We start from the raw sequence: 144,179 nt of genomic DNA, 5'->3' as shown, positions 1-144,179 counted from the left end.
ATTAATCAAATATAGTATGATAGATGATAAAACACACTGTAGAGGAAATAAGGATGAAAATAGAAATGTAAAGATTATGATTTTAATAGAAAAAATTTGCTAAAATTCTCACAGAAAGATGTTTATCTATCTGCTATTGACTGTGATTCCTAATATGGCCTAGAAAAATAATACTGCAACCCCAACTTTTGGGAAATGCCAATATTACCACCAGCCTCATAAGGATTAATTTCTAGGCTACATATGGACTATCTTGCCATAACTTTTGCATGTCAAATTCTACAACAGAACTTAGTTTCCTAGAGCTTGGAGCTGAGACTGATTGTATGGAGTGCCCCCAGTGACACTTTGCTAATTGGACAATTACTAAATAATCCTAGAGATAGCAAATCACCTGGATTTTAAGGGTTAACTGCAGTGATACACTACAACCAGAAGAGGGTAGCAGAGGGTTGCAGAGTAAAAGCTGATGCTGTGATAGGTCTTCCCCTGTAGAGCTATGTTCAAAGCATCAATGTCAAGTCAAGAAGCAAGTTCATTGTGTAAACCATCAGCTGAAGAAGAGCACAGTTCAAAAGAGCTGAGTCTAGTCTGGGATTGCAAATAGCCTGGAAATAATGAGCAACAAGATGTTTCAGAGCCAATTTTACGGCCCTTTTCTAAACTCATGTATTTGCTAACATATTTTGATTTCTTGTAAATAAAATAGATCTCCGGATATATCTCATGACATGAAAGTTGACTGTCACTTCGACTTGCATCTATGTTTTCAGCTTCTTCTGTTGCTACTCTGAATCACCCCCATGTATGTTAAGCTCTACCCTGTTACGCGTATAATGGCTCCTGTGCATGCCGTGAGATCTTAAGATCCAGATCTTTTTCTTCTCTGAATCTCTTGCTTAAGTTTGAGCATATGAAATATTAACACTGAAGCCTCTCAACTTTCCCTTATTTGAGAATAACATCAAGAAGAGGATGGAAAGTGAGGTTCATTTCTACAATCCAAACAACTAATACGGTACCTGGAACCTTAAAAACACTCGAACTTTATTGCAAAAATTCATCCTATTATTATAGGAGGCAATTCTTTTAGAGTTTTTGTTTCTAAAAAAGACAACCATATGACAAATTTCATTTATATTTTATTTCCTGCAGAAACCAGACTTACTGCTTCCTTTGTCAGGAGCACCTAGCAAGGACCCTTCACCTATTGAATTTCTTGAGCAATCCCCTGACTGTGATATCAAATAGATGAAGTTGAAAATGCAATAGAGGAAAGCAATATTTTGTTAAAATCATCACCACCCAAGACCCTTGAACTAAACCAAACCAAAGGTCAGTAACATCCCTGCACTCCTCGTGGCCAGGACACTGTCAACAGCAGCAGATTTGCCATTAATGGTCTGTAGAATAAAAACTAAGAAACATTCTAGGCAAGAAGCCAGACAATGTTGTTGACTCTTAATCCAAATTTATGAAAAGAGAAAAGGAATGACGGTTGACTCTTTCCCCACCAATTCTGTAAAAAAAAAAATTGAAAAGCATTAATCTATCTTAACCTTTATAACAAACTTGAAAATATACTATTAATATTATTATTATTACAATTATTATTATTTCATCATTTTTGGAATACAATGACATAAAGAGAAGTAAGAAACCACTGAGCTCTTATTATTTTTTTCATATTCTTTTGAATTGCTTTATTCTAACTTAAGGTAACAGACCATATTCTATAGTGTATAACTTATTATGATTGATTTTATATTTTATATATAATCAACATCCTATTTTAAAAGTAAAATATTTGTTATCTCTTTGGACAAATATGGATTTCAGTCATAATGGAAACACATGAATTTTGACTCTGAATTGTCTTTGAACAAGCAGTCTGCTTATGGAAATTGATTGAGTTTGCTGAAATTATACCCTAAGAACAGAACAAAGTCAGTCCCAAGGTAATATCTGTCTTTTTAATCTAATATAAATGCTTGATGTCGATATGAGCCTCTATAAACATAAAGTGATGAATGCTAAACAAATTTGCATTTTTTTATTCGAAACTCTCAGAACACAACTGAACCTTGCCATTTGAAAACAAAATAAGTACATTACATGATGCTTTATAATGTTCATGTGTTGAAGAGCATGGATAATGTTGGCATAATTATTGGACAGGGACCTGAAGAACAAATACCAGGTAGAATTGCCCCAGGCTTTTGGCAGAATAAATTATTGAATTTCTGGTTAGTTACTCAGAAAGTGTGCTTGGGAGTAAAGTCTAGAAAGAATGAAATATATAAAAACACATTGAATCAGTTCTTGAAGCAACAATTAAGAAAAATGCTGAAATTAATAGCAACAAATAATTAAGCAGAATCTGAAATTCACATGAAAATATAAATATGAAAAACTGAACCTTTCTCAGAATTTCAGCAATATTAGAAAAGAAATCAGGAATGGAGTAAGAATGTAATATGAACATTAAGGAAGAAGAGATAAATTTATATCTAGATTATACATGCAAATAAAAATGACTGGACAATAATTATTTAGATATTACCATATGCCAATCTTGTTTAAATTTCCTTACAAGATTTTATGTAATTCTCAAAATCTGATTATGTAAATTTACAACAATGGACCACTAAAGAACAGACATTTGAAATACCTATTTAAGCTGAATGTGCTGGTGCACGCCTCTAATCCCAGCCCTTGGGAGATTGAGACAGGAGGATTGTTACGAGTTCAAGACCAGTTTAGGCTACAAAGTGAGTTCAAGGCCAATCTGAACTGCCATAGTGAGACCCTGTCTCAAAAAGACAAAAAAAAAAAAAAAAAAAAAAAAAAAAAAAAAAAACAGTCATTTAACAAATTCATGAAGAATTGTTCAACATTGTTGGCCATTAGAGAAATACAAATTAAAATAACACAGATTCACTCATGTCCCAGAAAGAATGCATTCATCAAGAATTCAAATAATAATAAACACAAGAAAGTCTGCAGGGGAAAAGGAGCTCTTCTACATTGTTGATGGGAATATAAACTAACACAAACATTATGGAAATCATTATAAAGCATCCTCAAAAAATTAAAACTAGAAATTCCATTTGATCCAGCTATTTCTCTTCTGATATCTTTCTGAAACTATTTAAACATCATATTACAAGGACAATGCACACCCATGTTTACTTTTAGCAGAACAATTCAGAACAGCTAAATTTTGGAAGAAATCTCTATGTCCCCAGATGGATTGATAAAGAAAATATAATATTTAAACAGCATGGATCTGTTTCTCTTCTTTTTGAGATAGGGTCTCGCTATGCAGTTCAGGCTGGCCTTGAACTCACTTTGTAGCCTAGACTGGTCTTGAACTCGTAACAATCATCCTGTCTCATTCTCCCAAATGCTAGAATTAAATGAATGTATTAAATGAATTAAATCTGACACACAAAATCAAATATTTTATGGTCCCTTGTATGAGAAAAACAAATCATTAAACAATAGATAATAGGAAATAGGAAGATAGATCTTTTGCAAATGTCAAGATGGAGGGAGGACGTGGAAGAGAAGGGAAAGTGGATGAAAAAGAGCACAGACGTGTTACATACATGTTCAGTTCCATACAAGGAAGGTAAATATATGTACTGCAAGTAAGTTCTACTAAAAAATAAATAAAAGAATTAATTATTTACCTCCATTTTACCAGTGAGGAAAATAGACTCCAACACCGGGAATAGAAAATATGGGCTTATTGTTTGAGCCTCCAATGCTGTTGACTTCACTTCTGCTCCCATTAAAGAATCCAATGGCTCTTTGTACCATTATTTTTTAGTGCAAATACAGAATTACTTCCCTTTGTTCAAAATCATCATGAGTTGAAGTGTCTACTATTCCTAAAATTATTTTTGTTTCATTATTAAAATATCAAGAGTGGTTCGAGAGACAAAGGAAAAAAACTTACTAAGTAGTGACTTAAAGCACATGACTTAAAATACAACTTTTACATTAGAAATAGGCTGCTAATAAGATGCCCCTGGTGTGATTCAGAGACTCAGTATAAACACCATCAGCATCTTTCTTTCTCTTATAGTTTTTCCCAAAGATCACAAGGAGACATGCCCAAATTTGGGTTTCAATTTTGTATGCATAATAGTAAGAAATAGTAAAGGCATAAGTTTATTTATGTCATGTCTAGATATCCATAATTACAATAACAGTTAATAATAGTAACAACTGTAAATAGTAGGAAAAATAATACTAAGAATGAATTTGTTCTTAGTCATCAGAATATTTTTCCATAGTGTCTCACATAAATTTTTGCAATCCTTAAACAATATTATTATTCTATTAGCTTTGTACATCACAAATTTGAGAAAAGAAAATGTAGCAATATATTGGAGGCTCTGCACTTCACTAAAAAGAAAGGAAGATATTACCTCTGTTCTTTCTGGAGCTATATGTGGTACTGATAGTTTGTGTAATACAGATTCTTATAACATATCCATGAGTAATTGAATATATATATGTATGTATCTATTACTTGAAATCTATTTATGAGGGCTCCTTCTTTATTAAGTCCTTCATCATTCATCATTCTTACAAATTTTTCCTCATGTTAGATTTCTTAAGGAATCCTCAGTCTATCAATCTTGGCAAATTTCACCATTTCTTAGACTGAATTGTAACAATGTATTAGACCTATTTCATTATAATGCTAACAATTATTATAGGTAGTTAGGAAATATGAGTTGAGAAGTTAGGAGAAGTCCTTGAGCCATATCTTTGCCGCATCAATTCTATCAGTGTTCTTCCATAAAGTGCATTGCCAGCCAAGACTCAATTTGACTAAATCCCATTGCTTTGTTTCTCTTTTGCCTCTTTATTGCCTATATATTCTAACCAAGAAACACAATTTATAATTCTAGAAGTACAAAGATAAACATATCAGTTTGATGACTAGCAGATTCAACTAGTTCCACCAATAATCAGCAGAGTAGAAAATGGCATTTTTTTCTGAAGAGAATGATAACTAGTTTCTGTAAAACATCCAATGACCTGCCTCTATGGTATATGAAATATTGTAAATTTTAAGGTATGAATACTTTTAGAAATAGTAAAGTGAAAACTCTCACCACCTATTATTGTACAATATTCTCAAGATATGCAGATTAAGTCTTTATTATATTTTCATGTTAAGCAGATTTTTTTTCAGTGTTTCTCCTCAGTTCATTACTTTCTTAACCTAGAATTATTAATATCTGGTCTCTCATGTCCCTATATAAGATAATGGAAATAGGTAGCTGTTGGAGACCACTACCCAGTGGCTCTGAGCAGGATTTAAATTTTACTAATTGGCTTTCTATGTTTCACTGTGAGTCTTTTCTAGACCTTGGCCCCTTTCCTGGCAATAGGAGCTGATTCACACATCCTGGCTGAGACCTGTAGTGGCCTGTGAGGCCAGAGATACCTTAAAGGGTAAGGTAAGGCCATAGCTGTGGACACTTGGCTCAAAACCAATTAAGTAGGTAGAGACTGCAGCTGCAGGAATTATTCCTACAGTCTCACTCCTACCATGTCTTCATGATAAGACAGTTCTACTGAACTGACTTGTTTCATTACTTGGAGACATCCTTGAAGTGACTCCCAAGGTCCTTCTCATTTCCTGCACTTTCCTCAGTTTCCCTGCCCTTTGTTGTGAACCTAATAAAAGTGGGCAGTCCAGAGAAGTCCTTATCTTAGCCCGCAGAGTCTCAAGCTCAGCTAAAGGGTTTTGACCCTCCTGGAGCCCTAAAATCATGCCATTTGTCTCATTTATTTAAACCTCCACCATACAGTTGAGAGATCAGGGATCTAGGTTAGGATACAGTAGGTAGTTATAATTAAGAATTTTATTAAAGAGATATTAGTAGGAAATAAATGAGTCTTTATAAGCAGTATAGAAAATAGTACAGGATGGGAAATATTTTAATAAAATTTTGAAGACTGAATCAGCTACCCAGGAGGAGAAAGGCATAAAGGAAAAATGAAATGTAAAACTGTCAAAAAAAATGGCACTGTGGAACAACATAGGTAGTTGCACACTGGTAAATCATGGGTTACTACATAGAGGGGAGGGAAGGAAATTTGAAACATTAGTGGACAGTAGGTCACAGTGTATATATTCAACCAATTAAGATAAATTCACTTCAATGGCTAAGTGAAAAAACAGCAGCAATATGTTTAAATGCTGCTGTTTTTCAATTATTATAATTGACTGCCATTTTCCTTTTGATCTTTTATCAAGTGAGGTAGTAAGACAGGGTTATGCTGAGACCAGTTACAGCACAAGCCCTTATTTTGGATACGTGATTATTAAAATCTTAGTCACTTTCTCATTGCTGATATGCAAAAATCTGACACTCACACCTTAAAGGAGGAAAGATTTATTTGGAACTGGTTTCTGGGGAGCTTCTGGAAAGTTTTCAGGTAAAGTAGAAATATTTGAAAATCTTAAATTTTGAACAGAAAAAAATCATGGGGCTAAAGATGTGTGTTTGCTTTAGAAATTATTACCATTAAAAAAAATCAAATATTTTGAATCAAAACAAAAAGAAAGGTACTATGAGAGTAGCTCATGAACCAGTAAGCTCACCCATCATAGGTCCCAGGATGCAAAAAGTAAACCATTCATTTGAGAAGAGAGCCTCTAACTCCTCATTCATGTGTTCAGTCATCCAGAGATGCTACACTACCCATGGCACAAATCATTGACAACAAACTTTGTCACTGAACTGTGATGATGGTTGTTCAGGCATGCAAAATGCAAGAGTTATAGGGTTATAAATCCTTCACATGGATATCAAAATATCTGTAATGTCAGGCAAGGAACTTCTTTATGATCAGTGTGTAAACCTGTCAGAATGATCCAAAGGTGTGACCCCAGAATTGGAGAGAGTAGGGATGTGGAATATCTGCTGTGAAAGATGTATAATGAAAACGGAACCAGCCTAAGAGAAAGATTACATAGACTGCACCTGGAATACCATTGGAATGGAACTTCCCAAGTCCTCTGCAACTCGCATCTATCTGGATGCCAGACATAGTACTGTAGGGCTCAGAATTTGCCCTGCCAGGTTTTGGTCTTGCTTTTGTCCTGTTCTTTTCTCTTTTTCTTTTACTCCTTTTGCAATGAGAATGTTTACTTTGTGCAATTTTAATTTGGGATCAGGTAACTTGTTTTTGATTTTTTGTTTGTTTGTTTTTGATCAGGAATCAAACTCATGACCTTGCCCTTAGCAGGCAAGCACTGAGATAAATCTTGAGCCACTGAGATAAATCTTTATTTTTTGATTTTGAAGATGATCAAAGCTAACAGTTTCCCTTGAGTCTCCGAAAAGACATTGACTTATACTTTCAAGAAGTACTGGGACTAGTGAAATTTTGAGGAAATGAATATTGCACTTTTCATCTGTATAAAATATATGTTGGGGGAATTTTCAAATTTATTTGGATATTAAGTGTGGTTTAAGGAGATCCATTAGGATGCCAAGTTGACAAGATATGAGATATGATAGGGAAGTGTCAACTTTATTAGCTTGAATAGCCTGAAGGGAATTAGCACAGCATACTTACAGGAGTGTCACGAAGGCATGCATTGGGGCCTGTATCTGGCCCCTTCTTCGGTAGCACTGTACCTGTGCTATACTTCTAGCTCCTGTGACATGAGAAACTTTCCTGCATCACTCCACTCCATCATAATGTTCTTACCTTGGATTCTGTGAATCATGGGCTAAAACTTCTGAGACAGTGACATCAAATCATTTTTTCCATTAAGCTGCACTTGTTTGGGTGTGTGGTCTCAGCAATAGGAAACATTGGCAGAACACATATTTACCAAAAAACTTGAATTTGTTGTATAAGAAAACACTTCAACTGAATAATGCAAAGGGAAGCAAAGGAATTTATAAACTAATCAAATAGTTTCAAGAGAAACTTCATTTAAAAAAATACACAGAATGCACATAATTACGGGCAAAGATATTCAGTACATCATTAGAAAATGCAAATTAAAACCACACAGAATTAATAGTATACAGCTCCTAGGGTGTCAATATTTGATGGTGGAAAATGTTGTTGAGAAATGAATGCACTGCCTATGGAGATGTAAATAAACTGGTATAACCAATTAGAAAAATAATTCACCAGTTTCTCTCAAGTTACATCTCAGCCATTGTAATCCTAGGACTCATCAAAGAACAATAAAAGAATGTGCTCAAAGATTTGTACATTAATGTTCACAGCAGCTTTGTTCATAATAATCCAAACATGAAAATGATTTAGTTGTATTGGCCTATCATTCACATTCCTTGTATTTCCTTTTTGTACAAATGAATGCCATTTCTTAATGTTCTTATATCCCTTTCTTTAATAAATATCATGGAAAAATATGCTTAGCAATTTTGTATTTTGATATTCAGTGCTAAGAATACATACATTAAATTTATTTAAAAATTTGGCATGAGGAAAATATTTTATGATTCCAAGACCAGATGCCTCTGAATGTAATGAAATTATTATTCTGAAAAATAATAGTATCTAAATATCATGTATGTATTTGCCACAAAGATTTCATTTAATTCCATGCAAATAGTTATGACACCAGATTTTTATACATGACTTAATGGATCAAAATTTTAGAACAAAAAGAAGAAAATATTATAAGAAAATTTATGGTGACTTTCAGGAAGAGACTACAAGACCCCATGATTCTGGTATTATTTTCATATCATTGTTTGCCCTTTCAAATGTATTAGTAATTTTTCCCATTTTGTCTTCCAAATTGTTATCTTTAACCTTCAAACTTTTCCTTAACATCCACACTAACATTTTTTGGTCTGATATCTTCGCTGTATATCCATAAACCTCTCAAAATTCAACAAGCCAAAAGAGAATCCATAATTGGATTTTTTTCTCTTCTCTTCTCTTCTCTTCTCTTCTCTTCTCTTCTCTTCTCTTCCCTTCCCTTCCCTTCCCTTCCCTTCCCTTCCCTTCCCTTCCCTTCCCTTCCCTTCCCTTCCCTTCCCTTCCCTTCCCTTCTCTTCTCTTCTCTTCTCTTCTCTTCTCTTCTCTTCTCTTCTGTTCTCTTTTTTATTTTCTTTCTTTCACTCATTCTCCTCCTCCTCCTTCTTTTTCTTCCTTTGGGTACCAGGAATCTAATTTAGGATCTCATGCTTGGCAGGCAGGAGCTGAACCACTGAGCTAAAAATCCCAGCATTTGATTTCATGATGACAGCTATTCTTTCTGAAATAGTATAGAATCTCAGTGCTGTTTTAATTTGTATTTCTCTAATGGTCAGACATGTTGAATAATTTTTCATGTATTTGTTGGTCATTTGCACTTTTTCTGAGGAGTATTTTTATCCTCTCTCACTAGCTTTATATGTACATTTTTTATGAGATAAGAAAGAAGAAAGTAAAACTCTACTTTTTATCCTGCCTTAGATCCTGTTCTATTTATCTTTTGGTTTTCATTTAAAAATACTCCTGAGAGAGTTCTGATTGTAATAAAGAATTGAAGAAAATTATAGCAGTTTCTATTTGTTTCTCCAGCATGATATATAAGGCTGAGAATAGTGAAAAGACTATGCCAGTGAAGTGGCTGAAATCTTGATTAGAGGGATTAAATATATTGTGTAAGAAAAATAGTTTAATCCAATATTTTATGCTAATCGCAAGTGTTTGTGTAATAGTTTTAATTTTCTGAGCATTGTGAATATTTTACACCAAAATCTAACTTAGACTTTCACAATAATCCAAGTAAAAACTCTTAATCTCACACCATTTCTTATCTGCATGCCTGTAATGCAATTGAAAATCATTGTTGTTCAGTTTTTAAGCCAGAAAAATGATGTTTCCTTGCATATGTTGTTTGTTCTCTAGTACATATACCTTGATACATTTAAAAATACTAAAGCTAGAAAGATCCTAGAGATCATGTAATTCAACCATTCTAATTCATACAACTGTAGTGCAATCTTATTAATTTGCTCAGGCCCTGTAACTATAGAGGCAGAGTATGAGGAGAATCTAGGACTCCAGGCTTAAATTCCTTTTATGTCATACATTTTAAAATATCAACATGTTTATGTTGAAATTCCTCCATTATCAGTCTTTTTCTGACATTTTAAAAGGTATCAATTCAAAACTTTTGCAATGACTCTAACCCTGAAATAGTGACAGATTTTTCTTACTCAAATTTTATTATATATGATATGTAATTTAATATAAAAGTAATTTTATAGACTTTGGCTTTCTGATACAAGAGATTAGAATACTTGACATTTTTTATGCTTATTCAGTTATTTGAAGCAATTATGTTAATCTTATTAGAGGATTTAGACTAAACTCATAGTAATTACCTCATTAAAGTTCACTCTTCTAACAAGCTAATCTGTGAGTTGTTGAGAATGAATTTCTGAGATAGGAGAGAAGTTGTAGACTTTGAAGTCAACGTTGCAGGGCTTAATATCTAGTTCCTTCATTCAAAGGTCAAGTCATCTGGGACCAATTACTTCAGTACATCAGAGAATTAGTGGCTTTATTACAACCGTGACTACTCATTGTATCAAGCTCTCAGTATGATAAATTCATATATTTTTCATGTTTAGCAAGTTTTCTAGAGAAAATAAATATTTTTTATATCTCTGTAAGATGGCTAAAGTGGTTATAAAAGTGAGTAATAAGGTTTAATAATCTCATTATTTATAATTATCAATAATTGTGTGTTTGATTATGAAAAATTTAAAATTTTTTTTTACATCAGAAAACTTGCCATTTTAAAGATTATATCTGGTCCAAAGTATAATTTATACCTTATATGTCTTCATAATAATTTTTAAAAGCATTATCCAAAGTACATAAATAACATAAAAATGTTATTTTATGTTTTTGTACACATCAGGCACTAACAGAACTATCTATGATTTCAAACAATATTGGGAAAAAATTTGAATATATATAAGTATAGCCAGAAGAAAAATATATATGTATATATTTAGAAGGAAAAATATAGTCAATAAGAAAAAGAGTACTGAAACAAGTTTGCTAAATTAAACCAAAAAATAAGCATTATCTTCTTTACTAGATGAATGTACCTGTGTTTGACTCTCCATTTTTTGATTAAGATTAAATTCATAGATTCTATAAAGTGTTGGAGACAACTATAAAGTGGCTCTGAGCAGGATTTAAAATTAATTTGCTTATTATGCCTATCTGTGAGTCCATCCTAGGCTTAGGCCTCTTGCCTGGCAATGAGATCTGATTCATAGTAAGTGAACCCCTATGAATCACTGCTTCTGTCTGAGACCTATAGTAGCCTGTGATGCCAGAAGTATCTCAAAGGGCAAGACAAGGCCACAGCTGAAGACATTTGACTCCAACCCCAATTAAGTAGAAAGAGACTGCAGGGTCAGGAATCTCACTCCTGCAGTCTCACTCTTGTCATAAATGTCATCATGAAGATAAGGCGCTTTCCCTAAATTGGCATAATTTCCTACTTGGAGAAGTCTTTGAAGTGACTCCCAAGGTCCTGTACATTTCTTGCACTTTTCTTAGTATCCCTTCTTCTTGTTTGAGTACCTAATAAATACGGGCTGCCCAGAGAAGCTCTTTGTCTTTGCCTCCAAAGTCAAGAACCTTGCAGAGGGTTTTGATGCTCCTGGAGCCCTAAAATCATACTACTTGTCTCATTTATTTAAGCCTTTGTTTTGCACCCATTTGGGAGATTGGGAACTTTGGATAGAGCCCTGATAATAGAGCAAGATTATTAACTCATTATCCTCTTGAGAGACTTTTAAATGGCAAGTATTTAGGTGTTTAGAAAGTGAAAATGCATGATATTTATCCAAGAGAAAAGTTAACTCTAAAATTTATAGTATAAATGAAATATAACAAATTAGTTTAATATTTAACAGCAAATTTATTTATATACTTTCTTTTTTCAAGTGAATAAATTGATATGAATATCTTTTTTCAAGTGAATAAATTGATATGAATATTATTTCAACCAACTTTCCACCTGTATTAGTGTCTTGTCTTTATGAAAAAATACCCAGAACAAACAATTTAAAAGAGAAGTTTATTTTAGCTCATAGTTTCAAGGGTTCAGTTCATGATTAGTTGACTCTGAGGAAGAAACAACATGGCAGAATTGCATAGTAGACAAAAGGGGTGTAATGAATGAATCCTAGAATGGAAGAGAGAAGGGAAGAGCTGTAGTGAGAAATACAACTCTTTCCAACCCAAGTCATCAGTGTCTAAATATATCGAATTATGCCCCTCCATTGATCAGGAGACTTAAGGGGAATAGTTAAGATCTAAGCCATAACATTTCATTTCTTGTCTTCAAAAGATTAACATTCATCTCATTATGTAAAATGCATTTAGTCAAACTCTAAGACCTGCAAGGTCTTAACAATTAAAGCAGTGATTAAAAGTTCAAATTCAATGTGTCCTCTAAGAATCAAGACAAACTCTTAGCTTTGTGACCCTATCAAAATCAGAAAGAAAGTTAAACACTTCAAATATACAATCTCACAAGGTAAACATTTCAAAAAGAATTGGAATAGGAGAATACACAGAATTTGAATTAAACAAAGACTAAAAACCTGCAGAACAAACATTAAATACTGTTGTTGCAGATCCAGTACCCAGGATGGGTTGTGGAGCAAAACCCTTATTTCTTGCTGGTTTCAGTACATATGACTTCTCTCTTGGGCTGGACCCTCTAACTACATTCCTTTAGTAGATGTTCTATGTTGATGGAAACTACAACTTCCTGGGGTGTCCACTTCACCTTCACCTTTGCTTTCCTTGCTTTATGCATTGTCTCCCTTCAGTTTCTAGCAGCATTCTATCTCTGTCATACATTTTTGCCTTGTCACCCATACCTTCTTCTGAAACCTGGTTGGAAACTGCTGTGATTCCATAGTTCTTGCATTCTGTATGACCAAAAACACCTGTACTGTATGGATAATATCAATTTTGGCAACCATCTTGAGCAGTAGCTTGATCTCCTTGGATCATGGCTGAAGTCTCTAAGAGGTTGAATGTCTGAACTCAGGATACACTTCCTGATGCAGCTCCAAACGAGTAAGTATTCCACGAACTCTCTTTTTAAGTGAAAAATATACATTTTTACACCCTTCAATCTGAAATGATTGGAATCTTACTGATTTCTAAAATGCCAACAAGGCACCATTCTTCTTTCAGCCAAGAATTTGATCTCTTGGGAGTGCTCTGGTAGAAGCCACTCAACATAAAAGTCAAAAGTAAAGATACTGAAAACCAAAGGAAGAGAAATTTTAAATATTGTCCAACTAAGCATTGCTTCAAAGACAGTATGACTTTATAATCCAAGCTCTTCATGTGGCTGCCAATTGTAACATGTTGGAGAAGATATGTGCTTTCTCTAACCTCCTGTAATCTGAAAGACTTCTTTTTGACTAGGAAAAGAACTATTGGAGAAATAGATGACAAGGTGGTCCTCATCATATAGGGTCACCTTACAAAAGTGACATTGTATGCCAGTTACATAAGAAGTGTCAACAGGAAATAAAATTTTTCAGAAGACAAATAAAATTCTTTTACATCTTTCTGAGCTCTTCTTAGTCACATGGACTGCAGTGAACCAAATAAATTATGAGACTCAAACTATACACTTAGAGAAAGAAAGCTATGTAGAGAGCATATTTTCTACTAGCCTTGGAAACGTGAAGGAATGAGGAAAAAAGAAATGTAAACTTTATATGTCTGTGACTAAAAGTTCAAAGTGGATTAGTTGTTATAGGTAGAATCGAGTGTTCAACAATCATTAGAATCTCAAAGCCGTAACTCCCAGTGCCTCAGAATATTAAAATCTTACTTATGGTACCTCTGGAAAAGACCTTATTTGAAAGTAAGCCCTCACAAGAAATGTAAGTTATTAAGAGATAATTTGGTTTAACTCTGATTCAAAATAATTGACTTCTTTATGAAAAAAGAAATTTGTTTACTGACTCATTTCAAGGAGAATGCCACAAGTATATGAAAAAACCATAACAAATTCTTCCCTAATGATCTTCAGAAAAATCAATCCTCCCAACATTTACATTTCAATCTTCTTGCATTCAAAATCACAAAAGAATTTTTTTTTCTTTTAAGACACCCAGTTTTGAATATATTTAAATAACAGCTCTAGGAAATTGTGTTTGAGAAAGTTATCTAGACCTATAAGAAGATATAAATACATAAATATTTATATAGTATTAAGATATTATATCATATTAAATTGTATTTGTGCAAATTGTTCACTTAAATTTCCTTTCTAAAAGGAGGTCACTGAAACCAATTATATAGCTGCCTTAGTTACTTTTCTCATTAGTAAGAAAAAATACCCAACAACCAAAGTTAAAGGAGGAAGTGTTTATCTTGGCTTACAGTTTTTATGGATTTCAGTTCACAGCTGGCTGGCTCCAAAGCAGGATATCATGGCCAAGGTGCATCACAGAAGAGAAACAATTCATAGTAGGCAGAAGGCAGCAAAGCAGTGAGGTACAAAAGAAGCAGCAAGCAACTCCAGTGGCCCGCTTTCTGTCCACGTATTTCATCCAGAGTCCTTTGTATTTTATCCAGCACTATTTCTGTCCTTTGTATTTTATCCAGCATTCACATGTTGAGGGCCATTGGAATGGGAAATTGAACACACATGCAGGGCTGCTGCATGGCCATGGCAAGATAAGATCACAGCTGAGGATACCTTTGTTCTAGTCACCAGAGTATTGAACCCTGTTCAAGGCTTTCATTCTCCTGGAGCCATAAAATCTTAACACTTACCTCATTTATTTTAAGCATTCACCCGACACTCATTTGGGAGATTGGGGATCTAGGCCAGGTCCCTGAAACTCACCAAGGGAGGGATTTCATTCACAGAACTGTGCCAAATCAATCAATGAACTAATTTAGTAATCACTTACCCTTGATCCCAGAATCGCATTTATTCCTAAAATCACACACTAGACTCAATCACCTATGAAAAGCCCCACCTGTGATCACATGAATGTTTGGGGGACTTATAGACACAAATCATAACAGTAACCAGTTGTCAAAACTATTTTAGAATTTGGTTTAACTTTGGCACCTTTTCAATAATTTTCCTTTCTAGTTCTCTGATTATAGACTGATGTGTAGACTGAAAGAACTAGGATATCTCATATTATTTTTTTGTACTTAACATCATAATTCACCTGATCATGGAATAAGTTTAAAGATATTTGCCTCCATGAAATTCCTTCTTTACCTATTTCATTAATTTTATTTATTCATTCATTCATTTGAGATGGCAGTGCTGTTTCCCTTGTTGATCTTAAGTTTTAAGTTTAAATTATTGTCTTGTTTTAGGCTCCCAAGTAGGTTATAGAACTGGTACATGCTACTATACTCAGCTTTATTGATTTATTTTAAATTATGTTTCTGCAGCTTACAACTGAAAAAAATTTAATGAATACACTCTTAGAAAACTTTTCTTCAGATTAGTATTCTCATTGAATAAGTATGACCAAAATCCTTAAATTATTAAACCTGGAATATCTAGTCTTACTAAATTCAAATTCTGGATGACTCATCAATGAACTTTCATTTAGAAATGAAAATATAGTTAGAAGCCCAAGTCTTGAAATTGATAAAATAACAAATGAATGATTTTTTGAGGCTACAAAGAGTAATAAAATTTACCTATTTTACTTCTTAATCTATCACTTGAATTATTTTGATAAGAAATAGCAAATAAATGTGTCACATTTTCCAGAACATATTGTTTATTATCATATGTGCTATAAATGATACTCAATTCCAAGAATAATAAATTATAGAAATGTTATTTGATGCCAAGCATGTGGTGTGTCTGTAAGTGATGGACCTGAATTCTTCTGTGATTCATGAAAAGATTTTATGAAGCAAAATGTCTTAACTGGATGATAGACTACAAAATTTCTCATATAAATAATTAGTATCAATAATAAAAACATTAATACATATATAAAAATTTCTTATAACCACTTTGCAATATTGACATAATCAGACCTATACTTTAAATATACAAAGATACAATTTCTTGGCCTGAGAAGTTAATGAAACTATCCACAACTATGTAGGTGACACAAGCTAATCACAATAGAACACTTCCTATTTTATTCTAAATCTAGAGTATCTATTTCCATGTAGGGGAAATAATATCTAAGGTTAATGTCTAATACCAGACAGATTGCTGTTTTAATGATCACAGCCAAAATTAGCTTCTGGGAAATATGTAAATAAACAAATCTTTTATAGTATACCCAGCATGATGAGAAAAGTTATGGATATAACTGTATTAGATTGTCAATTTATTAAAATCAAAATCAAATAACAAGGAATATAGCATGACATGGGTCAAGGAGTTCTAGATCTTTTATCCTTGTCTTTAACTGCTCTAGTACTTGCACTTTTTAAAAATGACCAATTGTTAAAATAGTTAGCATTCAATAAATTTTATTAAAACCCAAGTATATTACCAAGTATTTTATGTTGTTTGTTTCTGCCATAGATTTCTGGTCACCTTTAAAATCTGGAGAATAGAATTTCTTCTTAGCACACACCTTGCATCCATGCAGAATGAATTAAAAATTTGCTTTTAAGTTTTTTTTCTTTTTTCTTTTTATGCTTTTATTAGTACATATTTGTGGTAAATAATGATAACATTTATTGTGGGGAATTGGAACATGTACATAACACACCCTTTTTCACCCTCGTATGCCGTCCATCCCTTGCAATTTCTTCCAACTTTTGGTTTCCTTCACATTTGTAAAATTATGTTTCCATTTTTTCTTTGAATTCTTCTTCCCAACCCCATTCCCTCTCCTTCCTCCAACTCTCCATTTCTTGTTCCCTTTCCTACTTAACAAAAATACCCTATTGTTTCCTGTTGTTTAACTTTTATTTTGCTCTTTATATTGTATTTTGGGTTTCTCATGTAAGAGAAACCATGAGATAGTTAAGTTTGTGTGTCTGATTTATTTTACTTAATATCATGATAGCAAGGTACATACATTTATCTTTGAATGCCTCATCTTTATGTGTTCATAACAGCTCAGTTTATAACAGCTGAATCTTGAAATGTTTATATGCTCATCAACAGAAGAAGGCATAAAGAAAATGCAGTACTTATACACAATAGAGCACTACTTCGGGTAAAGATGGTGGATAGATAACAGCAGGCTACAGAAGCTCCCTGAGATAGTCAACTTAGATTGCAAAATAACACAGCGATAGGAGTCCCAAACAGAGGGAGATGAATATTCTCAATCCAGAAAGAAACTAAGATGGGAAGAACCAATCAAACATACCTTCCTGGTGCTACAATTGGGAACAGATAAAGGCTCAGTGCCCCCACTGCAGCACCCATATTTGCACAGCCACGACTTATGCAGCCACCTTAAATCCTGCTCCCTCAAACCACTGAAAACACAGTCACCCTTAGGTTGGGGGTCGGCGAGCCAAAAGGAGAGCTGAGCTGGCAGGGAACTTGCCTCGACCTGCAGTGAATGATGGGAATCAAACCATTCCACGAAAAAGGGGCTCCAACATATGACATTCTGAGATTGGGAAGACTGGCAAGAACAAGGAGCAGCAGTGACTTCAGTCAGGTGCTCCCTTCTCAAACGGGATTGGTGGGGAGCCTTGGCCTGGGTCATGCCCCTGGCTGAGATCCAATAGGTTATCCCGAACCAATTCCCTATGCCCAGCAGTGTACACTGAGCAGTGAAGGCCTCAGCAGGCTGACTGACTTGGAAGGGAGGGGCCAGCATATGCTGCCCCTGTTTGCACCTCAATAGCACCCTGCAGTGGGCAGGACCATCTAGCAAGTGTGCTTCAGAAGAATCATAACCAATAAAGAAAGAAACGGGGTCCTTCTATATACATCGGTATGGAAGAAACAAAAAATATGAGAAGAGGAAGCAAGAAGAAAATGTTCCCAGGCCCAACCCTGATCCACAAAAGGTAAATACAAATCTCAAAGGAGATTGAAGACAGCAAACATACAATATCAGACACTGCACCAGTAGATACAAAGAGATATATTCGGGACCTCATAGAGGAGTTCAAAAGTGAAATATTTAATCAAATAAAGTAAGATATAAGGCTAAGCACCTCTCAAGAAGAACAGATGGAAGAATGGAGGAACACAACAAAAGGGGAGAATTGTTTGATGAAGACTATAAAGAAAACATAGAGTATATGAAGCAAGTTCAAAGAGATTATCAGGAAATTAAAAACTCCATTGAAAACTGGCAAAACTGCTTGAAAGAAACTAAGGATAGATTATCCAAACTGGAGGGTAGGTTTGCAATGTGAGATCATGAAAGGGAAAATTTCTTAAAAATATCAAGGGAACAAGCAGTAACAATATGAAGATGACAAGAGGATCTATAACTTAAGAATAAAGAATGGAATGAAGAACCAGGGACACATACAAAGGAACTACAAAGGCTATTCACAGAAATAATTAGGAAAACTTCTCAAATATAAGAAAAGGAAATGATATTCAAATGTATGCGGCATACAGAACTCCAGCCACCTACAACCAAAACAAATCTACACCCAACCATATAATAATCAGGATCCCAGAAATCCAATATAAAAACAGAATATTAAAAGCTGCCAGAGACCAGAAACAGATTACTTCTAAGGGAAACCACATCAGAATTACAGCAGACTTCTCGATACAAACCATCAAATCAAGAAGAGCCTGGAGTGAAGTATTCCAAGCCCTGAAATAAAACAATCTCTAGCCCAGATTTATGTACCCTGAAAAACTGTCTCTAGAAATTGATGGAGATTGTTTGATGCTTCCAAGACAACGAGGCACCGGGGAATTCGTGACCACAAGTCCAACTCTACAGAGAATACTGCAGGACATTCCAAAGAGAGAGAAAAGCATCAGGATTCCAGCAACAGTGGCATAGAGGCCTCAATGAATGGAGCAGAAAGTGAAATGAAGACAAACAGACAACTAATGACAGAAAAAGAGCACAATACAAATGAGGCAGAGAAAATTGACTGCAATCTATAATATACATGGCCTTGACACACTAAATTAAAAATAAGAGAGAATCACAGGCAGAGTAGATCAGGAGGTAGAGTCCACCGACATGCTATTTATAGGAAACATAATTAACATGAAAAAGCATGGACTGAAAATCAAATATGAGAAAACAATGCTCTATGTGACAGGGAATCAGAGAGTAATAGGGGCAACTAGACTAGTAATTGAGGAGAGGTGGGAAAAACAGGCTTTAATAGGTAAAGGAATACAACTAGAGATCACATCCAAGAGGTTTCTTAGGTAAATAGCAGGTTGTCCCCCTTAATATAAATCTGAGGGTGTTGGTGAGACCCCCAAAATGCACAATATTACCTGGGGGAGTGAAAGGGGAGAAACAGTCTTTAAAAAGACAGCAGAAGATATTATTAATAGTGTATCAGAAATCAAAGCCCATATTACTCACACCGTTCTGCTTAGATAGAACTTATTCTGTCTCAGTTTGTCTACAAGCACTAGATCTGAGGGCACAGATGGCCATCCAAAAAATGTCAGGGTATAGCACAATAAACATCTTTAATTTCCTATTAACTTAATCTGGAGCCCTGCATAACTTATACTGTTATATCATGACTGATCTTAGTTAAATTTGGTTTGTTTGATTGCTGTTTGTTACCAACAGATTTTATTCAAAACTGTTATAATTGATAATATCAAATCTGAGAGTATAGACAACTATACTGAAAATGACAAGATTCACTCTGATACCCTTTCTGGTTTCAATACTACCTGTTTTTGCAGTTTAACACTATCTACAAAGTTGTGTTTCTATCAATACTGTTATATAATGATATATCCAATTTTACTATATCTGATGATAATGCCAATTCTGTTGAAGATAACAAGAGATAACACAGCAATCACGGTAGAACTCCTTATAAAGTGGTTTTACATGTCTTTTTTGTTTTATGTATCTATAGGGATATGTTCTGTTCTGTCTTGCTTTGTTTTGGTTCCCCCTATAATATAAAAAGGATAGAAATACATGTTAAGACTCATGCATATGTAGAACCTATGAACAGTTTATGAGAACTGATCTTACAACACATGATGAAATGAACAAGTACTTTGAAGGGAGAAAGACACTACAGTATGCAGTGCTGATCCCGAAGTGTCATGATGTGAAATCCAGCAATACTATTATTCTTTGTCCAGAGTGACTTTAGTCTGCTTTGTTTTGTTTAATCTCAGTATAAAGGAAGATATGGATAATGGCATATATGTTTAAGTCTGTAGGATAGATAACCATATTACTAAATTTTTGTTGGATAGTTGAATAGAGCTATTGGCAATCTCACTGTTTAAATTCCCACTTACATGTCCCACTTCTGTATCTTGAACAATTATTTGTAAGAGGACAATATGTAAACATCAATTAGTGATTTATAATTTTCTATTATTTTCTTTGCAAGTATGTATTATAACTACCCATTTACTGTTTTGTTTAGTCTTTACTTAAAGTGTTAGTGTTTTAAATGTCAATATTACACAACAAAATCTACAAAGAGATTTCAATTTTTGTCAAAATGCTAATGATTTTCTTGAGAGAACAAGAAAAATATTCTTAAACTTGTGTGAAACCACAAAAGAAAAAACCTAGGTAGTCAAAACATGTATGAACAAATAAAGAACAAGCAGGACTACTTGACTTCAAAATATACTATTAGGCTATAGTAACTAAAAATAGAATAGTGTCAGCATAAAAAAAATAAACAGACAAGTGGAACAAACTGGGGAACTGAGAAATAAACTCACATCAATAATCAACTGATACTTGACAAACATACTAAGAATATTCATTGGAGAAATCAGGATCTTTTAAAATTTTTTTTTTATTTTAAAGAGACTAAGATAAAAGAGGACATGACAAAGCAAATCAGAATGGAACAACTTAAGCAACACAGTATTTCACCTCAAGGCAACCTGATATAACATTAGCTACCATAATGTCTCTTTTCTTGAAATAGTTGAGGATACTTTCATACACAGTAGTATCAAACATAACAAAATAGTATAAACCATTGAAGAGAATGAAAGTATTACAGGGCATTCGGGACCAAATAACAGATAATGAACAATGGCTACTCTATTATCACACTGTTCATAAAAAATTTGTTTATACTACCACACATAATAAAATCCAATAAGGTACTACATGATAGAACCAATAGAAAAAGAAGAATAAAAGTATAGTAGGACTTCAAAACAAGACTATATTAACTCAGCACTGGCTATTATAATGTCTTGAAAATAGCTGTTTATATCTTGAAAATAGCTGTTTATCAAACAACTCAGGATAAAATCATTTCAGCTAATGAATGGAAACATTATAAGGCTTCATCAAAGCAATGTAATGGGGAATCATGATTACCATAAACTTTTATGTATTCTTACCAGTGCTTACACTAGGGAGACTATATGATATTTACACAAATGAGTTTGATTTATTTCACTTATGAGTATGGTCTCAAGCTGTGCCCATTTATTTATAAATATCTCAATGTGATCATTCTTTATAGCTGAGTAGTACTCCATTGTACAAAAATATCACAACATTTTTATCCATTCCTCAATTGATGGACACTTAGGTTGTTTCCAAGATCAGGCTATTACAAATTGTGCTGCTATAAACATGGGTGCACATACATCACTGAGGTATGATGTTTTCAGTTCTTCTGGGAATGTGCCTAGAAGTGGAATAGCTGGAACAAATGGGACTTCCAATCCCAGCGTTTTTGAGAAATCTCCAGACTGACCTAGACAATTGTTGCACCAGTCTACACTCACACCAATAGTGCAGGAGAGTTCCTTTTCCCCCACAGCCTCTCCAGTATTTGTTGTTGGTAGTTTTCTTGATCCTGGCCATTCTTTCTGGAGTGAGATGGAATCTCAGTGTGGTTTTAAATTGTATTTCTCTAATGACTTATGATGATGAACATATTTTTCATGTATTTATTTACCATTTGTATTTCCTCATCTAAGAAGTGTGTATTCATCTCAGATGCCCATTTTTGGATTGGTTCTTTGAATTTTGGGGGATGGATTTTTTTAAATTCTTTATATGTTTTAGATAGAAGTCCTTTGTCTGAGGGAGAGTTCACAAAGATTTTTTTCCCAGTTTCTGGGTTTTCTTTTCACTATGGTGGAGATTTCTTTTGACATGCAGAAAATTTTTAATAAGACATTATTCCAGTTATTGATTCCAGAAAGTAATTCCTGCATGGTTTGTTTCCTTTTCATGAATTCTCTACCTACCGTATGTCTTCAAGATTTTTGCCCAATTTGTCTTCCAACAGATTTAGTGTTTCTGTTTTAATATTCAAATCTTTGATCCATTTAGATTTTAGTTTAGTACATGGTGATAGGCATGAGTCTAGTTTTAGTTTTTGGCATATGAAGAGCCAGTTTTTCCAACACCATCTATTTAAGGGACTGTCGTTCTCCCAGTGAACATGTTTGGGTCCTTTATCAAAGATAAGGTGGTTGAATGTGTTAGTAGTTGTGATTGTATCTTCTAATCTATTCCATTGATCTTCAGATCTGTTTTTATTCCAGCACCATATTGATTTTATTACAGTTGCTTTGTAGTATAACTTCAAGTCAGTGATTGTGATGCCTCATGCTTTGCCTTTGCTGCTTAGAATTATCTTTACTAGTCTAGGTCTCTTCTGGTTCCAGATAAATTTTAGGAATGATTGTCTAGATCTATGAGGTATGTTGATGGTATTTTCTTTGGGCTTGCATTGAATATGTATAACAGTTTTGAGAGAATGGCCAGTTTCACAATATTTATTCTTCCTATCCATGAACAAGAGATGTCTATTTTCTCTTCATTTTCTGAGATCATCTTTGATTTCTTTTTCAGGGTATTATAATTTTCCATGTATAGATATTTTACTCTTTTTGTGAGATTAGTTCCTAAGTATTTCATTTTTTGGATGCTAGTGTAAAGGATGTGGCTTCTCTTATTTTTCTCTCAGTGATTTTGTTGTTAGTGTATAGGAATGCTACTGATTTTTGAGTACTGATTTTGTACCAACTATATTGCTGAATTTATTTATTATATTTATTATATTATATTTAGGATCCTTTCAATAGAGTTTTGGGGGTCTGCTTTGTAGAGTACCATGTCATCTGCAAATAATGATAATTTAGCTTCCTCTTTTCCTATCTTTACCCCTTTTATTTCTCTCTCTTGTCTAATTGCTCTGGCTAGTATTCCCAGTACTATATTGAATAGGAGTGGTGATAAGTTACATCCTTGTCTTGTGCCTGATTTTAAGGTAAAGGCCTTCAGATTTTGGCCATTTAATATGATGCTGGCTGTTGGTTTGTCATAGATGGCCTTTATAATATTGATGTAAAGACTATCTATTCCATTTTTCTGTAAGGCTCTTATTATGAATAAATGTTGGACCTTATCAAAAGCTTTTTCTGAATCTATAGAAATGATCATGTGATTCTTACTTTTGGCTTTATTGATATGATGGATTTCATTTATTGATTTTCATATGTTGAGCCATCCTTCCATGCCTGGAATGAATCCCACTTTGTCGTGGTATATAATCTTCTTGATGATTTGTTCCATCTGTTTGCCAATATTTTATTGAGGATTTTTGCATCTGTGTTCATTAGGGAGACTGGCCTGTAGTTCTCTTTTTTAGTTGAGTCTTTCTCAGGTTTTGGTACTCGAGTAATATTTGCTTCCAGGAATGACTTAGGAAGAATTGCTTCCCTTTCAATTTCATTGAATCTTTGAGGAGTGTTGGCATTAAGTCCTCTTTGTATTTCTTGTAGAATTCTGCACTGAATATGTCTGGGCCTGGGCTCTTCTTTGTAGGTAAGGATTCAATTACATTTTCAATTTCATTAATAGAAATTGGGTTATTCAGCAGTTTTACATCTTCTTGACCCAGCTTTAGTACTTCATATGCTTCTAGGAATCTGTCCATTTCTTCTCTGTTATGGAACCTCTGTCAATAGCCGAGATCCCCATATTGAAAGAAAATCATCGGGTATGGCCCAGGCAGGCCTGAAACTTGCAGAGCCCAGCCTAGTGTGGCTGGAAGCTAGGCGGGGCCTTGGCTACTGGGAGTGGTGATCTTAAACTCTCTGGTTGCTTGGGATGTTGTGCAGGAACTCACACCCACCGGCAGTCCAGTTCCAAAGCAGGGTCTTTTTAACAATTGATTCTAGGAAAGTAAATACTGACATCCAGAAGAATAAAACAAAGCACCTTTTCCCACATTAGCTACAAAAATCAACTCAATTTGGATTAAGACTGAGATTTAAAATATTAAACTGCTAAAAGAAAGTGTGAAGGAAATGCTTTAGGATATTGAAATGGAAGATAATTTTGGGTTTTTTTTAAAGACCATAACACCTCAACAAAGAGAAGAAAAAATAAACAAATGGCATTAAATCAAACTTAAAAGTTTTTGAACAGCAAAGATTTATCAATAGAGTGAAGATATAACTTCCATAATGGAAAAATAATTTTGCAAAACTATACATCTGACAAGGGGATAATATTCAGAATATGTAAGGAAATATCTATTCCTCACATATCCAGAATGTGTAAGGATTCATATAACAATAGAAAGATGACTAAATAAACAGAGCATTGAAATAAATCATAGATCTGAATGGTTATTTCTTAAAGGAAAACATACAAGTTTTTAAGATGCATATAAAGAACAACATCACTCCTTATCAGGAATTGCTAATCAAAACTACATGAGATTACCTCTCACTCCAATTACAATGGCTATTATTACAAATATAATTGATAACAAGTTTTGATGTGGATGTGCAGAAAATAAAAGTCTTGCACAGTATTGATGAAAACATAAATTAGTACAGCCATTATGGAAAATAGTATTGAGTTCAACCTCCCTGCATTTAAAATCTATTATTAAGTAATGATAATCAAGCCATCATTGTATTTGCATGAAAACAGGTGCATCAACCAATAGAAGAAAGAATAAAACTTAGAAATATGTCACAGTACTTATGGTTAAATTTTGACAAAGATACTAACAACCTGTATTTGGAAAAGGACAGTGGCTTTATGTTGTTTGGTCCTGTATTGCTTTCACTACTTTGTTTTGATTGTCTTTATTCTGTTTTGTTTGGTTTTATTTCCTTAAAAATAAACAAAATAATAAAAATGTTGTTTGGAAACCTGTGTATACACACTTAAAAGAATGAAACTGAATTCTTATATCATTAATGTACAAAAATTTAACTGAATATAGACAAAAGATTTAGACATAAGATTTGACACTGTAAATTACAAGAAGAAAACGTAAGAGAAAATCTCCATCATTGGAGATTTTGGATAACTGGACAATATCGTTTGTTTGTATGATTGTTTGTTTTTTATTTGACCATAAAGAAGTGGAAAATGTTTTTTTCACTAAAGAATTTTTCTCCTCTCAAAAAGTCGAATTCTGCTTCACATAGAGGACATGCTGTGGATGCGAGAACTGAAACACAGCTGAGTCCTAGTTAATGGAAAATGGTGATGGTTTTTGCTAGGACTAAGCTCAGCCAGGCAGAAGTAAGAAGGTCTGGTGTGGGATTGCACAGTAGAGCAACTACGTTAAGCAGTTATGTTTTATATACATCCAAAAGCCAAAAGAAAGAAATTTGAATATTTTCACCATAAAGAGAAGATACGTGTCTTTACCTTGATTTAAACATGTATACACATATTGAAACATCACATAGTTGTCCAATAATATGAACAATTTTCATTTTAATGTAACACTTCAAAAAATTTAAATACATTAATTCTTTATATATATTTTAGTAAATCAGGAAAAAAACTAAATCGAAATGAAGACCTTTGCAGACTTCAAAATGAACTTTCAGAAATGAAGATTGACAAATCCCAAATCTGTCATTGAGATCTTTTTAATTATACATTTTGGCTATGCATTCATAAATATTGGTGATTCTGTCTATTAAATGCTTCCTCAGCCACATACACTAGTGTTTGAACTTCTGTAATCACTTATAACTGTATACATTGAAGCAATATAAAATAGATTTTGTAACATATATCAACTTTTCTTTTCCTAATTATTTTCCTTTCCTGTCTATGAAACTTTAGTAGTGTCATTTATTTTTCTACAGATCAGATTGATACTGGATAGGAAGAATCCAGAGTCTGAGCCTAAATGTGTTATGACAGGCAATAAATCACCCTGAAACATTTTTGTATTTGAGGAGGTGTCAGATTCACTCTTACAGCAAGTTGATGACAAGGATTATTTTTTTACTTTAGTTGACAAGATTTTCACATTCACAGCAATTTTAGATTGGCCACTGAACTAATGGTATATTTCCAATCAAATGAATATTTCTTTTTACACTTTTTACCACTTATTTTCAAGTGGAAGAAATATTAAAGGTACTAAAATAAGCTTTTAATGCCATTTAATACCCTACATTTTTTCCAAAATAAGCAATAAATACTATGATGAAAGAAATTCTTGCTTCAATATTATTTCTCCTCTAGATTCTCAAAATCGCACCTCAGAGAAAATATCACTGGCAAAGACAAGAGAAATTTACTGAGCTTCAGCAAGACCTTCAGGGGTTCTACCACATTTAACACAACAGATACTGTATTTCCTATATTTTTACAGACATGCTTTTTATTGGCATCTGACTTCATGTATTGGTGAAGTTTCCTCAATGCAACAGAGCAAACAGACCTCAAAAGAACATGAAACAAGGAGAGTTGGGAGAGAGGAGGAGGGAAGAGAGGTATCTTTTTTTTTAAATTTTAAGGTCACAGACTCATATGATTAGGCAAGTTTAATAAGTCAAAATGATGTTGGAACAGAACAAACTTGCAAACAGGCTCTAGTCCAAATCCATAAGCAATCTTCTGGTACATTTCTTTCTTCTCTAGAATGCTCAGTCTTTGTTTCAGTGAGAACTTCAAGTGATTAAATGAGACCATGAAAAGAAAACTCCTTTTTTAAAAGTCTACTGATTTAAATGTTAATATCTTCCTTAATTCTGCTCTGAAACATACAGAATAATGTTTGACCAAACACCTGGGAATGTGGGCAGGCCAAGTTGACACAAAAATTAGCCATCATACTTCTTCTCTTAGTTTAGCCATAAAGTTCCTTATTTTTGAAAACTAGATCTTTCTACTCTTTCAAATCTAATGATCTATCTTTTAGCCTTATCTTGGGTTCACTTGCAAATTGTCTTGTTACTTCTTCTCCCAAAACCTGCTTTCAGACCCAGATTACCTCTTACAGCATTCCTTGAAATCCTCTCTAAAAAAGGGGGGAAAAAAACCCAGGAAAAACATCCTCTTTTGACATTTTAGATGACTTTTCTTGGTTTCCACTTCACATCCAATACTCACTTTCATTTCCCTCAATATGACCTCAGTTTCCTTCACCATAAACAGCACAGTTCTCCTATGTCAGTGATGGGTTTGTAGGGCCACAAAAATGAGGATTCCCTAATTCTCATTCCTTGACCTCTCTCCTTGCGAGAATTCTGTTATTTTCTTCCTCTTCCGCTGAACTCTCCTCATTTTGGTTTTTATGCATTCATCTGCTGAGCCTACCATCTATTTTCCCTTCACTAGCTTCTCTTTTTACTGTTATCACATATATAGAAATGTTCAATTCTCAACCCTGTCTTTTTATGCATTTATTTATCTACTCAGAAAATATGTAAACTTTTATAGTTTTAATCATGTACTGTCCAAAAAATGTATTTGTAAATCTCCCCTCCCAAAATTGTTTGTCTTTTTTAATACCAGTTTCCAAGCTAAAAGTTTGAGGCCTACTAATTCAATTTCACACTGCCTTATTTCCCTCACCTAGTCCATTAAACAACTCAGTAAGATTCTCACTCAGAAGTACCTCTTGTTGTTTCATTTCATTTATTGCTCTGGGTAATTTGAAGCTTCATTAGAATTTCTTTTCTTTATATTTGAAAGCACTTCTACCTGTCCTCTTTATCTCTGGCTTCTCTTCCTTGCATCAATTCTCCTGATTTTCTGGAGTACTTTGTCAACACAAGCCTAAATAAATCTTATTTATTTGTTTATTGCCTGTAGTGATTTTGGCAATGCTTCTACAAGATATGCTCCATGCAACATAAGATCTATTTCTCTTTAAAATTCTTATTATCATGTGATAAATCAATGTCTGCCTACTATTTAAGAAAAAGTTAACTTGAGAAATATAAGCATGATGCTCAGAGACCAGAAAATATTATTACAGTCTATATTTCAGGTTGTTTGCTTAACATGCTAGTTAGATCTATGCATTCAAACCAAGGCAACTTCTAAACAAATACTTAAACAGGCAAATAAATAATAAACATCATTAGCATCTATTGCAATAAATGAGTCTCCAAGTAGTAAGGAGCATTAATAATTCAAAGCAAAGATTGCTAATTGGATATTAAAAATCATCTAGGAGGCCATAAAAAGTCATAAACAGGAAAGCTGGGAAGATGGCAGGTCAATAAGCAGCAAAGCAAAAAGCCTCTCTGAGAGAAACAGCTCAGATGCTGGAATATAGCGTGCTGGAGAAGACCAAACAGAAGGAGATGGGTCTTCTCAACCAAGGAAAAGTGGAAAAAGAAAGAAAGAAAGAAAGAAAGAAAGAAAGAAAGAAAGAAAGAAAGAAAGAAAGAAAGAAAAAGAAAAGCAAAGGAAAATGTGAACAGAAGGCTGTAGTCAGATGCACTCTCACTGGAGCTGGTCCCACTGTGTGCAAAACACCACTGGAATCCAAAGATGCATGGACATGGTGAAGTTGGGGGTTGGCAAACCCGAGGGCCTCAGCAGGAGCACACATCATGGAGAGGAGCAGCAGACTGGAGAACTTCACTGACTTGCAGTGAGTGTGGAGAACTCAATCTTCCTGTGGGAGTGGGCAATTGGCCAGGTAACATCCTGGAGTTGGGCAGGATAAGCCCAGAACCAGAACTGAAGCCAGATTCATTCAACACTCCTAGCACAGAGTAGATTGGTAAGAATTGCTTGGGCTGAGTCCCACCTCTCTGTGCAATCCAATAGCCAAGACCAAGGTGTCCCTGAAACTATCCCTTACAAGCCCCCATCATGCAACACACTAATTTGGTGAAGTCTCCCAGTAGTTGACCAGCTCAGAAAGGAGGAGCCAGCCTGTTTCGCCCCTGCTTGTACTCTAGTGGTCACCAGCACACTGCAGAGGACAGCAATCCCTAACCAGCATGCTTCAGAGTAATTATAACCAATACAGGAAGTACTGGGGAACTCCACTATGTACTTGTCTGGAATAAACCAGAAATATGGCAAAAGAAAAAAATTAAAAGCACTCTCCAGCCTCCAACCCATGCAGTACTGGCCTAGGAGATGCAAATACAGAAGAGACTGGAGGTTGCACACCTGCAGAAACAGCATGTGGCATAAAGAAATATCTTTGAGAAATTATAAAAGAAATTAAAACATAAATACTGATACAAATAAAGGAAGATTTGCAGTATCATTGATGGAATGTCCACTTTACAAGCTTTAATTTTGTGACTTGAACAATTATTTCTAAGATGACAATATGTAATCCATTAACTAGTAATTTCCTACTGTTCATTTTTTTTCTGCAAATCTGTATAACTTGTACCCTTTCTCTGCTTTTTTTTCTTTTCTCCTTAAATAAAATTTTTAAAAAAAGAAAAAAAATAATAAAATAAATGCTAAGCACCTCTACAGAAGACACAGATGGAAGCACGGAGGAGCATAGAAAATCAAGGGAAACCTTTGATGAAGAATATAAAATATAGAATACATGAAACAGATTCAAAGAGATTACCAGGAAATTAAAACTCCATTGAAAGCTAGCAAAACTGTTTGAAAGAATCTAAAGATAGACTATTAAACCTTTAAGACAGATTTGCAACTTGTGATCATGAAAGGAAAGATCTCTTAAAAGTAACAAGGAACCAGGAAGTAACAGTACAAAGGCTAGAAGATGACAAGAGGATCTATAACTTAAGAATAAAAAATTTGAGTGAAGAAGCAGGGGTAAGCACAAATGAAATACAAAAGCTATTTACAAAAATAATTAAAGAAAACTTCCCAAGCATAAGAAAAGTAAATGATATTCAGATATATGAGGAATACAGAATCCAGCTAGCTATAACGAAAGTAGATCTACACCCAGACATATAATAATCAAGATCTCAGAAATTCAACACAAGAACAGATTATTAAAAGCTGTCAGAGAAAAGAAACATCACTTATAAAGGAAAACCCATCAGAATCACAACAGACTTCTCAACACAAACAATCAAATCAAGAGCTTGGAGTGAAGTATTCCAATCCCTGAAAGAAAATAACCTCCAGCCCAGACTGATGTACCCTGAAAAACTATCTCTCAAAATTAATAGAGAAACAAGATGCTTACATGACAAAGAGGAACTGTGGGAGTTCATGACTACCAATTCAACCCTACAAAGAATGCTGAAGGATATTCTGAAGAGAGAAAAAAGCTATGGCTTCAGGAACAGAGTCATAGGGGACTCACTGAGTGGAGCAGACATTGGAATAAAGAGAAAAGTAGACAAACAATGACAGAAAAATAGCATGGCAAAGAGGAGCCAGAGAAGGTTGGCCATCATCGCTAACCTAGATGGCCTTGATACACTCATAAAAAGAAACACAAGTAGAGTGGATCTGGAAATAGGGTCCATCAAGATGCTCTTTATAAGAAATATAATTAACCTGAAAAAGGGTCTATGCACTGAAAGTCAAAGATGAGGAAATAATGCTCTGTGTGATAGGGAACCAGAAAAAAAAGTGGGGGTAGCTTGCCCTTCAGCTATAGATTGGTTGTAAAGACATAATGGTTTTTCTTTTTTTTTTTTTTTTTCAACCAGGGATTGAATTCACGACCTTGCGAGACCAGGTAAGCACTTGGGCCCACTGAGCTGAATCCCCAGCCCCAGACATAAAAGTTTTATAGAAAGGAGAACTACTTAGCTATACAGAAGAAAAACCTTGAGTCTCTTGTAGGTAAATGTATACAACTTGAGATGAAGCTCAGGAGTAAAAAGATTCACAACCACTTAGGTAAATAGCAGATTGCCTCCCTAATCTAAAAACTAAAGGTGTTAGTGGGTTAAAAATGTACAATGCACCTTGTGAAAGTCAAAGGAATTGTCTAATTATGGATGGCAGAGGACATTGGTAATCTTGTATCATGATTTGAAACCCATATTGTTTTCATCCTTCTGTTTAGTTTGGTTATATTCTGCTCCAGTTTATCTACTTGTACTAGATTTGATTGCATAGAGAGCTGTTCCAAAGACAGCAGGATATACTACAGTAACCATTTTTAATTTCCTATTAACTTAATCTGAAGCCCCATATTGCTTTCACTGCCTTGTTTTGACTGGTCTTATATGAGTCTGTTTTGTTTGATCTTGATTTTTTTAATTTGAATCTGTTGTTTGATACTATCAAGTCTGAGAGTATAGGCAATTATTCTGAAGACAATACGATTCACTATGATACCCATTCTGGTTTGACTCTTACTTCCTTTTGAAGTCCTATAATGTCTGTAATGCTTTGTTTTTATTGATTTTGTTCTGTACTGCTATGTTCAATTTTATTTTGCCTGATGATATGGGAAAGTCTATTGAAGATAACAAGAGACATCATGGTAACTGCTGTAGATCACCTTGCATTTTGGTTTTTAAGTCATGTACTATGTCCATTCTTTTGTTTTGACTGACCCCAATTTGTTTTTTCTCATTCAGTTTTATTTTCTTCAAAATAAAAAAAAGTCAATAAACAGGCTTTACTAGAACCTCTGGAGATGGAACTGTGACAAATAGTTTTTGTTTGTTTGCTCCTTTAAAGATCCCAGGTAGAGTCTAACCATAATTGATGTTTACAACTGACAGTCTCCCTTGCTATTTAGAGCACATATTAGAAAATTACTCATGGAATATCACAGATGAGTAAATTTTTTAAATATTGGTACACATAAGATTAAACAGAACTTTTTTCATTTATATTCTTTGGAAAAATGTTTAATCAGTGCCTTTGTATGTGCTTTAATCAGAAAATTTATTTTACTACTATTGAGGTTTATGTGTTCCTTTTATATACTGTGAATTTATTCCTTATGTAAATGTATGAACTACATTTTTTCAGAAAGCTGTAACATTCAGAATTGGCAAAGTTATTCATCACAGGATATTTTCTTTGTCTTAAAGTTGTTGCTTCTTTTATCCCCCAGCTCTTGACATTATGATCATATAGACACATTATAATTGTGCATATTTAAGATGTACCAACTAATATCTTTGTTTACACATACACTCTGAAGTGGTTCCCATAGTCAAACTAATTAAAAGAGGCATCACTCCATATATTTACTATTTTGTGTGTTGCAAAAACACGTAATACCTACTCTTCTAGCTACTTTCTAGTGTGCAATATGAGACTCTTTAAGTCAATTTACTTATCACAATCATCATAATGTACATTAGTTATCCAAAATTCATTCACTGTATAAATACAGCTTTTTACCTTTGCATTGTATCTCTCTTCTTTCCCCAAGTCCATTTGTTTATTCCTGGAAAGCGTCATTATATTCTGTGTGACTATTAGCTTAACTTAGATTCAGCATGTAAATTGAGACTGTGAATTATCTGTCTTCCTGAATCTATATTATTTTACTTAGTATAGCATTCTCCATTTTCATTCTTCCTATCACAAATGGCAGGATTTCCTTTCTTTTTAAGATTAAATCATATTTCCTTGTATATCATATGCTAAATTGCCTTTGTTCATATATCTGTCAACGGATACTTAGGCTGTTTCTTTATCCTGGCTATTCTGAAGAATGTTGCAATCAGCATAGAAGTGCAAATATCTCTTTAGGATTTTGATTTTATTTACACTGGTTATGAACAGATGTAGGATTACTGAGTCATATGAGTACTGTTTTTAGTATTTTTAAGGAAGCTACACTTTCTTTATCTTAATGATTCTACTTTTTACCCGACAGTGTGCAAAGATTCCTTTTCTTTCATATTCTTGCTAATATTTATGTTAAATCTTTGGCAGTATTTATCCTAATGGGTTTGAGATAACATATTATTATGGTTTTCACTTCAAAGATGAACAGCGATTTTGAACACTTTTTCATTTACTTGGGATTTTGTTTTTGTTTTTGTTTTGTTTTTGCTTTTTGGTACCAGCAATCAAACTCAGGACTGTGCACTTGCCAGGGAGGTGCTTATGCTGCTGAGGCAAATCACTGGCCCTCATTTACTGTTGTCATTTTTCTTCTTTGGAAAAATGCTTATTCAGATCTTTTGAAAGTATTTTCATCAGATTATTTGTTTTATTACTATTGAATTTTTCTTGCATACCTTATATATTTTGTAAATTCTTTATCAAATAGATGTTTTGCAAAATTTTTTTTTTCATTCTGCAGTTTGCTTTTCAATTTTGACTATTGCTTTCACTCTACTGAAACTTTTGAGTTTTCCTAATGCACTTTTTCCTTTTAGTAGTTAGGAGTGAATCCAGGAACTTTTCACTGACTATGTCGTCAGTCCTTTTTATTTTGAGACAGGATTTTAATAAGTAGCTAAATTTTTCAAACTGGGCTTCAACTGCCAATCATTCTCTCTCAGGATTCTAGAGAATTGGGATTATAGATATTTGCCATGTACCTGGATTGCTTTTTTAAAATGTTTGCTTTTAATTTCTGTGTCTTCATTGAGAAATCCAAAATATCACTACCAAAACTAATATCAAGAAACTTTTCATCTATATTTTATTTCTAAGAGATTTATGTCCAGATCTTCATTAAATATTAATCTTTAAATTGATTTTCATGTATGAAACCATGGAAAAGTACAATTTAATCCCTTTCATATAGTTATCAAGTTTTCCCAAGATCACTTATTAAAGACTACCCATTCTTCCTTGTGTATTCATGACTCCTTTTGTTAAACATTAGTTGACCATGTAAATGTAGGTTCATTTCCAAGTGTTGATTTGTTGTACATAAATTTTCTGGTAAAATTTTCAACATAAAACCTTGTAACATTATTTTACAGCAGTGCTACTGACATTTTGAATTGAATACCAGTAGTTACAATGGTAGTTATTATTAAGATCTTGACCTATAAATTTTGAGAAATTTAGCGTATGTGAGTCTGGTCCACTAAAATTTTACTAGTTAAAAAATAAATAATAACCCATTATTTTCTAGCCATTCTCAGAAAGAGATTAATCTCTGCAATTGAAAACTGTTTTGTAGCTTATTGTTAGGCATAAACTAGATGGTGATTAAGTTTACCCAATGGTAATGGTAGTCTCAGCAAACTACTGAGCCTAAGTCTTTCCCATTACTTTTGTTTGATCTCTTACACAAAACACTGAACCCTGATGTACAGATCATATCTATTTGCCAAGTCCTCATTCAGAGCATTGCACAACACTATGGAGGTATAAAATTTTCATATAGATTCTGTTTTATGCAGACATTACAAAACCAGCTACTTAACAGAGTTGACTACACCACCAATGAGATGGTAGAAATTTGTAGCCAAAAGACCTCAATATCATATTAATTTAGCCCTACTTCCTTATTTTTCACAAGAGATTTTTTCCATGAATCATTTGTCAAATTATTTCATTCCTCTATTAAAAATTCACATATTGACTTTCATTTGCTAAAGTTTAGAATATAGATGTGTAGTTTCACATTTAAAAGCAGCCATAACTTGCCAATAATAGATTTTTTTCATTCACTATGGCTCACTTAGCCTTCATTTCAGTTTTTGTCAATTCTAGTGTTTCATTGTTTTCTCTAGAATGTTTGCTCTTATGACCTAAAATTGACTTTGAGACTTAACTTCCTGAGACATCTTACAATTTTCACCTTTTCTGCCAAAAACCATCTGATATGCCATTTAATCAGGCACTTTCCTGTATTCATGCATTCATATTCTCTAATATCACCTGTGGTAGCAACTAACATTAAATTAGAATGTGGGTTATGTTTGATGGGAGAAAACTTTTTTCATTCCACACATTCCTCTATGGGCTCTGGAGGAAAGGACTTCTGCAGACCTTCGACCCTCTGCCATCATTTTAAGAGGGAAATTTGCATCTTCTATGAAGCTTTTCCTTGTCCTTGATCTTAAATGAGTCGTTCCATTCTGAGCACTCATGTAATAAATATTATTCCACTAGCTATTGGAGTTTGTTTGCCCTAATATTTAGAAATTCATTCTATCCTTTTCTTTTTAATTAAAATTTTGCTTTTCTACCAAACAATGTTGTAATTAAAACAATGTTGTAATGAAATAATCTGTATATGGCTCTGGGTACAGATGCCAAGAGTTTTGTCAAAGCTTAAACTTTGAATCATAAAGTGTGATGGGGCCCAGGATCAATAACAAGTCTTCCCCAATGCTTCTGTGTACTCAGATGAGAAACCGGAGCACACTGGCTCATATGGGCCTCTTTGTTTTTTCCAGGTGTGTCTGTTTTTCTTTCTGTTGCTTTTATTTAAACTTCACTGTTCATCATACTTCACATCATTAAATAGTCTTTGATAAATCAATTATTAATGTGAGCACAGTGTACTGTTATATGAAAACAATGAACTTTATGTAAATAACTCCTAAGTTGCTAGTGTTCGGGTCATTTCTATTCTTTCATGTTAATTTGTCATGTAGATTTGGTTTCATTTCTTAGTATCCTAAAACGGATTTCTAAAAATGCCTAATACTTTTAAAGAGTCATGTGAAATATTGAAAACTTGTTCTCTAAAATGTTCACACCATTATGTATTTTATTAAGCAGAATTTAAGACTGCTTCTTGTGCAACATTCTCATGCATATTATCATCTTTTAGAAATCATATTGTATTAATGGAGGAAAAATTGTAAACAACGATATATTAATTCACATCACTTGGCTATGTAACAAGGCTGTAATGTTATTCTTTTCTGTACATCAACTATTTACAATTCATTCGCTTCATTTTTCTTCTTCAGTTATTTATTCATTTGTCATATTGCTTTAGAAAATTGATGTTTGAAACATAATTAAAATCAGTTTAATTTTCTCAAAAGGTTTACCACAAGTATTTTGTTCATTTTTAAAGCTTTTAGTTATAGTGCTCTTTTGTGCTGTGTATTTTAAATTCATAAATTTTCATATCTAGTAATATATATATAGATATATAATTTGTATGAGTTCCTTTTACAAATAGTTATTATATAAGCTGTGATCCAAAACGATCATCCATACTTAGTTTTGGATTTTTTTCTTTATCAGCTCACTTTTAACATCAAACTCACCTAAAATTTATTTTATTGTGTGACATATCTTCTCCACTTTTAATGGGGTTTATTTCACTGTACAAGTTGCCACTTAGCCAATCCTTGGAAGTATTCAACATGTTGAAGTTAAGGTATGAGTCATATAAGAGCCTTGATTTCTCACAGTGAGGAAGTGATTACTTTCAGAAATGTAAACTGATGCATTTAATAGTCATTTCTGAAAAGCAATTTTTAAGTTGACTTTCAATTTTATCTTGAAGTAGAGGCATACCTAGTGGATGATAGTAAATGGTAGGTTGGGTTTTTTTTTTTTTTTAATGCTTGAAAAATTCAGCCCTGTTCTCAACGGTACAGTCCTCACTGCAATTACTGCCACCTTTTCTGCACTTAATGGATACAATTTTAAAAGTACAACTTTGCTTTTTCATCCAAATCATCATTTTTCTACACTCACATAAGTTTACCATCAGGAACATAATTTACAAGTCCACAGGCTCAAAACCTTGATATTTATTGAACTTTAATAAATGTTCTTTAAAATTATATCATCCAAAATTGGAAAAAAGTACAATGTGACAGTAAAATCATGTGAATTTCCACTGAGGATTAAATAGCTTCCATCCGGAAAAATAAATTCTAATCCTTAATTATATATTGTAACATTACTCTATAAGAAAGCATCATACCCATGAATGAATAAAGAGTAGTGTACAAACATGCATTTTGTTACATTGTTTATAATTTTAACATGCAGTAAACTCTAAAAGACAGCCTTGTGGTAGAACTTTGCAGATGTTGATTATTTCAATAGAAATGGACAAAATTGTATCAGGGGCTCATATGCTAATGAGATATTTCTAAAAAGATTCTGGCATCAAATATCACATGTGATACAATTAATGAAAGGAAAAAATTGTACTTACAATATGATCACAACTGAAAAACATTTTTAAAAATAGCCAAAAAGGTATGCAAGTTGGCCATAGTGGCACATACTTGTAATGCCAGCATTCAGGAAGCTGCGGTAATAGGACTGTCATGAGTTTGAGACCAGTCTGGGCTACACAGTGAGTTCAGCCCCAGCTCGAACTAGAAAGCAAGACCTTGCCTCAAAAGATAAAACACAGCAACAAAAAAACTACATGATAGAATATGGGTGACAGACATAAAATGAATTTCTCCTTTTTTTCAGGTTATGTGCATTATTTTATAATTAAACACATTGGTTATAATCTGGATTCTCTTTTTTTTTTTCAAAACTAAATTGAAGGTGCTTTTAAATTTGTCTTTTACAAGTAGTTTCTAATGAATTTCACCTTCCCTTTTACTATTTGCTCAGAGCATCATACCAAGCTTGGAGCCTTCTCTCTGCATATATTTCCTTTAATACTCGTTAACTTTATGCAAGCCAACCTTGTCTGATTTTCTAAAGATGCATTAAATGGAGGAAACTCATACACTGTTTGGTTTGAATAAAAACTACTTCAGCGTGGTAAAGGTCCTTTAAGGCATATTTCATGTGAGCTTAACACACTTTTATACTCTGTAAATAAGCTGGAAAAAGCGAGGTCATTGATCCAACTAAGAGTACTTCCTTCCACATAAGATCTGTTATCAATCCTGTCAATGAAATAAGTCTACAATTTAGATAAGAAGAAAAATCCAGATAATTTATTTTAGCATCAAATTTAGTCCAGTCATCACTACAAATCCGAGATGAATATTACATGTTATTGTTTCATTTATTTTACAGTTCAGAAATGAAAAATATTTTGCCCCTCCAGTTAAGCAGAACACTCCAGTCTTAATTCTGTGCGTTATGTAATTTTCTTCCTGGTTCAAATTAATGACCGTGAATTGAACTGAAGAGTTGTACAAATATCTGCATGGCATGATCCCTCCCACAAAGGACAGATTTTCCACCCTCAACTTCAACTAAAGCTTCCATGTCTTTATTTCCACAGTAAGCATATATCATATGTGAACTATGTGTTGTATTTTGGTTGTGTCTCAATATTCCTATGAATGTTCTCAGTTTTCTTAATTATATTTCAGAACAATCATAGTGCTAATAACATGAAAGCTGCTTTAAGGGATTACACTGATTCAAATTAATTATTTCTTAAATCTTATATTTTGTACCACTGTACTCAGCAGCAGCAGCATTATCCTTTCTTTACAACCCCTGGCCAACATATATTGTCCTATGTTAATATGCATGTCTCTCCATTTTTACCCAGTCAACCTTCATGTATATTAAGCCACTTTTATTCTCTCTGTCAGAATTCTTAATATAATTTTCTATGCACATATGCAATTTGTCTATACATCCAGAATAATGATGTAAGCATTAATTGTCACTATTATAAGTGAATATTAATCATTATTTGGTTATACATCTTGCCACATTTCCTGTTAAGTCCCTTCAGGATATAGTTCACTCATTCATTTCATAAAACCACCAGGATACACAAAAACTAACGCGTATTTTTTGCAGATATTTCAGAAGTGCTGTTTGCAATCTTTTGCTGCTGCTTATATTAGTCCTAAAGTTGTACAATAGATGCTGATTTGTAACTTAGTTTCATCCCCCACCCCACCTTCTGAGCGAATTTCAGAATCTTCTAAATGAGAGACTTAAAATGAAATCTAGAATCTGAATTTTTACTGTGGTTTGTTAATTGGTACTCTGCTGTCCTCTCTGTGCTCAGGTAAGCACACAAGTGCTCAGGTGTGCTCAGCTGTACATCACTGCACTTAAGTAGGATTTTTTTCCTATTAGTTTGGAGGATTTTACTTCATCTCTCTCTTCCTATAAAGTGCCTCTTGAACATGTTTCTTATTTGTCCAGGCTTTTATCAGACACTTTTATGCAATAAATAAATGTTGACTTGAGTAAAGTGTTTTAGTAAGCACCAGCGAAGAGCTAGCAAGTAAGAAGAAACAGGTCATTTAGAGGGACCTGGTGCTCAATGACGATCTACTGTATATTCCATCAGTTTAAGGTTACACTCTGAAGTGAAAATTGTTGTCTCCAGACTTTGCTAAGTGTGACAATAAAATAGCCAGTGAACATGGAATCAAAATGTATCCAGGCTAACATCTGTTTGGCATATAGGGAAATCACAGGAAGAGGTAAAAAATGTGTAGGGATATCAACCATAAAAAGTTAATCATGATTAATTATAGAAGTAAAAACAAATGGAGTAGGAGAAAAACCTCAGAGCAGAATGACTTCTGCAATGCTTGCGCATGTGCAAAAAAAGCATGTACATCAAGTACTCTCCTCTTATAGGTCAGACACTCTGGTAATTGTTTTTAGACAAGGTCTCACTATTGTAGGCCAGGCTGGCCTTGTATTCACAGTGATCCTCCTACCTCTGTTTCACAGGTGCTGAGATTACAGGAATGTACCACCACACTGAGTCTGACACTGATACTTTTTGAAATCTTTGTATGTTGAAGTCCTAAATTTCTCAGAACACTAAGTGATAGTAGAGTTTAAAGAACATTAAACAACAGTCAATAATACTTTTTTAATTGTTACTCTGATCCTATTTGAGTATAAGCTTAGTAATTTCATTATATAGCTTTTGGCCGTATTTCCTTAATCTACAAAATGAATGATGGAAATAAATTACATTTAAGTCTCATTACTGTTGGAAAAGTATCTCTGCTTCTAAAATTTTGGTGCTACACTGAATGAGAGGGACATGAAACTGAAATTTGAACAAAAAGAAAGATGACAATAAGCTTTTAAAAGTGTATGCAAAAACTCTTGGTGAATTGATTTAAGTTCATAGGCATAAGTAATTTTCCATGAAAGAAAGCCAAACAGTATGAAGCTACAAAGACAAATGAATGGGTGGATAGACAAATAGACAGATAGACATCAAACTCAACTCTAGATCTTGTAACAAAAAGCATAATGTTAAATTTGACTATGTGGTGCTGAAAATGTGGATTTTGGCCGTGATAAAAATACAGTTAATTTTAAGTCTTAAAAAGTTGGAAATGTTGAGGGCAGAGAAGCAAATGAAGAGAAAGAATGTGTCATTCTCCACCCTTCACTGATATCTGTTCTCTGTGTCCACTGAACATTTCATAGTGTAAGAATGGGTAGTTACTCACCAAGCTCAAAGGAGGAGAGAATTTCCTCCATTCAATCAGAGAATAGAGTCTGGAAATTCTTTTTTCTACTACTTTTTCCTTACATCTCTCTTCAGTCTCGTAAATTCTCTATAACAAATAGGTGATCTGAGGTAGTCAGGAGAAAGCCTTCAAAGGTGAAGGAAATTATTTTGTCAAAAGTGCAAATTCAAGTGAATAGGAGTCAATGCCTATTGCAAACCTAATTTTGTTTTAGCTCTTTTATCTGCACTGGCATAAATTTATAAATATACTGAAAACCATTGGATCATATACTTTAAAGAGGAAAAATATTGGCATGTTAATTAGTTCTCAAATAATGTTAACATTTATGAAAAACACATTTTCTTCAAATTAAGAAAATAATACAAATGACATAGGAGAATTGTGTTTTATTCAGAATCTTCTTTCTATGCTTAGCTCTATTTCCTCCAAGAATTTCTCTGATTCTCGAGGCCGGTACAAATGAGACTCCCTTGTGCTTGAGGAGCCTCATTTATAGCTCCTTTCACATGAACTGAATTTGCTGTATCTATTACACGGTTGTCTTCACATCAGATTGCTATCCCTTAGGGAGGTGAAACAATATTATATCAATAATTATTTCCCTAAGGCCAAATACAGAGTCTGGAACATGGTAGACAAAAAATAAATAAGTTATATGGGCTAATACTCTAAATCATTGTCCCCTTAGAGAGATAAAGCTTTTGTAAGGAATCATGCAAGAATATCTAATTTGGAACTGCCAATTCTACTAAATGATATCTTAGACTTCTTGTTTAATGTAACAACACACTATCACTTCCAGACTCCAGCCTTGCCACCACAATATTTTGTAAAATTTGCACAATGACAAAAATTTATAAATTTTCTGCATCAGATATTTAAATCTAAAAGGTAAGAATTTTCACTCATTGAAAGACTGATGGAGCTAATTAAAATCAGCCATGATACAAAAGAAATTCAGAAGGTTTTCTGGTCATGAATTGTCTTTTGAAGTAGAAAAATTTTATCTGTACGAAAGAAGTCTCCTTTTATTGACTTAGAGTTTGTTTGTTTTGAATTGATGAGATCAGGTGCAGTAGGCATGCTATGACCGCAGCTTTGATTTAATCTGTTTGGAGACACAGACTTTGTGCTAGGAAGATTGACAGCCGTCTCTCCATGAGGACCTAAGTGTTTGAAAGTTATACTTGATGTATAGGATCGTCATTCTATGCCCCACTCTCCAAATATAAAAACATCCAGAAAGACGTGATAATTCTAAAAAAAAAATTTATGAGGACTTTTTGCATTGATTCATTGTTTTATTCAACTATAACTGGATCAGTTTTGAAATAGTCTTAGAGATGTAGTATTTTTATCTAAAGGACTAAAGACTGATAACAAAAATACATGGAAAATAAACATATGTTTACTGAAATATGTTAAAGAAGCAGCCATTGGGAAATTATATTACAAATTTCATAATAAGTATTGCAAAAACTTTCTTGAAAGACTGTCTAGAAATTATGAGCAATGTTTTCTTTTTATTACATCTTTAATAAATTTTGATCCTTTCTGTGAAGATAAAACAATCTTGTAAGAATCCAAAAACACAAAATAAATTGTCTGTAAAAACAAGAAGAAAAACAACACGAAGCTTGCCTCACACTTCTGTGGAAAACCAAATTATTTGACATGGATATTTTTCTTTAGATGTTGATGGAGAAATCTCTGACCTACAAGTTATTAGCTAGACAAATCATTGTTTGTGTCAACTAGATTTACAGTTCCTGTCACTTTTGTTGCTTTTGTTGATGTTGTTGTTCCCATTAGAGATTTCTTTAGCTTCTGTCAGATCTTTGCTTATACTTCAACCTCAGTTACTAAAAAGTTTGTCTTAATGAGTAACACATGGAAGGGTCTTACAGACGGCAGCTCCAATCATGGGAAGGCCTGGATGAGATGTGTCATTAGGAAACTGCATTTGCAGTACTTGTTCTTCACTGTTCATCAAACGTTTGACGAACAATGAAAATTTTCAGTGTCCTTCCTAATTAAAAATGAACAAATGAATGAGTGAATAAACAAACAAGAAAGAAAGAAATAGCAGTTGTCAGAAACCTAGAAATTAAGTTGGGAATGAGAAGTGCTTTGTATCCCATCTTTCACATGTGTGTAGCTTGCCCTTCTAATAATACTCTTGTCAATGTATTCATTCAAGAAATCATTTAATCATTTATGTCTTTTTAATTTTAGCAGAAAGTGAAATTAAATGTACCCTATTATTAGATTTTCTAATTTTAAACTTTCTTCTAACCAATGAATGATGAGTCTTAGTTTGTCATAATCTGCTATTTTTAATTACTTTTCTAATTGCTGAAATATTGAGATATTTGCATTGCATATAATGTTTGTTCTCATATTAACTTGAATTCACTGTGCAATAAATGTAAAGAGGACACACAAAATTACTTGAAGTGATATTTTTCAGTTTTATTATCTATAACATATTAATATAGGGGATATGTGTTCCTGGATGTTTTGACAAAAAAGCAACTGTGAAACCATCTGGAAATGTTGCTTTTTCAAATAGTCATTTCATAACTGCTTAATGTTCTTTAATAGATTAGATTTATGTAGGTTTCCTTACTTACAAGTCAGTTTCATGAATTATATTTTTGCCTTGCATATATTTCACTCAAGATTTTCAATTTTTAATCATAAAAATTTTACAGGTTTTTCTAATTTTTCAAAATGTCACTACATTTATATTTACTCTATTTTTCCCTTTTGGTATCTACATATTTGAGATCTAGTTTGGCACAATGAATACAGATTTGAAAAAATATCTACTTTTCTGATAAAAATCAATTGACTCTTCTATGCTTAAGAAAACCTTAATGAAACTTTTAACTTAAAATAATTTTGTGTCACAAAATAGCATAGTATCACTTTATTTTTAAACAATATTGTTCAGTATCAGTCCTAATGCCTTCAGGGTTGATATGTTTATAATTGTCTACATTTCTTAATTGATAAACATTTTTAAATTATACAAGAAATTCAACCATAAATGTGTAGATTTCCGTAAAATTCCTATGGATATGAATGTTAACATAAAAATAAGGGAATAATATAGGTAAGTACTGGGAAGTAGAAGTTAAACTATATTATTTTGGTTCCCTCAAGGAATTCTTAATACATTAGTCTCAAAATTGAAGAAGGGTTATGGGGCGTACTCAACATTCTCCTATCAATGAACTACAGTTTACTGTTTCTTGACAGTTTTGTTGAGATATCCTTTTTATAGTGATAACAGCACAGTTGCCTGGTGCGGTGGTACAGGTCTATAATCTCAGGTAATTGAGAATTAGAGGCAAAAAGTTTGCAAGTTTTAGGCTGGCTGAGACTCCTTAGCCAAATTCTGTCTCAAAGTAAAACATAAAATAGTTGGGGATGTAGCTAGGTGTCGTAGTGCTTGCTAATCACCACTATGTCACAAGTGTTTAATACATGCAATTTGATGGGGAAGATCTGTACATATAACCATTATCACATCATCAAAATAAAAGGGGAAATACATCCATCACCTCCAAAGCTTTCCTTTTGTTTATCACATGCTCTTTTTTTTGTTTTATTTTACTTATTGTGATAGCAATTCTTAACAAGAAATGTAAAAATCTTTAATTTTTAGGTGCAAAGTACTGTATTGCTAACTATAGGCCCTATATTGTGAATTAGATTTCTAAAAGTTTCTCAAATTATGTAATAGAAATTTTGGGAGTATAAAACGTGGAGTCAATTTTAAAACAATATTGAGTCTCCTAAAATATTAAAATCAGAACTGTTATATGATTGAGCAGTCCGATTACTAGATATATATCCAACATAAACAAAAGCAGTATCGTGGATAGATTCAGCACTTTCCTGGTAATTGTAGTATTATTCACAATAGTAAGGAACTGAAAATAATCTAAGTTTTATTGACTAATAAATGGATAAAGAAAATTTCATATATATATATATATATATACACACACACACACATATGGTAGAAAATTATCTTTAAAAAAAAAGAAATCTTACCATTGAACAATGAGAATGAACTTGGAGAACATTACGCTAAGTGAAATAACACAGTCACAGAAGGAACAATTCTACATGATTCCACTAATATGAAGTATAGAAAGCAGATTTATAGAAGTGGAGAATGGATTGTCGCATGCCAATATCTTTCCAAAATGTATCTGAAACCAATTATTTTGACTTACCACTCTACCTTTCTGCTTTTTTTTTTTTTTAACTTTTTAAACTTTTTCTTTATCAGTACTGGGGATCCAACCATGACCGCCTGCTTGCAAGGCAGGTGCCTATGCCGCTGAGCTAAATCCCCAGCCCCAACACTCTAGCTTTCTGAATTTTTTCATCCACAGTGACATGCAAGGCACCTTCATTCTTTAATCAAAAACTTGTGAAAGATAAATATTCTTATCTTTGCCCCAAAACATTGGCATTAATCTTATTCTTAAATTGTACCTTGAAAGGATAGTGTTAATTGAAATAAATAAGATGCACCAATTTAAATATTGCCTGTTTTCTTGTTTTTTTAATGGAATAAAAGTAATACAGAATTTCATAAAACAATAATAGGAGACAAGCAAGAGTTAATGTTGTCATCTTCAAAGTAGTTATTCAAAGTACAAGTTATGGTCATAAAAATTCTCCAATCGATATTAGCACAACCTTCCTTTTCAATGTACTAGAAGACACTAATAGAATAGCTAACATATTTTTTTCCCTTTTTCACTTAGTTCTTTTCCCCTTTTATCCATCCTATTTCCTTTTTCCTTTTAAACAATTTTTCCCATTTCACTATATCTAGTGCATACTTTAGACCTTACTTACTCCTCAAATTACTCACACCAAGAAGACATGATATTTACCATGTGAGTCTGATTTATTCCATTTATGAATATGGTCTCAAGTTACATCCATTTACCTTTAGAAGCTGAAGTTTATCCTTCTTTCTGGCTGAGTAGTACTGATTGCATAAAAATACCAAATCATTTTTATGCATTCCTTGGTGATGGGCATTTAGGTTGTTTCCAGGATTTCGCTTTGACACATTGTGCTGCCATAAACATAGGTACATATATATAGCATTGTGGTATGATGTTTTTAATTCTCGGAAGATACTGAAAGGGGTATAGCTGGGTCAAATGGGGACTCTAATTCTGGCTTTTTGAGGAATCTCCATATTGATTTACACAGTGGTTGTACCAGTTGTCACTTCCACCAACAGTGGAAAAGAATTACTTTTTCCCCATAGAACCTCCTTGTATTTGTTATCAGTTGATTTCTTGATGATAGCTATTCTTTCTGGAAAGAAATGGAATCTCAGCATTGATTTAACTTTCATCTCTTGATTGACAAATGATGCTGAAAATTTTTCATATCTTTATTTGTTATTTGTATATCTTCATCTGAGAATTGTGTATGCATTTCAGATACCAATTTTTGGATTGGATCTTTAAATTTGTGAGATCTGATTTTTTTTTTCAACTCATTGTCCTAGATATAAGTCCTTTATCTGATTGGCAGTTGGCTAAAAATTTTTCACACTCTGTGAGTTGGCTTTTCACTCTATTGATGATTTCTTTTGATGTGAAAAAATCATTAATAAGATGAGATCCCATTGTTGATTCTTTGAAGTACTTCCCATGCAGTTTGGGTTTTGTTCATGAAGTCTCTGCCTACATTTATGTCCTCAGGTTTATTTCCTCTTCTAAATAAATTTAGTGTTTCTCTTTTAAAATGTATATCTTTGGTCCATTTTGATTTTAGTGCATGATGATAGACATTAGTTTAGGTTTTGTCTTTGGCATGTAGAAAGCCAGTTTCTAGCACTATGGATTAAAGATGCTACATTTCTTCCAAGGAACATGTTCCACCCCTTTGTCAAAGATAAGGTAACTAGGTGTGTTTGTAGCTGTATATTCATTAATTTTTGTATTATTTACTTAGTCACAATTGCATTAATTCTGCTCTAATCTTTATCATTTCTCCTCCCCTGTATGTACTTGGGACTTATTTGCTCTTACTTTTCTAGAAGTTTGAGTTGCAATATTAGGTTATTTATTTGTGCTTGTTCAATTTTTCTGATGAGAATTCACTGTTATGAATTTTGATTAGGACTGATTTCCTTGTGTCTCACAGGTTGTGGTACATTGTATCTGTATTTTTGTTTAATTGTAGATATTGTTTAGTTTCTTCTTTAATTTCATCTGTGACCCATTGGTTGTTCAGGAAGGTGTTATTTAATTTCAATATGTTAATATAATTTTTATAGTTTCTTTTGCCATTAATTTCCAATGTTTTTGCACGATGGTCCAATAACATTCATAGTTAGTACATGGTATATTTTAGAAAAGGTCTCATGTGCATTTGAGAAAAAACGTATCCTGATGTTTGGTGGAGCCCTCTGTAAACATCTACTAAGTCCATTTGTTCACACGTTTCTAATTTTTTTTTGCTGATGTTTTGTTTAGCTGATCTATGTCTTTCTGACAGTGGAATATTAAGGTCCTCCATTACAATTCTATTATTGATTATTTGATTTTTTCATTCTATTAATATTTATCTTATATAGTTATGTGTGCCATATTTGCTGTACATATATTTATGATTTTTATCTTTTCCTCTTGAGTTTTTTCCCTAAGATATATGTAGTGACTTTCTTTTTCTCTTCTAATCATTCTTGGTTTGAAGTTTACATGTTATGCAAACAGAATAGCTGCCATTTTTTTCTGGGTTCCTGTTGCATGGAAGATTGTTTTCCATCCTGTCACTTTCAGTCTATGAATTTCAGTTCAGTGTGTTTCTTTTATACAGCATATTGTTGGCTCTTGTTTCTTGATTCATTCTTCCAGTTTGCTTCTTTAGAATAGTGAATTGAGGTCATTTACTTTGATGGTCATAAGCAGTACGTGCTGATTTATCTTTGTCATATTTTCCTGCTTTTTCCCTCTGTTTTATTGTTTTTACTGGTTGATAGTTTCTTACTTTCATTATTCTTGTAATTGTGGTCATTTTTGTCTCTGTCTGGAATATCGTTTAGTACTCTTTGTAGGTGGTTTAGTGGTCATCAATTTCTTCAGTTGTTCTTTGTCATAAAAGTATCTTATTTGTCCATTAATTTTGAAAGATAGTTTTGCAAAGTATGTCAATCTGGGTTGCAAGTACTTTTTTTTTCTTTCAGGACTTGAAATACTTTGTGCTATTCTGGACTTGAAGGTTTCTGTTGAGCAGTCATCCATGATTGTGATGGGCTTTCCTTTATAGGAAAAGGAAACCTGTTTCTTTCCTCTAACAGCTTTTAATGTGCTGAACTTCCAGGATCTGATAATTATATGCCTGGGTGTAGATTCATTTTGGTAATGGTCATTTGGTGTTCTTTATGCCTCATTTGTTCAAATGTCAAATTTTGTTTTCATGCTTGGGAAATTTTATGCTATTCTGCAAATAGTCTTATGTGATATGTTTTGACTCCTACTTTTATTAACACCAATCATTTTTTGAGGGGGTGTATAAGGCATTTATTAACAGAGACCCATAGACTCACTTCTTCTTGGACACACCCACAGTGCAGCCATGGCATCCAGTGGTCTTGGTGTGCTGGCCTCAGACACAAAGGCCCCAGAAGTGATGCAGACTCCATGCGTTCTGATATTCCTCAGTCGGTCCAGGTCCTCATGGAGCTTGTTGTACAGACCATTGGCCAGGACCTGGCTGCATTTCCCATTCTTCATGTCCTACTGTCTTTTCAGAAACCAGTCTGGGAACTTATACTCGTGCAGGTTCTCATGATTGCGATCACATGCTCCAACTCATCCTCATTGAACTCTCCAGCCCTCTTGGTGAGGTTGATGTCTGCTTCATCACCACCACATGCAAGTATCTTCACCCCACATCCTTAATGGCAGTGATGGCAAAGGTTATTTTCCACCACTCATTGATGTTGGTGTTGAGAACTCACAAAATGTGTTGGAACTTCTCAGGGAACACTAGAGACATGGCAGTAGCAGGAACAGGGGCATATAGGCCTCCTGCACAAGTGACACTGGCTATTATTATATTGTTTTTCTTTGCAACATTTGCAGCTGTTGAATTGTGTTTCCTATCCCTTTATTATTTTTTTATTTAAAGAAAGAAAAAGCAAAACAGAAACGGATAGAAATCGTACACACTTTCAAAGAATAAAATAAACAGTAATAAATCTCTTGTTGATGTTGTCCTCTTACATATTGTCCTCTTACAAATAATTATTCAAGATACAAAAGTAGAACATATAAATGGGAATTCAAACAGGGGGACTGCAAATAGTTCTGTTCAACTATCTAATAAAAACTTAGTAATATGGCTATCAATCCTATACACTTAAACATGTACGCATTTATCCATATCTTCATTTATGTTGAGATTAAATAAACTAAAGCAGACCAAAATCGCTCTGAATAAAGATTAATAGTATTGCTGGATTTTGCATCATGACACTCTGGAATCAGCACTGGATACTGTAGTGTCTTATTTTCCTTCAAAGCATTTGTTCATTTCATCATGTGTCATAAGAGAGTTCTCATAAACTGTTTATAGGTTTTATGCGAGCATGAGTCTTAACATGTATTTCTATCCTTTCTATATTAGAGGAGAAACAGAACAAAGGAGAACATAGCAAAACATATTCCTGTAGACACCTAAGACTAAAAAGATAAATAAAACTACTGTACAAGGAGTTCTACCATGCTTACTGTGTTGTCTCTTATTATCATGAATAGAATTGGCCCCTTTATTATTTTTAAGAGGTCTTTCCATTCGTGATCACTAGCTATAATCCTGTTTTCAGTGTCTAAAAGTATATATTCAGTTTAATTCAAGCAATTTTGCCAGCCTTGAAGGAAATTTTTATTTCCTTGACATCTATTTGAATCTGCTTCATGCATTCTATTTCTTTCCTACGTTGTTCATTCAAGTTTCTATCATTTTTCTATGCTCATCTAGTTCCTTGTCTATGTCTACTCTAGATTTGCTGAGCAATGCCTTCATTATGGTTGCCATTTCTTTTTCTACCTGAGTGATTGTTTCTGATCTGATTTGCTCTGTGACTTTATATATTTGTTTCTTTACTTGGGTTGCTGTCATTTCAAAAATTTTGAGAGTGTGTTTTTCATTTTCCACTATTTCACTGTCTCTTAGACTTTCTCTGGGTGGATTAGAGATCTGATATTTCATTTTGTTTCTGCATCTTGTCATTTTCTATTTCAAAACTTTTATTTTCTGTGTTAATCCTTGTAAGTTTTTGTAGTAGATCGCTATGTCACTAGTAGTAAGGCATCTCTAAGAAAATCCTGTTCATCAAGGATGTCTTCTGTGTATAAGAGGTTCTTGGTTTGGGTCTGCCCCAAAATCCTATCTTATTAATTAATCAAGTGTGAGATGTTATTATCTGCTTGGATCAGTCCCAAACATTTTGAGTATTGGGCTATGGTAAGAATATTTCCCTAGAGCTTACCAATAATTTTACACAAGGGAAAACAACCGATTTCAAAATATATGATATCCTAACTAAAGCAGAATAATTAGCACTAACAATAGTATCAAGCAGAGTTTAGAAACTGAAAAATTGTCATAACTATTAATTTTGTACCTTAAATCATAGGAGCAAAATGTAGGTGATATGAGACCAACTGTAAATTAGGAGATTATACGTAATGTATTTCTTTTTTGTAGAACAGTTTTACCATGTGGTGGGGAAATTTAAGGATAGTGGATTAAACAAAGATAACTGAAAAGGAAGGAGAAGCAGTTCTGGAGGACAAAGGAAAGCTTCAGGAAATTAGTGAAGAAGGCAGTAAAGAAAGAATGAAGCTCTAAGCAGGAGATTATCTGAATCCGGTCTCTGGAATTGAGGATGAGATTGGTTTGCTGGAGTTCTCTCCGGCCATCTAGAAAAGAGAAAAAAGATTTAAAAAGGAAACAGAAAGAAAATAAATCATTAGAAAGAAACACAAACTGCATTAACTACACAAAATGCAATAATTTTGTGCAGTAATAAGAAATAAATTTTGTGGTAAAACCAAAAAATTTTGACCTATGTCTCTGACGTAATAAAGAGCAACCCAATGTCCGTGAGTTAGCTTCAATAATAAGCAAATACATGGTGTGCTGTAACAGTCTTTCTGTACATATTCCTTCCTTTTTTGTCACCTAAGATAAAAGCGCTCAGTTGTTTATATGAATTGTAATACCTCTACACCATGAGATATACCATGCAAAATTTATCCCACTTAAATGTCTTCAAATCATGTTAATTTTTCACAGTTGATTAAAGTCATATTTTCTTTACTTTTGTTCTCTCGATTTCAAATATGATAAATTATTAAAATCTCTTAAAGTACCTGTCATTTCTGTATATATTTGAGTGCTCCATCCACATGGGCAATACTTTTGCTCCCTTCTTTCCCTTCTAGCTACTTATTTACACTTCTCCCTTCAAGGTAAAATTCTGGCTCCGTCCTTCCCATGAAAGTTTTTCCTAGCAATGCTATTTACTCGGGCCTGATCCTGGTAGCATCAGTTACGTCTGAACCATGGTTCCATATTTTCCTCCATATAGTGCAATATATAGATCTGGTAACAACAACAGATGTGTCTTGCCAGACTGATGAGGTAAAACCTTGAATTCATTAGTTACTTATTTCATGTTGGTGGTCAAGTCATTTAAACTTTCTGAGCCTCATTTTTTTTTCAGAATTGTCATAACCAGTTGATAAGTTCTCTGCAAAGCATAGAGTAAATATATGTGCTAAATATCATTCCTTCAGGCTCTCTGATCCGTCTCTGTCTTTGTCTATCCTATTCTACCCACAATGAGGGTGATTTGTAAGAAATGCAAGAATAGACTCCTTGATCTTCTGTCTTTAAATTGACTTCATCCAGACCTACAGTACTATAAGATGAGAGGGCAGAGGGAAGGTGAAATGGAAGGTCGGGATATTTAATGTTTCCACCACATAGCCAGGGTTGTTTAAATCCTTCACAGTGGCTCCACTTCCTTCCAGCTGGGTCTGTCACTACAGTGATCTTTGTGTTCCAGTCATTACTATTTGGCCTTGTGTTTCATGCCCAGGGTACTGCATTATTCCTTGTTCATTCTCTCAAATTTTACTCACAATATCATAAATAGTTTCTTTGTTAAACTTTCTTCAAAGAAAAACCAGCTTGAGCATGCCAGCTGTTTCCTGCTATGGGCTGACAAATATCACATTCAATGTTATAAACAAGCCTTTAATAAACTGGCCTAAAAAATACATAAACTGTCCTAAAATTGTTTCTTACTTTCTCTGCCTCCCTTGCCAGACTGTGTGCTGCAGAACACAGATGTAGCTCATTTTTCACCATTTCCCTCTGTCATTACACACACTGTTTGTCAAAATATAAGGTGAATTAAAAAGAAAGCATTTTGTATATTATTTAGGCAAACATTTTGTCATATCACTGTTTTGCGTAGAGCCTTCTGATGCATCCAGCTGGAAAGGTATTATGAAGTATAGCCACTGAGATTAATATCTTTTCTTCTAGCAGAAGAATGTTTCTTATTTTAAGCTCATGAACTAGGTCTAAATTGGGCATTGCAATATCAAACACAGTGATTACCTAGAACTTTAAAGCTCCAGGAGAAGTCCAGGGAAAGACAATTAGTTTCAAGAGGTCAGTCAGAAATTGTGTATGCTGATGATGGCCTAAATTTGGAGGGAAATATTTTAAATTTTCAAAGATAAGACTGAAATCTTTGACATATTTTTTCTTACAAGTATTTTTAACATACTTTATTTTTTAAGCAGATCATTTTTTAACAATTTACCAATATAAGACAGGCATCATTATTTTCACTATCAGCCATGAGAAGTTAAAATTATAGAGGTTAGTTTCTCTGGTCAAGGTCACACAGAATATTTTAAGAACAAATTATTTTGAACTAATTGTGACCTAGTAATTCCACTTAACAGGGTTAACTATTCTAGAGAAGCTCTTTTTACTCAAAAATTTTGTAAGCCTAATTTTCAAAGCCTTTCTTCCTTCTGAGAATTACATGCTTTTTATCAATATAACAAATTTACTTGTGCTGTTTTTAACGTTTTACTTTTTTGCCATAATAAAAATTAAACTCAAGCCTTTGTGCATACTAAAGACTCTAATAGTGAACCACATCCCCAGCTCTGTATTTAACACTTTTATATAACACTTTCTGAAAAGGTTATCCTTAATAATTAAGCACTTAGAAATTGTTCTTGTGAACCTTTATTTTGACATCAATTCCATGTCATCTTAGACTGAACCTTGACCTTAGACTTATACCTAAACTGTGAGGTAGTATTGCCTGCAACAAAGATTCTGAACCCATCTTCTGGAGAGCCTTACAGAAAAATAGAGTTAGTATGTGAGATCTGAAGTATTCGCAAACAGGCAATGTTTGTATAGACACAGCAATTGTTGTAACTTTCACATATCCACTTAATATTTAATAAAGGCATGTATACTCTGCTCTGAAAAATATAATTTATAAATAACTATATGAAGAAGTATTATAATTTCTTCATCAATTAAAATGAGAAATTAATAAGAGAAAATTGCAAGAAATTATTTTAATGTAAATTTTGCATGATATATGACTGTAAATTTTGCATGATAAGGTCAAGGGAGAGAAAAGCTCAGCAAAGTCTGTTTATTCAGAATCTCCTTGGCCTCTGAGTATGACACAAGACACCTTTCACATGAGGGTTTTTAGCAGAGAAGAGAGGAGGTCAGTGAGTGATCTTTTTGGGTTTTATATCTTACCATCAACTAGAGGAATTCCAGCTTCCAAGATCACATTTTATAGAAAAAAAAAGGAATGGGGGAAGATTAAAGATAATTTTGCTTTTTTGTGACCCTTCCAGTCTTCTTTAGTTCAAAATACTCTTCATTAGAGTCAGCACACCCTCACTTATTATATACTCTGAATCCTGACTTTAGTAAATCATTAAACAAATGATTTGGCTCACTATTTATGTTCGATAATTGCTGAAAGTTATGTATTTTTCCTGGAGGATCTGAATTATTTATTGACATTAAAATAAAAATTAATTAAATTAAGTCTCCTTTCACTCACAAAAATCACACAAATTAATTCCACATTTTGATTTGGTATCCCTGTGTGCTCTAACATACTTGGGGGCTGTGCTAACTTTCAGCAGCTCTCTCACAATTCCATAATTATTTTTCCTGTTATTTTTCTGCAATATGACAAACATGTCAGTCCTTATAATGTAGAGTTAGATCTTTTGTATTGATATTTAAATAGTTTGTAATAAAGATTTAGTGTAAGGAGTGTTTTCAATAAGTTACAGCATAACTAGTTCTGCGTGTGGTGCAATTATACACATGCAGGAAAATAACTCCTATAAAAATTAATGCTCTCTACTTTCAAGATAAGTTACAGACAATTCAAGTGAAGCAAAAAAGGTATAAGTCATTTAGGATGATAGTGATTGAAATATCCTTAATACTACAAAAGCCTGTGAAGACCAGTTTTGAGAGGAACTGAGGTACATAAGATAACTTATTACAAAGGGCTGCCTTCAGACAGAGGCAAGGGATGGCTAATACTGATCTAGCAACTGATTCAGTACATAACTAAGTCCCCCAAAGTGACCTTGAGTACAGTTTTGATACTATTTTGTACTAAGTATAAAGTCAAGAAATAGAAACAGTAGTAAAGTAAAAATTTATTAGCAAGTGAAATGAGTGTTAGAGTGAAATATAATAAAAGTGAAATACCTATGAGATTTGGAATTATGCAGAAAATTATGTTCATAACATACTAGCAGTTTAATCTTAAGCAAAAATCACTCTTTTAAACTATAATGATACTTCATATGTATCATACAAATGTATTTGTAGAAGAATTTTAGAAGAAAATGCCTAGCCCAAAATAAATATTCATCTAATAGGCAACGGTCCACGAAAATGATTTATTAGTAAATTTTAGGAAAATACCACTGTGGTTCATTTCTTACCTAGATTTGTCTGGCTATGCTGATTCAATGGCTACACTTCTCTTTTTTCAGTCTCTCTCAGTCTGACCTCTCTCTTTACCCACTCTACACTGGAGCTGTATCCTGCAGGATTATTGCCTGACACTATGTTAAAGTAAGGCCTAGTTTCATTTATATTTTTTCCCTTATGCTTTTCCTTTTCTGTGTCTCCTGCATCTGAAATGCTACTTGTGATTTTAAAAACTTATATGCTAGTTTAAAATGTTGGATTTGCTAAATAAGTGGAAATATAGACGCTCTGTTTATTGTTTATATTTGTATGCTTGAAATATCTTAGAACTTTAAAATCTGTTCCACAATATAAGAAAATCAGAATCAACTGGTCTCTCTGTTCTATTCTTTATCTAATAAAAGTATACTTAAAGTGGTAAGCGTTATAGCAGGAGCTTGGTGTGAGGTATATTCATGATCTAGAAGCATTAGATACATCAATAAAGTATTATAAAACATTGCTGTGAGAATAAGGACAAAGTTGAGCCAAAGATACAATAAGAGAATATAAGAAAAGTCTGCAGAGGAGACCTATGATTCAGCAAAAAATTTCTTGAAGCTGTGACACTGAACTGAATATCACAGTGTGAAGAGAAATTATGTTAGTGAATGAGGAAATAAAGCATTCCTCCTAAGGAAGAAGTATCACTAATCTCAGAATCCTAAGGAAGCATGACATCTCCAGGTAACATTCTCCATTGTAGACATTCAGTATCTTAAAGAATTTTTTCCTGGAGAAAATAGCAAGTGAAGATATTCAGTAGAGAAGGAGGCAGTTTATACAATCTCTGTGTCTAACATAGTTATTTTCTATCTTTTTACACTAAAACTGCCTACAAATAACAGCATCTGTATATGGATCAGTTCCACTATCGTCCAATTTGAGGTGTTTAATAAAGACAGTAAGTACATATTGAATACATTAATAAGGGTCAGACCATGTATTTTGTCTTAACATATATCATAGTATTTAAAACCCAAACATATCTATGTAGGAGGGCTGAGTATACGAAGAATGTGACAAATAAAATTACTGAAAAGTATTCTAAATGTATATTCTTTCTCACTCACACTCTTCTCTTCCCATGAAGTGTAAAAACTAATAACTATCTAACCTTAAATATAAATTCAAAAATTCTGACTTCAGAGCATCAAAATTAGAGTCTATGATCTGCACTTCTCAGGTACATAAAGATTTAGGAATTTTAGATGTTAATATTTATTTAAATAGTGAATGAGTCTCAACTTCAACCACTGAATGTTCATGATGGTATATATTCCCTCAGTTCTGCACACACACAGGTGTGAACATGCACATGTTAAACCATAATAATCATAGGCATACATAACATAGCAAATGTAAAACATACTTCACATTAACTAAACAGTAAATGAGAAAAATATTTACAAAAGAATCATAGTTAATAAATGAAGCAGAATGTTATAATTTAAAAAGCACTATCCTTGCAAAACTTCAGTTAAATAGTAGAACAGTATTAGTAAATAATAAAACAATATCAGACTTTGTTACAGAATATATGATAGGACAGTCTGACATCAATTTAAGAAACAGATAAATTTTGAGAACAAAAGAATGGGAAAACCTGATAACACAGTGATTTACTATCTTAGAATAAGCACTACATAGCCACACTACAATTATACATTGTTGAACTACTTAACAAATGTAATAAGAAAATAAGAAAATTAAACCTGAAGTCTCTATATCTAAGTCTCTAACTATAGAAAATATCAAATGATTTTTACTAAAGTCACGTGATGATAGAAAATATAAGATAAACAACATATTAAATCTACAAGGAAAAAATTTTCAACATTAAAATGAGAGAACGTCTATGGAGAAAAAGAGTGTCTAACAGAAAAATAATTGCATTTAGTTCTCGGAATGTAGCAAGGAATATAAGCACCTGCCAGGAAGTTAGAAGGTCTTGAGTTTAAGTCTTGTTATAAAGAAATTGCATTTTTTTTAAATGGAGCGAATGTATAGATGAGAGATAATTTACATGAGAATATCAACCAAATAAAATGCATGGCCCTTGTTCATATATTGAAAGAAAAAATACTTTGAAGATAACTAAAGTAAATTGAACAAAGATTTGAAATCCAACATTAAATGTTAATTTTCTTTCTTTTAGTTTGACATGATCTGTCTAAAAGTTGTTATATTTTATTTTCTTCTTACTTATAGATACTTGAATAGTATAGGTGCTTTGTTTTAAAGTACTTCAAAAATTTCAAGTTATTGAGATCATATATAAGTCCCACATTTAAAAACTTCTAATTACCAATGATTGGTGATGGATACAGGGTGACTCTTATATTTTTTGTCTAATTTGGAATGTTTACCTGTTCCTATAGTAAATTTTACTTATAAATGGTAGCTACTGATACTGAGTTAATTATATTACTTGTACTCAAAAAAAGGCAACTACTACTACAACTGAAAGAAAAAATGTCTAAAAAAGAAAGCTAGAGACATCTGTCCAAAATACTATTAATAAAGGAATAAATATAAGTGATCAGACTGAGGAAAAGAGAAAATGTAATAGGTCACTACTATGAAATGAGCAAATTACTGATATAATTATTAGAAATAGATGATTGTACTCTGAATCTAAATATTCTATAGTTGAATGCGTGTGTAACTTCTACAATCATTTTAACCTCTGTGGTTTCTTATTTTAGCTAATTTCATGTCAGAAAACTAATGATCTGTGCTAATATTATTTGGACAATTAAATGCAGATACTTTGTACTCTGAGTAACTAATTTTAAGATGACAATATGTAATGTCTAACCATTGTTACTCTCAACTATCACATTTTGAAATTTTTGTTTTTTTCTCTTTAAAATCAAATTTGTTTTTAATTAATTTTTTTTTATTTTAAAGAGAAGAAAACAAACAGAATAGAACAAAGTAGAACAGAAGAAAACAATGCAAGTGACACAGGATTTCAAAACAAGATAACAGGAAATCAACAGTGGCTACTATAATGTCTCTTGTTTTCTTGGAAATAGTTGTTCATATCTTCACACACAATGAATCCAAACAGGACAAAATAGTATAGAATTGTTTAAAACAAAAGAATTAGAGCATTACATCCCTTCAAAATCAGGCAACAGGAAAATCAACAATGGCTACCATAATGTCCCTTGTTCTCTTCAAAATAGCTGTCCATACTTTCATACAAATTAAAATTAAATAATACAAAAACAGACTAAAACCATTCAAAGCATTACTGGGCTTCAGAACAAGATGATAGGAAGTCAGCAATGTCTACCATAATGTCTCATTTTCTCCAAAATAGCTATTCCTACCATCACACATAATAAAATCAATTCTCGTAATCTCTTTAGGTGAAATTCTAGGCATGTAAAATTCTATCCACAACATCTATCCTTTCTGTATTAGAGGCAAAAACAAAACAAAACAAATTACAAGAAAAACAAGAACAAAATAACAATAACAAAGAGCCCAAAACAATGACAATATAGGCTTTCAAAACCAGGTGGTAGGTACATAACTAAGGTTGTTATTTTGCATAGTTACCTTGAGAAAAGTTACCCAGATTACCAGATATAAACATGCAAAATTGATCTAATCTTATGAATGTTAACTGTTTTGCTCTAAGAACTAATAGAATTAGTAGCACAATCATTTTAGCTATCTTAAGTGTGTATGTACAAATTTACAGCTTTTTCTCTTCCCTTCTTTCTTTTCTCCTTTTCTCTGAGTTATTTTTATTCCTTTGGGCAGTTTCTTACCTTTTCATAGTATTTGTTGAAGATTTTGTAACCTATTTACTCTTTCAGTTTCGTACAGTAGGGACACAATATGGTGTTCACACATGTGAGTTTGATTTACTTCACTTATGAGTAGGGTCTCAAGTTACATTCATTTATCTATGAAAGCCTCAATGTGATTCTTCTTTATAGTGAGTAGTACCCCATTGTATAAAAATATGACATCATTTTATCAACCTGTACGTAGTTGGTTGACATTTAGATTGTTTCCAAAATCTGGCTAATATAAATTGTGCTGCTATAAACATGGGTGCTCACATACCACTGTGGTATGATGTTTTCAATTCTTTTGGGAATATGCCCAGAAGTTGAATAGCTGGGTTAAATGGAATTTCCCAACCCAACTTTATGAGAAACCTCCAGATGGATGTTCACAATGACTACACCAGCCTACACTCCCATCAAAAGTGCAGAAGTGTTGGTTTTTTCTCCACATTTATTATTCGTGGTTTTCTTGATCTTGACCATTCTTTCTGGAGTGAGATGGAATCTCAGTGTGGTTTTAATTTGCATTTTTCTAATGACTAATGATACTGAACATGTTTTCATGTATTTATTTGCCTTTTATATTACTTCACCTAAGAAGTACGTGTGCATCTCAGATGCCCATTTTTGGATTGTGGTATTGAATTTCAGTGGCCAGATGTTTTAAATTATTTATATGTTCTAGATAGAAGCCCTTTGACTGAGTGACAATTGACTAGCATTTTCTCCCAATTTGTGGGTTTTCCTTCCAGCTCTTGGAGATCTCTTTTGAGATGCAAAAATATTTTAATAAGATGAGATCATACTTTTTAATTCTGGAAAGTATTTCCTGTGCAGTTTGATTTTTGTTCATAAACACTCTGATTACTACTATGTCTTCAAGATTTCTATCTACTTCTCTTCTAGCCAACTTAGTGCTTCTGTTTTAATATTTAGATCTTTCATCCATTTTGAATTTAGTTTAGTGCATAGTGGTAGGCCTGGGTCTTGTTTTAGTTTTTGGCATATGAAAAGCCAGTTTTTCCAGCACCACTTATTTAAAAAGCTATCTTTCTTCCAGAGAGCATGTTTGGCCTCTTTGTCAAAGATGAGATGACTGAGTGAGTTTGCGGTTGTGGTTGTATCTTCTAATCTATTCCATTCATCTTCATGTCTGTTTTTATTCCAGTTCCATGTTGCTTTTATCATAGCAGCTTTGTAGTATAAATTCAAGTCAGGCATTGTGATGATTCTTGCCTAGTCTTTGGTGCCCCGACTTGCCCTTTGTATATTCTAAGTCTCTTCTGGTTCCTGATGAATTTCAGAAGTGATTTCTCTAGTTCTTTGAGGTATACTAATGGCATGTTGATTGGAATTGCATTAAACCTGTATAACAATTTTCGAAGAATGAGCATTTTTACAATACTTGTTCTTCTGTTTATGAACAAGGAATGTCTTTCCATTTTCTGAGATCCTCTTCAATTTCTTTTTTCAGAGTACTGTAATTTTCACTTAATAGATATTTTACTTCCTTTTTTAGCCTCTGTCCTAAGCATTTCAAATTTTTTTTTTTTTGGATGCTATTGTGAAGTATGTGGTTTTTTTTATTGCTCTCTCAATGAGATTGTTGTTTATGTATAGGAATGCTATTGATTTTTGAGTGTTAACTTTGTAACCAGTTATGTTACTGAATTTGATTATTATACCTAGAAGTCTTTAAATGAAGTGTTGGAAGTCTTCTATGTAGAATATCATATCATCTGTAAATAATGATAATTTAATTTTTTTCTATCCTTATTCCTTTATTTCTCTCTCTTGTGTAACTGCTCTGGCTAATGTTTCCAGAGCTATATTGAATGAGAGTAGTAACAATGGACATTCTTGTCTTGTTTTTTATTTTAGAGTAAAAGCTTTCAGTTTACAATGAAGCTGGCTGTTGGCCTGTCATAGATGGCTTTTATCACACTGAGTTAAAGACTATTTTGATTTTCTGTAGGGTTCTTATCATAAACGAGTGTTGGACTTTGTAAAATGCTCTTTATGCATGCAGTGAAATGATCATATGATTTTTATCTTTGGCTCTATTGATATAGTATATTACATTTTTTGATTTGCTTATGTTGAACCATCCTTGCATTCCTGGGATGAATCCCACTTGGTCATAGTGTATAATCTCCTGGATAATTTTGGGTGCTATATGTTTGCCTGTATTTTATTAAGAATTTTTGCATGTATGTTAATTAGGGAAATTGGCCTGTCATTCTCTTTTTTGGTTGGGTGTTTCTGCTGAGCTTTATATTAGAGTAATACTTGCTTCCAGGAATGAGTTAGAGAAAATCGATTCCCTTTCAATTTCATTGAAGAGTTTGAGGAGTGTTGAAGTTAAGTCTCCCTTGAATTTCTTGTAGAACTTAGCAGTGAATTTAGCCATTAGGACCTGGCTTTTCTTGGTTGGTAAGTTTCAAATCACATTTTCATTTTCATTAACTGAAATTCGGTTATTTAGCAGTTTTACATCTTCTTGATCCAGCTTTGGTAATTCATATGTTTGTAGGAGTTTGTCAAGTTTTTCTCTGTTATCAAATCTATTAGAGTAAAGGCTTTTTAAGTAGATACTGATGATCTATAGTTCCACAGGGTCTGTAGCGATTTTGTCCTTTTCATTCTTTATTTCCATGAATTTACATTTTTTCTTTACTTTTTTAAACAAGGTTGTCTAGGGGTTTATCAATTTTATCTATTATTTCCAAGAACCAACTCTTTGATTTGTTACTTCTTTGTACTGTTTTCTTTGTCTCTATTGCAATAATTTGTGCTCTAATCTTTATAATTTCCTCCTTTCATTTTGCCTGAGGCTTTACTTGGTCTTCTTTTTCTAGATGTTTGAGATATGGCATCAGGTTGTTTACTTGTATTCATTCTGCTTCCCTAATTTGGGGATTCACTGCAATAAATTTCCCTCTGAGGACTGCTTTCATTGCATCACACAGTTTGTGCTAAGTTGTATTTGTATTTTTGCTTACTTAAAGATATTGCTTAATTTCTTCTTTTATTACCTCTATGACCCATTGATTGTTCAGGAGTGTACTATTTAATTTCTATGTGTTTTTGGAGTTTTTATAGTTTCTTTTGTCATTAATTTCCAGTTTCATAGCACTATCATCAGATAATATGCATGGGATAATTTCAATATTTTGGATTTACTTAAGTTTGTGTGTGTCGTCAATTTAGAGAGTGTCCCGTATGGAGCTGTGAAGAATGTATATTCTAATATTACTGAGTGGAACACTCTGTACTGTTTTACTAAGTACATTTGTTCACATGTTTGTTTCAGTTCTGTTATTTCTTTGCTGATTTTCTATATCACCGATCTATTTCTTTGTGTCAATGAGGTGTTAGGGTTTCCCATCATAATCATTATTGCTTATCTGATTTTTCATTTCTATTAATATTTCTTTTATAGAGCTGGTTGCTCCTGAACTTGGTGTATATATATTTAAGATTTTTATCTCTTCCTATTGAAGTTTTCCCCTAAGTAGTATGTAGTGACCTTCTTTTAATCATTCTTAGTTTGAAGTTCACATTTTCTGCAAGCAGAATAGCTACCCTTCCTCTTCTTTGGGGTTCCTGTTGCATGAAGCATTGTTTTTCATCCTTTGACTTTCAGCCTATGAATTTCTTTTCAGCACACATAGGTTTCTTAAAAATAGCATATGTTTGAATGTTGTTTCTTGATCCATTCTTCCAGTCTGTTTCTTTTAATAGATGAATTGAGGCCATTTACATTAATTGTTATAACTAATATATATTGGCTTATTTTTGTTGTTATCTTTCTGCTGTTGGTTCTTTACCTTTTCCCTCTGATTTATTATTTGTCTTGCTTAGTACTTTATTATTTTTTTGGTGTTCTTCAAGTTGTAGTTATTTTTATGTCTATCTAGAATATTTCCCCATATTCTTTGTAGTCTTAATTTTGTGGTCATGAAGTTCTTCAACTATTCTTTGTCATGGAAGTATCTTTTTTCTCCATCAGTTTTGAAGGACAATTTTGCAGGACGCATCAGTCTGGGTTGGAAGTCATTTTCCTTTAGGATTTAAAATATCACCCCATGCTCTTCTTGACTTCATTGTTTGTGTTGAGAAGTCTGCTATGATTCTGATGGACTTTTCTTTACAGTCGTCCTGCCTCTTTTCTCTTACAACTTTTAATATTCTACTCTTATGCTGAATTCCTGGGAGGTTGATTATTGTATGTCTGGGTGTAGATTTATTTTGGTTATGACTAACTGGAGTTCTATATGCTTCCTTTCCCGTGTTTTGCAGTGCTCCTCAATATTTTAACTACCAGTTTCCAAGCAATGTGCAATTCCCTGGCCACTCAGAGTCACTGTTTGGGACCCAACCAGGCCCCGAGGAACCTACTTAAAATTTTGTGACTGATTGTGGCACTGGCTGGATCCTTACCAGGTTCCCAGCAAGATGTCAAGTTTGCATGCCTGTATGGGGTTCACTGTGCAAGGCTTTGGCTCACATCACTGAGCCAGGTGATTCTCCAGACCTTGAGGTAACTTGAAGGTCCACTGCTGATTGGACCCGAGTTGGACCCCGCCTGGTTCTAAGTGAAGTGCCAAGGTTGCATGGCTGGATGGGGTTTGATGTTTAGGCCTTTGACTCATGCCCTAAAATAAAATTTTAAAAAAACAGAATCCTAAGAATTGACCCTGAATCTCTTTCCTCTTCACCTGTTATCCTCTTCTCCTCTGGAAATTATCATATATGTCTCTTAGATTCAATCACTTACATGCATTTCCAGATTCATTCCTCTAGGCAATCACTTCTCACCTGTTTTACTCCAGTAATCTTCCTACAGTTATTTCTATATTTAAGCTAGCCCTCACCTTTACATTTGTTTTTAATCTTAGCAGCTTGAGTAACATGTCCTAAATCCACATGAATCAAACTCTATTTTTGTATAAAAACTCTGTTTCAGACTGCTTTGGAGATTATGATCTGGTATATATATATATATATATATATATATATATATATATATATTTCCATATTTACATTAAAGCAGAATTTAGAGAAAAAAATCAATTTTTTTCTCCTACCCTTGAGCAGCTGCTAGAATTCCTTCCCCCACTGTATCAGCTAACATTTGCACTCATATTAATAATGTAGACAATTATGTTCCTGTTAACCAAGCCTTATGATATCTGGAATTCCTTTCTTTTAGGAGATACAGATAAGATTGACAAGTATATCCCTCTAAAAAAAAGTCCTGTGATATCCTGAAATTTCTGAAATTCATCTACTCTGAAGACTAAGTTGTAAACTTGTTGCTAAGTAAACAATTGCTTTGCCTTGCTTCTGTAACCTCACTAACACCCCCATTTCTAGTTTCATGCCAATCCTTACCCACCAAATGTATGAAACAGGAAATTCTTCCTTTGTTCAGCCTTTTGGAAATGACTCTTGTGTGTCAGGTGCACATCTAAATAAATCCTCCTGTTTTTCCCATAGTCTACCTGGAATCTTGAATTCTGCAACAATATCACCCTACACACTCAGGATCTTTGAGTGTGCTGTCCCACTTTGACTTGGAGCCTTGAATAGCAGTCTCTAGGGCTGCCTGGAAAGTTCGCATTTTCACTGTTCTCTTTACCCAACATACAATTACCAATCCTTAGATTGGTCTTTGAAATGTCATTTCTCCTAAAATAAACCTTTTTGGACTATCCTTCATGAGACTAAACGGATCCCACAGCCATATTTCTTAGTAGTCTTTGTTATTTTAACATTTTATTTTATTTTGTTTTGTTTTATAGAAACTTTAAAGTCATTTGATCCAGAAAAAATGTCATTTAAAGTATATAAACTGTAATAATATTACAAATTAAATTGAAATTGTTAGTGTTTTGTGATGCAATAAGAAGAGAAAAATAAAGAAAGAAAAGAACACATTAAGGAGGATGCAGAAAGGAACACACAACCTGTGACAGTTGGGCTATCCCCTTCGACTGAATATGGTGGTGGAGGATATATGTGACCTTGTGACTGAATGTGGCACTGGGAGTAGACATTTATGATGCATGAGGAATGGAATGAAAATTTCTTTTCATGCATGTGGAAAGTAAGGAGGAAGTTGTAATTGGTTGAAGGAGAAGAAGGAGGAAGTGGCCATCAGGCTAAGCATTTCCAATTTGGCCTTCTGACATGTTAGAATACTGCCGTAATGTCCTGTAATTTATTCTAGGGCAAAAATCCTTCAGTAATATTAACTCAAAAGGCCACATCCTATATTTACCATAGCTTGTATCTCTCAGCATGTTCGATAGTCGATGCTCAGTAAATACCTGCATAGTATATACTGAGTTTCCAGTCCTAATTAATAGAATATGGCACTGGCTCCATGCTACAATGATGGTCCAGTGACGGATAGGATACTTTTGAATCCTAAACCTGGAAATACCTAAAGAATATACACCTGCAGTCCAGAAGAGATCAGTCTAAGTGTACCTTGGGACTGGGTACCGGCAATAAGATGTTATATATGTAGTCAGAACAGATAGTGGCCTATATAGCAGAGGAATAAAGAGAAGAGTCAATTTAAGGACATCAAACTGAAGAAAATGAAGAGGGCAAAATGCATCTTAGTCATTTCTTTAACAAACTTTCAAAGATTATAAAAATAGACTTGAGAGAGCAGACACAAAATTCTAAGAAGGAATTCCTGAGATGGAGACTTTCTAAGTTGTTTCCCCCGGGAGGTCCGATAGTGGTAAGTAAAAGGCAAAGTTCTTAATTAAATTGAACATGAGAAATTGTATTCTGTCTGCAACTAGATGGAAAAGAATTACAAAAAGTCACATGCGGTTATAAGTAATACAGAACCAAGACTCCCCAGGAACAAGAAATCCTCTCTTAATCTATTTTTTGGCTCTGAAAGAACCGGAGAAATAAAGGGGTAAGCAGATCATGTGGTGACTTCCTGATCCCTGCCGGAGGCAGCATTTCCATGGAAACTTCTCTTCTCTTCCTCTGCACCCACACATTGCTGTATCCACCCCACTGGCAAAGGCTGTCTTAAGTCTCAAAAGAGTCCTATGGAGGAGCTCCACATTTTTCTGTAATGAGAAACGTTTTAGCAAAAAAGAGAAAAAAGCAAGCAGACTGACATTCCAGCATCACTAAGAAAGTCATGGCTTTCCTTAGAAACCATCTGAGTGCAGTCAAAAATTGATGTTTTCCTCAAATTTTTACTTTATTTCACTTGTTCTTTAATTTGAGAGGGTCACATAGGCTTAAGTGTGGAGCAGCACAAGGACGGAAACCTTAAAGGGGCCACTGTGCTTTGATTTTTCTCATTTTATCACTCTTCAGGTCAGAAAATCACTCACCTGAATTCAAGCCACTTACTAAGTCCTCAAATTTCTCTATGAATTGGTATCATATTCACTTTTCTGTAATACTGGGGAACTACCTAATATTATTCAATTCAAGAGATGAAACATAGTTCCCATCTCTACAGTTTCCCTGCCTTGAGGATTATCTCCTTTCTTCTTTGACTTTCCAATTTATATGCATCTTTAAGATTGTTCCTCAGAAGTGCTCCATTAATAACATCCACATACTATTGGCTCAAACTTTTCCAATAGTCTCAGTTCATAAAAATATTCTTTCATTAAAAGTTTGATGTTTAGTTATACTATTTGATTTAAAAGAAACATTTATAGCATATTTTGCCATGTATTTGAAATTGTTTTAGTTCACTCTATATAGAGAAATAACTCCTAGAAAAATTGAGATTATCAAAAAATATATTTTATTTGTTCCCTCACTAGGCTGAGAATCCTTTTGCAAGTATAGTATTGCAAAACTATAAAATAAATTCATGATTCCAGTATTTCTGGGTGAAATAATATAACTGCAGTGAGACACAGAGAGAGAGATCCTTTTTAAAACTTTTAGTGGATAAGTTCCCACAGTGAAGCAGACTAACAAGTTACCAAAGTGATCTATCTTATTTCCCAAATTTAAATTATCATTAATTTTATAATTAATGAACTGAGTTGGTTTAGATCGAGTAATTACTATTAAACATTAGTATCATAGTAACTGTAAGAATTAAACTATTAATTGTGCATAGTTTTTCTCACTATAGCAGAGACCAATCCCACTATGGGATGCATGCCAATGCCAAAGAAGCTAGTCATGTGCTTTCCACAAGATGAAAGCTTAAGATAAAGACAGAATATCTGACATTAGGGGCTGGAGTGGTGTTGTTACATGGATCTTAGCCAAGACATGTGATCATCACTATAGGGGTTGTAGAAAAAGAAGTCAGCGACTCCAATTAACCTGCTCAAACAGAGTTTGGAAGCATTAGTGAAAAAATGCTCCTGGCTGTTCTGCTCTGTGTGCTGTGGCATTTCCAGATCTCTGCTGGCCATTTTCCTCGAGCCTGTGCATCTTCTCAGAACCTGATAGAGAAGGAATGCTGCCCACCATGGATAGGGGACGGAAGTCCCTGTGGCCAGCTTTCAGGCAGAGGTTCCTGTCAGGACATCTTTTTGTCCAGTGCACCATTTGGGCCTCAGTTCCCCTTCACAGGGGTGGATGATAGGGAATCTTGGCCCTCTGTCTTTTATAACAGAACTTGCCAGTGCTCTGGCAACTTCATGGGATTCAGCTGTGGAAATTGCAAGTTTGGATACTGGGGACCAAACTGTACACAGAAACGAATCTTGGTGAGAAGAAACATCTTTGATTTGAGTGTCCCAGAGAAGGATAAATTCCTTGCTTACCTGACTTTAGCAAAACATACCATCAGTGCAAACTATGTCATTCCCACCGGCACATATGGCCAAATGAAGAATGGATCAACTCCCATGTTTAATGATGTCAGCATTTATAACCTCTTTGTCTGGATGCATTACTATGTGTCAAGAGATACATTGCTCGGGGGATCTGAAATCTGGAAAGATATTGATTTCGCTCACGAAGCACCAGGTTTCCTGCCTTGGCACAGACTCTTCTTGCTGCTGTGGGAAGAAGAAATCCGGCAGCTTACCGGGGATGAGAACTTCACTATTCCATACTGGGGCTGGAGGGACGCGGAAAACTGTGAGATTTGCACAGATGAGTACATGGGAGGTCGCCACCCTACAAACCCTAACCTGCTCAGCCCTGCATCATTCTTCTCCTCTTGGCAGGTAAGACATGCTGGATGGAGAGCGTAAGACAGTGACTTTAGCACTCACTTCTTCAGGCAGGTCTCTACCCCATGTATCCTACTGAGAGTCCTTAATGTGCCTTGTATCTGTCCTTACAGAGCACCTCATAGTTATAAGTAAATAGATAATTGTGGGATTATTTGCTCCATAATCACCTCTTCTATGAGATTTCTAAGCACCAAAAACAGTGCTCAATTCACCATTGTATTTCCAGCACTTAGAATGGTACCTGGCACATGGCAATGATTCAGAAAGTATTTGTGAATGAAAAAATGAATGCTTATCTAGGTAGGTAAATAAATTACCTAGGAAATATTTCTGAATAATAAAATTGTTACCTACAATAAAATTCATAGGATATAAAAATAAGCATAAAAATCCCTGACCCAAATCTAATGAATAGAATCTTTATTGAAGTTTCATGGGAAAACATAATTTACTAAATTTTTAAAGTAATTATTACCTTAAGAATTTTAATGAGTGATGACTAGAATAAATTTTCATTTTTAAAAAATCTATAAGGATTTAGCAGCTCAAATTATAAACAATGCAACAACTTGTTTATAATTTATAATTCATTAAGAATTATAAATATGTATACAAAATCTGGTTACAAGAATTTTTGTGTTTTTGTATTAGCTCATTTAGCACTAATTTAATATCAGTCTGTCTCCATTTCAAATACATGCAGGTATTAAGTAATTTGTTTTATAATCACACCAGTTATAAATAGCAAAGACAATATTTATTCCAGTCTTCCTATATGATTTTCAAGTGTTTGACTATCATGATGTCTTCAGCCAAAAGATTTGGCTCTTTTTTAAATTAGGCTATTGAAGAAATAAGCTTCTGTCTTAAATATTTGCAGAATTCAAATGCAATAAAAAGAATTGCTTTCAAACTAAATCTTTCTCTCATTTGTATTTTTCATTGTGAATATTTATTTGTATATCTTATAGCACATAGTGATTTTATTCATTTTAAATAATTAGTACACGAGCATAAGACATCTGTTTCTATTTCTCAGTCTGAATTAGATGCAAAAGTTAACTAAAGAAATACATGTTTCATTATTTATCACTTCAAATCAATTCAATTAGAAGATATATTCTCTTCCTGTCTTCTGAAACTTTCAAATTCAGTACTTCTGACCAGGAATACATTATGGAATTACAACCAATATTTGAGTAGGATGTGAATAATCTTGCTTACACTTGCCTCACACTTTGCAGTTTATTAAAGCCTATCTAAGGCCACTTGTAGTTTCATATTAAAGCCTATCTAAGGCCACTGAAAAATGGCCACTAATTTCTACCGTGATCAATGTCAGCCATTTACCAAGAGTAATGAGTATATTTTACAGAAAAGACTGGAAAATGTACTTTTAAAAAATGTCCCAAGAAGTCTTCAGACTTTCTACCTTACTAAAACTCTGATCTCATTCTTATATTTTATGTTTCAGATTAAGATACTGTCAAGCTTGAAAATAGAATTTTCAGTCAGTTACAATGCTTTCTTTAAATATATAGCTTTACTTGACCCCAAAAAGCTGCTGGTTTATCTGAATTATAAAAAGCAAATAAATAAATGATATATCACACACACTAAAGCCTAGTAGAGAGATGAGCTGATGTTACCAGGGGACATTATATTCAGGTTCTTTCCTTATTATATATTTATTGTTGAACTATTTTTTACATTTTTTTCTTTGTGATCATGGTTAATTTTATTACTTCCTAAAGACAACTTGTTAGGTACAATTGGGTAGCACTAGACTGAAATTGTTACAATATTAACATCAACTTTGTTCTGTGATTAAAGTGCTCTGTAAAAAATAGGTTTTGTAAATAAAATAAGGAGACAAGGTGAAGGGAATGCTTTGGAGAAAAAGAAACAAAGAACAGTTTAAATAAAAAATATTGCATCAAGGATTATTTACTATTCACCTACTATGCAAGTGTCAAAGAATAATCAATGGCAGATGCAACAGCAACACCCAGCTCTCATTGGCAGTTTCCACTTATTCACTACTTTGGTTAGAGCTCTTCCAAAATTAAAATTGGTTGTTCATGTTTTTTTTTTCAATAGTTCTCAGTATAAAAATCAGGAAGCTTACAAAATATACTCAAAAACAGTTGTGTGTGCTTCACTAGTCTAACTTCTGGTGGTCTGCTGTGAAGCTTCCATGCCTGTATCTTTAAAACCTCTAAAGTGTAATTCTAACGTGGAGCCAGCACTGAGGGCCCCTAATGTAATTAATATGGAAATTGTTTAGATATCTTTTTACTTCTCCTTTATAAAAATGCAGTTTCTGTAGGAAACATATCATTAATTTGAAAGCTTTGCCTAAATTGAATGCTCAAATTAACAATGAGACCATCGTATGTAAGATGAAATCAAACTGCTTCTTAACTAAATTGGTTCATTAATACCTTTCCACTTAGTTAGACTGATGACTTCTTTCATATAAAGCATCCATATTTGGTTGCCTTTTCAGTATCTATTCACAAGGAGTTTTCACAGATTTGATATCATTAAGTATAAACTGAGAACCCTCAGTGATACTCAATGTAGTGACTACATTTTATTTAAAAATAAAAATTTTTAAAAGGACAGAAAGGTGTAAAATAGATGATTTTTCCAAAGTCATATATCTGAAGATGAAAACCAGGTGGTTCTGACTCTTGTTGTTTACATCAATCAGTGTTGTTTAGACTCAGAAATAATTAAATTACTAATTCATGGAAATGTAATTTGACATGCCACCAGTTTAACTGCCTTAAAATTCATGTGGTCCATACAACATGAGAACAAATATGCATTTATACTGTAATGCAAGTATTCTATTAAATTTCTAATGATCCACCTACATTACTTAGAACAAAATTCTCTCCTTTCCCTTGACCACTACTTTACTTTGTGAAACTTTACCGGGGACCACCTGTAACTTTTTCATATATGTGATGATTTGCAAATCTAGAGCTCCAGCAGACTGTCAGAAGTTCGAGGGTAGAGAACATTTGTAAATATTTTGTAGACACAGAGTACAGGACATGGATTAGGATTTATTAATATATTTAAAGTGAACAAAATCAGAGACATATTCACTTTGATGCTAACATAGATTTAAAAATTAAAATGCACATAGATGGCTCTAAAGATTTTATATCATTATTTAAAGCACTGGAATTTTAGTTCAAAAAAATAACAGTGGCAATAAACAACCACTAGTCAAATTCTGGGATAATAAGTTTTGTGTAGCTCTTTCTGATCAGCTATATGAATGCATGCATATACACATCAAAAAAACATCGAAATAAAGATCACAAACATTTGAGGGTTATTTAAATGAGATTGATAATATTTACCTGGCAGGATTTCTAAAAAATAAAATAGCACTTTCAAAAATAGAGCAATTAATTTTAGTTTTCTTAGAAAGCTTATATTCATGATTCATGTCTTTTTGGTCCAACTGTTTAATCATTTCTGTAATGTCCGAAGCATTTAAAATAGAAGCATGATTGACATTAATCAGAAAGTGCTATTATTTTTCAAGAAATTTGTTTGTTTAATAACATTTAAGTAAAATGTAAAGTGTATAATATAAATAGGTCTATTGTTATGCAACCAGTAAGCTAGTTTAAAAAAGAAAAGATATTTCAGGGAAGCTTATGATGATAAATAAAAATGAAGAGAGAAAAACATTTCCTGGATGACAGACATGAGTGACAGTGGCTAGGGAATTCACTCATCAGGTGAAAGGCACATCACATGGGAGTGAACAGTGGGAAGAAAAAAGTCACATTTCAGCAGAGAGTCATGGGTTTTAGGTAACCATGGCAACAGCTCAAGAAAGAGCAGCTCTTCTTTTTTCTTTGTGAGAAGGGTTTTGTGGAATGTCATATGCTTTACATGTTTTTCACATAAATCTCTAATTCCATAATGTAATTATTTCTCCTGGAATCTTCTAATAATAGATAGTTTGTTGCTATTCATCAAAATTAAAGAAACAGTAATTACTCCTCTTGATTAACACATCTGCCTACCTTCCAGTCTTTTGATTTGGAACATTTGATCCTCCTCCCAAGAATATATCATAAATCATTTGTAATAAAATAGTGAAAGAGTAAAATTATCATCAGAAGACCTGGGCTCAAATTCAACATGTTCCATTTTCTCAATAATATTGGACAAATTATTTAAAATATTTGAACTTTGAATTTCTTGCAACAGAATAAAGTGGAATGCCAAGATTATTATATATGTTTTCTGAGTTAATGAAATAACTACATGGAATGGAAAATAATATAGCATAGTAGAAAATGTATACTATTTTAAGGCTATATATATTCGTGACTTTGAGTAATCTTTTATAACTTGCCTAGTTACAAAGTCCTAATGATTATGTTAACTTTATTTTTTATATTAACTATATATTAAATATATTAACTATATATTAAATATATTAAAGTTAACATATTTTTATTTTAACTTTAGTTTTCCATGGTATTTCTTAATTCTTTTTTTATCATGCCCCTTCCCAACCTTCAATCCCTACTTTTGCAGTTTACAAAATCTTTGTTTCAATGTTTTTCCTTCTGAGATTTTTTTGCCCCTAAAATGAGAATAATATAGTTTAGTATACTGTAAGATGGTTTAATGAAATCTATTCATGTAAAATGACTTGTTAGTATTTGACACACTGTTTTAGTTCTGTATGTGTAAAGTAATATTATGAAATAATGTGTCAAAGTTAGTAATTATAGTGCTGAATATTCAAACAATGTTAGAGATATATAATTAAAAATCATTTGATCCCTGATCAATGGATTTATGTTAAAAATAATTATAACAGTTATCATTATTAAATACTCTAGATCTGGAACTCCACTCTGTGATTTATACGACACGTTATTGTAACCTTGATAAAAGCTTACTATGATCCTTAGATGAAAATCTTAACAGAGAGTTTAAGGAAATTTCCTGAGGTCATGTAGCTAATACTCAGAATTTGAAGCTATAACTTTCCAACTACAATCTCTATGACAATAGGCATTATACTAATGATTTCTCCTATTGTACCCATTGTTCTGTATAAAATATAAAGACAATGATTTAGAGTTGTTTTTCAAATTATTTATGGATTGATGATAAATTTCTTTCATGCTACTAATACCTCCAGCTATTTCAGCAAAAATAAAAATCTCTCTAACCTAAATAAGTTCACTATAGCTGTCTTCTAAGTAGAAAAATCTTTGGAAAATATCCTGAGGTTTATTATTCATGTAATAATGAAATTATTTGTGTAGGTAACAGCTGTGGTATGTATTTAATAAATATTATAAAGATACCCAACATGTGAGATTCAGTGAGAACTCAGATTAGCTTTATTTAATGGTTCCTCAGCCATCGACAGGAAGAAAAAAAAATGTGCTTTTATCTTTGGAATCTAGAAGACAAGGTTTTAGTGCTATGATTCTGACTGTAAATATCACATATGGTTATGACGAGTCACTCAATTATATATGGATAAAAAGATTAAGGAATGTCACAATGTATGAGAAAATATAGAAACTCCACTGAGCCAAGAACTATTTGTTGAAGAGCTCCTTTTTACATATTATATAACTGTACCTTTGAGAAAGTTGATAGCACATTTAAAAACAATGCTTACTGCTACAGTGATAGTAGCTGAGCCAGAACTGAAGTTGATCTCTAACTGAATCTAGAGTTCTATTCTTTTCTACTGTATGATTCTTCAAGTCACAAAAGTTTTTATCTCAGTGACTAGGTTGAAAGCAGCATCTCTGCAGTCTCTAAAGTGAGAAAAGACATTCTCATTCAATTCTATTTACTGATAATTTAATTTTCTTTTGTATGCTTGTGGATTGAAAACTCAATGGGATAGGATTATTTTCAAATGATACGGATAGTTGACTAGGAAGTCTTTTCATCTCTAAAATATTATTCTATGTGCCTTAAATACCTGTACAGCTGTTGTTCACAAATTATTCACAAAACAAAACTATATACACTATTTGCTTAAGATATCCTTCCATATTCAGGCTTTTTCTTCATTGTTAAAATGGGGTAAAATAATAGAAATTCACAATGTTGTGAATTTCAGTATTATAAATGTATATACAAATGTACCTTACAGCCTGCACAGAGAAAGGATTTCAATACATGCTTATTGGATAGTCATTTGCTCATTTACTGATTTTATTGATTCAGTCAACAAGTACTTCATTGAGCCTCTATACAGTGCTTCTAGATTCTGCCTACATGCAAATGAAACTACAGATCACTTATACAAAAAGCTTTACACCAGAAGTGTCTTGGATCTCACAATTTTTGAATTTTGAAATGTTTGCATATATATAAAGATATAGCTTGAGAATGTGATCCAAATACAAACACAAAATTCTGTTGTCTCATATATATTTTATAATTAAATCCTAAAGGTAAACAAAGTCACCTTTACAATATTGCAAAATGACTACACAATACTTTCAGTGCTCTTGTGTCTTTTGATTTCAGTATGTCATGTAAGATCAAGTAAAGAATTTTCTACCTGTGTAATCATGCTAGCACTCAAAAAATTTGGATTTTGGAGTATTTTGCATTTTGGATATTCAGACTAGGAATGGTCAACATGTATAAGCAAAATTACTTGGTGGGTTCCTGCAGCTCTTTTACATTCAGAGACAGCGATGCATGTTTTCACAAATTATTTTCCTTGGCCTTAAAGAATAAATAGCACATTGACACATGCCAAGGCATGAGCAGGTTTAGTGACAAGCAGAGTCATGGAATGAGAAACAGGACCAGTGCCCAGGAACAGCAGGAAGTTGACTTCAGCAGCAGAATCACATAGGATATTAGCAAATAATGGCAGCCAGATTCATGATGTTGATGGGCTGGAGGAAGAACTGGTGACACTGACTGATGGATCCAAAGTGAAAGACAAAGTTAGAAGAAAATATAAAATAAAATTCACTGATTTCTGGCTTGCACATGACAACCCATAGATTTCTGGGTAAACTGCAAGATGGTTTGTATGAAAGGAAATACGAGGAGAGAAAGAACTTTTCATTTTAAATATTATATTTGATATGCATATGACAATGTTGAAATACGAACTCAGATACATATTCATATAGATATTCTATAATATGTGTAATATATGTACTCTGAATATATATTTGAAGTTTAAAGAAATAGTTTTGCATTGGGGGCAGCAATTTAGGAATTGTTCTCAATGTCCTTGACGTATCAGTCATGAAATTGACACAGCTGAAGGATAGAAAGTAGAGACACAGAAAAGAAGGCACAATCCATGTTCAAGAGCAGGGCCAAATTCTTGGACAGCTAGCGCTTGGACAACACTCTGTGCTCAGAAATGGACCCCACACTGGAGTCTAAATAACTTGTGATTTGGGCTTTGGATGCTTAATAATTTTATCTGTGAATTTGTAACTAAAAATGACAGCACTCTAAGAGTCTGAGGGAAGAGGTTCACAAGTTGGAGCCCATCTCAGACAACATAACAAGATCCCATCTTGGGATAAAAGGTATAAATTAACTGAGGATGTAACTTAGTGCCCTTGGTTCAATCTTCAGTATTGAAAGCCACACTAAGGGCCCATGGTCTTAGATCCCATTTTAATCCTCCTACAGCCTCTTTGCTTTCCTAGAATGAGTCTGAGTCTTGCTCACCACTCTCTATTCTCTAGTACAAATCCCAGTATAATCTTCCCCTCTCTACCTGCTGCCCACAAAAACTGATGAAGACATTTCTTTCTCATTCTCCATTCCTGATACAGGATTTACTTCGAGCAAAAGCAGGATGTCTTAGTTACTTTTTACTTGTTACTGGGACAAAATACCCGATACCCAAAATGAAGGAAGGAAGGAAGGGTTTATTTCTTACAATTCTGGAAAGTTTCAGTCTATATTCAGTTGGATCCAAGAAAGGATGGCATGGCAGGGCTGCAATTCATGGAAGCCATAAACAGCAAGGCAGAAACTGGCAAAAGACACAGACACATCTTCTTCCTGTAATTACATCATATCCTGGCTCCACCCCAAGGCAGGTGTAGGACTCACACCACCAATCCAAACTCTAGACAATTGACCAATCACAAATTCATAATTGCCTGGGGCTTGGATGCCACTGACATGAAGTGTGGCAGAAGCCTAGAGTACTTCCCATCGTGCACCCAATGGCGCACCCCATCGTCCCCATGTTGGTACTGGGTAAGGAAATGGCCCTTTCTCCCCTGGGTGCCAGTCCCGCAGAGAATTGACAAGTGATTAATTAACATATGAGCCTCTAGGCCAGTGCTTGTGCATAGTCAGACCTCTTCAAGTTCACGTGATGAAGCTCAAACTTCTAATGTCACTATATTTTGATGTAGAGTCTCTAGTGAAGTAAATATGGCTTACTGAAGGAAGAAGTTGGAGCAGCACATTAGAGACTCTGACACTGATTCTGGGTGGAGATTACTACCTTATTCTGCACCCAAAATATACTTGATTTTATTTTTAGCTGTCACAGTTAAAATTCACACAATGGACCACATTTTCTTTCCTATGATTTCAAATACTCAGTGTCAGTACTGACTCTACTCCCCATAAGTACAACAGTCTTCCTTAATTTTCCTCTCTCTTTTTCCTCCTCTCATCAAAAGTACTAAACTTAGTCTCATAAGTGATTCTGATAGTTAAAAACTTTTATTCTATGTTTTTGCACCTTGACTATCAAGTTCACTTGAAAGTTACTAGAGCTCTGTGTGTTCCAAATTTTGTACTCTTCAGCAAGGAGTATCCACAAGACAAATAAAATATCATCTGATTAATATGACTTGCTTCTCATGGAGTTATATTGATGCTTATTAAGTTAGAAAATCCCTACATAACTCACTGGAGAAGTTCTGCTGTATGTAGAAACAAGATAGTCCTCTTTTGTCACACAATTAAAATATACATTCCAGTATTTGTGATTTAGCTTTGACTGAATATCAGTTAATACAACTTTTCGCAAAACTTTTCCCTTGAAAATTTCCTCTACCTGAAGGGAATAGTTTACTTTTAAAATGGCTTTTTAAAAAGCTTCTTTTCTCTTCACTTTAAGCTTTGACCAGACTCTAACCATATTTTATGTAAATCAAAAACATCTTGCTGGGCATGGTGATGCACACAGAATGCTGTAATTTCAGTACTCTGTAAGTTGAGGCAAGAGAATCACTGTGAGTTCAAGGCCAGCCTGGGTTATACTGTGAGTTCAAGGCCAACCTGACCTGCATAATGAAACTGGCTAAAAAAAATTTTTTTAATTACAGAAAAAAAAGATGTCACAGATCTGCAGCTATTCATAAACTAGATGTAGGTCTAGAGCTCTGATTTTCATTTTTTAAAATTTTTTTTATTTAAAGAGAAAAAAGAAAGGACATAAAAAACAAAGCAATAAAAGGGTACAAGTAATACAGAATTTCAAGAAAAAAATATACAGTAAGAAATCACTAGTTAATAGGTTACATATTGTCTTATTAGAAACAGTTGTCCAAATTATAAAATTAAAGCATATGAAGTGGACATTCATACAGTGATATTGGAAACAGTTCCATTCAATGTTCCAACAAAAGCTCAGTAATATGGTTTTCCATCCTACACACTCAAACATACCTGCAGTTATATTCCTTAGTCCACCTTCCTTTCCTCTCTTTTTTACAATAACAATTACACTTTTTGGGTTTTATTACTCCCACAGTTCTTATTATTTTTTTTGCAAAGAATAACACCAAAGGTGACTAAGCAAAACAGAATCAGTTAGAACAGAAGGATGGGCATAGTACATGATGCAAAAATAGAATACCAGGTGATCAAAAGTGGTTACCATTGTGCTTCTTGCTGTTTTTAAATTGAGTTGCCTATATCATCAGGTATAATAGAATTGATCAAAACAGTACAGAACAAGACCAATAAAACCTACACTGGAGACCTTACAGGACTTCAAAAAAAGATAATAGTCAAACCATAATGGACATCATAGTATATCTTATTGCCTTCAAAGTGGTTGCCTATACCTTCAAACTTGATGCTATCAAACAAAACAGAATACAGTATAATCAGACAGAGCAAGATGGGAAGAGCAATACTGGGGTCCAAATCAGGTTAATAGGAAAACAAAAAAGTTACTATAATGTATCCCGCTATTTTTAAATTTAGTTTTCCCTTAATTAAAAAAATGAAAAAAATAGATTAATTTAAAAAAGGGGGAGATTGAGATGAAAGAGAACATTGTAACAGAACAACGCAGGTCAGAACTGAACAATGTAAGCATCACTGTGTTTCACCACCAGATAATCTAACATAATAGTAGTCACCATAGTGCCTCTTTCCTTGAATTATTTGAGTATAACTTCGTATGCTATAGCATCAAGCATATCAAGACAGTGTGAAGCCATTCAAGAGAATGAAAGAATTACAGGGTATTTAGAACCAGCTAATAGAAAACGAACAACTGTTCCTATATTAAAGTGTGAGTGTAGTCAACTTAACACCAGCTGAATTAAATCAGCATGGGGCCGAACATAGATGTTCCACCTGAGGAAAGTTGCCAGCATAAATACACACATGGAGAAGGTGAGTGAGGTGTTGCATGTTTCTCTAAATGTTGCTGTTTGAGCCATTGGTTCTCCTGGAGGAGCTTGTCATACTAGCTTCCCCACTGTGAGTTGTACTATTGTCATTAGAGGAGCTTGGGATCTTGGTGAGAGTGGCTGCAGTTCACTTTGAGGGAGCTCTGGTCCTTACATCATGCATCACTTCCTGGCTCCAGAGGGGAAGATGTGTGCTGTTTAATATCCAAGGGAAATTCGTCATGCTGGCTTTGTGGCATGTATTCGACTGTTCTTGTCATCAGAGGAGCTCAGGTCCTCCAAGTCACTAAGGATGGCTATGGTGCTTTTGAGGATAGCCCTGGTCTTTGTTTTAAGCATGACTTGTTGGCTCCAACATAGAACCCTCAACCTACCAGTACGGCTCCTTCACCCTGCTGGCATAGACTTTCTAGCTTCCACCACTGACTTTGGGCCTTCCCAGCATGGATCCGTAAAACAGACTGTGTGAGTCCTTCTTGTGGGCTCTAAACCTCCAGATGGACCCACAGGAGGAAATTATCATGGGCTTAGGTTTTCACTTGGATTCATTTGGGACATTGCTGTGGGACCCAGGCCCTTAGCTGAATATTCTGAGTCTTTAGTGTTGTGGACAGATGTCCTGCACTTTCTGTGTTAAACTTTAAGTGACCATCATAAAATAATAGTATAAATTCTGTGTCCTGATTCTAACTCTTCTGCTCAGAACCCCTGACCACAACAATGAGCTTAAACAAAAAAACACTGAAAATTAAACTTCTCTGATCTAGTCAGATGCCAAAATAGCTTAAAGATAGGGTTGAAAAACTTGGGTTGCAGTAGCAATGCTGCTGATTAACCTAGAAAATGTCAGTTACCTTTTTTTGAGCCTCAGTTTCCTTGTTCAATAAGGTGGAAAGAATGACTTTTTCATTTAAGTGAAGCATTGTGTATATCATAGTGTTTAAAAAATATTTTTTTCATATGAAAACATGAGGAATTATCATTTTCAAATTGATGATTTTCCAAAAACCAAAGTCACAGTAGTTTTAACTAAATTAAGGAATCATAGAAGTTGCTATGCTATAAGAAAATATTCCATTAGGAATATTACTCTTAATATAAAAATTGCCATCAGCAATCAGGCATTTTATAACAGGAAAGCACAAAGTAGAACTATTCTAAATCCTGAATATAATATCGATTAATGTAAAAAAAAGGCTTCTATTTAATGAATGTTTACTATTGATAATGCCATGTGCTACTGCCTTTAGTGTTATGAACCCTAGTCTTGGAATCAGCCACAGAACTTACCATATAATGGGCAATTAACATATACTTGAATTAATTTTCTCATCAAATATTTAAATGAAGGAGTTATCACAGGTTGATATGTGGGGCCTGAAGTTAAGACATTTCCTTCAGAGGTAGGTATTAAAATTCCATAAATTATTCTGAAGATTTCAGATTTGTTTCATTAAGCATTTATTTTAAAATACCACCTGATTATTAGAAATCAAAGCTGGTAACAATTAATTCCAACTTGCCTGCTTTTTCTTATTGACTCACAGATAGTGATAATTATTCCTTTAACATAAAATGTTTTGTACAGATTGTCTGTAGCCGAATTGAGGAATACAACAGCCGGCAGGTTTTATGTGATGGAAATCCTGAGGGACCTTTACTGCGTAATCCTGGAAACCATGATAAAGCCAGGACATCAAGGATCCCCTCCTCATCTGATGTGGAATTGTGCCTGAGTTTGACTCAATATGATTCTGGATCCATGGATAAATCTGCCAATTTCAGCTTTAGAAATACTTTGGAAGGTAATATATTTATTCCTATAGTTTTATTTTTCCTCCTGACTTTGTGTTTAAATTTTTTCTAGCCAAAAACCCTAAGGTATTTAGATAGGAAACCCCAAGAGATATTTGACAATTCACAATTTTTTGAGCTGACTCAAAACTCTGGTAACACACTGAATCCAGCACATTAATACTGCATCAGCAAAGTTATAAATGAATGTACTCCCCATAGGAATGAATAACGAGAATGGGAAGCCTGATGGTAATAAAATCAGCAGAAGAATGTTGGTACCAAAGAAGCCTGTTTTCAAAGCTTTTTATGTTTTGGAATTATAGATATAGAGATATGGATATAAGGAGATTTCTCAATTTTTAGTGACTTTTTCTATCTGGTTTAAAGCATTTTAAGCAATGGATTCCTAGAGGCAATTCTACTCTCTTAATTATAGCACAGTAAAGACAGAATTTCAGTGCTCAAACCCCATTATCATCAAGATTTCTGTGCCTCACAAGAGTTTCTGTGCTTCTCATAGCATTTTCCAATGTCTGTGTAATTTTCTTACATATCTCAGTCTTACTTAAATCTTCCCTTTGCTATCTGTTTGTCCTTCTTCATTTATCACTAACTTATCACACATTTGTCCTATTCTCCTTGACTTGCACTACGAAAATATATCCATCCTCACACAACAGCAACAACAAGAACAACAACAACAAGAACAACAAAACACTCCCAAGTTACAGACTTAAAAAGAGCTCATTTATGGCAGGATGCATGAGTCAAATCTAACATTAACCACCCTTCCTTCACAAAGATCTTTGGTTCCCAATACTATATAGACAAACATTCCCTTCTTCCTTACTTTTTCTCTTTATTTTTTTTTTCTTTTGTTGTTATTTTGTACTTAACTTCTGCTGATTTACTGTCTCATTCCGTTTCCTGTTCATTCGAAACTATAAGCCTAGGATCTTATTCCTAAAACTAATTTAAACAAAGCGAGTTCCATCCTAAAAAGAAATCTCATGTCAGCTGTGAAAATAGAAATTATACTTTTTTTTGTCCTATAATACCAATGATTATTGTTTGTGATGCTTACATACAAAGTACTGAGCCAGACTTTTAATGGTATTATTACACTTTGTTTTTACAACCATCCTCAGAGGAAGATTGCATTATTTTCTGTTGATAGAAAGGAAACAGATTTAGAAATATTGATTAATTTGACTATTGTAAATTACTGTATGATTTTCAAAAATAACCTGCACATAGAAATGCATTGGAAGGTGATACCTTTATTTTCACAAGTGTCAAAAGTCCAAGTTCTCTCTGTAGTACTTTAAAGTCACACAAAGTGGTTTAGAGTTTCTTAGACGTGGACAATATCAAATTGGTTTTCAGTATAAGGAAGCAACTCATACAGTGAAGGAAGTTACAAAATCTGCAGTCACTTTCTGGGAGGGTTAAGTGTCCTATTAGATTTTATAGAGATTGACAATAATCCAAAAACTTTGAACAGTGTCCTTGCATAGTAGACTTTTAAACTTTCTTTAATCAGAAATAGTCTCAAGATCTTTGTTGTATATTTTCACAAAATTTACATTTTTGGATAATCCAGCCTTAGCAATCTATATTAAAATATAATCATTCTTTATTTAAAATTTGTCTGATGCTTCCTGATGACTGAATTCAAGAAGTGAATTATTAGCCAGAATTCAACATAGATTACTTTATGTCTTTCTCAGAGGGCATCACATCTGGAAGCAAAAGATTACCATCTGTCTCACATTGCAGTGTTTAATCTCTTTCTCCAGCTCCAGATACGCTTTTATTTCCCCTAATTACATTTTCACTTTCCCAACTAACAACTGTCTACACTGGAGAGATTTCTTTAAAACGAGGCAAATACTCCGTCTCTCATTACAAGTCTCTCCTGCAGTTAACATCCATTGATGGTACAAATTATGACTTCCCAACTTCAACCCACCTTTTATATTTACTACTTAGCATTCAGGATTCAAGCATTCTGATGGGATTTCTCAAAATCTAAGAAAGATCTAAGAAAATGAAATCTCCTTATATCCATATCCCTATATCTATAATTCCAAAACATAAAAAGCTTTGAAAGCAGGCTTCTTTGGTACCAACATTCTTCTGCTGATTTTATTACCATCAGGCTTCCCATTCTCCTTATTCATTCCTATGGGGAGTACATTCATTTATAACTTTGCTGATGCAGTATTAATGTGCTGGATTCAGTGTGCTACCAGACTTTTGAGTCAGCTCAAAAGCTCTGGGCTTTACTTAGAGAAGATGAAAATTTGGAATTTTGGATAAAGTTTTAAGATATAAAGAGTATTTTCAAAGAAAGGTCAGCTGGAGAGCCAAAAAGAAATCCTAAAGAATGAACAAAGTTTCAGACTCACTGTATGAGTTACAGAACTTTAATAAATACAGAAATGGTCACACAGATTCAAACAGTAAATTCATTTGAGAGCATTATAGGACAAATTACCAGAGGGATTTTTTTAAGTGAGATAACACATTTAAATAAGTGGAATATTCAATTCTTTTTCCCTAATCCTGAGGAATCAGAAAGCTTGGGGTATCCTGAAAGTTTAGGGTATACTGACTCAGAGGAGAGGAGGCTAATTTTGAGACATTTTTCATCCATACCATGAACATTACTGTGCTATTGGATTACTTGGTTTCTCAGTATGATATATTATTTTGCAAACCACATTGATATTCTGATTAAGCAGTGATTTTATTTGTACAATAACAATAAAAATCTCCATGTGTCTAATATTTTCATTTCTCATGCGCTATCTTACTTCATCCTCAAAACAGCTCAACAATATTTTAGTGTTTATTGATTAAGGTCAAGCACTATTCTCGGCAAAGTAATTACTACTTGAGTTTGAGAGACAGTGTGTGTCATTCAGTTATGAGCTGCCTCTACTCATTGTACCTAAGCTGTCAACTTTTTTCTTTTTCTCAAGTTCTCAGAGTAACCAAGACCCTTGCTGTGATATGTAGGAAATTCAAACAACTATATACAGTGTATTAATTTCCAAGTAGATTTGCATTGAATGTAGTTCTTTCATCAAAAGACTGTATTACCTTTTCTAAAATTCTGAGACAAAATAGAGTCTGCTCCATTGTAGATGAAGGTTTTGTATATGTTTCTATATGTTTTACATTATTTAAGGCAGCACCTACTCTCAGAGAACAGGTAATACTTATGTAACAGGCTTACACACCAAAACAACCTTTCAGGTATAATTATATATACAAATGCCTGCCAATTTCCTAATCAGTTCCTTTACTTCCAAAACAAAGTTACAAGATCATAATATACTCATCTCACCCAGCCATGGAAATTATAGTAAGGATTCAGTAATGACTTACTGGAAACTATGACTATTTGAATAGTAGAGGACATTTATTTATTATAGACAGATTTCTTTAGAACCAGTGGCAGATAAATCCAGGTGGTAGAAACTCAGTATGATATTTCTTTCAGGAAGAAGTTGAGATCATGAAAAGTCAAAGGATATAGTTTAACATTCAGTAAACTTTTGCTAAGTGCAATAATAGTATAGTCTTGGCTCTTTCTATACTTGCTTTCTGTATTTGTATATTTTTAAATGACTCATTCTTCCCTCTCATACTACCCTTCGCTAGTTGTATTAGCATGCAATTTGTTGTTTTTACCAAATGTGAATATTCATAAAGAAAATTTATTTAAAGGGTGTATCATCTTAGCTAGGTATTTAAAAGCACTAGCAGTGTGTACTGGTAAGCACTGCCTTAGCAAGTATCCTTGGAAATGGGGAAATGGGAGAGAAAAGTTTCTACACTGGAGAATGGCCCTTGAAGGTCAGCTGAAATACTGATTTTAAAGATGTAGAGAACATTCTGGATTTGATCATCATTTCTAAGACTCTGAAAATATTTTTTCTCATTTGTAAAAATTATTAAATTTTTTAATGCTTAAAAACTATTGTGTAGATGTATATACACAAGCTACAAATAGATACAGAAGAAACGTTTTTAACCCCCACCCTTTCCATTTTCTTTGTAATCTTTATTAGTATCTCAACTTTTTCTGAAGACTTTTCATTTTATTTTTCATTATCTAAATTCACTGTGGTAGAAAACATAAGGACAGTCTTATTTTCCAGTAGCTGCATTTATTATTCTAGAAAGTATTTATGAAAGAAAACAATAATGTACCTCCTGCAATTGAGTCAGTAGTTAGATGGCAGCACTCTAGATTGCTGGGTCAGATCTGAAGGGAAATGCCACTATTCATTAGCAATATGTACTGGAAATCAAAAATTAATTATTTTTGTGCATTCATTCATTTAACAAACACAAACTAAGAATTTTCAGGGCACCAAAAACATATTAGCAATATCAGATGCATTTATAGGAATGTTTTACAATTCTTCATGCTTGATCTCAAAAATTTAAGTCAAAAATTTCCTTTACAGCTCTTGCAATATATGGAAAACTCAATGTTTTGTTTGTGTGAGTTACATTATGGATACGTACCAGTTTTAAAACTAAAAGTGAGAAATTTGGAAGCTATTCATAAATTAATTTAAAACAACAAAAATAAATTAATTATATGTTCATATGAATAACAAATTTTACATGAACATTTCTAAAAAATAGGAAGTGAAATGAAGCTTTCTGTTTTTGCAAACTGAAAATAATCCACATTCTTACATTTGCTTCTACACTTAATGTGTTATGGTGCATAGTCTCACATAATTGTATAATTAAAATATGGAGAACTATTTATAAAATATGTTCATATATTGTGAATCTTCTTTTTTCTATACTAAAATTTAAAAAGTGATAATTTCTTCAATCTTCAATTGTATTGTCAAATAATAAATTATATCAATTTTAACAAATATTATAATAAAATTCATATCATCAGTTAATATTATACCCATGAAGAATTTTTTAGTAACATGCATGCTTCATTTGCAAAATACTGAGTTATTCAGGCCTTCTAAAACTTGAAACATTTCATTGTACATATTGAAAAGGCATATTCATTAATAACACCAAAATCCCATAGAAACATTTTTAACTAGTGACCGTCAAACTTATAATGTTGGAATCAAATTTTCAAAAATTATAATTTTTGTTGAAATGTAAAATGTTTTGCTGACAAAAATAATAGTTTTTCAGTGACTTTGTTGAAATTCAAGAAAATGTCTTCCAAATAATTGAGATTGAATAAGCAGTTTAATTCTCAATAATGTGTAGATTTTAAGGTCAAAACTAGGAGAAATTGAATGCCAGTCATGGTGATGCATACCTGTAATCTCAGAACTCAAGAGGCTGGGACGGAAGAATCACTGGAATATGCATTCTGGGATACATAATGAGTTCAAGACCAGACTGAACTTTGTACCAAACTGTTTCAAACAAAACAAAAAAATTGGGAGAAATTAAATAAGTTCACAAGATGTCTTTGTTTGTAATTTCTTGTGAATATATGTAGATTGACAATAATTTGTAAAAGTGTAATTAAATTAATCAAAATGATAAGTTAACTTTTTAACCTAATATTTGAATGTTATTTTTAAATTTTTATTTTAAAGTGAACTAATAGAAATTAGTAGTGCAACTATCTCAACTATCATCTCTCTCTCTCTCTCTCTCTCTCTCTCTCTCTATATATATATATATATATATATATACATATACCTTTTATTTATTTTTCCTTTTCCCTTTTCATTTTATTCTTTTTTCCTTTCCTCCATCCCAATTTCCCTTTCCTTTTGAACAGCTTATTGCCATGTTATAGTGCCTACTGTAAATTTTGGTCTTATTTAATTTTTCAACTTCTTACAGTAGAGATACAACATGATATTTACATATGGTGTCTGATTTATTTCACTTATAAGTATGGTCCCAAATTGCATCCATTTACCTATAAAAGTTTCAAGTGTATCCTTCTTTATAGAAGAGTAATAATCCATTGTATAAAATTACCATTTCTTTTTTATCCATTCCTCAGTTATGGGCACTTGGATTGTTCCCAAGATTCTGCTATTACAAATTGTGCTGCTATGAACCTGAGTGCACATATATCACAGTGGTATGATGTTTTTGATTCTTTGGGGAAAATACTCAGAAAGGGAAGAGCTAGGTTGGATAGGAATTTTAATCACAGTTTTTTGAGGATTCTCCACATTCATTTTCACAGTGGTTGTGCCAATCTGCACTCCCACTAACAGTGAAGAAAGTTTCCTTTTATTCACAGTCCCATCAGCATTTGTTATTGGTTGTTTTCTTTATGGTAGTAATTTTTTCTGGGGTAAAATAGAATCTCAGTGTTATTTTATTTGCATTTCTTAAATGACAAGTGATGTTGGCCATTTTCCCATGTTTTTGTCACTCATATTTCTTTATCCAAGAAGTATGTATCCAACTCATTACCATTTTTGAGTGAGTCTCTAAATTTGGGAAGTCTGAATTTTTTCAACTCTTTACATATTCTAGATAGAAATCTTTTGTCTGAGGGACAGTTGGCTAAAATATTTTCCCATTCTGTGGATTGTCTTTCTACTCTGTTGGCAATTTCTTTCATTGTGCAAATTTTTTTATAAGATGAGATCCAAGTTGTTGATTATTTGAAATATTTCCTGTGAAGATTGAATTTTGTTCATGAACTCTCTGCCTATTCCTGTGTCTTCAAGATTTCTTCCTACTTTCTCTTTCAGTAGATAAATAGTGTTTCTGTTTTAATATGTGGTCCTTGACCCATTGTGACTTTAGTTTAATGCAGAGTAATAGACCCAGGTCTTGTTTTGGTCTTTGATGTGTAGATAGCCAGTTTTTCCAGCACCATTTATTAAAGAAGCTATCTTTCTTCCAGGAAACATGTTTGATATCTTTGTCAAAGATAAGGTGGCTGAGTGTGTTCATAGTTGTATCTGCATCTTCTAAGCTGTTCCAGGTCTATCTTTTTCCAATACCATGCTGATTTTATCATAGTAGATTTGTAATATAATTTCAAGTCAGGGGTTATGATGATTCCATCTTGCTTGTGTTTCCTAGAATTGCTTTTGCTATTCTAGATCTTTTCTGGTTCCAAATGAATTTTAAGAATATTTTCTCTAGTTCTGTGAGGTATGCTAATTGATTGGAATTGCATTAACTCCGTATAACAATTTTGGGAGAATGACCATTTTCACAATGTTTAATCTTCCTATCCATGAACAAGGAATGTCTTTCCATTTTCTGATATCTTATTCAATTTTATTTCTCAGAGTATTTTAGTTTTCATTTTATTGATCTCTTTCTTACTTTGTTAAAGCCATTCCTAAGTATTTCACTTTTTTGGATGATATTTTGAAGAGTATGCTTTTCCCAATTTATCTCTCAGTGAGTTAGTTGTTTGTGTTCAGGAATGCTATTGATTTCAGAGTGTTGACTTTTATCCTACTGAATTTGGTTATTAACTCTAGGAGTCTTTTGGAATTTTTTATAGGATCTTGTATGTAGCATACAGAGTCATCTGCAAATAATAATAATCTAACTTCTTTTCTTGTCCTTATTCCTTTTATTTCCTTATCTTGTGTAGTTCATATGGCTAAAGTTTGAAGAAGTATATTGAATAAGAGTGGTGACAGTGGACACCCTTGTCTTGTTCCTGATTTTGGAGTGAAAGCCTTCAGTTTTTGGTCATTTAGTATGATGTTGGCTGTTGGTTAGTCATAGATAGATTTTATTATATTGAATTAAAAACCATCTGTTCTGATTTTCTGTAAGGTTTTATCATGAATGAGCATAGGATCTTACCAAAAGCTTTTTCTGCATCTATTGACATGATCATGTGATTTTTGTCTTTGATTCTGTGGACATGGTATATTATATTTATTGATTGGTATATGTTGAGCCATTGCTGCATCTCTGGGATGAATCCTACTTGGTCATGACGTAATCTTCTTGGTAAATTGCTGCATTTTCTCACCAGTATCTTATTAATAATTTTTGTATCTGTGTTCACTAGGGAGATTAATCTGTGATTCTCTGTTTTGTTGGGTTTTTCTCCTTTTTTAGAAAAATCAGGGCCATACTGCCTCTAGAAATGAGTGTGAGGATTGCTTCCCTTTCAATTTTATTAAAGTTTGAAGATTATGGGCATTAAATCTTCTCTAAATTTCTTGTAGTATTCAGCAGTGAATCCATCAGAACCTGGGCTTTCCTTGTTAATAACTTTATAACTGCATTTTCAGTTTCCTTAACTAATATTAGATTATTTAGAATTTTTACATCTTCTTGATTTAGCTTTGGTAAAACATATCTGTCTAGGAATCTGCCCATTTCTTCTGTGTTTTCCATCTTATGAGAGTTAAGCTTTTCAAAGTAGGTATTGATGATGTTCTCCATTTCCACAAGATCTGTGATTTCAACATTTTCATTCCTCTATGCATAAATTTGAGCCTTTTCTTTCCTTTGTTGATAATGTTGACTAAGAATTTTTCAATTTTATTTATTCTGTCAAAGAACCAATTCTTTGATTCATTAATTCTTTGTATTGCTTTCTTTGTCTCAGTGCATTAATTTCTGCTCTGATCTCTATCATTTCCTACCACTCATGGGCTTTGGGCTTGCCTTGCTCTTCTTCTTCTAGAAGTTTGAGAGGCAAAATTGTGTTGTTTGTGCTCATTCTGTTTTCCTGATATGTGAATTCACCACTATAAGTTTCCCTCTTAGAACTATTTTCATTGCATCCCATATGTTCTGATATGTTGTATTCACATTAGTTGTAAATATTGTTTAATTTCTTCCTTAATTTCATCTGACCCATTAATTGTTTACAAAAGTGTTATTCAATTTCTATGTGTTTATGAAGTTTTTTGGTTTCTTTTGCCATTAATATCCAATTTCATTGCACTATGTTCAGATAATAGGCATAGGATAATTTCAGTTCCTTTGCATTTACTTAAGCATGCTCTATGGACTAATATATGATCTGTTTTAGAGAAGATTCCATGCACAGCTGAGAAGAATATATATTTTGATAATGTTGGATGAAACATTATGAAAACATCTACTAAGTCCATTTGTTCACAGGTTTGGTTCAGTTCTCATGTTTCATTGTTGATTTTTTTTTTGTCTAGTTGATCTATCTCTTTTTGAAGTGGGGTGCTAAGGATTCCCATTACAATTGTGTTACTGTTTATTTGATTTTTCATTTCCACTAATAACTGTCATATAGTTGGTTGCTTTTATATTTGATACGTAGATATTTATGATTGCCATCTGTTCCTCTTGAGTTTTTCTGCTAAAATGTACGTAACAAACAAACTTGGAAATCTCACGACCTAACTCAATAAAAACTTATTTCTTGGTCACATAAAGACCAAAGCCCAATTTGTATATTCTACTTAGTGGCACGGTAGAGATTCTAGTATGCTTCTATTTTCTGAAGGATCTTCTTTATCTTCTGGAAGACAAAAGGGAACAGATGCAGGACTGTATAGGAGAAATATATGGATCAAGTCAGGAAGAGCCCACCTTCCTTCTGCAGGTATTCCATGGACCATAGTGCACTGACCTAAATGCAAGTTTGGTTGTGCATAGAAGAGATGGAAGAAACAAATTTGATTGTGCATAGAAGAGATGGAAGAAACAAATTTCATAACCACACTAAAGATGTGTGCTAGAATTTTCTGTCTGAGTCTGTTCACTGTTCTTTTTTTTTCACTTTGTGTTGTATTCCTTTTTTTTTTTTTTTTCCATTTTAGCACTGGGTGCTTTAGGTTTGGCCTGACCTGGCCTGAGCTGCTGCATTTACATTGCCACCTCAGTTCTTGGTTCTGAAAAGATTGTTTTCTATCACCATTGCTTTCTTTATGCAATATTTTCCCTTCTCGTTCCATTCCCCACCCCATTCCATTCTGAACAATAACATAACTATTTCCATGCAAGTTTCTCAGGCCTTCCTCTAAAAGTAGTAAGCAATTATTCCATCAGGAAGCTGTTGAAAGAATAACTTATAACACAGAAAGGTAAGGCATATATATAGGGTCATATATATATGGTTCATCTTACTTATTGAAAGTCATAAACCTTGGAATATATGGAGATGTTCCAACAAATATTAGTTTAACTGATTTTAAATTTATTCTATCAACTAGAACTATATGCTTCTCTTTAAAATAATAAAAATACTTCTTTAATTAATTCAGAAATGTTTATGCAGCATGTGTTAGGTACAAGTACTGTACTTTGTAATATACTAAAAATAACTAATGAATATGACACTGATAATACTTTATTGGTTGGAGTGTATGTTCCTATTATAACTAAATCTAAGTAATTGTAATTTAGGAAAGAAATAATTTTAAGGAGGCAAGTATATTATGTCCCCTTAAGGAAAGGGACATAATCAAGTGTTAATTATCAGAAATACTCTCGCAGAGGATCAGACATCTTCAAAGATGAATTGGTCAGATAAAATACAAAGAAGAAAAAAATTTTTAAATTCTTTCTAATATCCTTACAAAACATTCTGGCAATTTTCTAGGCACTTCCTGTAATTAGTAACTTCTAGCATCTATATATCCCTATACTGTATTAAAAGTTCCTAAACACTTTTGATATTCATTATTTTGATTATTCATCTCAAAATCTTTGTTTATATTTTTATTATATACATGTCATGTATAAGAATACAAGTAATTTTGCAAGGTCATGCAGTTAACATGTAGCAAAATCTAAGCATTGACAGGGGAACTGAGTCCTTAAGAATCAAATAGAAAGACCATGTTTCAGAGGCAGCAGAGAATAAGTTTCTAAAAGTCAGATTACAGTAGCTGCTGTTAAATATTGGTACCATCTCTCACTAGACAAATGACTTGTGATGAATTTATCTGGAGTCCTTCATTTATAAAGAAAGGATAATCAATATTTACCTCATGTATTATAGATCACATAAGTTAGTATTTGAGAATTGCAATGATTCTCATTTTATAAAGTTAAAAGTTCTTTAAGTAAGGTTATTATCCTACATGCTGATACACATGATAGACATTTCTAGCTTTAAATAGAAACCAAATTCTAAATATTGGAGTTGACTAGCACTGGAGACCCCTTGTGGCTTTGCATCATTTTGTCAAAGCACTAATTCTAGCTCAAATTCCTGTCCCTGAAGCAAAGTGTAAAATGAGAGAATTTTCTACTTAGAATAACTATCAAAAGAAATAGTTGATATCCAGTAAAAAATTAAATGTGAAAGAAACAAAAATTGGCCATAAGGAAGTAAGCATCTGGGCCTTCTATCTTGATGACGTTATCAACAACTCTAGCTGTTTTTGTGTTTTATGACTTGAGTGCCATTGATCCTGTGGACCACGTGCTACTTGCAGTCTTGTGAGGGGAAACTTGAGAAGCTCTCACCCAGGGTGAGGGCCGCAGCAACAGGCCTCCTCTACCCTGACAGTACATTTTGAAAAGGCCGGGCTTTACCTTCTTCTCTCAGTGGACATGACAAGAACGAATGAAGGGAAACTTAATTAGAACCAACAATTTGTTTGTTTTGGCATTTAGGATTGACCATTGGGTACTTTATGACTGACCTGTGTTCCCAAATCTTTCTTTTTTTCTTGCAGTACTGGGAATTGAACACAGTATCTTTACATTGAGCTAAAAATCCTTTTTGTTGATTTTATTGTAAGACAAGGTCTCTGTAAATTTCCAAATTGGCCAAGTGTTGCTCAAAATTGTGATATTCAAACATCTCAAGTGATTTTTAACAAAATCTTAAAAATAATTGTCCCTAATTTCATATATGTACAATCTTCATCAATTGGACTCCCCTGAAACTAATTTGATGGCAATTTTTTATCCACAATATATAATGTTCTTCTTATGCATCTACAATAATATTCATTTGTCCAAATGTATAGATACGAAAGATGAGAAAATCTGAATGCAATAAGGAAAAGATCCCTGGACTTAGAATAAAAGCATTGATAATAGAATGTTAATATTGCTCCTTAAAAAACATGTAATCTTTAATGCGTCAGCTAGATTCCTTGATCTGAATGTTTTCATTTGCAGGATAAGTATGCAGAAACTTAATTTACTTGGATCACCAAAGAGAAGATCCAGTAGTGTGCTAGAAGCCAAACTGTACCTATGGAGGCAGCTCTCTGCTTTACGGAGTTAAGAAAAGAAGATGAACTGTAGCTATTGCGACCTCTCTTTCCTTTTGCAGGGTTACTAACCATTCTATTTTGTTTGTCCGATACTGGAATTTCTAAAACCAGTCGCAGGACATAATTTTCAGGGCCCAGTCTAAAATGAAAATATGAAACACCCTGTTACAAAAATACTAAGTATTTCAAATCTGCAACTGGAGAAAATGAAATCAAATATTAATAGTTCTGGTTGACGAACACCCATTGCATCCCAATGAAGCTGTACTAACGTAGGAGACAGGAACTTAGTGCTGACACCAGATCAGCCTTGAGCAAAGTAGGACTAGGATGTTGAATCACATTTACTTCAAGAATAACTAGCATTAACTTCAATATACTCACAGCATTTCAGCACAGTAGATGAAATATAGCACACATACTAACTGCTACCTTTTCAATTATAATTAAAGTATATGGAATAGAATGGAGATTGAATACTACCTTGTTTACAAAGATCTTTGCTTATTTAGGAAATGATTTTGTGTGTCCCAATGTTCTGAGTCTTTTCAACCACAAACAAAAATCTGAGAATTCAGAAGTCATTATAAAACTGTTCTTTAAAGTAAGTTTCAACCAAAAAATTTTAAATGAATAAATAGATCATTATTGTATTGTGTAATTTCACATTATGGGTATGTTCATAGACTGGTGATAAGATATTGGAAATTTGAAAAATCACTGAAAACTACACCATTTTGTTCAAACTGTGTATTCATGACATTCATGTGAAGCAAAGGATTACTCACGTGCAAACAGTGAAGGTACCAAATTGAGAAATTAACAAGATATTTACAATAGCTATAAATGATACAGAAAAAATAATAGGAAAAATTATGAATTCCTTTCTTGACTTTATAGACTTACAACTATGACTACTGATAGTCTAGTCACCATTGTCATTGCCTTTCTTCAAAACTGAAGGACTCTGGTATATCAAACTAAAAGCATTTTCTAATAAACAAAAAAAGCTAATTAATTATTTCTATGACTATAGCAAGGCACCTTACTTGAGAAAAACTGAAGTTGACTTAAAGTTAATCCTCCCAGTATACCTACAAACTGGCTTAGAACAAAGATATTTTTTGATATCCAATTTTATTTTTTGCTGCAAGTAGTTCAAATCATGAGTCTTTTAAAAGTTTTTGGTAATTATGTTCAACCTCCCAAATTCATTGTGTGGTTATCAAACTGTATACTTTATATTTCCTCAATTATATTGTACTTTAGGAGAAATAGCACAAATATAAAACACAGTGTCTAAGATATTTTTAATTTTAGATGTAGTAATATGTATTTTCTGTATACCATGCTTTTTCTCCAATTCTGTCTCTGATTTACATGAAATACTGAAAAGATAAAAAAGTTCAAATCAAATTATAGCATATAAATTAAATGTGTTCTACTCTCTTGAAGAGTTAACTACGTATCTCTCTACATTCTAAATTTAGTAAAGATAATAAAAGTGCAATATCTATAGTACACCTTCCTAGAAATGATACCTAATTAAGTAATTTTTGGTATTTATGAAAATGCCTATTGAGTGTCATACGAGAGTTCTTCACTTTTTAATATGATTTTTCAAGAAAATAGGTTATAGTAGTTAAGCATAAGAAAATATTTCACAGCGTGAGTTTGTGGTGTGAGACTTTCAAGGTAGAAATATATTTTTCAGACTGTCAAAGCATAGGAGAAGAAAATTGCCCACAAAGGAAATAATATATTCAGAGATAAAGATTTTGAAGCATGCTTTCAGATTGAGAGGATGCAGAGAAATTTAGCCTTGTTCAGTGAATTTCAACCCTGGTTGCACATAAGGATCATTTGGGGTGTTATAAAACTTTAAATGACTGAATTCTATTTTTTATCAATTAAATGCAGTCAGATAGCAGAGATAAGCTTCAGTATTAAAAAGGACATATAAACGAAAATTCTCCAGAGCAGTATTGGGAAATCATGAAGGAGAAAAAGAAAAGCAAAATAGAACAACAAACTGAAATTTCCTATTGTCATCCACCTGAAGCCATGTTTATAAATTTCCCATACAAAGGTAACACAGAGGCATGACACTAAATAACATGGGTGCACTCACTGCCCTTTACAAAGAACTTTAAGTCATTTTGTCACTTGTGACTGCTAACAAGATCCCTCGTGGCTTATTAGACTTTCTGTCCATGGGAAATCTCTGAACAAGGGTGAGACAATAGCATACTGTGCACCTTTCTACAGCTCAGTGGATTTTGAAAATGACAAGTCCACAGATTTATTTCAGAAACATAGAAAAAGGATTTTCCTGAGTGTGTCAGCAAACTACTGCAAACATTATCCAACTCTGCTCTACAGCAATGAGCACAAACACAAATTTTACAATTGGTCAGAATTAACTTCAATTCATTGATTCTCCAGCTACTAATTTGAATTTAGAGGTTCTATTTATATTCCATAAACTAAAGTTTTCTTGTCTCTAAACTTGAAAGAATTGTAGTATTTGTATTCCAAGTGGCCCTGAGGAAGGATCAGGGAGAACAGGAAAGAAACTAAACCCCTGCCTGTGAGCCAGCCTAAATTTGGTTTTCTGAGCAACTATTTAGAGGGCAACAACATGTAATCTAGTAATTAGTGTGTATTTCCTACTGTTTTATTACAGTTTTGATTCACTTTGTGGTTGTTTTATTCCCTTTAAAATGAATTCCAGAAAAATAAGTTTCTAGGAAATAAAATAAAAGTAACCCTGAGATTCAAATGAGATTATGTACATAATTGATGTTTGGAAATCCGGCTGTATGTAATTATTATTGTGATTAAATATCCAGACTTTCCTTTTGAATGTCTTTCAGAAGAGGACAAAATTTCAGTAATTGATGTTGGTGTAATCATTTCTCTCTTTTCTGAGATAATTTCACCAACAAAAAATATGAACTCTTTGAAGAAGTGAAATATAAAATAATCCCTTTATGATTTTATATTGTTTGGATCTACAGTATTTTCTCTGTGAGTTGATAACAGTAAGTGTAGGCCCAAGGATACAGCTCAGTGGCACAGTGACTGCCTGGCAAGTGTGAGGTCCTGACTTCCGTTCCTGATGCCAAAAACCAAAGAACAGGGGTAGACCTTTCTGAAGGTGTTTTACGTAGGTTTTACGTAGGAAAAAAATGTCTTTCCTATTATTGACCTTTTTTGGATATATAAAGAAAAGAGTTGAGCTGTTATATATGTTTACCTTTAAAATATAAAGACATGGAAAAATTGTGGTTTTGACTATGGAAAATCAAACTAAAATATGCTTTCTAAAATAAATGTGATTTGGATACTTGAACGTACTCATTTATCACTTCATCTTTCACAATTCCCTGTTTCAACATTTTAGAAGAAAATATCCACTTTCAATATAGAGTATTCCCTGAAGGGGTAAAAGCTTCCAAGTTGCCTGACATACAGGAAACTCAAAATTATTAGCACCAATATTGTCAAATGGATGGTTTAGTAACTTCTCACCACTTAGACAATTTATAATATATAATATTGCTTTAATCAAAGAATTCTGGGTTGTGTTGTCATTTAGAGATTAGAATTTGAACAAATAATTTTTATCCTGGATTATGTCACTTTTTATATATTTGACTCAAGAGGAGTTGAAATAATCAAGTAAAATTCTTATAAAAGTTACCTAATCCCCATGTTCTTACTCATGAAAACACTTTCTCATATTTTTAAAAAAATTTGCATAGAACATTTACTAATGTCTATTATTCTAATAAAAATCTTTTACCCCTGCATATCTGGATTAATTTTACCAATTTTAATTAACCTCATTAAGAAACACATGTTCAATAAAATTTCACTTACATTTCAAAATTATTTTATTAAAAGATTTATTTACATAGCTTTATCAGTTATGCTATACTGATATTATTAATGCTGTCTATATTAAACTAATTTTTACATAAATTCAGTAAAAATAAATTTACTTTATATACTTACCTTTGTCACAGAGATGTATAATAAACTTTTATTTTTATTGATAAAAACTGTACTTATGGCATGTAACATGATATGTTGGTCTATATACTCATAACAATAATGATATAAAGCTAAGTTATCTATTGTCATATGAACATCATATATTGGGGATGAGAATATTTAAAATGTAGCTTTTATCAGTTTTCAAGTATTTCATATGTTAGCATCAATTATCAACACTACATACATTGAGAGGTGTCTTGAGCGTATTGCTTTTGTTTAACGGAAAGTTTTATACTTAGGTCATGATCTCCTAAATTACTTTAAAATCCATCTCAAAATACATAACAGGTATAATTCTTTGGACAATAGTACATAAAAATTAAGTAAGTATAAAAAGGAAACTGCAAAATAATTTCAAGCTATAAAATTTGCTTAAGTATTTTTATATGGATAATGATCAGCATCAAATCATTAAGGTGTCTATAAATTTTAAAGTTACCTTGGCATTTGTTCAAAATATTATTTGCAATATTCCTGAATTATGCCCTATGAAATTATTTATAATTACAATTAAAATAATGTGGAATCTACTTGAAAGCATGTGATAGCACACACAAAATGCTGTTATGAAACTTTTATTTAGTGCTACTCAAAATCTTGATGAATATTGCTATCAAAATGCTGTCTTTAATGACGTGATTTATTACAACATAGTAAAGGCAGGAAATGATTGCATTTAAGAGATTAAGCTGCATAATAAAACAGGATTTGTTCAACAGCTCCTACTCATTGTTCGAACTTAGGTTCATTGCTCTCTCTAAGTCCTTATTTTTCAAGTCTGTGATAATGTACATATCTAATTGGTAAGCTCTTTCCGAACATTTTATGAAATTGTGTTAAGCTCTTAGAAAATTGTCTGTAGAGCAAGGGTCATGTATATTCATTAAGAGAAGTTACTGCATACAAGGAAGTCCAGTGAAAAGAGTTATGTATGTTCTTAGAATTCCTTACAGAGAAATCAGGGCTTGGTATGGTCTTTGAGAATAAATTTAATGAACTGTAAAATGAATATTTTTCAGTTAAACATATTATGTCATCTACTGGCTTGAGGACTATAAAGACAAGTTATAATATAGAAAGTCACAAATTTTGTGCTTCCTCTGGAACCAGATTTTGAAATGAGAAATAATACATACAAGCCACAATAGAGAGCACAAGTTGTTTCACCTTGTTTCATCTGCTTAATCCTTTAGTTGTACTCAAATTAACACAACTCATTTCCACCAAGACTTTGTGGATACTCAGTTGATATGCAGAATGTAAAGAATCCCAAAGCACAATGAATTTTCATATTGATTTCAGTTTGTTCCTTTGTGTTTTAAGCCAAATAAAATAGTCATTTGGACTTTTATCAGGTAAACTAATTATTTTTTGTTTATCTTTTACCAACAGGATTTGCTAACCCAGTTTCAGGAATAGCAAATGACTCACAAAGCAGCATGCACAATGCTTTGCACATCTATATGAATGGAACCATGTCTCAAGTACAAGGATCAGCCAACGATCCCATTTTTCTTCTTCACCATGCATTTGTTGACAGGTTTGTTGAACTTCTTCATAAATTATGTTTCCATTGAATGAAAACATGGAAGTTTATAGGACAAAACGCTCGGTGTGTTATATCAAGTATAAATGTATGCATAGTCTTATATGTATCTATTAATAGAGGTACTAAAGAATAGTATCAATAATTATGCTAATTTACCCAGTTGGTAGGATTCAGCATGAACTTTATTTTCTTTGTGATTTTCCTATTTTCTTGTCTTTTGTTTTTGGTAATTGATAATAAGACAAGCAATAGTGTTAATTCCCCAAATTTGACAAACAAGCAAAGAAAAGAATGAGAGAAACATGAAATCATTTAACTGAAGAAGCTGTACCTACTCAGAATTACGCTTATTTTATGTGTTTCTAAAGGAATCACTTATGATTTATATCTGTTTCAGAATCTTATCACTCATAGCTTGACTGACTGAAGAATTCTACTAGACAATTTAGTTCAAAGTGCTGCATTTTTTTCTAGGCAGGTGCTGAATTGTCATCTGTCCAACAGCTTCTGCTTTGTACAGCCGGTCTATGGTGAGGGTATTATGTTCAGTATCTTCAATCACTTCCTTACCTCTGCAGATCTTTAAACTTCCCGGTGGAAATTCCCAGCATACAATTAACCCTTGAGAATCTAGGTCTCACTTTCATATGATCTAATTTGTTGTATGTTACACAGTGACCGGCAGTGTTCCCATTTTAAAGTTTTAGAAGTGGTACCAGGAGTTTTTACACTGATACATTTCTTTGGAAGATTTTTCTTTGGAAAGAAGTAAAGGGTCAATGCTGGATGACATGCTGAGGATAAAAGTCATAACAGTAGAAAGGGGTTCTATAAACACTTTACACTTAACGATTTGAGAAGAGCTTACGTGGGCATTAACAAGCACACCTCTACATAATGCACTCATTCATTGATTTGAATTGAATAAACATTAAATATTCTTTGTGTGTCGTACTGTGAGGATGAAGCCAACACTACATTTTTCTCAGACTAGTATGTTCCAGTCTAACCTGAGGGACCAAGTGAGATGACACAGAAAGAGGAGGACATGACAGCCACCTCTAGCAGCTCACTATCATAACCCTGGGTGCCAAGTGTGAAGAGAATTCCTGCAGGCAAAGAACCATGTGCTGCAGTCAGAATGCCATGAACATGAACAAGTGCTGCTTGATTTTCCTTGTGTAACCTTGGGGAAGTTTCTGAACCTCTCTGAACCTATTTCCTCATTTGTAAGATGATGGTTGTCATACTATCTTCCTCAAAGGAATGTGAGTTTACACTGTATACGCTATGAGATATGATAAAAGAATAACCTTCATAGACAGAGTAGAGTACAAGGGAATTTTTAAAAGCATGCAGAATGTTTTTATGTTTTACTAAGTGCTCTGTAGTGTTGATAACTCCTCAGCAATTCTCCACTGTCTGTCTTTTGAGTGTATGGGAACTTGGCTAGTTGCAAATCTGAAACAATACTTTCCAAGAGTAGTTAGCTTGCCTTATTCCGGAACTACAGGTTACTTGTATCTCCTGCAGTGACTTCTTGGCTGAACTTACTTCCTCTCCTCCCTCAGGCTACCCTCCTAAGATAGTACCCCGACCCACATGCCCTTTAGCCAGATGCTTGCCAACTTGGCAGCACAGAAATTGTCTAAGCAGACGGCTGGGAGCAAGGCAGTTCCCTGAAGCTTCAGGAATGAACAGCAGATTGCGTCCCTGCTGATAATGTAAGGCTGACACTTGATTAGAAAGGCAGAAATCTCAGGGTCCTGGAAAGAACAGAGCTCACGAAACAGAAATATCTTACAGACTGCTCTCCTGATCAGATGGGATGGCAGAGGGTAACCAGACTGTCTGTGGATTTCTTTTCACATTGTTGGACTGTGACAAGATTTGATAATGCTCCCTAATATTTTTATCTGAAAGAGAATGAATATCCTAGAACAAGTAGTACTTATATCATCCTATTTGCCCACATTCGCACAGCTGTTCTTTTTGTTATATTTAACTCTCAGACCAAGCAGCATTTTTAAGGTGGAGTCATGGATTTATCTGTCTCTTCCAGAAAATCTAGAACTTCACGCAAATAAGGTCTATGCTTTGATTGTCTCTGATACCTAACATAGAATGTGGCAAATAGGAGCTATTCATTAAATACTTGTACATACTTATTTGGCTAAAGTATCATGTAGCTGATAATTCTGAGATAATCAATCATCCGAGAGGTTATCAAGAATATTTCATTGTGCAGTAAAATACCATTTAAAGATATTCTATCAAGTATTAAAAAGTCACATACTACAATTAACAAACTAAAGAATATTCAAACAATATGTAAAACCTCCCAATTCTTCTAGGATTAATGGATTTTAGTACTGGGGAAATTAACTGGCTTAACTTAAAATATTGATAATCTAAAAGTATATAAATTTATTGTATAGGAAGAAGAAAGAAATGTGAGTTTTTGTGTTTGGCTGAACTCCTAAATCTGAAAGAGAATTTAAAGACCATGATCAAAATTCCCTAATTTACAAATAAGGAAATTGGTGCTAAGAGTGGGTGACCCATCCAGAGATACAGTTTGTCGCAGAGTAGAAGGAGGAATATAGTATATAAGGTCCCAGGATAGTGTGAAAAATATTTAACCAAGGAAGGCAAAGGCACTATGACAAGAGGAAAGGTCCTCATCATAATTATTTAGAGAGCCAAAGGTCATAACTGCTGAAATAGCATGAAATATAAGATCTAAGTGGGACAGAGAAAAAAATCAAAAGGTCAGTAATCAGGAGACTAGCAGGAAAGAAATCATATGATGAAGATCACAGATTTAAAAACCAGATATGCCTCATTTTGAATTCCAAAGCTGCTTCGTCTACTTATATGATCTCTAACATGCTATTTATTCTCTCCTAAGCCTTCCTTTTGCTAACTATAAAATGTTACTAATCTTAGTAGCTTTCTGAAGTTGTAGTTTTGATTATTAATATTATATTTTTATAAATGCATGCCACTGTTCTTAGTACACAATTATAAGACAAAGTCTTTGCCAGAAAGATGTAGTCCAGTAGAGGTACAGGAAGTAAATGTAAACCAGGACAGAAAAATTAGTAAATACATAATTCAATGAAGCATTATACACTTATAAAGAATTACTGAAGAGAAGGTTTCATTTAAGAGATGCTTATTGTAGTTGTCTTCTCTGAATAAGAGGGCTGTAGACTGACACTGACATTGCTAAAAGGAGCCAACTGTAAGACATCTTTTAAGGTATGCATTTCAGGAAATGGGAAGCAGAAATGAACTATTTTATGGCAGAAAAGTGTTTGCTTTATACAGGGGAACCTGATACAAGATGATGTTAAGGACAATAGCAGAGCCCTAAGTACAATGGAAGGATTTTAAATAATTTAGTCTGGTGTATTAATCAGTTTTCCATTTCCAAGAAAGATTCATCTTGGTTTATAGTTTTGGAGGTTTCAATTCACAATCAGTTGACTTTGTACTTTGAAACTTGTGGTGAGGCAGCACGTCATAGTGACAATGCATGAAGGAGCAAAACCACTTCCTTGGCTCTGATACAAAAAGAGAAGAAAAAGGAAGCGCGGTCAAATAATTCCCATCACACGCCAGTCTTCAGTGACTTAAAGACTTCATTCTAGACTTGTGTTAGTTACTTTTTTCTCATTACTGAGACAAAATATCCCGAAATTAAGATAGAAAAGGTTTATTTAGCTCACATTTTGTGGTGTTTTCAATCCACAGTCAGCTGATTCCAAGGCAGAGTGACACACAGCAGAAGGCATCCGTTCATGATGGAAAAAGACAGTAAAAGCAACAACAGTAAACAGTAAAATGGAGGACAGCGGAGAGAAGACTCTCTGTCCCTTATATCGTATGTAGGTCACACCATCCTTAGGGTAGCCATAGCACTCACATCCATAATCCCAGCACTGGACCTGAAATTAATCACAAATTCTAGGAGCCTGCCCCCGTGACTGCATGAGGATTTGGGTAAACATCCAAACTCAAATCATAATAAGACTCCACATTTTTAGTTTACACCCCCATTAAACACGTATATGCACAAAAAGTGCTATGGGCTGAGGACCAAACTTTAACAGATAGACCTTTGTAAACGCTTATTCCAGCCATAGTATCTAAGTATTGAAATAATTTTAAGAAAGTGGATATATTTAAAAGTTACCCTGGTTGTTGTGACAAGTGGATTGTGACCTGGACGACAGCAGATTCGATAACATGAAAGAAAGGCCAAACTGGAATGGATTTTGAAGAACAACTTTTTCAAAATTTTTAACAGATAGGTAGCAAAGAATGGGAAACATGAAAAGGACATGAGGTCAAAGGAAAATATTGAAATTTGAAATTTTTATTATTTTGAAAGACAGAGGATGTTTGAAAATTAAAACATAAAGAGAAAGAAGAACAAAAAAAATGGAAAAATTATCAAAAGAGAGTTTTTGAGAAGACCCTAATGGAAAGGTGGTACTTTGCAGTGATAACTTTCTTACTCTTTTATTTCCCTCCTATCAAACACAGAATACATTTCCATTTATATCTTATGTTCTTCATTCTTAATATGTCATTTCAAACTTTTACAAGTACATGTTTCAGTGCACAATGAGTACCTTTGTTGTGGGGAGTTGGTGCATGTATACAACGTCTTAATTCTTTTTATGTCATCCTCCCCTCTGCTGCCTCCTTTTTGAATCCTGGTCTCCTTCCAATTTGCAAAATATTTATATGTATTTTATTACACCCTTTTTAAAGGCCTAAATATTGACACTTGGAAAGATTTTTTAAAATGGCCCAGAGTTTCAGTAGTTTTAATTGAACGACAATAAATTTAAACTTGATTCTACTTTACTTGAAAGTCCTGTTCCTGTGCGAATTCAGGAGGTCATGAATAAGACATATTATCTTTCCTACATACTCACATTATCTGTAGGGTAGTATATGGTTTTCCTACTATCGTGGTGCCACAGCTAGCTTACACTGCAGAAACTTATTTTTTGCACAATTCTGGAAGTAGAAGACCAGGATACAATGCTAGAAGAGTTGAGTTTTTGACTTGCAGATGGCCACTATTGTCTGTGTTTTCCAGTCACCCCTCTGTGTGTGTCAATACCCTTTCCTACTTCTTCTAACAATTTCAATCATAGTTAAATAGAGCTCATGCTAATGATGTTACTCTTACCTCCTTAAAGAACCTATTTGTATCTCTGGGATACTGAGGATTAGGATTAGGATTAGGATTAGGATTAGGATAGAGTTATAGCTCAGTGGCACAGTGCCTGCCTGCAAACACATTGTCCTGAGTTTGATTCCTTGTGCAGCCCAAACCAAAAAATGGATTTCAACATATGAATTTTGGAAGAACATATTTCAACCAATAATAGGCAGTGAGACTGTAATTCAAACTGTTATAGAATAATGACAAGATGAGTTTTACAAATGTTAGGTTGGATACAAGATTTTACCACTGAGATAAAATAAAATAGATAAAGGGCAAGGGATCTTTTGAGAGGAATAAGAAACAAGGAAAAAAACATTCCTAGAGGTTTTTCTTCAGTAAGTGACAAGCAACTGGGATTGTAATTCAAGAGATTTGCTAAAAAGTTGATAAAAAGTTAAATTAAAAAGCACACTGAAAAGCTTTAAAAATTATAGTACTCATAAAGGAAAGATATATCTATTTTCTTAGAAATCTGTTGAGTGTATCCCTCTTTATGGTGTAGTAGTACTTCATTGCATAAAAACCCCACATTTTTATCCATTCACCAGCTGATAGACACTTGGGTTGTTTCCAAGAAAAACTGTGTGACTATAAACATAGGTATATATCACTGTAGTTTGAGACTTTTTAATTCTTTTAGGAAGATTCTCAGGAATGGAATGCCTGAGTCAAATGAAATCTCCAGTCCTACGTTTTTAAGAAATCTACACACTGATTCCCACAGTATTTACATCAGTCTACACTCCCACAAACAGTGGAGAAGGATTCCTTTTTCACCACACCCTTGCCAGCATTTGTTTTTGGTTGATTTCTTAATAATCGCTATTCTTACTGGAGTGAGATGGAATCTCAGTGAGACATTTCCAGCAAAATAGATGCACCGTGAGTCCATACATTTAAGTGAAATAAATTGGACACACCTTTGCAAATACTGTACTGATTTTCTGGCATGAGAAACCAAAAGAGTGAATAAGGACAAAAATGTATAATAGGTATTCTCAGAGAGAATATAGATAAGCAAGAGAACAAACTTCAAGATTTGCAGGATTTTCTTTTATTAAAGCAAAAGGACAATGTTAGGGGAAATGGAAATAACACTGAAAAAACTCTTAACCCACAACAATCCCTGCTCTGTAAGCTCTCTGGAAATTAGTCATCTTCCCACACTAGTTCAATTACTGAAATAAAAGCTGTCCACACTCAGTGTTGCAGTACAGGCCGGGGGAAGTGGACACTGTCCCCTCTGTGGCAGCTGCACTCTGAGCTAGGAGAGAAACCATCAGTGATGTCACCACAGCTAATGGTCCTCTCTCTTCACCGCAAAATAGAGAAGTTGGATCTTCTAATTCCCTGGATGCTGTCACCCTCCCACGAGTGATCAAAACAGAAAGACGTTTCATCTATTTTTTATTGCATTTGCCTTATTCTAAAAATTTACTTTGTTTTGTTTGCACAATTTTAAAGTTGATGAATGGTTTTCTGTTGCAGGAAGATATTAGAATAAGAGAATCTGAAAAAAATTCCTTCAAATGAACACATAAAAATGCTGATAACTGTAATAGTAAAATTTATTATACAAGCATAGCTATCTCTCAAAATAATAAAGTTAGTTGGATTCTTGAAATAAAAAGAAATTGAAAACTGGAGCATTAAACTCAGACCTGTATCTAACTTTGGAAGTTGAGATTTTGATCTCAGTAACCTAAAAGATAAGGCAGAACTTAAGGACTTGGGCCTGTCCATGGCTAGAACTAAAATGCCTGTATAATTTTTAGATCCTGTAAGTCTGCAACATTAACGAATGAGTGCAACAAAAAAACAGAATCCAGTGTAAGTCAGTGATAAATTTGTAGCACTTTCAATCGGTAACACTTGGATAAAAAATAATGCCTTCCAGACTTTGAAATTTGGAAGTTGCACTTCTCCTAATTTTATAACTTATAATTAAATCAAGTGCTGATCCAGAAAAAGCAAGTGCAAATCCTGAAATCAAAACAAATTAAAAGTTCAGCAGACAGAGAGGTTTGTGTAACTGGACCATGATAAATTAGCCTGCTCTGCAGGAAGTTTGAAGAGGTCCAAGCTCAAGGTTATTATAAACTTTAGATTCAGAAGGAAATCAACACATACAAACTAATCCTTTGATTTCTCATCTAATAATGGAGATATTCCTGTACAATAATTTGTCTTTGTATTGAAAAAAATTTGAGGAAATGGAGTGGGTTTCTAAGTATCAAAGTCAGTATGGAATTTCACTGGGATCGCCTGACTCCAAATCCAGAAATACTTTTCTTTTTAATGTTATACAATTTTATCTTTCCTTACATAAGTTAAGTTGATCGTGTTTCCAAATACAAGTTTTGAAATTTAACTCAAGGCAGTTGGATAGAGTTTCCTATCCATGAACAGGGAATGTTTTTTCATTTTCTGAAATCCTCTTCGATTTCTTTTTTCAGAGTAAGATAACTTTCAAGGAATAGATTTTTATTTCTTTTGTTAGACTGATTCCTAAGTGTTTCTTTTTTTTTGGATGCTACAGTGAAGGATATGGTTTCCCTTATTTTCTCTCAGTGAATTTTGGTTTGTATATAGTAATGCTATTGATTTTTGAGTGTTGACTTTGTATCCAGCTACATTACTGACTTTGGTTATTACATCTACTAGTGTTTCCATGGAGTTTTGTGAGCCTTCTAGGTAGTGTTTCATGTCATCTGCAAATAATGACAGTTTAACTTCATCCTTTCCTATTCATACTCCTTTTATTTCTCTTTCTTGTCTAATTGCTCTGTATCATGTTTCCAGAACTATATTGAATATGAGTGATGATAATGGACATCCTTGTTCCTGATTTTGGGGTGAAAGTTTTCAATTTTTGTCCATTTATTAAGATGTTGGTGTTGGTTTATTCTATGTGGACTTTCTACAGAAAGTCTATCGTGACTTTCTGTAGGGTTTTTATGTTGAATGAGTATCGGATTGTGTGAAAAGCTTTTTGTGCATATGTTAAGATGATCATGTGATTCTTGTCTTTGGCGCTGTTGATACGATATATTATGTTTATTGATTTGCGTATGTTGAACCACTCCTGCATTCCTGGGATAAATCTCACTTGGTCATGGTGTATAATCTTTTTGATGATTTGTTGCATTCTATTTGCCAGTATTTTATTGAAGATTTTTGTATCAGTGTTAATTAGGGAGACTGGCCTGCAATTGTCTTGTTTTGGTTAGTTCCTTCTCTAGTTTTGGTATTAAGGTAATACTTGCTTCCAGGAATGAGTTAGGGAGAGTTGCTTCCCTTTAAATTTCATTGTTAAGTTTGAAGAGTACTGGCATTAAGTCTTTCCTAAATTGCTTACAGAATTCAGCTGTGCCCCTGGGCCTTCCTTTGTTGGTAAGGTTTTAATTACATTTTCAGATTCATTAACTGAAATTGGGTTATTCAACAGCTTTCCATTTTCTTGATCCAGCTTTGGTAATTCATATGATTCTAGGAACCTATCCATTTTTCTGTGTCATCAAACCTATGAGAGTAAAGATTTTTGAAGTAGGTATAGACGATCTTATGTATCTTCATGGGATCTGTAGTGATTTCACCCTTTTCATTTCTTATTGGATGGGTTTGAGTTTTTTCTTTCCTCTTTTTGATAGAGTAGTCTAGGGATTTATCAATTTAATTTTATTTATTCTTTCAAATTACCAACTCCTTGATTTATTAATTCTTTGTATTGTTTTCTTAGTTTCAATTGCATTGATTTCTGCTCTGATTTGTATAATTTCCTCCATTCTTTTGGCTTTGGGCTTGACTTGCTCTTCTGTTTCTAGAAGTTTGAAGTGCAGCATTAGATTGTTTGTGTATGTTCTTCCTTTCTGATCCAGGAATTTGCCATTATGAATTTTCCCCTGAAACTGTTTTCATTGTGTCCCACAAGTACCAATAAGTTGTATTTGAATTTTTGTTTGATTGTAAATATTAATTTCTTCTGTGACCCATTGGTTGTTTAGGAGAGTGTTATTTAATTTCCATGTGTTTATGAGGTTCTTCTGGAGGTTTTTGTCATTAATTTCCAATTTTATTTTGTTGTGATGAGATAATATGAAAGGGATTATTTCAGTTCTTTGCATTTACTTAAGCACATTCTGTGAGCTAGTATATGGTCCGTTTCAGAAAAAAACTCATAAACAGCTGAAAAGAATGTGTATTCTGATGTTGCTGGGTGGAATACTTGGTACACATCTACTAAGATCCATTTGTTCACAAGTTTCATTCAGTTCTGTTATTTCTTTGCTAATTTTTTTGTTTGATTGATCTATTTTTTGTAACAATGGGGTGTTAAGGTCCCCTATCATAACTGTATATTTGATTATTTGATTTTTCATTTCTATTAAGATTTGTCTTACATCGTTGGGTGCTCTCATATTTGATGCATATATGTTTATGTTTGTAATCTCTTCCTATTGAAGTTTTTCCCTAACAAGTATGTAGTGATCTTCTTATTTCTTTAGATAATTCTTGATAAGTTCACACTATCTGCAAAGAGAATAAATACTCTCATTGTTTTCTGGGTTCCTGTTTCATGAAGTATTGTTTTCCATGCTTTGATTTTTAGTCCATGAATTTCGTTTTGAGTTAAATGTGTTTCTTTTATCCAGCATATTGTTGTATTTTATTTCTTAATCCACTCTGCCAATCTGTTTCTTTATAATATTACCTTCAGATCATTTACATTGATGGATATAACTGATCTGTACTCACTTACCTGTGTCATGTTATCTTTCTGTTGTTGGTTCTCTACTTCTTCTGTTTAATTATTTGCCCTCTTTGGTGTTTTCCTTCTGCTGTTCTCAGAATTGTAGTTATCTATCTTTATCTCTTTCTAGTGTCTTTCAGTATTCTCTGTAGTGTTGTTTTGGTGCTCATGAATTTCTTAATTGTTCTTTGTCATGGAAGTACCTTATGTCTCCATCAGTTTTCAAGGATAGTTTTTCATTGTATATCAATCTAGGTTGGAAGTTGTTTTCTTTGAGTACTTGAAATATTTCACTCTAAGACCTTCTTGACTTGAAGGTTTATGTTGAGAAATCTGCTAAGATTCTCATAGGCTTTACTTCATAGGTGATTGTTTCTTTTCTCTGACAGAGTTTAGTATTCTGTTCTTGTGCTAAATTTCTGAGATCCTAATTATTATATATCTGGGCCAAGATTTATTTTGGTTACAGCTAATTGGGGATACTATATGCCTCACTTATCTGTATACCAGATAATTTTACCATGTTTGGAAAATTTTCTGCTATAACTTCTGTAAGTAGTCTTCTTATGTCATTTTTTGATCCCTGATTTTTGCATTGATGCCTATAATTCTTCTATTGTTTCTCTTTGCATCATTTTGCAGCTATTGAATTGTTTCTTGGTTCCTTGTTATTTTTAGGGAATCTTTTCTTTAATGATCATAAGCTTCCATCTTGTTTGAGAGTCTATCTGCAGCTTCATTCAAGTAGTTTGGCCAGCTTTCAATGGAAATTTTAATTTCCTAATATCCCTTTGATTGTATCATGAATTGTACCACTTATATTGCTCATTCAGGGTTTCCATCATTTTCTTATGTTCTCTATTTATTTATCTAGATCTGCTTTAGATCAACATTTCTTTCATAATGTTTGTCATTGCTTTTTTATCTGTGATATTATTTCTAATCTGATGTGTTCTATCACTTCATGGATTTTGTCCTTTACTTCAGTACTATCATTTCAGAAATTTCAGTTGTGCAGTTTTCAGTGTCTTCCATTTCAGTGTTTCTTGGTTTTGTTTTTGGTGGGCTGGAGGACTGAGACAGCATCTTACTCTTTCATTTCATCACTTACATTTTGGACCTGTGAAGTTGGCCAGGAACCTTCCTGATGTATTACACTGGAACACTGTGCTCCGCAGAGGTTTGATCCTCTGGTATCCTATCTACATGGCTAGCCAGAGTACACCCCCTAAAATACAGTGTCGGGGCCTTGCACTGTGATGAGCAGAGCTTAAAATTTCAGAGCCCCTTGGCTAGGCTGTTCCCTCACTGACGAGTAGCTTTGGGGCTCTGGATTGGGCAAAGCTCAGTACCTCTGTGAACTGTGAGGCTGGCTGGGTATTCCCCCAATTAGTTATGCTGGGACATTGGGCTGGGCAGAACTCAGATCCTCCATACAGCTAACAGGGATGCACCCCCAGTGCATGGCACCAAGTCCTTGAACCTGGTTGCATGGAGTTGAGAAATTCTGGTACCAATACAACTAGCCAGAGCACATCCCAGAGAGTGGCACCAGGGCCTTGCTTCTCAATATTATGCTGTTTTATGCAACTAACACACAGGAATGAGGAGCTTTCAGTGCTTTTGCCCCTCCCCTGGTGATTAGAAAGTATGATACTTAACCCTATGCAGACTAGAATATGAGTAGACTTCTTGTTCTTTCCATGCATGACACTTAAACCATCTTTATTAGTGGAGTTTTAGAGTATGAGCAAATTTTATGTCTCTTTCCTACCATTGGAAAAATTTCTGGTTTTTATCAATGTACAATTCTGGGTTGGAACAACATTACATTCTTCTCAGTGCAAGTTATTTGTTTGGCGTTAGTTCAGCTTGACTTGGTGGTAGAATTCTTGCTACTCTCTTGGAAGTACACACAAAGATAGAACAAAGAAAAATGAAATGATTATTGATTGAGAAATTACTACTGTGCAGTAGAAACTATAATAGATATGTGATCTTTAGAAGAATTTTATTGGGTAGATGTAATTACTCTACATTTATAGGTGAGGAATAACTTAGTCTCCTCTTAACTCTTATCTAAGCATTCTTAACACAGTTGTCATACCCAAATCATTTTCACTTCATTTTGTTTTTAATCATCTATACCAACATCTAAAATATATTAATTACAAATCATTGTCATTTATTGAGAATTATTATATGATAGAAATTTGACCTATTATTTTATAGGAAGCCTTTCACATACCCTCCTAATAATCTAGGTAATACAGTAAATAATATTGCTCCATTTTATTTGTATGATTTTGATATTATGCCTGAAATGTGTCCTACAACTCAAAAACAAGTCAGTTTTACACTCACATACATGCAATTGCTCACTATTCTGGACTATCTCTTTTTATAGTTTACAAAACTATGTTTCCATTTACATAGCAATATTCCTCTGGAAAAGTTTCTTCCCTAAAAATTCAAGTAAACTATTTCAAACTCAAAAAATTCTTCTCTTTTAGTGTCTTCTTCAAATTGATTGTCCAAGAAATATATTTATTTCGCTATTAACATTTTTTTCCAAGTTAGAACAAAAACAATTCAGCCATTGGACTAGAATTTTCTGAAAATAGTCACTTTTTAACTGAACAGCAGCGTTATTGTTATACTCTCAACTTTAATATTATTAAAGTATGCTTTATAATTAATGAATGTTTTTCTTGATTTCTATGATAATAAGACATTATCTCATATGCAACAAGCTCAAAAGAGCCTAATTTTCCATACTTTAATGGATTATGACGTGTGTGTTCTCTATTAAATTTAAGTAAAACAAAATAGAAACAATGATAGATATTTTAATGGAGATAATATAATAAAAATGATAGGTTAATGGATATTATGATTTATACCTGGATGTCCCCTAAAGCCTCATGCAGTTATAGTGGTTGAGCTTTTCCTGAGTAACTGAATCTACATACAGTTCAGGATTGGTTCATTGTCTAGTGCTGAAATTAGCCATGTGAGTGCTGCACCCTTGGTAGGGAAGGAAGGGTATACAATCTAAGGGAAGAAAGAGACTTGCTTCTCCTTCTTTGCTCTTATTTTTGCAGTCTTCCATCACCATAAACTGTTGCCTCTTAGCCACACTACCCTGCTTGGGATTCATCTAAGCATGGACTGAAATTTCCATAAGCTTTGAGCTAAACTTTTCTTAATTTTAGACGTTGAATATTTTGTCTCAGTAATGAGAAAAGAGTAACTAAGACATTGAATATTAGAAAATTAGCTTTTTAAGAAAAAATGAAATTAAAATAAGATAAAGGTAAAAATTGTGAAGGATTACTGCCCTATGCATGGGGAAAATAAAATAATAAGAGATATTATATCTTAATTGCTTTAGGAACAACTTTAAACCTTAAATTCATATTTCTGGGGAAAGAAAACTATCCTGTTAAAAGTAACATTTCAGTTAGACTTAGAAAAGGAGCTTCACAGGTCAGGGATTCAGATCTCTGAGTAGAAGCCTGATGCTGATATATCCAGGAATTTAGTTATACTCTACAGAGCCTGATGTCAGTCTCTGAAGTGAAAGGTAGAGCCTAACTCATTTTGAAACTTAGAAGGGATGATAGTGTTGGTTCTTGAAATACTGATAAAATGGTAATTTTTAGATTAATTATTCAGTGGTGAGATACTTAGAATCTTCTGCTCAATGTTTGAAGCACTTTTTAAAATTAGATCCAGCACAATGTGTCTATTGGAAAAGTGTTTCTTAATCCTTGTTGCATAAAATAAATAAATAAGTGTTTTTAAAAATACCCATGTGCAAGCCCCAAGATAAACATTAGTATTGTGTCTATCTGTTCTCAATTTTCTCCCCCAGGAATATTGGCACTATCTAAAATTCTACTGATGAGAAAAGAATGCCAAGAAGGCAGATCACCCAAGGCCATAATCTCAGTCACTTGTCTGGCTCTGAATAATAGAATTCACTTTAAATTAGCTACTTCCAGAAAGGATTCAGAAACGACATCATCATATAGGACTACAGTGAGGTACCTAACGTAGTTAAATGTAAAATATTTCAAATGATAAATTTTTGCAAATAGGACCAATAGTAAGTAGTCATGACTTGGGAGTAGAATAAGACTAAATTAAAACAGATTCCATCACATTCCTTGAATGTTGCACATAATTAGATCCCTGAGTTCCTTACTAAAACTAGGATCAGTCTTATTTTACTTGTGTCCCCAAATTCTTTCTTTCCAAACTGTCATTCAATCAATTTCTGGGCACATCTGCCAGACAAAACCCAATGAATAATCATAGAAATATTTAGCTTTGTGAAAATATAGTCCATTCCTGTTTAACTGCACCTCTCCTACTAGTAATTAAAATAATTCTTTTCTTTAATTCCATTGATTTTGAAAAAATCTTAATAGATTTAGGAATTAGATGGACTGTGTTCTAATTTCTGGTCTTGATTTTTCTCATTAATGTAATTTTAGACACATTACTTTCCAAATCCCAAGATTACTCTAAGATTATTGTTATTTCTAGAACTAAGAACATTTGCTGTAGAGGTTCTGTGGGAGTTATAAAGAAAACAGTTCCTACTCAGCATATAGAACTTTAAATGTATTCAGTTAACTTCTTGCTAGGAGACTTAAAAAAAAAAAAACAGTAAAGCTGATGACCTATGCTCTAGTTTCTAGTCTACTACCAATTAGCTCCATCTCTTTAACCAAATTCCTGTTGTTTTGCATTCTTCTAAAGTAAAATGTAGGGATTAGATTTATATGTCTCCTTTCTAGTAATAAGAAGAATGTGTCTTTTTTTTAGTAAGATATAATTCATAGAACATATAACTCACTCATTTGAAATACACTATTTAGTTTTTTAGGCTATTCAGAGAGTTGTATAATCATAAGCACAAGAAATCTGGTAAATATCTCTCACTGCAAAAGACATCACATTTTAAAAGAATCATCCACTCCCTCGACCAATCTTCCACCACTAGAAGCATTAAACTTTTATCTATTTTTGTTTGTTTGTTTGTTTGTTTGTTTTGCTTTGTTCTTGTCCTATTGCCCTAGCTAAAACCTCACTCAAAATTCTGGATATAAATAGGAAAGTGGCTGTCCATTTTTCATATTAGATAGATGGCATCATTATTTCACCATTATGAATTATATTAATGGTGAATTTTTCATGAATGCTGTTATGATATTGAAAAATTCCATTCTATTTCCAATTTTTAGGTGACTTCATCAGAAAGGAATTTAAATGTTTATCAAATGACATCTCTACATTTATTGGAATGTTTCTATGAATTTTGACCTTTATTTAGATAAGAAAGTACATTAATTACTTTGTTTGAGACAATAGTGATTGAACTCATGGAGCAATAAGCTGCATTTCCAGCTCTTATTTTGTGTTTTATTTTGAGGCAATCTAAGTTTTCCAGACTATTATGAAAAAGTCCTTCTGCCTTAACCTCCCAAGTAGCTGGAATCACAGGCATGTGCCAACATAGGTAGCTAAATTAGTAGTTTTTTATGTTAACTAACATTGATATGTTGGGATAAATCCCAATTAATCATAGAGCATATCTTTTCATATGTTGATATATTTATCCAGTAATAGTTTGAGTAATTTCAGATGTGTATTCATAATGAATTTTTTAAAATTACAAACACAATCAAAATAGACAGTGACTTTAATTTTTTTTAATATTTTAAAGTAAAAGCCACATTGACATTAATCTCCCTTGAAATACTGCCTCTTGTTTTGAATACACTTAACCTATCTGAGGCACTTAACCTATTTGAACCTATCGCTAACCTTTCTGAAGCAGTTCTAGAAATCCTCCTTTATGTCTTTACAAGATGTCATCAAACGTACGATGAATTCTGCTGCTGTGTGTCATTCCATTTAAAATTCCTAATACAATGTTAATACTATATAAAGTTGTTCTACTATATTTTGTTCATGGAACAATGACAAGAATTAAGTCAGCACATTTTCAATACAGACAATTTAGCTTTAATATTTTTAATCCATAGGTGGTTAAATTCCTGAATTTAGAGTCCATGGAGTTGATGAGAAATGGTACCAGATTACAGAATCTGTCAGAATATAAAAGTGTTTACATTGAGACCAAGTAGGATTTACCTATCAGAAACAATATTGGTTCAATATATTAAAATCAGTTAATACAGTACACTATATTAATGTAATAAAGGGGTAAACTCATGGTCATTTCAGTAGCTGCAGTAAAAGACATTCTTTCAATAATTTATAAAATGAACACTCATCTAGCTGGAGTGAAGAGGTTCTATCTCAATTTTGTAAAGAACATCTATGAAAAGACCATAACTATCATCATGGTTAATGATCAAAACTTAAATCTTTTCCTTTATGAATATGAATAAATCAAAAATGTTTGCTTTTGACACTTTAACAAAGTATTGGATGCTCTATCCAGGATTATTGGTCAACAAAATGAGAAAGTAAAGTAAAAAATAAAATTGTCCACACTGGAATGAAAGAAAACTATGTGTGTAAATGGCATGAACTTTTTTAAATTAAAAACTCCCAAAGAATCTACTGAAAAAGTAAAACAAATGACATCAGTATATTTTCAAACTTAGAAAAATTCACTACAGAAAGATCAGCTGTGTTTCAATGCTCACAATAAATGTGTTAAAAACAAAATTAAGAAATCCATTTCCAGTAGCATCAGAAAAAATAATAAAATACTTAGAAATAAGTTTCAACAAATAAGTACAAAGTTTATGTAATGAAAACTGCAAAACACTATTGAAGGAAATTTAATAAAACTTAAATACATGGAAAGATGTTTCTTTTTCATTGGGTTGGAAGGCTTCATTTTTGCGCAGTGTTCTTTGAATTAATCTACAAGTTTAACATAATCTAGTCAACTGAAAGGAAATGAGAGGTTCATTATCAAATACTATAGACTGTCACTATTCTAAATGTGTAACAGACTTTCTTAAATAAGTTTTGTAATTTGCTGCATGTCCTAGGACAATTTCCAGAAGCTGTTGGGGCTTTCATAATTTTTACCAGTAATACTTGTTGTAAAGAGAGGCGGTGCCATAGTATTCCTCTCACTGTCCTTATAAAAGTGGAAAGAGAACATTTTTCCAATTAAATTTTTAATGAAATTTCAACGTACAAAGCAGATACAAGTACAACTGTTCTGTGTAACGAGGGTAAAAGATCCAAAGTCCATTTAGATGACAAACCTAACACTGAAGTAAAACTAACCTACGTATTTATCAACTCTTGAGTTAGATGAGAACCTTTTTCAAGCCTTCATATTTGATGATGTATGCTATATGGGATTTATACATTTAGAGTAACTCTTCTCTTTTCTAAGGAAAATCACTACTACCAAATTTTATATATATATATAAAATTTATATTATATATACTATACAATGAATAATTTACATTATATGATAATATAATGTATAATTTATTTGTATATAATTTATATTTACATATTACATTTATATATTTATTTATTTGTGACGGGATCTTGTTATACAGTTCAGGCTTGACTTGAACTCACTGTGTAGCCCAGGATGGCCTCAAACTCATAGTAATCTTTCAGCCTCAGCCATCCAAGTGCAGGGATTACAGTCATGTGCCACCACAGCTGGCAAAAATTCTTATATTTTTGAATGATTACATCTACTAACGTTTTCTAACAACTAGAGATGTCCAGATGTCTTGGGTACAAATAGAAAATGACAAATTAAACCCTCACTGATTCACTGATGCAGGCAAGACCCACTTTTAGAAGAAAAGTAAGAATTCCTGATAACCCAAGTGATGGGAGAGAAAACTATTCTGTTTAAGAGGGAGCACGTAGTTGAAGGAAAGGTTTAAAATGGGCAACTATTTTCTGATCTTTGAAAAGAAGCAAGGAATTTTCAGCCCAAATAGTTTGCAGATATGGTTTTCATGTTCATTTCATCATTCAGAATTCCTCTCCCTGAAACTCATGCTCCAGGGAAAATGCATCTTCAAAGCTCCTGATTTCCTTGCTGTTCCTTAATTTAGTCCTTCCTATTTCATGACTCTTACTACAGATCACTTGAAGGCAACAGGCAAAATATATTAACAACTTGGGGCATTTATACAGACTTTACAGGTGTCACTATTGTTCTTAGCTTTGTTTTGTATTTCCAACTCTTCCAGAGATGATCTCAGCATTTTACTCTCTTCTAGTCTTTATTTCAGAAGGGACTTCACTGATCTTCCCCGATCTTATAGATCATTCCTTAGCAAAGCAAACAGGGATCCTTTCCTGCATATTATCTCCTTTTACATAGTTAAAATTCAATACGAACAGAATAATGAATTTTTCCTTCAACCCAACGTGACAGTTCATATTTTTAATTCCAACTTGAGTTACACTTAAATCATTAGCCTTTGTGAAGAATAATTTGTCAGTTTTCCTGAATTGAAATAAAAGAGTGGAGGAGTAGAAAAAAGAAAGGGCTACAGATTAAGATTGGGGTACAGAGGAAATGAAAATAGAATGAATATGTGGGTGGGTATATTAAGGCAAACACACAGGAAATAATCTTTTTCTCAACTCTTAAATCTATCTTTTTCCAGGGCTTCATCTTTCCAATAGTCAGAATCATGTATGGTGATCAAAATGTCAAATTGTCAGCTTCAGTTGCATTTGTTTTCTGATAGATATTTTACTTTTTCTTCTTTGTTCATTAGTCTGGATGCAAATACATCATATTTTTTCTCATTTAAATTTCCAATGATATTAGTGTTATTATTGCATAAATTATTTGTGTATTTTTGCTCCATGTGCTTCTATAATTGTACATTATAAATAATCATAGGCATGCATGGAATATTTTCTCTTCATTGGAAAAAAATAAGCACTTTAGCTCAGAGTGAATTTTCCCTTTGCCTTGTATCATCCCTGATTTTGAAACATTTGTGGCCTTCTTTGATTTCTTTGTCATGACCACAGAAAATATCTCATTTCTATATTAGGTGTGTAGTTAACCACACCATAGGTATTTGTTCCCTCCAAATATTCTCTCTAAAAGATATCTACTCTGCACAGCGCTTCCATATAAATCTTCCTATACACTAATTTTTTCACATTATTCACCTTATCAAATTGTATACAGAATATATTCAAACTTTAGTAGCTGAAATCTGTGCTTTTTATTATTTTGTTCTTGTCTGTTCACTTTTTTCTGTCTCCTTTTAATAGTTTGCACCAAACTAACCTGCCTATTTTTCTCCTAATTCTTGAACAGAGGTGGAAACAGCATGTGCTGGCCAGATAAGGATGCAGAATAGTAGGGAAATGTTTCAGTAGTGATCTGGGGTGATGAATGAAACTAGTGATTTTTATAGATGAGCACTGTTAGAGCTTCAAGGGAATTAAAGGACATTCTAACTCCAAATGCAGTGTCGGGAACATTCACTGGCAGAATTAGTCTTTGTGCACCTGTTAACTGTTAATGTGAGGAACTTTAGATTCTAATGCTGGTTATTGGATGAAAGAATAATAATTCCTTCATTTTTTTCTGAATTCCTATTAGACTATGTCAATTCTTTATGAAATTATATGTACTATCTAGAGCTTACATTAAAAAGCCATATGAATTAAGAGAAGCAATAATCCTATTATCTGGAATAAAGACTTCATTCCAAATGAAACAATTCATTGTCTGTAAAGATATCAGGAGCATGCTGAGGTTCTCCATCATAATCTCCACGTAGTCTTAAGTAAAGAAAGAAAAAAAGCTGTTAATGTCACATTACACTTTGATGCTTAGCATACTAGGGCTATTTCAGTGAAGATGCTGGAAATGACTGAGTATTGTCTGGTACTCTTAACAGAAATGTGGTGTACGTGAATGTATATATTGTGTCCACCTTGAATTAACATGAATGCATTAACAAGCAATAACATGAATGCAGACTTTCACTTTGATGCATTGATACTTTTCCACTTCAGATTTTGGTCAGTGGGCCTTGACTAAAATTGTTAAATATAAATGACAAAAGAAGTAAAACTGCATAAATGATATAATTGGGTTTTTTCCTCTTAGAAACTTTGCTGAAGAAATGACTTTACCTTAGGAAACTATAGGTCTTATGCATATATATATATATATATGGCCTATATTTACCTGTGTCTATGCATAGCTTCACATTGTATGTGTGTGTCTGTGTGTGTGTATGTGTATACATGTGTGTATGTTCACAAAATATATAATTAGAAGCATTTTGCACCATGAAAAGAATCACACTCTACAGACTTGGGTTTCATTCCTACTGCTCCATTTAGTATAAATGACAGTTATCAAAAGTTTCATTTTTTGATTGCCTGCTTTATTTTCCATGGATAATTTAATGGGAATGTTTTCATTACAGAGTACCACCTCCTTATGACTAAGGATATCTACCATGTTTAGACTGCCTGACTTGAATCCTTATTCTGCTACTTGGAACTTACAAGCTTTTTAACTTTGGATAAGCTTCTCATTCTCTTTGCCTTTTAGTTTCCTCATCTGTAAGATATGGATATCAATAAAACAGACTTTGTAAAGTTATTCTAAATATTAAATGAGTTTCTACATGAGAATTAGTTAGAATAGCACCAGGCACATATTGTTACATGACCTACCCGATCTGCTACTAACGTTAATGCCTTTCTTGCAATGTTGTTGAAGAAATAAACACCATGATGATATATGTCAAAACTGTCCACACGGCACTGGGTGTAAAACAATTGTTCAATAAATCAAAATTACTATTGAAATCATTAGTCATTTTTATTATCCCAGGATTCTCAAAATCATCATTTTAATAAAGAATAGTAGAAACATGTTTTGGAAGAAAAACAAATAGTACAGGGATAATAGGATATCCATACACAGAAGAATAAAACTAGACCCCTATTTCTCCCTTGCTACAAAAATCAACTCAAAATATATTATAGAGTTAGTTTAAAAACCTTAGGACCATGAAAATACTAGAAAATACATGAAGAAAACATGGGAGTTGGCAAGGATTTTTAGGATAAAAAACACAAAAAACACAGGAAACAAAAGCAAAAATATACATATGAAGTTAGACCCAAATGAAATGCTTCTTCACAGCAAAGAAAATAATAAGTAAATAACATAGAATGGAAAAATATTTGAAATCTATATACTGACAACGGGATAATAGTCCAAATAAAAATCTGAAACAACTCAGTAGAAGAACAAAAAACGATCCAATTATAAATATGAGAATGGACATTTCACAAAAGAAAATATAAATATGGTCACAAATATAGAAAACATATTCAAAAATTCTAAATATCAGATAAATGCAAATCAAAATCTCACTGGTATACCATCTTACTATCTAGTAAGAAAAGCTATCACAAAAAAGATGGAAGAGTTCAATTTCTGACCAGTATGTAGAGAAAGGAAAATTTATGTACTCTTGGTTGGAATGTAAATTAGTATAGCTACTAAGAAAACAGTATGGCAGTTCCAAACACAAAGAAATAACAAAAGAGGGAGAAATTTATCTAGCTAGCAAACTACTAGATATGTTCAAAGACAATGTGATCAGTATGTCAAAGATATTTGCACTTCCACAACCATTGCTACAATACTCACAGTAGGAATAAAAGTGTAAATCAATGGCTGAATGGACAGAAGAAATTTTGTATGTCTACACAAACCAATACTATTCAGCCATTAAGAAGGATGACATGTTATTGTTTACAACAATATGAATGAAAATGGAGATCTTATACTTAGTGAAATAAACCAGACATAGAAAAGGAAGAACCATATAGTCTCAAGGTCTCACACATGTGAAGAATATAAAAAAGTTGATCTCATAGATGTGAAGAGTATAATAGTGGCTACCTGAGGCTAATAATATTAGGAGAGGAAAGAGGAATCAGGAATATTGATGAATGGATATCAAATTATGGTTTCCAGTAAGTTTTGGTTTACTGTTGCATAGTATAGTGGCTGTAGATGATAATAATGTACTGTATATTTCCAAAATTTGGAGAAAGAATTTTGAATGTTTTAACATGAAATGACAAATGTTTGAGAAAATAGAGATATTTAAGCTAATTTAAATATTACACAATTATTGACATATAATAGAGCATTATATAATAAGTTCTCCATAAATATATACTATTGATGTTTTTGTGTATCAGTTTGAAAAACAAATTTAAGTAAAATATTTTTTAAAAAATTTATGAAAAAAACAGAAAACTTTATGCTACGTGAAGCTAAATTTTGAAAGGAAGAAGAAAAGTGTATACCTCCCTATCTGCAGGTGATTGGTTCAGGATGAAATCCCTGAGAATCCCAAAAATTCCATGCATGCTCAAGCCCACTTTATAAAATCACACAGACTTTGCACACAATATATGCACATTCTCTCATGTACTTTAAATCATCTGTAGATTATTTATAATATGTAATTCAATATAAACACTAAGTAGTGGTTATGCTGTTTTGTTTAAGGGATAATGGCAGTGAAAAGTTCCTACATGTTCAATACAAATACAATTTATTATAATAAAAGCTTGGTTCACCAACTGCTTACAAAAAATTCAGTTTGCAAACAGAAGCACTCAACAAAATTTTGCTTTCATTTATAGATTCCACACTAGGTGACTAACATGACCACATAGCTAGCTTCTCCAGAATCACGGAAGATTACTATTATTATTATTATTATTATTATTATATTCAAACTTCAGATATTTGAATTCACAGATACAGGACCCAGAAATACCAATAATCCACTGTAGTTGTTTGTATATTTAGAAATTTGCATATTCATTAATGATCCCATAATACTCTATGATCTCTAAAAGTGAAAACAACATAATTGGATTTATTTTAATATAATATGTAATACAATCATCCACCATAATTGAGGTCCTAAATTTCAAATTGAACTATGTTCACTCCTAAAACACTTAGGTGCCAAATTGACCCTCAAGATTAAGCTCAAACCCTCCCCTGACACATACAAGGCTTATCACAATCTGACCCATCCTCGCCTTTCTGGTTTCACTTCCCATTGATCTCCCCTTACTCTACATTCTCTTCCACAACAAATCACTTTTATTTCACAATTACACCAGGCTCCTGTGGCCCTCTTTTAAATACCACTTCTTCCTAATTTACTCATCCGATTTAAATGTCATCCCTGCAGTGAAGCCTTGCTGTATTTCTCCACTTAGCTGACCCAGCTGTAATACTTTAGGATATATATATATATATATATATATATATATATATATCCATCATTTATGTTCCTTGAAATTTTATGCATGTATAATCATATCACAACATGGAATGAGATCCATGAGTTTCAAAACCTTTCTTATCCATCCTTGAAGTTTGACATTAGAGGGTTGCAACATAATATTCATTGAATTAATATGAGATTGAATACCTTAGTATTTGTAATTAATTGAATATCTTATAAAGGAAGCAAAGAAAGCTTTGTTATGGTGGCCACAGAGGTGAGAGCACTGAGGCTTTGAAAGTCAGTTGGCGGTATCCTTTGTGAGATAAACGAATAGCTAGCCACCCACTTACTCCCAGCGTTGTCTGGAGGAGCTGTCCCTTTAACACACCTTTTCAGAGTCATCCTGCTGAGTTATGGCTTGTGAATGCAATGGGGCTTGTTTTATTTGAGTACAATTTCTGCCTAATGTAGTACGCGTCTATCCTGGGAGAACATTATAATCAACTCCTCTTCAAAATAGTTCATAGCAGGGTGCTTGCCACTTAATGATATGCTTAAATGTTTATGGGGAAAGAAAAATAGACTTCATACTGCCTTTCTTTCTGAACTTTTACTACTTCAGTTCTTTTTAGTTTTCACGCTAAGTTCCTACAAGTTTAGTCATTAGTTTAAGTGATTTTAATCTGATTTGAACTTGCAGCCATTCCATAGGGATTTTTTTTCTTTCCTCAAATAAGTTAAGAAGTTGTAGAGTACATACTTGAAATTATAGTCAGTTGAGTTTGGTCACAGTTGAATTTTGTATTTGTATAACTGCATTGCAGTTGAATCTACTCATCCCTGAAAATCTATTCTGTTAAAGTGTGAATTTCTTTTAGAAGAGTTGTTATGCAGTGAAAATTTCCAGATACCCTGAAATGCATTGCACATTAGCCAAAAGCATTTGGAAATAAAGCTAGTGGGATGCTCTTATTTGAATCTGAGACAGAGGCTCCAATTTTTCCCAGTGGTCTTGTTAGACTGTTCATTTATTATGTCGTCACTCCCTTTGAGCTCCCAGAGCGGTTGTTGGTTTTTCTAATTGTGTATTAATTAGATATAATTCTGTCACTTTGTGGCTTAAAATATTCCACTCCTCATAGTTTTCAGAGTAATATTTAGACTTGTTAATTCTGTAGGAAGCTCTACATTATCTGAGTTAAATCACTTTTACCCCCAGATACTCGTGTACATGCTTACTTTCAGTTTTTCTGAACCACTGAAAAGGCTTCAAACCTATCTGTTCTTCTTTAATCTTATTTTTTGCTCATCCTAGACTTCCCCCCCCAAGCATTATGATACTTATTTTTCAAAGTTTAATTGTAAGATTGCCTAAAATGCATCTTATCTCACACTCATCACCCAAGTAAATACCATTTTCCCTTTCTCTGTTCTCTAAAATACAAAAAGTCCTGATATCCTGATAGTTATACTATTCTATTCTGATGTATGAATCAAACTACAAGTTCTTAGAAGACGAGGATGGTCTTTCATTTGGCCTCCTACTTTTAATGTCTGGTATAATGCTTTTTATGTGCCAGGCACTGAAATAACTGGTGTGGAGCAGTGAATGGCAAAATCCACAGAGATCCACATCAAAATCACCAGTGTGTCCTACATTCTTCCTTCTCCCAAAAATGTTGTATAATCACTAAGTATTTTAGTTTAATTTGCAATTTCTTCTAGATTTTAATAAAAGTTTGAACGTTCCTAAGAAAAGTACACAATTCTTATAAATTTTATGTAAAGAAAGTGAAAATGATTTAAATCAACCCCTCATCTTTTGAGTGAAAGACATGATGGACATAGTATGTTTAAGGATCAATAGGCAACATCATTTCTCTCAGTGATTTGTTTGTGTGGTTGGAGTGAAACAAACTAAATAATTACAATGTAATATTGCAAATATAATAATCAAAGGGAATAACCAATTCTTCTGAATATTTCATAAATGTAGCATTTAAAATGCTCTCAGGAAGAAAAACTCAAAAGAAAATTAGAAATTTAATATCAATATAAATAGCAGCAATACTTTATGTTATACTTACTCTAAATGATTTTACCTAAGTATTTCCATACAACTTATAATAATCCCTTGAAGTAAGCAGTATTACTTATTATTGAGTTAGAGCTGTCATAACACAAAAGCATGGCTTAGTTGGTTTTCAACAGCAAAGATTTATTTTCTTATAATCTTTGAGGTTATAAATTGATGCAAAGTCATCAGGAGGCTCATTTTTTGCTAAAACTTTTCTCTGTGACTTTAAATAGTTGTATTCTCTGTTTCTTCACATGATCTCTCTCTTTCTCCTTCTCCATCTTTGTCCAGATTTTCCCTTCTAAGTATACCTCTCAGATTGAATTGAAGTGCATCTGAATGACATTGGTATAACTAGCTTACTTTTTTCAAGGTCTCATCTCCAAAGTAGTCACATTCTCAGGTATTAGAAATTAGGAATTCTTATATGGCAACAGTAAGCAGAAACAACCAAAATAGCACCCAGGATTTGGAGGCAGATTTATTTTTATTTTGATGGGCACTGATTGATATCCTTTCTAAAATATCAGTTCCCAGAGGCCCAAGAGGGAGGATTATGTGAGATTGCCAAGGGGAAGTACAGAAGTAGAGTATTTGGCTGTCCGATTGGTTCTCACAATATGCATTATTATAGTGACCAGCTGTGCATCACACTGACCAGCCATTTAGAAGGGAGAGAAGCAACCAGAACTGCAATGAAATCTATCTGGGCAACTAAGAAACTGAAGTATACTGGATGGGGGCAGGGGGTATTTCCTGCTACTGTATGTACTTGGTGGTAGGCACAATTCATCTCATAACATCATAATTTCTATTTTACTGTAAATGAAATTGAACCACAGAGAAGTTAAATGGTTTGCCCGAGTTTATAGAGCTATTAATTATAAAATAGAATTTGTACCCAAGCCTATACCTGCAGAATGTTTGACTCTAAACTCTCACTTTAGAGCACCTGGGCTCTAAAATGTGTGTTGCATGCATTCTCTGTTTATTAATAGGCTAAGAAATAAAATTCACGAACATACTTATTAGGATGTTCTCCATTCTATTTATAGTACACCAAAATCCCCAAACAACAGAAATATAAAACCTCTCGTCTATAGGAAGTGACACTGATTCTTATATTAAACTGTAGAACTGATGGTTTTTGCTTTGTAAACACACACACACACACACACACACACACACCTCCACAACTAACCATTGTTGAATGCTTACTGCTTGTCTGATACTGTTTTCATTTAGATCTCTGAAGTGAAACTTACACAGAGATTATCCCCATAGTCTCCACAGTATCAATGTCATAAATATGAAACTCTTTTTATAAAACAATATTTATATGTCTGGATTCTTTACTTGCTTCCAAATCCCAGATCAAAAGCCAGGACTTTCTGTGCTAACCTTGCACATGTCAAAGTTGTACTTTGCTTGTTTTGTCCTCGTGTTTGTCTGTCCCGCAGAGGCTTCCTGTGTTCACAGCAGGATGTGTCTCACTCTCCTCAGCTCCCTTTATGCTCAGCTGCCTACTGTAGATGTTTGTTTTCAACATAACACTCCATACTTTTAAGATCTGCCACAAGCACTCACAGGCTTCCCTCTGGAAAATATGCTAAGCCAGTCACAGATAGCTCAAGCCTAGATGCACAATCCCACGTCTATATCCTTCTCCTTGACCCACTTTTCTATTGTTACCTTGTAAACCACTAAGCAAGTGCTGGTCTATGGATCCTCATAGAAGAAACATCAATTTCACCATAAAATCATCATACCCCTTTAGCATGCTGGCCTCAGTGCTTCACACCTATCCATTCACCTCTTCTCTGTACTCAGATTTTGTAATAAAATATCAACTTATCAGTTTTTCTTCTCAGTTAAGAAAAAGCAATAGAAGTTGCTTAGTGACCACCCATGTGTATCGCTCTGAAAGACTTACTGCCACTGTCTGAGAAGAATAGTTGGAAGAGAGCACCTGGGCTCTAAACTGTGTGTTGCATGCAGCTATAAAAGTCACAGAAATCCAAAATGGAGCCCTAGACCTTTCTTGTAGTGCAACTATTGGCAGAATATACACTTTGATTCAGTTTTCTCTCTTCCAAAATGAGGTAGATAAAATATTTAACATTCTGATTTACTGAGGCTTATATTAGGAAGATGCACTGGTTTGTATTACAGCAATTGTTTATTGTTAATTTAGTGCTCTATGTTAGCCTACAAACTAAAATCAAAGAGCACTTTCTATACATATTGAACACCTGGGATGTGTTGGGCATAGAGGAAATGAGGAGAAATGACAACATGTGGTTCTTTGGCTAGGTAGCAGTATTGATATTCTGGATTGTCTTTGTGCCTTCTCTGAAAACAGTGTTTCTGTCTCAATTTAAATCTGTGAAAAAAATAAGGGTGATGGTAAGCTCAAATTTCTGAAGCAAGTAGAGTGTTCAAGTGCTGTTCTGGCATCTGTTTTCTGCATCTTTCTAGTACTGTTGAAAACCTTGCCTCCATTTGCAAGCTTAGCGAGACAATACTAAAAAGCAGCATTCAGGTACTGCTCAGAGAACACAAGGAAGGAGAAAATGAATCCCAGTCTTGGAACACTAGTGTTGGAGAAAGTACTGTAGAAATTAGCCAAAAGAAGTGGATTCTCTTCTAAGTCAGCTTCTCACTGAATTGTTCACTAATTCCTGTTTTTCTTTTCTTCTACTTTTGATCCAGAACAATGCCACATTATATCTTTTTCTGCCATTTGTTATGCTGAATTCTTTTGTTCCTTATAAAATGAGCGGTTTGTATAAGAAGAAAGAAAAAACTTACTTTTTCCATAAGTGGGCCCATCACTTTGTAAATATTACCTCATTTTATCCTTGAATATTATTGTTCAGTTTTTCACTTCCCTGTTGAATTTTTTTCTCATAACCACATTAAACTAGATAATGCCGTTTTCATTCTGAGTATAGTAAGGCCTGGAGGGATTTCTCTGATAAGGTTTAAATGGAGAACTTTATTATCATTTAAAGACTAAACTTTCCTTCAATAGGCAACCATTTCAAAAGCAGGTCTGCATGAAGAAACAAATAATCCAAAAGAATGGGCAAGTTAGGAAAGCAGAGGCCTCACTATTATCCAGTAATTCAATGAATTTTAGTAACTCAAATTTATCTCAGGCTGTAGTTCTCAAAGAAAACATGATTATTACTTTATCTCTTCTTCTGACCTTTCACAGACATGACATATGAGAAAAGCAGCTCCATATTTTTTTAATGTCTGACAATTCCCATAGCTTCAATTATTATACAGAAGTCACTGGCTTTCAATTCATATCTTCAGCGTAAGTTTTGTTCTAAAATTAGCATTTGAATACTGAGCTCCCTCTCTGACCTCTTCATAGAAATGTTTCAAATGCATCTGAAAGTACAGCACATCTGGAATCATGATAGGAACATCACAGGCAACACTTTTCCAGTGATCTGCATCTCTGAAAGTAAAAACACCTTGTCTATTAGCATAAACTAGGAAACGGAGTCTGCTGTGTCTCCTCATGCTTTACTTGAACTCCTTGTTTCTACACATCTTCTTTGCCTGGACCTAGTTTCTCACTGATTTCCTTGGTCCTTGCCTTCTTTTGTTTTCTGTCTCAGTCTATTGCTGTCACTATCCTAAAATAACTGAGACTGATGAGTGGAGACTTGTTTCTTATACTTATGGAATCTGAAAAGTCCAAGTGTGAGGGGCTTTAGTTTAGTAAAGACATCCTTTCTGTGGTATTCTATATTAGTTAGGGTTCTCCAAGGCAACAGAATCAATATAAAATACATGTATAATTATTCAAGGAGATTCATGAGGTAGGTTTCCAGAATCATAGAAGGAAAGGCCACAGTGGCCATCTGTGGGGTCAGGAGTAGAAGACTCTCCAATAGCCATCTACATGCTGAAAACCACAGAACAAGATAAGCTGAAGATGCATCGACTGAAGGTTGAAAGCCTTGGAAGCCCCTTGTGGGGCTGCTGGCATGACTCTGCATTAGAAGTCTGAAGAAGCTGGAGGAAAAGGTCCAAAGGCCGTGGCTGGAGCTCTTCTACAACAGGCACCTAACTTCTTTCCTTTTCATCCCAGCCAGGCTATGAGCCTACGGCTGTTCCACTCACACCCAAGGTGGGTCTCCTCCTCTCAGTTTTCTGGTCTACAAAACAATCTTACAGTGACACACTCAGAGCTCTGCTTTACTCATCCACAAGGTGGTTCTTCACAATTACCTGTCACACACCCCATGGTAGAAAATAGAAAATAAGAGATCAAGAAAGGAAGAGGGGGCCAGATTTGCTTTTATGATAAGTTCACTCTTGCAATTAACTGACACATTCTTGTAGTAACAACACTAATTATTCTTGAGGTCAGAGCCCTAGTAACCTAATCACCTCTTAATAGGCTCCACCTGTTTCAACACATGAACTTCGAGAGACACATTCATATTGTAGCATTGCAATCTGTGCAGTCTTTCAAAACTGTAATTTGCTCAGATAGTCACTCATCATTCCAGATACAAAAAAGGATTTTCTATTGCTTTTAGGGAGGGAAAAAACCTCACATAACCTCCATTACCTTTCATTATTGTACCCTAACTGACCCCTGTATTCTCTTTTTGAATTATTATTTTCTTATTCCCCATAGGCATATAAGTGATATTTTAATGCCTTACCTGAATCAACTCTGCAAATTCTATTTTATCTTTCAAAAACATTCTTCTGTTATTTCTTCAAATGTTCGTACTTTGATTCTGCATCGGCATATACCATCAAAGACTTTCTCTGAGGCTATACAATTAGATTATCTCACCCCAAGAAATCCTGTCTCCATGGAATTTACCAGCTAATAATTATAGATTTATTTCTAAAATTACTTGTTAGTATGTGTTTCCATCAGTAGAATAACAGTCACAATTTCACAGAGAAAGGAATTTCACCAATGCTTGGCATTCAGCAAGCTTATTATAGATGCTCAAAATACAGATGTAAAACTGGTTTTTCATGGATGAATAAATAAAGAGGCGTTTGATTTTATATTTTTGGGTAACATTTTGGTTGAGTTGGTGATGTTGGATATCTAACTATATTAAGACTTCCTGATTAGTAATAAAGGTATAATTTTGCTATACTTTTTATTTACAAAAGTATTGCAAAAATACAGAGTTCTCCCTTATGTCATGCCTTATTTCCTCTATTCTTAACATCTTACTAAGAATATGGAACATTTATCGCAATTAGTAGATCAGTGTGTGTGTGTGTGTGTGTGTGTGTGTGTGTGTGTGTGTGTGTGTGTGTCTATGTCTGTGTGTGTGATGCTGAGGGTCAGACCCAGGGCCTCATTCATGTTAGGCAAGCCCTCTACCACTCAGCTATTTCCCTAATCCTATAAGACAATATTCACATATTATTATTAATCAAAAGCCACTTTGTCAAAATCTTTTAGTATGTACCTAGTATCTTTTTCCGTCACAGCATCCCAGTCAGGTTACCACATTACTTTTAATTATTATATCTTCTTAGACTCTTTCCAGCAATGGGAATTTTCTTGCTTTTATCATTTTTTGATCATGACAGCCAGGAGTACTACACTACTGCTTTTGTAAAATTTCTCTCGATAGAAATTTGCCTGCTTTTCTACTGAATTACGGTAATGTTTTATAGTGAAGAAGACATCAGAAGCAAAAAAATTTTCCCTTCTTACAGTGTAAAGGGTTCAAACAATAAATTTACCATTATTAGTGCTAGCCAGATCACCTGTCAGAGGCAGCTCTGATAGGTTTCTGAAATTCTTCAATGATTCCACCACCCTTCTGTACAGAAATCATTAGGTACAGCCCATGTTTAAGGAGCAGAAATGCTATGTTTCACCTGCTAGGTTATCAGAGCATCTACATAATTATTTAGAGTCCTTCTGTGTGGTAAATGCATGTATTTCCAATATTCATTTATTCTTAGTTTACATCAGTAAGACACAGTCATATTTATTTTATAATTTAGGTTACAAGTCAAACATCTTTCCCTTTTCAGTTCAAATTGTTTAAGCCTTGCAAGCTTTGTCAGCTGCCTTCTCTGTCATTTGACAGAACTCTAACATGGGTGGGGGCGCTGTCTTTTTTGTGAACATTTGCTTACTTTCTGGCATGACAACCTATGCCACCCTCGTATAGTTCACACCCCCAATTTATAATCTGTTTTTTCTCCCTGGAGTCCTGGTTCTTTTTTAACCGCTCTGTCCACTACTCCCCCTGGGACTCCAACAATGTACATTCTACATCTCTCAAATTGTCCGCTGTTCTCAATTTCTTTTACTAATTTTTCTTTTTCTCTTTATATTTCAGTTTAGAAATTTTCTACCAAACTATCTTTAAGATTGCTAATTCTTTTCTCAATTACATTAGGTCTACTTATAAACTCATTAAAATCATTCACTTCTTTGTAGTGCTTTTGAGATCTAGCATTCGTTTTGACTCTTTCTTAAGAGTTTCTGTCTCTCAGCTTACAATACCCATTTGTTCTTGCAGGTTATTTGCTTTTCTTACCAGAGCCCTTAACATATTATTCATGTGGTTTTATTTTCATGCTTGACAATTCCAAAATATGCATCATATTTGATTTCGGTTTAGAGATTCCTTAACCACTCCAGATTGTTTTCTCCCTACTTGACATTCCCTGCAGGTTTTTTTATTATTGCAAGTGAGCTATGTTTTTATTATATAAACTAAGGTAAACAGGACACTAGTGTGAGAATTTATTTTAATTTGGTAAGGAGTTGGACTGTGCTTAATCTCTGCTGTAGTTGTAGTTGACTGAGGTCTCAAATCTCCCCATGTTTTTGTCCATTCCCATTCTTGGTTTTGTACTTGCCTATATACTCTTTTTCCTTAAACACCATATGTATCTTTCAACTCTATAGCTACAATCCAGGGTTGCTTTATTGAAGCTATGCTGGTATGGAAGTGCAGCACTGGAGAGAAGAAGTCCTGTAAATACTCTGAATAAGTCACAGTCTTTGAATGGGATAAATGTCTTGGCGCTGGGACCTTCACAGCTGTATCTCCAATGGTACGGCCTCTTTTCCTTTTCCTCTCCTTCCTTTCCTGGCTACTGCATTTCTAATCCATTTCTCAAGGCCCTGGCAGGAGTGGTCTGTTTACCACCACCAGCACCTCCGAGGTGAGACAGGTGGACCGGCACTAGTTCCCTTCCTTCTCCTGCAATAGGGTTTAATCAGACACAATCATTTCCTCTAGGTTATGAGCCTTGTTAGAAAGAAAATTCTGGATATATTTTGCAGTTATCACTGTGTCTTTTACCCTGAAATATCTAACCAAGCATCCTTCTTGGATTTTTATCATGAAAACGTGATGAAGTTCCAAAATGTAAAACTCAGAAGGAATATGTGGGATTTACCTAAGATTACAGCCCCAGGAATTACTGTTTCCTGTAGCTTAGCCTCAGTCCCCAGCTCTTCCTCAAAGTGTTTAAGGACCTAGTTGCTTCTGCTCCTGGTAAGAGGTCTCAGACATGTTCTCCAGGACTCCCTGTACCTTCAGTTAGAGGGTTGGCTCTTTTCTCTGCAACCTCAATTTTTTTGTGAATCCAAGAGAAGTTTCTGCTTTTCAATTTGTTTATTTTTTTTTTTACTGCAAAGATGGGCAAGGCCAGGGTTTTTACATGTCAGGCTGAAACCAGAAACTGCATGTCAGTTTATATATAGCATACTTTTCTTCATGTTCCTCTTGTTTACCACCTTTGCTCTTACCTAATTCTTCTATTGTGAATTTCACTGTTACTCAGATTTCCAGAAAAATGTCCAGATACAGCTTAAATGGATCTCTGATAATAAGATATTTTTCTCTCAAAATGTCAATGTTATTATGAAAGTTATATACTGACATTTCAATGTGGGCTACTCTAGAACCACTTTAATAAAACTAACTGAAGAAGAGAGCCACCTGTGAAGAATGTAATGAAGATTAATTCCTTCGTTTTGAAAGGTTGATAAGGTGACTAAGTGCATTAATGATTTCATCCATTAGGTCTTTCAGTGCAAAAAATTGATGTCCTTGTCCTACTTAGGTAGCGAATTTTTATTGATTTGCAGAAACAAGATTATTTATAAATTAAATTATAGTAGTAATTTTTTTCAGTTGATGAAAGCATCTTTTGCCTCAAGCCTTATTTACTATGCGTTGTGTACTGGACTGTTCCTAAATCTGAAGACTCAAATGTTTTGAATCTGTTTTGCATTTATGCCTATCAGAATAATAACTCTTACTGAAGACCTTACTTAAATACACGTGCCTCTAGCATTTTATTACAGCAGATCTTGTGTCCCTCACCAGTTGTACATTTCTTCCAGTAGGACGAGAATAGTGAGGAGGAAGACAAAAACAAAGAAGAGCTATGGTATGAAAGCTACTAGTCATTTATCACCTAGTTATGTGTCTTCTGTTACTTAATTCATCCTTATAACAGTTTCATTTTTAGAATTTCATTTTGCAGTTGAAGAAAGGGAAAATTGAGTACCTTGTACAGTTGAGTCAATATTTTACAAATACACATTTAATAGCATAGTTTAGGGAGAATTTTACATCATTGGGAAGGTTTTCAGTGTTCATTAATGATCTGATGATCCCTCAATTAGTAACAAATTGAAAATCAACTTTGATGAGAATAGGTTGGAAGTCCAGATTTGCTAAGTCAACAAAATTACTATTTTTTATTGTGGGGGAAAAAATGAGCATTACTGCTATCATGTGGCTTTCTTATTCTCTATTGCACTTTAAAATGTTGAAATTTTTAAAACTTTTTTTTCAATTTGAAACATTATCAATCTTCTTTTTAGATATTACTTTTTCTAGGATCTTCTAAACTACTCTTTAAAACAGTAGCATATTTATTTAGTACTTTCATTTTAAAAAAGCATATAGCAATGAATACTGCCTTTGAATGCAGGTAGGACAAATATTATTCTCATTTTAAGTATTTATAAGCTAAGTCTCCAGAAACTTTAGTGACTTTCTGAGTCATATAGCTACTAAAAAACAGAGATAGGCTTCAAGGGAATTTTTCTAACCCCAGATCTAGCCAATCTTTTTGTCATATTTTTATAATGGCCTGCTATGGAATCTTCTACAACTTGAGTTTCTACTCCATTCCAGCTATCAACTTTCACCACTTAACTTTTTACACTTCATTCCACAAAGAAATTCATGCAAGAGAAATAAACTCTGGTTTATTGAAAAAATTGCTCAAAAGATGGCTCACAAATTAACCGAGAAGTTCAGAGACAGATAGAAAACGGGAAACTTCTAGCAATCAAAACATCTGCCAAAATCGCTCAATAAAATAGAGCATACTCCTACATTACAGCTTCCTTTGCTTGTGTATCTGGTCCTGTTGCCCTTGAAAGCAAGACGATGTTATAGGAATTGCTATTGCCTACTACTAAAATGAATATTCATTGTCCTTGTATCATTATGTCACTATCACCTCTAGAATCATGGGTAGATATGTTTGGCTGAATGTTGATCAACCCTAGCCATGGGTGAGGCTGGAAAAACAAACACAGTTGTTTTAACTTGTATCATTGTAAGAAAACTCTGTCTCTATCCAAGCTCATTAAACATATACTCCTTCTTTTGAAGTCCTGTAATGTTTACAATGTTTAGCTTCTGTTGGTCTTGTTCTGTGCTGTTTTGTTCAACTTTATAATACCTAATGATATAGGCAATTCTTTTTAAGGAAGCAAGAGACATTATGGTAACCATTGTTGATAACCTTGTACTCTGTTTTTCCATCATGTGCTATGTCTATCCTTGGTTTTGACTGACAGCTTTGTTTTGTCATATTTGGTTTTATTCTCTTCCAAAAAAAAAGTAATAAGAACTATGGGAGTAATAAAACCCAAAAATGTGTAAATTTTGTTGTAAAAAAGAGAGGAAAAAAAAGTGCTCTAAAGGATACAACTACAAGTGTGTTTAGGTGTGTTAAGATAGATGACCATATTAATGTTTTTGTTGGATCATTGAACACAACTGTTTGCAGTCTCACTGTTTGAATGTCCACTTTGTATGCTTTGATCCTGTGACTTGAGCAACAATCTCTAAGATGATAATGTGTAATCTATTAATTGGTGATTTCTTACTGTTTTTTTTTTTTTTTGTAGTTCTGTATTACTTGTACCCTTACACTGTTTTGTTTTGCATATACTCTGCTAAATGTCAGGTAGACGTTGAAATAATTGAAAGTTCACTAACCCTGAACATAAATGGTCAATTTCCACTATTATATTCAATTTAATAATATATGTTCTCTCTTTGGATTTTTTTTGAAGCAAAAAAATTTGATTTATGAATATCATTGAATTTTTACTCAACAATAATTAATATCTTTTATCTGCAACATTCTTAAGTTATAAACTGGTTGTGTAAATTTCACCATTGCCCTAAGTTTTTAAAAAAATTTTCTTCGTGTGTCCTTCAAATGAGTGTACATATTATGTAGGGCACAATAGCATGAAATAATATCTTACAAAATATTTTGAAATTATGAAGATATTAAGCAAATTTCTATTTCCTGAGTTTTTAATATAGGTTTTGCTATTTTATTTTAGGAATTAAAAATATTTATTTTATTAACGATATATTTTTGAGTGTGATAATAATTTCCTCTGCAGTATTTTTGAACAGTGGCTCCGAAGACACCGCCCACTTCAGGAAGTTTATCCGGAAGCCAATGCACCCATTGGACATAACCGGGACTCCTACATGGTTCCTTTTATACCTCTCTATAAAAATGGTGATTTTTTTATTTCATCCAGAGATCTGGGCTATGACTACAGCTACCTACAAGATTCAGGTAAAGTTCAATATCTTTCAATTGAATGCCTAAATCTAGTTTGAACTACATCTTTTGAAAGAGTACAAAAGTTTATGTTTCTAGAGTGTTATCTCTATAAACCCTTTAAACTGGGAATGTGTAGTACAACCTTTGAATTATCACCAATATTATCACATGAGCTGAATTCTAAGGATCTTTGAATTCATTGTTGTTCTGCTTACTATAGGTCATTTTGTGCATGGCAACCATGGAAAAGCACTAGAATTCAGTCAGAAAAAGTTTAGGAACATGACTCTATCCTTTGTTTTCCATTGTGAAAGTTAATTCAGTTACTCAAATTTCAGTTCGTTCATCTGTGATTGGGATCATTGTATCTCAAAAATTGTGAGGTACATTAGCACATCTAGTATATTGTGGTACAAGGTAAATATCTAGCAGCTTTAGAATTATCTTAGATAATTTCTTTCTAGAGTTACCAAAAGAATTTGTGAAAATTTTGATTTTTAATCTAATTAGTAAGTTAGATTTAAATATAGTGGTATACATCTGTAATCCAGGCATTCACGGAGGCTGACCCTGAGGCTGAGGCTAGGCTAGGCCAAGTGGCAGGAATACATCTAAAATGAAAGTAAAAATAAAAATGGTGCTGGAGATATTGCTCAGTGCTAAAATAGTTGCCTGGCATGTGTGAAACTCTGAATTCAATCCCCAGTGCCAAAAAAGATAATATCTATTATAATATGAATTGCTACGTCTATGATTAATATGATAATATAAAACACTGGGAATGGAATTTAATCTGGATTTCAAAGAACCATTCTACCTAAAACTATGCTAGTATCTCCTTAACAAGTAAGAAACTGATAATAGTGCCTCTCCATCCTGAATCTGCTACATGAAGATTCTTCATGTGCATTATTAATCAACCATTTATTATGTACTATCTTCCCTAGAACTAGATGAGGATACTGTTCCTTAGAGAATTTTAAGTGGCTTTTCTAATACCAAATACTAACATATGGAGGAACCAGGTATCAATGTTAAGCAGTCTTCCTTCACAAAACAGTAAAACAAGAAATAACATGTGATTAAAAGACATTTAGCAAGCAGTGATGTTCTATTATATTCATGGATAGTTCATGAAACACAAATAAATCAAAATATAGGAAAAATAAAATGGAAAATGAGTGAAATTTACCAGCTTCTTAGTTCTTATATTCAACTCTATGAGTATTCAACTCTAGAAATGACACAGTTTCAGATCTCAATAAGCTACTAATCCAGTGTGGAAGCCACATGATTGTGCAAAGAAAGTACAAGACAATGGACTGTGAAAGACTCATAAGCGTCATCTTAGAGGAGCACAGTGTAGAAAATCAGTAACTTGTAATGGTTCAACCTAAGAAGACAAAACAAAAAACAGTAGGCACATAAGAAACAGAAAATTTTTTTAAACTAAGAGAATAGTAAGAGCAATATAAGTGACATTTGTACAGTGTATTTATGGAATAGTGGGTTGTTACTTGAATGGTGGAAAATCATTAACATAAACTGAGTCACTCCATAATAGCTAATACATATTCTTTTTCTATATGAGTAACTCTTCTAAGTGTTCTGTGTTATTTCCTTTAATCTTCTTTACTTCACAAAGTAGGTACACTTACTTCATTGCTTCACAGACGAAAAACAGAAACATAGACTATAAGCTGCCCCTGTCTATTTACCAGCTGTATGTCATGGGAGTGTGTTTTAACAAATCTGACATGAGAGCCTCTATTTTATCAATACTGTCCTTCTTGTGAGGGACCATTAGTTGAACAAATTGGGTTTAATTGAGCTTTTTTAATTTACCTAAAGATCACAGTCAGCACTATAATGAATGCCTGAGGAGATTAGATATTTTAAAACACTGAGAACAGAGAATTTTGCAAAGGATGAGATGGAAGTGGTATAAGATGAAGGGATTTCTGTGAATCAAAAACAGAGCCAATCTCAAGCAGTAGGTTCTTCCTTCGTTCTAACAAGAAAAAACAATTCATTTTATTTTTCCTATATTTTGATCAAGAGCATGTTGGTAACTATTTTGTAAAGTTTCATCATTTATAATTTTACCCCTATTTCCATTACCAGACAATACTAGATTTTTTCATGGTTTCACAGTTTTGATCATGCTGTTATCTCTGCCTAAATTCTGACTATATTTCTCCATTCGTCAGACTGTCAGATAAGAAATCATTTCTGCACAGTCATTTCTAATCACTTAGACTTGCTTGATAATTTTGCTGTGTACAATCTGTTCCCTTTTTATCTGGATTACAAGCCTCAGAGGTCAGAATTTATCTTGAAAGTCCCTCTGAGCATCAAATCTGCTGATATGGGCTGAAATCAATAAATCAACAGAGTGCAAGTGATTTGTATCATGAAGGTTTTACCACTTATCTAATGTAAATAAAACTTGCTACAAAAATATCAACCTTTCTTTTATATATATATTTTAAAAATCATGTATTCTACCTTGTAGGTAATTTTAGGTCACCTTGATATATTTACATTTTCTACATGTATTTTCTTGCTAATTACTTTGAACAGATTTTGTCTTACTTATTGTAAGCATAAAGTAAGAAATATATTCTCTATCTTCAGATAGCTTACAGTGGAAGAAAAAGACCTTAAACACTATTTGCCTACTGACACATTAATTAAGAGATGAACCTGGTAATTTGAACAACTATTTCTAAGATGACAACATGTAATCTATTAACTAGTGATTTCTTACTTTTTTTTGTAATTCTGTATTACTTGTACCCTTATACTGTTTTTCTTTTTTCTTTTTTTTCCTTTAAATAAAAATTTTTTTTAAAAAGATGAACCTAACTCTAGTGGTAAGTGAAGTGGTGTTTGAGATGATAACAGTGTGACAAGTAGAGTTAAGTAGATGAAAAGAGAGTCTTTATTTTGCCCATATTATTAGAATTATGGAAAAAACATTGCTGAATTTTAATCAGGCTGGAGTTTTCAAAAGATTATTATTGCTATAAAATTTTGTTGCCATTGGATAGTACATTATACTGACCAATGAAAACACTATTATCAGAGTCCAGAGGAAGGTGATGATTAGTTTATCTGCAGGGGTGGCAATAGAAAAGAAGGGAAAAGGTGTGGAAGAATTTGATACTGATTTTGAAAAAAATTTTACAGATATTGGTACATAATTTATATAGTCAGGGAGATAGAAGATGGAGGTGTTAAGAATGTCTTTAAGGGCTCTGTCTTGCGCAGCTCATGACTAGAAATACAGTTTGCTGGGGCAGTAAAATAGGTATGGGATCAGATAACAAAGGAAGCTTGCTTTGTTGTTAAACAGTGAAATGAATGCGACCAGGCACATTCAGGGTGGCACGATTGTAAACTGAAATGAAATCATGTGAGTCATCAGGGTAAATATGCCTTAGGTGTTAAGAGATGCTGAGACCCTCAAATCCTAATGTCTGGTACCCTTAGATAATAATGTGTGAGCATATAAATTATTATCTCAGCTACTTTTAAAATTCTGCATATTAGTGTTTTTTTTTTAATTTTTTGTTTTATTAGTACATGTCTGCTTGCAAAAAAGTTTATATTTCTTGTGTAGAATTAACACATATAAATAACACGATTTAAATTATTTTTTACCCCCTCTCAATTTTTATTTGTTTATGGGAAAGCAAATCGAGAATTAGAAGACTTTCTAAAATACAAAGGTATTTTCTGGCAAATATTAAATCCAAGATTTCTGATCTCTGTCAACATAGAAGAAAGGGTGCCCTTCAGCCCCGACATTGTCTTTTACACACGTACTCTACCACGTTGTTCCTTCCCTGGTGTCCAATTGGCTTTTTTAACTTCAAAGGCAACAGATATCATTAAGTGAGGGCAGAGGACAATCAAAGATTCCTAACATATTAGAGTCTAAAAGGTACTTACGCTAATAAAATTATAAGAAACAAAACAATTTGGAATACTTTATGTGTCTATGTAGAATGTGTTTCAACTTAGATAGTTAACTTCAAAGAGGTTTGCTTTAAAAATAAATAATCCCCTTTTAAATTTTATGAATCATTATATGTAATTGCTTCTGTTGTAGGTTCAAGAAGCTTAAAATTTATCTCCATTCATTACTAAACATTATTTAAATTTCTTTAAAAAGCTCATACAATTTAGACCAAGGAGGTTATTGTTCATCTTTCACATATTCATGTTTATAATTATTTAAGTGTTTTGTATGAAAAGGGAGCACTTGTCTGGCATTTGTCAAAGGTGTTCCATTATAATCAAATTTAGTGAATACTTTTAAAATTGTTAGTAGGAGTGATTTTCTTGCAAAAGTAACTTACTAAAATACAAGACCAAAAATCTTTGGCAATGAAAAATTGTGACCTTGATCTGCTGATAAATATAATCCTATCTTCTGTATAGAACACTAAGAATTCCCTTCTCTTTTGAGAACTCCCTTTTTCCACGATAGACCTAGAAACTTGATTTCAAAACATGAGAGGAGAGACAATGTTCATAATAGCTGCACTCTCATGCTGCAAATGTCATTTGACAAGACCTATGTCATTCATCAATTTGTTCAGTATCCATGTTCGGCTGTGTGTCCAGCTATGTGAATGCTGTTCCTTTCTGCCAGGGATGGCTTGCCGTCAACACCACAAACTCAAGATCTAACTCATTCTTCTACTCAGAGGGTCAGGCTTCTGGAATACCTTTCCTAATTTTGCAGATCTTTAACCTGAATGATCTCACTACATTTTTTACACTCTTTTAATTGAACAAATTTGTTCTTTAAATAATTAGTTAGTCTCCTTTTCCAGTTATTATTTCTTTGAGGCCAGGAATGCTATTACATTTATCTTTCACTCTCAATGCTGGGACTACCACCTGGCCCATAGTGTGTCTCAGTGAATATTTATGTCTTGAAGAAATAAATGAATAATGGAATGAAAGATAAAAGAAAACATGTTTGCTCTCAAAAATCTATGACAAACCTAAGAAAGTAAGACATACATATGAATAATTATAATGCATGAGTTATCATGCCAGGAGAAAAGAACCAGTCTGAGAATACAGAAGAGGGAATTAGGCTAGTAACCAAGGCAGGTGTGAAAGAAAAGTCTCTTACTGAAAGTAAGTCGATAGAGAAATTGATGAAATTATTGTGGAAAAACAAGAATCCATAACAGTTGGATACTGTTTTCTATATGGTAGGTGTTGTCCCAAGGCTTATGTATACTTTGTTTACTGTAATCATTACAAATAAACTTTCTTTGGTGACAGTAAAAATTCAGACCACATAGAATAAAATAGAGTAATATGATAGAACCTGGATAACATCACAGACAAAAAAATGGTACATAAAACTAAAATCACATGATCTGAGCCTTTCATAATAAAGGAAATACCATTTATTATATAACCACCATGAATTTTGTTGGACTTTTTCAATGTACCAAATATTGAAGTCACTAACAGCAACATAAGTTGGACATTATAGTCCCATTTTCAAGACAATTTTTAAATATATTGAAAACAATAACTGTTGGGTTTGGTGGAAACAATTTTCACTTTTATTTCTCTTTAGTCTTATTGGGTTTCATTTTTAAATTTAAATTTATATCATTCAAAACTATAGATTTTTCACTGTAACTTTACCTTTGGTGATAATAAAAAATACAAAATTTCAGTATCAACTGCATTACCCTTGGAAACCTGTAAATTTTAGAGACGTCTTAGTGACAGTAGGCAAGTAGATGTAGCAAATTTGTTCAAGGCTCCCAACCTCACCTAAACCAACTTTTATCTCTTTGAATATAGGTACTTAATACACAGTTAGATTTTAAGAAATTTTTGATGGAAAAGAGAGTATTATTAATATAATCATTCTGAATTTTATCAAATTTATGGTAAACAATGAAATTCTTGTTTCTAATTTTACTTCATGTTGCTACATATTCCTCCCAAGATGCTTTCTTATACAGTGGACATTCCCATTCCTTGCTTTGTATATATAATTTTTTATCATGTAGTAAGTTTACATATAATTGTAATTCCATAATGACCTAGTATATTTAGCTTTTAGCAGGAAAATAATTACCTTTTCAAGATAATTATGACCTTTTAAAATACAAATGGCATAAGGTTAACTGAAGTAACTCAGACCTACAAGCTTAAATATCACAAGTTCTTTTATATGAAAAACTTAATATATACAAAGTACATAATAAATGACAGATATATTAAATTATAGAAAAAAAGAAATATTGCCATCTAGCATGAACAATGTATCTAAAAGTGTACATTAACTTAGTAAAATTGTCTTATATATTTTATATGTTCCATAGCCAATTACTCTGGCTTTCAATCTGTGTATACAATGGTTAATTTTATAAGATAAATAAATGAATCTGATGCTGGAAAAATAAGAGGTGATGGAACAGGAAAAAAGAATGGAATTGCACCTTGTTATGTACATGTACCAGGTGCCTACAGTGAATGTAATTGTTATGTACTGAAGACATATACTAATAAAAAATGGGCAAGCAAGGTTCTGGACAGGGGAACAACCTGACAGGCTTTGTGATTTCACAGCATCTCTCTGGCTGCCAGATTAGCAGATAGGATGGGTCCAAGCTAATGCTCAAACCTTGTTTTTAGCAAGCTAGTCAGAAATGTTCTTTTCAGAATCCTAACTATTGCCATGGGTACTGTTGAATTTTGGCAAAATGTAGCTTTTGAATGTGCACTTTTTAAGTTATCTGCCTTTTAATAAACATTGACTTCTATAAATAAGATAAAATACACATGACCAAAAATTTCATGGGAAATAAGAAAAGAAAAAAGAAAAGAAGAGAATATATTGATTTATGAAATCAATCCAGAAATGGGAGGTGCATTTAGTTATGGAAAAGGCAGAAATACAACTGAGCCTGAGAGACATCAGAAATCGAGGAACTGAACACCCTAAAGCCAGGGAACTCTTTTCTCCCAAGCCCTAGCTTTCAATGTGTGTTGGTTGCACCCATCTACTTTTTGGGAAGTATGGCTGTCATCAGTTTCTGAGTCACCTGACTCTCAATTCCAGATTAGTAAATCTCAGGTAATAATTTTGAGGGATCACCCTGGCGAAGCCCTGACTCCACCATTTACTAAGCACCCATAGGCAAGAAGAGGAGACATGAAGGAATGCTATAGTTCCCACTGCCGCAGAGGAGGGAGGTAGGAATTGGGAGTAAATATGCTTAAAGCCAAGCAAAACAAAGCAGTAAAATTGGTACAGAACTCCAAAGCAGGATAATATGAAATCAACAAAGGCTACCATAATATATCTTGCTATCTTCACAATAGTTGTCCATACCATCATATACAGCAAAATCAAACAAAACAAAACAGAATAACAATAAATCAGAATAAAACAAAACAATGAGATCAATATTGCAATCTTCCAAATAGTTGCTCAGGTTACCAGATGCAAGGATAAAACAAAACAGTACAATGCAGCAAAACATTGGATTTCAAAAACAAGACAGGAATAATATCCCCCAAAGTTGATGCAGTGTACACTGCCATCCTCCAAGTAGACGCCCAGGCCACCAGCCCCAGGCCTGCAGAGTTAGCCAAACAACACAAGCATCAAACTATTCCCGTCCCTTAAGTTGTTATCAGCTCACCCCGTTCTCCAATCAACGGGAAGGCCTAGTTTCTCTCCTTACTGAGGCTCTTACCCATCAGTATAGTGGGGCCTGCTTTGTGAGAAGGCATGATTCCTCTCATTGCTATAATTTTTAAGAGATCAGAGCTGCGCCTTTATTTACTTACATAAGACCAAGACTGGCCATATAAACAAACCATTGTGATTATTTTGATCTTCACCACAATTCTTGTTGTTTTTCTTACATATATGTGACCAGATGCAAAATAAAACCATGAAGCATATGTTTTAATTAATTTCATTTTATAAACACATGCAAGGAATCACTTTCATACAGTCATATTTAAATAATAACAAATAGAATTTAATCAGTATAATATAGAAGAAATGATAACCTCTTAACCTTTTAAATATTTAAGATTTGTTGAACTAAATATAAAAATGATGTTAAGAAACCAGTGGTCTTTGATGAGGTCAAATGTGACCTCATAATACAATCTCTGAGCAGTGAAAGGGAATGCACTACATATATTTGTGAATTGTAAGTTTCAGATTATCAACACTAAGGAATTTTAGAGGTAGAAAGTTTTTATGGGTGGTAGTCACCAGTGTTGTCCCTTATCAGAGGCATTTGCTTATGTGGTTTGAAGCAATGTAACCAATTAGAATACTGGAACGTTTTCCTTTCATGATTATTAAAAACACACTTGATAACAAGCTTTAAAATTTAAATATGTGATTTCAAAGCATTAGGAGATTTTACAAATGTCTCAAAGCTCTTGGAGGGTTCTGAGATCACTGAGCATTTAGTAACATTCTTGTCAGTTAATGTTGGTCAGATATTAAAACTCATTGAATAATTAATGCAGTAGTGTTGCACTGCTAATCAGACGTCATAAGACCAGCAGAAAACACTAACAAATGAGCGCACACTATATACCAGACACTGAATAATTTATTATAGACGATCTGCCAACTGTAAAACATCCCAACCACAGAGTATCATTTTCCTTTCTCCCTAGGGAAGAAACTGAGGAGGAAGGCGTACAACTTGCTCAAGCTCTTACCCCTAATCAGTAGCAGAGCTGGCGTTCGATCCTGTGTCCAACTCCGAAGTATTAGCCAAAGATCGTGATGATGCTGATGACATAAAAAACAATGAAAAAATTGAGATTTCCTTCTATTTCAGATCCAGACTTCTTTCAAACCTACTTCGAGCCCTACTTGGAACAAGCACGTCAGATCTGGCCGTGGCTGCTCGGAGCAGCTTTGGTAGGGGCCGCGCTTGCTGCAGCACTGGTGGGGTTAACCAGCCTGCTGTGCCATCACAAGAGAAAGCAGCTCCCTGAGGAAAAGCAGCCACTCCTCACAGAGAAGGAGGACTACAGCAGCTTATTGCATCAAAGCCATTTGTAAAAGGCACAAGCAATAGAGTGGGACCAGAGCGCAAGTCCTTACTCTAGCTGAGTGCTGTGCAGGTTCCCCAGAGCCACTCCCCACAGAAATCCCTGTTTGTCAGTGAAGATCACTCTAAGAATTGTAATCTAATGCTAAATGTAGCCCCTACACAGACACCCAAGTAGAACACAGCTATTCGTCTTTCTGTTTTCACTCAGTCCTTCTTATAGTTCTCCCCAAGCCCCTATTTGGTACTAAGGAAATGCTGCTGTATAAGAATAAAAGTTCTCTTATATGAAAATGGAATACTAGTCATCTATTTTTTTAAAAGTTTTAATTTTTAAAGTTTTTTGTTTGTTTTAAAGAGAATAAAACTAAACAAAACTAAGCAGATTAAAATAAAGATGAAAGCATTATGGGCCTTCAAAACCAGACAATAGGAAAATCAGCAATGGCTACCATAATTTCTCTTGTTTTTTTCAAAATAGCTGTTCATACCTTGACACATATTGAGACTGAATAATACAAAACAAACTAAAAGCAATCAAAACAAAGAATAAAAGCATTACTGGACTTCACAACAAGGTGATAGGAAATCATCAATGGCTACCATAATGTCTCATTTTCTTCAAAGGAACTATTCATACTATTACATGTAATAAAATCAATTCCTGTATTCTCTTTAGAAGTTCTAGGCATGCATAAGACTATACATGTAGGGGCTGGGAATTTAGCTCAGTGGCGTAAGCACCTGCCTTGCAAGCAGGCAGTCGTGAGTTCGATCCC

General features: G+C 33.5%; 1 protein-coding gene and 1 pseudogene across 1 annotated transcript; one reads left to right on the top strand and one right to left on the bottom strand.

The window, feature by feature from the left end:
* Positions 1–48,256: 48,256 nt before the first annotated feature.
* Positions 48,257–48,712, bottom strand: LOC100713829 (small ribosomal subunit protein uS13-like; annotated as a pseudogene).
* An 18,131-nt stretch (positions 48,713–66,843) lies between these two features.
* On the top strand, positions 66,844–143,699 carry Tyr (tyrosinase). The gene is made up of 5 exons (XM_003468603.4): positions 66,844–67,787; positions 80,061–80,277; positions 97,909–98,056; positions 134,145–134,326; positions 143,185–143,699. The coding sequence occupies exons 1-5, from the start codon at positions 66,969–66,971 to the stop codon at positions 143,409–143,411; spliced, it is 1,593 nt and encodes a 530-aa protein (XP_003468651.2). The 5' UTR covers positions 66,844–66,968; the 3' UTR covers positions 143,412–143,699.
* The last annotated feature ends 480 nt before the right edge of the window (positions 143,700–144,179 follow it).

This window comes from Cavia porcellus, unplaced genomic scaffold (genome assembly GCF_034190915.1).
Source record: "Cavia porcellus strain 051 isolate PalLab524CR breed Dunkin Hartley unplaced genomic scaffold, mCavPor4.1 scaffold_9, whole genome shotgun sequence".
Classification (NCBI taxonomy): domain Eukaryota; kingdom Metazoa; phylum Chordata; class Mammalia; order Rodentia; family Caviidae; genus Cavia; species Cavia porcellus.
This window is presented reverse-complemented; position numbering and strand designations above follow the sequence as displayed.

What these genes read in the sequence shown, in the direction of transcription:
- Tyr (XM_003468603.4), top strand. Translation starts at nt 66,969, where the DNA reads ATGCTCCTGGCTGTTCTGCTCTGTGTGCTGTGGCATTTCCAGATCTCT. An exon ending in CTTTAGAAATACTTTGGAAG is followed by an intron (nt 80,278 to 97,908) that starts GTAATATATTTA and finishes TTTTACCAACAG; the next exon opens with GATTTGCTAACCCAGTTTCA. An exon ending in CAGCTACCTACAAGATTCAG is followed by an intron (nt 134,327 to 143,184) that starts GTAAAGTTCAAT and finishes CTTCTATTTCAG; the next exon opens with ATCCAGACTTCTTTCAAACC.